Source organism: Brassica napus, chromosome C4, assembly GCF_020379485.1.
Source record: "Brassica napus cultivar Da-Ae chromosome C4, Da-Ae, whole genome shotgun sequence".
Classification (NCBI taxonomy): Eukaryota; Viridiplantae; Streptophyta; class Magnoliopsida; order Brassicales; family Brassicaceae; genus Brassica; species Brassica napus.
This window is the reverse complement of record NC_063447.1, coordinates 59905496-60047094: the sequence shown is the minus strand read 5'-3', so window position 1 is coordinate 60047094 and position 141599 is coordinate 59905496. Positions and strand designations below refer to the sequence as shown.

General features: G+C 33.3%; 17 protein-coding genes, 3 long non-coding RNA genes, 1 other non-coding gene and 3 pseudogenes across 33 annotated transcripts; 9 read left to right on the top strand and 15 right to left on the bottom strand.

Annotated features, from left to right (window-relative positions):
* The window catches only part of LOC106397061, a 3611-nt pseudogene extending 2714 nt beyond the window's left edge, over window positions 1-897 (bottom strand).
* Window positions 898-10999: 10102 nt separating this feature from the next.
* On the top strand, window positions 11000-13303 carry LOC106447429 (eukaryotic translation initiation factor 2 subunit alpha homolog). Its single transcript, XM_048755183.1, has 7 exons — window positions 11000-11518; window positions 12048-12104; window positions 12191-12277; window positions 12349-12495; window positions 12585-12689; window positions 12771-12869; window positions 12969-13303. Exons 1-7 carry the CDS (start codon window positions 11135-11137, stop codon window positions 13119-13121), a joined length of 1032 nt encoding a protein of 343 aa, XP_048611140.1. The 5' UTR covers window positions 11000-11134; the 3' UTR covers window positions 13122-13303.
* Window positions 13304-14879: 1576 nt separating this feature from the next.
* LOC106401241 (inactive receptor-like serine/threonine-protein kinase At2g40270) lies at window positions 14880-17838 on the top strand. The gene is made up of 6 exons (XM_013841713.3): window positions 14880-15231; window positions 15321-15378; window positions 16109-16554; window positions 16647-16837; window positions 16953-17085; window positions 17159-17838. The coding sequence occupies exons 1-6, from the start codon at window positions 15123-15125 to the stop codon at window positions 17731-17733; spliced, it is 1512 nt and encodes a 503-aa protein (XP_013697167.1). The 5' UTR covers window positions 14880-15122; the 3' UTR covers window positions 17734-17838.
* Window positions 17839-24995: 7157 nt separating this feature from the next.
* Window positions 24996-30597, top strand: LOC106401664 (protein PHOSPHATE STARVATION RESPONSE 1-like). 13 transcript variants are annotated; one of them, XM_048755171.1, is made up of 11 exons: window positions 24996-25624; window positions 25758-25834; window positions 25938-25992; window positions 26085-26187; window positions 26263-28593; window positions 28713-28765; window positions 28888-29032; window positions 29327-29385; window positions 29535-29589; window positions 29700-30202; window positions 30287-30597. In XM_048755171.1, exons 1-5 carry the CDS (start codon window positions 25291-25293, stop codon window positions 26951-26953), a joined length of 1260 nt encoding a protein of 419 aa, XP_048611128.1. In that variant the 5' UTR covers window positions 24996-25290; the 3' UTR covers window positions 26954-28593; window positions 28713-28765; window positions 28888-29032; window positions 29327-29385; window positions 29535-29589; window positions 29700-30202; window positions 30287-30597. The 13 variants fall into 13 exon arrangements, with proteins under 13 accessions (XP_048611128.1, XP_048611130.1, XP_048611129.1 ...); XM_048755173.1 differs by having other exon boundaries at window positions 29319-29385; XM_048755172.1 differs by having other exon boundaries at window positions 28888-29073; window positions 29319-29385.
* Window positions 30598-30929: 332 nt separating this feature from the next.
* LOC106398545 lies at window positions 30930-34489 on the bottom strand (annotated as a pseudogene).
* Window positions 34490-37742: 3253 nt separating this feature from the next.
* On the bottom strand, window positions 37743-37849 carry LOC125586604. The gene has a single exon (XR_007323141.1). It is a non-coding gene; the product is annotated as a small nucleolar RNA R71 (small nucleolar RNA).
* Window positions 37850-52209: 14360 nt separating this feature from the next.
* Window positions 52210-53803, top strand: LOC106447437 (alcohol acyltransferase 9-like). The gene has a single exon (XM_013889355.3). The coding sequence runs from the start codon at window positions 52385-52387 to the stop codon at window positions 53675-53677; it is 1293 nt and encodes a 430-aa protein (XP_013744809.2). The 5' UTR covers window positions 52210-52384; the 3' UTR covers window positions 53678-53803.
* A 3067-nt stretch (window positions 53804-56870) lies between these two features.
* Window positions 56871-57832, top strand: LOC106394772. Its single transcript, XR_001278994.3, has 2 exons — window positions 56871-57516; window positions 57611-57832. It is a non-coding gene; the product is annotated as an uncharacterized LOC106394772 (long non-coding RNA).
* Window positions 57833-58059: 227 nt separating this feature from the next.
* Window positions 58060-59813, bottom strand: LOC106394732 (transcription factor bHLH51). Its single transcript, XM_013835291.3, has 2 exons — window positions 59365-59813; window positions 58060-58681 (listed from the first exon to the last, which is right to left on the bottom strand). Exons 1-2 carry the CDS (start codon window positions 59644-59646, stop codon window positions 58202-58204), a joined length of 762 nt encoding a protein of 253 aa, XP_013690745.1. The 5' UTR covers window positions 59647-59813; the 3' UTR covers window positions 58060-58201.
* An 853-nt stretch (window positions 59814-60666) lies between these two features.
* Window positions 60667-62076, bottom strand: LOC106395858. Its single transcript, XR_001279367.3, has 3 exons — window positions 62049-62076; window positions 61889-61939; window positions 60667-61794 (listed from the first exon to the last, which is right to left on the bottom strand). It is a non-coding gene; the product is annotated as an uncharacterized LOC106395858 (long non-coding RNA).
* A 7416-nt stretch (window positions 62077-69492) lies between these two features.
* Window positions 69493-74346, bottom strand: LOC125585674. Its single transcript, XR_007322665.1, has 5 exons — window positions 73064-74346; window positions 72550-72588; window positions 72356-72464; window positions 71995-72252; window positions 69493-71902 (listed from the first exon to the last, which is right to left on the bottom strand). It is a non-coding gene; the product is annotated as an uncharacterized LOC125585674 (long non-coding RNA).
* A 2054-nt stretch (window positions 74347-76400) lies between these two features.
* Window positions 76401-80607, bottom strand: LOC106395424 (probable protein phosphatase 2C 30). Its single transcript, XM_013835885.3, has 4 exons — window positions 79855-80607; window positions 77024-79774; window positions 76775-76954; window positions 76401-76691 (listed from the first exon to the last, which is right to left on the bottom strand). Exons 2-4 carry the CDS (start codon window positions 77717-77719, stop codon window positions 76527-76529), a joined length of 1041 nt encoding a protein of 346 aa, XP_013691339.2. The 5' UTR covers window positions 77720-79774; window positions 79855-80607; the 3' UTR covers window positions 76401-76526.
* Window positions 80608-83062: 2455 nt separating this feature from the next.
* Window positions 83063-85913, top strand: LOC106394101 (serine/threonine-protein kinase ppk15-like). The gene is made up of 7 exons (XM_048755168.1): window positions 83063-83529; window positions 83665-84196; window positions 84392-84671; window positions 84749-84856; window positions 84921-85199; window positions 85291-85434; window positions 85517-85913. Exons 1-7 carry the CDS (start codon window positions 83277-83279, stop codon window positions 85694-85696), a joined length of 1776 nt encoding a protein of 591 aa, XP_048611125.1. The 5' UTR covers window positions 83063-83276; the 3' UTR covers window positions 85697-85913.
* A 673-nt stretch (window positions 85914-86586) lies between these two features.
* On the top strand, window positions 86587-88744 carry LOC106394611 (CTD small phosphatase-like protein). The gene is made up of 6 exons (XM_013835179.3): window positions 86587-87148; window positions 87624-87752; window positions 87847-87967; window positions 88044-88125; window positions 88219-88372; window positions 88453-88744. Exons 1-6 carry the CDS (start codon window positions 86861-86863, stop codon window positions 88591-88593), a joined length of 915 nt encoding a protein of 304 aa, XP_013690633.2. The 5' UTR covers window positions 86587-86860; the 3' UTR covers window positions 88594-88744.
* A 794-nt stretch (window positions 88745-89538) lies between these two features.
* LOC106395923 (putative B3 domain-containing protein At4g03170) lies at window positions 89539-90937 on the bottom strand. Its single transcript, XM_022700587.2, is given in 1 exon segment — window positions 89539-90937. A coding segment is annotated over 1 exon segment (885 nt). The 5' UTR covers window positions 90465-90937; the 3' UTR covers window positions 89539-89579.
* Window positions 90938-99197: 8260 nt separating this feature from the next.
* Window positions 99198-102414, bottom strand: LOC106395165 (phosphoinositide phospholipase C 6). The gene is made up of 8 exons (XM_013835679.3): window positions 101430-102414; window positions 101148-101344; window positions 100847-100982; window positions 100508-100765; window positions 100110-100433; window positions 99849-100001; window positions 99677-99763; window positions 99198-99591 (listed from the first exon to the last, which is right to left on the bottom strand). Exons 1-8 carry the CDS (start codon window positions 101814-101816, stop codon window positions 99298-99300), a joined length of 1836 nt encoding a protein of 611 aa, XP_013691133.2. The 5' UTR covers window positions 101817-102414; the 3' UTR covers window positions 99198-99297.
* A 119-nt stretch (window positions 102415-102533) lies between these two features.
* BNAC04G56700D lies at window positions 102534-104314 on the bottom strand. Its single transcript, XM_013835783.3, has 2 exons — window positions 103079-104314; window positions 102534-102993 (listed from the first exon to the last, which is right to left on the bottom strand). The coding sequence occupies exons 1-2, from the start codon at window positions 103251-103253 to the stop codon at window positions 102668-102670; spliced, it is 501 nt and encodes a 166-aa protein (XP_013691237.1). The 5' UTR covers window positions 103254-104314; the 3' UTR covers window positions 102534-102667.
* Window positions 104315-104525: 211 nt separating this feature from the next.
* On the bottom strand, window positions 104526-106290 carry LOC106391586 (protein yippee-like). The gene is made up of 5 exons (XM_013832270.3): window positions 105936-106290; window positions 105299-105342; window positions 105089-105197; window positions 104937-104992; window positions 104526-104849 (listed from the first exon to the last, which is right to left on the bottom strand). Exons 1-5 carry the CDS (start codon window positions 106029-106031, stop codon window positions 104762-104764), a joined length of 393 nt encoding a protein of 130 aa, XP_013687724.1. The 5' UTR covers window positions 106032-106290; the 3' UTR covers window positions 104526-104761.
* Window positions 106291-107381: 1091 nt separating this feature from the next.
* LOC106394799 lies at window positions 107382-108929 on the bottom strand (annotated as a pseudogene).
* A 1825-nt stretch (window positions 108930-110754) lies between these two features.
* On the bottom strand, window positions 110755-111185 carry LOC111215928. Its single transcript, XM_048756088.1, has 2 exons — window positions 111104-111185; window positions 110755-110984 (listed from the first exon to the last, which is right to left on the bottom strand). Exons 1-2 carry the CDS (start codon window positions 111183-111185, stop codon window positions 110755-110757), a joined length of 312 nt encoding a protein of 103 aa, XP_048612045.1.
* Window positions 111186-112036: 851 nt separating this feature from the next.
* On the bottom strand, window positions 112037-114387 carry LOC106391576. The gene is made up of 4 exons (XM_013832258.3): window positions 113939-114387; window positions 113320-113600; window positions 112485-112718; window positions 112037-112298 (listed from the first exon to the last, which is right to left on the bottom strand). Exons 1-3 carry the CDS (start codon window positions 114216-114218, stop codon window positions 112653-112655), a joined length of 627 nt encoding a protein of 208 aa, XP_013687712.1. The 5' UTR covers window positions 114219-114387; the 3' UTR covers window positions 112037-112298; window positions 112485-112652.
* A 4060-nt stretch (window positions 114388-118447) lies between these two features.
* On the top strand, window positions 118448-120377 carry LOC106391817 (DNA replication complex GINS protein PSF3-like). The gene is made up of 7 exons (XM_013832531.3): window positions 118448-118680; window positions 118871-118940; window positions 119023-119091; window positions 119172-119272; window positions 119431-119523; window positions 119857-119996; window positions 120075-120377. The coding sequence occupies exons 2-7, from the start codon at window positions 118893-118895 to the stop codon at window positions 120179-120181; spliced, it is 558 nt and encodes a 185-aa protein (XP_013687985.1). The 5' UTR covers window positions 118448-118680; window positions 118871-118892; the 3' UTR covers window positions 120182-120377.
* Window positions 120378-120731: 354 nt separating this feature from the next.
* On the top strand, window positions 120732-121406 carry LOC106394477 (protein EARLY FLOWERING 4-like). Its single transcript, XM_013835047.3, has one exon. The coding sequence runs from the start codon at window positions 120832-120834 to the stop codon at window positions 121168-121170; it is 339 nt and encodes a 112-aa protein (XP_013690501.1). The 5' UTR covers window positions 120732-120831; the 3' UTR covers window positions 121171-121406.
* Window positions 121407-126444: 5038 nt separating this feature from the next.
* LOC106391573 (clathrin light chain 2) lies at window positions 126445-127832 on the bottom strand. The gene is made up of 3 exons (XM_013832253.3): window positions 127512-127832; window positions 126973-127126; window positions 126445-126889 (listed from the first exon to the last, which is right to left on the bottom strand). The coding sequence occupies exons 1-3, from the start codon at window positions 127751-127753 to the stop codon at window positions 126554-126556; spliced, it is 732 nt and encodes a 243-aa protein (XP_013687707.1). The 5' UTR covers window positions 127754-127832; the 3' UTR covers window positions 126445-126553.
* Window positions 127833-141599: the final 13767 nt, after the last annotated feature.

The window sequence follows — 141599 nt, the reverse complement described above, 5'->3', positions numbered from 1 at the left end:
AACTGTTCCACCTGTCCGACCTCTCCTCTTCTTCCTCCTGCGTTAGAGATTCAAGGTGAAACAAAATCAAGGAAAGACAACAAACTGCTTCCACCAATTAAAAAAAAAACAAAACCAAAAATGACTTATCACTACTACTACTATAGTGTGAGCCTTTAGACATCTCAAGCAATTTGAGATAACTAAAATTTAAGTTTTCTGATATCTTTCACAACTTATAATATGGGATCACCAAAATTTAAGACAAGGATAATGTATGAACTAAAACATGTGTAAGTAAGAAGGTATCTAGAGTAGAAAATTAAAAAAGACGTGGAGATACAAGAACCTGGTAGATTTTGACATGTTCTCGGTATCTTTGCACATGCTGAGGCCTCACAGAAAATCCATAAGCATCCCTGTTTAATAAAAACCCAATCAAAAATCAAACTAACATAAATTCAGACAAGAATCTCCGTTAGTTTTTTTGTTAGCTTTTATTACAACAATCCATTGAGACATTAAAAAGTTGATGGCTTTACTAAGGGATTACACCACAGAGATAACTAATCAAGGTCATCATTAGATGATATATCATCAATGAAGGAGCTAGGCAATGTAGTAGCTACGGAGAAGAAGAAGAAGATACAAAAGGCGATACCTTTTGTGGTCGGATGCGGAGAGAGGATTCACGGCGTCGGTGATCATCGTTAATGAGACGGAGGGCGAGATCTCTCCGGTGAGATCCGGTGGAGTAGTAGTAGTAGTAAGCTAGGCTACTTAACTTGCTTGATCATCATTACGCGATTGAAAGTTTCAAGATGAAGATGAACTTACAGTGTGAAGACTCAGAGAGAGAGAGAGAGAGAGAGAGAAAGAAAAAGGCAAGATTTTTAATTGTTCCTATAGTCAAAAATTATTTTCCAATTCACTAAGAAAATAATAAAATTAGTTTTTCTTTTCAAAACGAACTTTATATTTTTTTATTATAAAATATCTGTATTTTTGGGTGAAAATATAGTTTTTATCGATGCTTTGAAAACTGGATCGAATTATCTGATTGAACCGTAATTCATTTATTTCGTCGGTTTCAAGTATTTCAAAACTTAAATTTATATTAAACCATCAAAACCAGAAGAATAATAAATATTTTGATGAAATTTAAATAATAGTAACTATCTGTTTGTTAGATATAAGAAAAGGAGAAAATATATATATATATATACATATATATATATATATATAAAAAATTTATGCTAATATTAAGTAATATTTTATTTATTAAAATAAAAAAAAATCTAAAAAATTAAATATATCTCCTACTTGATATAGTTAGAATATAAATTAGTGGTGGGATTATGATGTTTTAGCGGTTCACAAAATGTTTTCTCCGATTGAGAAGTTACTTTTTTCGGAAAAGGGTTACCATGTACTTCGATTTATTATTATTAGTGACCTAATTTTAAAAAAAATATTTTAGATAATAAAAAAATTTAGGTATGTTTCATAAAAACATGTTTGGTTAGTTAAATGAATATTTGGATTATGAATTTATAAAAACAATTGTCTCAAAATTTATTAAAATCTAATTGTTGATGAGTAAATAACTATGTTAATTTATTTAATTGATAAAAGGCAATTCAAAAGCATATAAACAAACTATTTAATCAACAATATGTGTATTAATTGTGGATTATTCTTACCACATTTTATTTTTAATAGAACTTTGTAAGCTTATTATAAGCCAAAACTGAATTGGCCCGGTAGGAAAGAAACGAAAATTGACCAATGTTTTTAAGAACCTTTTATAATCTATTATAAAATTAGATGATTTTGTAGCCAACACCAATATAAAAATACTAAAATTTTATTTTTTACTTATTTGATCAGGTTAATTATTTTAATATTAATTTTATATTTTATTTTTATGTATATGCTATTTTATGTTTTGACATACTTTATGAATTTTTTAAATAAATTTTAGTGTTATGTTTTAAGATAGTTAGCATATATATCAAGTTAGTTAATTTTAGTTCATATTTTGAAATTAATTTATAGATTTACTTTAGAAATATTAAGATTTATAAAAATATTAAACAATGATACTGATTTGGAATATTTTTTGTATTTTTATTTATATATGAATATTTTGAATAGTATATAGCCCTTATCGTAATATTGGATGTGGACATAATTTGTTTTTTTCTTGTTAAACTCTTTTTATTTTAAGTTTTCAAGAATTTAGTATAAATATCAATCTAATTTTTAAGATAATTAATACATTAGTTAATTTATCATTTTTGTAATTTTGTATTTATTTTTATTTTACTTTCATATACATGATTATTAGAACATTTTTTTATGTTGATTTCTTTTTTAAAATGTTATTTTTGTTCGATAAAATTTTATTTTTAATTATCAAATATTTAGTTTAAAAATAAAAGTTAATTATTTCTGGCAAAAAAAATTAAACTTATTTAATTTTATTTTGAGAGAAATAAAATATCTGAAATTTTATATTTAAAAATATCAAATTAACATTTTGAGAATACATATTATTAATAATAATTTTAGCTTCTATGTGACCACTTTAAATAACATATAGCCTCAATTTTAAAATCATATGTGCTTTAGATTCATATTTTCTTTATTATTTCAAATTCTTTTATTTTTTAATATTATATGTTGTACGTAAAATTTATGTTATTCTTCCAAATATTTAGTTTATATATCAATATGATTCCTTTAATGATTTTGGCTTTTTCTAAATTTTACATTGATTATGAAAGAAACAATTTTTGAAAGTTCTATAAGTAATATATAAAATGGTGATTAACAAATTTTTCTTGGTGCTTCAAGATAATATATGGATATTCTCAATAATTTACGGCATCAAATTATATATAGTATATGTTATTTGTGAATATTTTCAGTTATTTCTGTTTTTCAAAGCATATAGTCCATATCATATTAAAGGTTACATACATAATTATATTTTTAGTAATAATATGCGATCAATACCAATTCCTATAAGGTACGTGAACAATCTCTTATTATATTAAGTTTTCAATAATTAGCTACAAATATCAATCTAACTTTAAAGATAAGTTTTACAAATTTTAATTTATCTTTTTATAGTTTTGTGCTGATTTTTATTTATTTTTACATACGTGATTATTTATAAATATGTTTTTTAAAACTTTGTTTCTTTTTGAATATTTGTATTTTTGTTAATTTTTTGTTTAATTTCAAATATATAATTATTTATATATCAAGTTAATTATCTTTAATAATATTTTTATTTACTTTATCAAATTAAGATGCTGACTTTTATATTATTATAATGATATTTTTAAATTCTATGTGAACACTTAAATAATATATATCCTCAATTTTGAAATCATATGTTATTTAGATTCATATGTAATGAATAAGTGATTTAGATTTACATTGTCTTTATTATTTGAAATCCTTATATTTTTAAGATTATTTTTGTTACTTAATTTTATGTTGATATTCCAAACATTTATTTCTTATAATAAACTGATTCTTTTAGTTATTTGGCAATTTTGCTTACAAAATTTATTATTAATATTTTTTTGAAAGAAATAGCTTCTATTTTGAAATCATTTTTTGTTAGATTCATATGTAATGAAAAGTGCTTTAGATTCATATTGTTTTTATTATTTTAAAATCTTGTATTCTTTAAGATTTTTTTTGTTAGTTGATTTTATGTTGGTCTTTCAAAGGTTTACTTTATATATCAAATTGATCCTTTAATAATTTTGCATTTTCACTAAATTGAATAGTAGTTTCCTTTTTATTTTGAAATAAACATTTTTTGAAAATCTTGAAATTTTTAAAATAATAATTAAAATGGTAATTTGACATATTTTGGTGCTTTAAAATAATATGTGGATATTCTCAATGATTTATTGCATAAAATTACATATAATACATATTTTTGTTGAATATTTTCAGCAGTATATAACCTAAATTTTGTAAATCATGTGTTTTATATTTATATAGTTATAATTGTTTGAAAATATTGCATTTTTAAATTAACTATTATATTTGTTTGTTATTTTTATGTTAATTTTCGAAACTTTATTTTATATAGTATAGATTTGTACATGATGTTTTTAACTTTGTAAGTTTAACTTATTTGATAAATATTTATATTTTATTTTGAAATAAAAAATTTCTACTAATTTATATTCTAACTATATCAAGTAGGAGATATATTTAATTTTTTAGATTTTTATTTTTTATTTTAATAAATAAAATATTACTTAATATTAGCATAAATTATATATATATATATATATATATATTCTCTTTTTCTTATATCTAACAAACAGATAGTTACTATTATTTAAATTTCATCAAAATATTTATTATAATTTAGACCTAAATATACATATAAAACTATTAGATATGCATTTAAAAGAATTAAATAAGAGTATTTTAAATACAAATATGCATAAAATAAGTATATAATAATACATTCATTCTAAAAATTTGGTAAATACAAAAAAGTTAGATATACTGCATAAGGATTAATCTTTTATGTCATTCAAATAGAAATACATATAAAATTATAATAAAATATTTATAACAGTGTTGTATTAGTTAATAAGCATGGAACAATTTATATGACGCTTTTTATTTTTTTATTAAGAAACAAATATACACATGTTTATAAATACATTTATACATTTACGTATACAAACAAACTGATATCTAAATATTAGTTATTTAAATGGTAAAATTGTATAAAAACTTAACTATGAAAAATAATAAAGCACACTTGAAATAAATTTCATAGAAAAATTTATATAAAACAATTTTATATTATATTATCTTAATATTATTAAAAATAAAACTAATTATTAATAAAGTATTCATAGTAGTGTATAGCATAGTATAGTAGTGTATATGTACCGAGAAATCTATGTGATATTAAAATTATGTACTTATAAGAAACTATAAATACTTTAGTAACAGTAATTTTACTTTTATAATACAAACAAATATTGTACGGTTGTACCAGTATAACGGAATAATGTAACATAACGAGAAGGACTATAGCAAAGGTGATTAGGGTCTCACCACCCTTTCGCCGCCGTTGGTTTCGCCTCACGCGTATCAACGAGAAGCTTCTTCGTCTTCACTCTCCTCTTCTCCGTCTATGGCGTCGCTCGTAGCAGATCTAGCTTCCTTTCCACGCCCTCCCTCAGATCCGCCAGATTCGAGTTTTAAGTTTGCTCTCCGGTCAAATCCTCCTGATCCTCCGGTTCCTCCTGACCCTCCGCCTGATATTCTATCACTTATGGGCTTTCTTCAGTTGTACGATCTCTGGGCCACCGTTGGCTTTTCCCATAAATTCTCAGATCCAAAGTTATGTTTGACGATTTCAGATGGTGGGTTAGCCTCAGATAAAGACTTGTTCTTCCCTGATGGAATAGTCTTTGTACTTACTCCCTTATACCAAGTAAGCTCGGACTCTAAAACCTATGTTTCCAAGTGTGGTTGGATTATCGATGTATTGGTAGAGTTGGGTTTATTGGACCTGGGATTTTCCGTTCCAGTTCCGACTGTTTCGGTTGCATTTGGTTATGCTATTGTGGCCTTTGTTGGTACCTTTACTGCAGTATGCCGATGTTGTCCCTTTACTGCAGTATGCAGGTTTACTTCCACCTTTGCTCTAATGGCTTTTGAAATGACATGGCGTTCTCTCCTCGTGTGGCAATTTGGAGTGGAAGTTCTGAAGTTATGTATCCTTTCAGCAAAGCTGGTTTGTTTGGGCTCTCTTTGCCCTCCCTTCTCCTTTAAGGAGTATTTCTTCCTCCCACATCTATCACTTGTTGTAAGTGAAATTGTTATAGGGAGCATTGTGTTAAAGATGGTTCTGTTTGTAGCAGAAGCGAAGATGTCTATTGTCTCTCGTTTTGATGGTGTTAACTGTCTGACCTCATTGACCATGGAGGCTTTTATCTCTCCCCTTTATTGTTTCGATCAAGAATGTCAATTTGAAGAAGTCTTCTTGTTTGACTTGCCTTTCTCGGAGACAACGGTGGTTGAGCGTGTGATATCACCTTTATCAACTCTTTGTTTGAGTACTTGTTGTTTAAGCTTTACCATTTGCTTGTCCAGTATATTGGTATGTGCTTTAGTTTCTTTGGCTCCTTGTAGCCTCGTTGTATCCTCCACTAGTGGAGTTAAACTCTTTTAAGTTTCAATGGAAGTAGGTTTGATCAAAAAAAATAATAATAATACAAACAAATAAATAGCTAAGTTCAAAAATAACAAATTTATAAAAACAATGTAAATAGGAAATCAAATAATATTTTAATAATATTAATAAAAATATTTTTTACGAAATTCATCTTTTTCTTAAAAAATATTGCAAAATTAAATTAAATTATTAAAGCAGATTCGCGCGTAGCGCGAGTAAAAAATCTAGTATTTATAATAATACACTTCTTTATCAGAGGAAAAATCATAATATTATTAATTGTTGTTAGTGTTTGTGGCATAATAAATTGTATTATGTTACCAAATATAAATATAAATAATAAATATTAATATGTCGTTCGTTTTTTAACTTTTTTTTTCTTCGGTAGCGTGAATTAACAAGTATTATATTATAATTACTACTTATTTCATATAAATTTGAAAGAAAAAATAATAATTTTTTTAATAATAAACAGTATTAATGAACCTTTAGTCAAACCACTAGACTAAGGGGCCTTCCACAACACACACTTTCTTATGAAGAGATATATTACACCGATATATGTATATATATATATATATATGTATAATTGTAAACCTACGCATATGTTAGTAAGAAAAATTGAAATTTCATTATATTATGAGAAACTATTTATTTGGTTCAGTTTTAAATTATACAAAAAAAAATTACCTAAAAATAGATTTTGTCTAAAATAATCATAAAACATAATTTAAACTCGATATACATATTTCAAATCAAAATAATAGTTTAAAATTGATTTATATCAAAAGTTGATTCAAAAATATACATATATTAAAAAAATTATTTTTACTACAATATTTTCCAAAAACCATTATAAAAATGTTTTCAATATATAAGAAAAAACAATTCAAAACCCAAATTCAAATATATCTATTTTATTTAAACTGAAGTATAAAATATTATTTTCCTATTTTAAGTGGTTTCTTAAAGATTTTCATTCATTTTTAACCAATTTGGACCATTTCATTTATTACAATTTCTAATTAATTCGACATCATTTATTACAATGTACTAAACATAACTTACCTAAGTATTATGTTTTTATTATGTTTTTGTAAGGCCAAGAGCTAGGAAACCCCAAACATTATTCCCATAACATTTAGTTTTAAGTCCGTATAAAGCAATAATATCCAAAAGTACAAGAAACTAACAAAAGCATCAGTAACGGAAAATAAATAAAAGCTGAGGAGAGACATAAAAAGCTTATGTTTAGTTGATGATGGATCGATAATGACCCATGTTTCCTCTTTTCATAACACCGCCAATATATTACAGACAATGCAATTATGCAAACTATAGGAATTGTCCATCTATTCACCAAAAAAAAAATATAATTAGATAAGCACAAAGGTTGAGAGAAGTTTAGTCAGGACCAGTGGCGGAACCAGACCACACGTCTAGGTGGGTTAAATTTTCATTATTAAAATATATTATATGGGTCAATAAGCTAAATATTACAATATTTTCTGGTTTTCCGGTTTTTGTGCTTAAATATAAGTAAGAAATATTTCAACATAAAATTCATCAGGGTCAAGTGACCCACGTCCCAAAGAGTTGGCTCCGCCACTGGTTAGGACTTGTCAGTACCTATCCAAGTCGAGAACAGGACTATACACAACAGTTTCCCAAGTCCCAACGATGAAATGCCAGACTGGGTTGTAGAAAAGAGATTCTACTGTCCAGAACATCCTTGTGTATGTATCCAAGAATATAAAGAGTATCCATGCGCCGCCATTTTTAACAAAATGAACTTTATAACGCAACCAGCCAGTTGAACAGCCTGTTATTGTATTCTTTGATGAACAATGACCGTGCCTTCCACATCATCTTCACACTTTGTATATTGCGCCTCACAGAAGTTTGATGATTGGTTGTTCTTATGTGTATATCGAGAAATATTTTAAATACATTAAAATTGACCAATTCAACTTTTTTATCTATAAAAAAAAATCTAAATTTTTGAAAAAGAGTTTTGGTCAAATTAGATCCTTTTATATCAGAATTTTAGAAGATACATAGCTTAAATTAGATATGTTTCAATTTTTTATTCATCTATAAATATACTTCTCTTTCTTTGTAAATTTAAAACACCTCTAGTTCATTATCTAAGATGAAAAATGATTTTCAACCTTCTCTTATTGGTCTCTTCATAGTTACAGTTCTTCTGTTCGGTTGATATTTATAGTTACAATTTTATTATTATATTCAAAAATCATTTAAAATTAAAGTTATTCTGATATCATATTATTTTATGTACTGATATAATTTTTATATCGAATTCTATAATTTTGGGTTTAAAATTTTTTTCCAGAATAATCAATGATTAAGAAAGAAGATGTTCATACTTTAAGTTTTTTTTCCTTATAAATATGCAAAAAACTCTCTAAGCATATGTTTTACCAAAAACATTAATTTCTATTTAAATACGAAAACTAAAGTTTTGTTTTAACGATTATAATAACAGGAGTAATGACCACTGCTCGAAGACCAGGATATCCTTGTCAACACATATACAGACCGAAAAATGGAAAATGTAGTAGTACGATCATTTGTCAAGCTGAATGTACCAAAGAAAGGAATGGGATTGGTAGGTGCTTTCCGAAACATGTGATCTTGTGCGCATGCATGCATCGTCAAAGGTAGTGCTGGGTTCGCGGGTCAATCCGCCCCGACCCGCCCCGCCCCGCCGCGGATCGAATCATTTTTTCGATTCAAAAACTCGACCCGCATAACCCGCAAACAAAAACTTTTATATCCGCACCCGCCCCGCCAAAACCCGCGGGTAACCCGCCAAACCTGCGGGTAATATTAATTATATTAAAAATAGTTATTTTAATTAAGATTGATTATTTTCTAATTATATAATAATTATTTTAATTAAAAATAATTATTTTTTATTTATATAATAGTTATTTTAAAAAATTACTATTAAAAAAAATATATTTATAATTAAAATTATACAAATATTTATTGTTTTTTATATATTTTACGAAAAAATGTTTTTTTTTCAAAAATGTTTTTTTTTTTTTTAATTTGCGGGTTGGCGGGTACCCGCGATTCAAATTCGGCTGACCCGCACCCGCCCCGCTCAAAATAATATCGACCCGCACCCGCACCCGCGATTTAAAAATTTCAAATGGTTCGACCCGTACCCGCCCCGCGGCGGATCAAACGGGGCGGGGCCCGCGGGCAATTATTAAAATTTCCAGCTCTAGTCAAAGGCATAGAAAGAATGAGTGTTTAATTTGATTTTTTTTATCTACATTGGAACTCAAATAATATTTATAATAATACACCTCTTTATCAGAGGAAAAATAATAATATTATTAATTGTTGTTAGTGTTTGTGGCATAATAAATTATATTATGTTACCAAATAAAAATATAAATAACAAATATTAATATGTCGTTCGTCTTTTAACTTTTTTTTTTCTTCGGTAGGGTGAATTAACAAATATTATATTATAATTAGTATTTATTTCATATAAATTTGAAAGAAAAAAATAATATTTTTTTTAATCATCCACGGTCTCATCATCAGCACTCCATCGGTCTTCTTCTTCATCCTTGTCCAGTTTTCTGGCGAAAGCATCTCAACAGTAAAAAATGCTTCTCAAGACGGTTTCTTCGTCTTCCGCTGCTCGTGAGTTTCCATGGCGGAGTCAAAGGACGTTTCTCCTCTGCTATCCTCAGCGAACCTTCCTGGAAAATCTGAAAATCTATCCGTCTCTGTTCGTTTTCCAGCTGTTTGAGGAGGTTAAGAAGGAGCTCGATCTCGTCCCTAGAAGCTCCCACGTCTCGCTCGGTCGTCAAAAGTACTCAGACGAGCAGATCAATTAAGTTTTCGAATCTCACCTCCCTATCTCTTCGAGAGTAGGATTCGTAATCTGGTGGATTAGTTACAAGATTTAGTACTTGAGAATATCTGCTGCTGACGGTTTATCCATCGTGTGGTTGTTGTATTGTAGTGTGGAGTACAATCTCTCGTATGTGTATCACGCCATGTATGCTTGCTCCGATACGCATTTTTGGTTTCAGGTTCTTTAAGGAATCGAGTGTGGAAGAAAGAGAGCACGCTGAGAAGTTGATTCTCCGTGCTTAGATTCGGTTCTAATTTATTTCTTTTGAATGTTTGTGGTGTGATCTTCAGGGACATGGCATTTCAATCAAATGCTTCTGGAACAGTAAAAGCGGCTTCAAGGGAATTAAGGTCTCGCGCAATGTATCAACGTAACTAGTTTGTGGGGGTGTTAGGGCATCTGCATCAATGAACCTTGAATGGTGTTCGTAACTTTAATTTTTTATTATTTTTTTGTTTACTTTTTCGTTTGATTTTTTAAAAAAAAATTTAAACAGACCAATCACGGGCCACCACGTAGCGTGGGACCCGCAATACAGTGATGAACTAGATTCATTGGGATGCTGTTAAACAGAATATTTTAATTTTTCTTTTTTTTTGGGAAAAGTGTGAACTTCTGCATTGATTTGAACCTTCAATGTAGATGCTCTTAGTTTCGGAAGGTTTTGTGATGCAGACTTTTTTTTTATTTTGATTTTGCATGACCCGAAGAGATATATGACTTTGAAAGTCAGTGGTGTGAATGAGTTCTTCGAGCGCACTATGGTGACTGATGCTACATTTTGAAAGACCGGTTCAATCTGAAATGAAATTGAAGTTTTGGTTTAATCCCAAACTGATCATCAAACAAAAGCAAAAAAGGTCCATCCAAACTTTTGGCCCATCTAAAACCTAACTGACTTGCTTTCCCGCAAGACACCAAACGGCACCGTTTAGCTTCACATCTGTCGCTCCTTGCTCGTCTCTTATCCCTCTTCCTGATAGCTCCGTCGCTCAAAACCCTAATCCTCTTCAACCATGGCGAGTCAAACCCCGAATCTAGAGTGCCGGATGTACGAAGCCAAGTACCCAGAAGTCGACATGGCTGTGATGATCCAAGTCAAGAACATCGCCGACATGGGAGCCTACGTGTCCCTCCTCGAGTACAACAACATCGAAGGCATGATCCTCTTCTCCGAGCTCTCCCGCCGTCGGATCCGGAGTGTGAGCAGCTTGATCAAGGTCGGGAGAATCGAGCCCGTCATGGTCCTGCGTGTGGATAAAGAGAAAGGTTACATTGATCTGAGCAAACGTAGAGTTAGTGAGGAAGATATTCAGACTTGTGAAGAGAGGTATAACAAGAGCAAGCTCGTTCATTCTATCATGCGTCATGTCGCTGAGACTCTTTCTATCGATTTGGAGGTAACTCAAAATCGAATCTTTAATGTACCTTTGTGTAACCATACATAGATTTGAATAACTAAAAATCGAATCTTTAGTGCAAACTATGTACCTTTGTGTAATCATAGTAGCTTACATTGAGTTTGAGTAAATAAAAATCGAATCTTTAGTGATATTGATTATGCAAATTATGTATATAGTGTAAAGTAGCTACCTTTGTGTAATCATAGTAGTTTACATTGAGTATGAGTAAATAAAAATCGAATCTTCAGTGATATTGATTATGCAAATTATTTACCTACCTTTGTGTAATAATCATAGTAGCTTAAATTGAGTTTGAGTAAGTAAAAATCGAATCTTTAGTGATATTGGTTATGCAAATTCATGTATCTAGTGTAAAGTAGCTACCTTTGTGTAATCATAGTAGCTTGCATTGATTTGATTAAATAAAAAATTGAATCTTTAGTGATATTGATTATGAAACTTATGTATCTAGTGTAAATTAGCCACCTTGTTATTATGTACATTGATTTGAATTTATCTATTGCAGGAGTTGTATGTGAACATTGGGTGGCCTTTGTACCGGAAACATGGTCATGCTTTTGAGGTTAGAGTTTGTGAGTTGAGCTTTTGCTGTATTCATGTAGATATTTAGTATTTAGAGATTTTTGTTTTTTTTTTTGTTTTGTTCAGGCTTTCAAGATCTTAGTGACTGATCCTGATTCAGTGTTGGGTTCACTCACACGTGAGGTCAAAGAAGTTGGGCCTGATGGGCAGGAGGTATATTACTTTGTTCTCTGGCTTCATTTTTTTTGTTTTTGTTCCTAATCTTGGGATATTTCTATTTGTAGGTGACTAAAGTTGTACCTGCTGTTACGGAAGAAGTGAAGGATGCTCTTGTGAAGAACATTAGGAGGAGGATGACACCACAACCGATGAAAATCCGTGCTGATATCGAGTTGAAATGTTTTCAGTTTGACGGAGTTGTCCACATCAAGGTCGTAAACTCTTATTTGATTATCTATAACATATGGAAAGAATACATCATTTGATTTTCTCACACACATACTTGTAATTTCAATTTCAGGAGGCCATGAGAAAGGCTGAAGCTGCTGGAAACGATGACTGTCCTGTGAAGATTAAGTTGGTTGCTCCGCCTCTTTATGTCCTTACTACTCAGACTCTTGACAAGGTTAGACAATCTCTTATTTTGAAGCTATGTTTTTATCTTATTGTATTTAATCTTGTCAGTGTCTAATAACATAATAAACAGGACCAAGGGATTGAAATTCTGACGGAAGCCATAGTAGCTTGCACCGAGACAATTGATCAACACAAAGGCAAGCTCGTCGTTAAGGAAGCACCTAGAGCTGTGAGTATCTTCTTCTTTAGTTGTTGAACCATCCCAAGTTGCATATTACAAGAACTAGCTTTCCTTTATTTGTAGAGTCTTAAAATGTGTGTTTGACAGGTGAGTGAAAGAGATGATAAGATGCTGACAGAACACATGGCTAAGCTAAGAATGGACAATGAAGAAATCAGCGGGGATGAAGAAAGTGGAGAAGAAGAAGAGGACACAGGGATGGGTGAAGTTGACATTGAAGGAGCCGGAATCATTGAGTAGAATTCGCCGGTAATACCGTTTTTTTCGACCAATCTTCTTTCTGTCTGTTCGTCCATTATCTCGAGTATTTTTGTTTTAAAAGTAGAAAACATCCGAGAGGTTGTGTGGTGTTTCTTCTTTTTGTGGAGACATGTTTTTCACCCGTTGAGGGGTTTACTCATGATTTTATAAAGGTTTGACTATTTTTGCGGCGTTAGACATTTTTGAGTTTAAACCTGAATAGATTTGGCTATGAGAAGTGTGGCTAATCATCAGTATACCAGAGTTAAATCAGATTTGATCCCTTGAAAGATGCATATAATCTATTATCTGAGATCTTATACTGAGTCTGGTTGATTCAAAGTTTAAAGCTTTACCATCTGAAGTTAAAAAAATAACTATATTTGTTCCAAGTATTCAAAGTGTTCTTTCTATGACAATATATATCCAAGCCCAAAAGAAAACCAAGTTGTTCAGCTTAGCCGAAAAGTTTGACGTTAAGCCCATTTTAAATTTTCTTCATCTTTTCAGGGGGAATAATATAAAATATATTTTTATATTGATTTTCATAACATTAGAACATGAAAATGTTGAGAAAAATAAATACATTATAATATGAAAGTAAAGCAGTTTAGTTAGAAAGAATCGTGGGGTTTGCTTGCTGACTAGTAACCTAACAAGGAGGATCCCACATGGTTTTAAGAATTGGGAGACTAAAGAAAGCAACATCTAAGCAGCCTCCACATTGAACCAGTCATAATTTTCTCTCCTCCACATAATTAAGATGACAAATCATTCCTTCAATCATTATTAACATATCTTCACACCAAATTTACGTGGCATTTTCTATTTTGTTTGCCTTGGTTGAATTTTACAACCGAATAAAAGTTTGTAGGAAAAAAACAAGAAAATGAAGATAGAAACCATTTGCTACGCCACAAGTCTTTTTTGATGGCAGCTGGCTAATTGGGAGTTCCCTTGTGAACCCTTTTACTACTCTACCACAACATTCTTTGAGACTAATTTGTTGAACATTAAATGTGGCTCTTTCTGGAAAAATTTGATTTTATGAAAAGACGATAGAAATTTAGAAAAATAAGTCTTAGCATTTGGTAGCCATTGACCTTGTGTACCCGTTTGGGTTTAGATCGGATTTTTAGATTTTCAAATTCTGTTTCCAAAACCTCATTCAAATTTATATATGTTTGGGTTGAGTAAATTAATACTTCAAATTCAGGTATATTATATAACTTTGGCAGAAAATCCAATTTGGATTTGAATTCATTTTAGATTCAGTTAATAATACTTCATATTTTAGTATTTTTAGATATCATATCAAAATAAACCTTAAATTTAGATTTGATAATTTATTTAGGGATTAGATACTTATTTTGGATACTATTTCAGTATTATTTTTGAATTGAATAATTTTTGAGTTTCTTTTAGTTACTTTAACATTCATTTTTGTGAATAATTGTTCATGTTTAATTAATAACACTTCGGGTTCAAATATATCTCGTATATAACCATTTCCAATATTTTTACATAACTCATTTCATTATTTTTTACAATTTGAATCAGGTTCGGGTTCGGATATTTTAGTGGGTATTTTAGTTCGAGTTTCTAGTTTTTCTTCCCGAACCTAGTATTTGGTTTTGTTTAAATTGTTTGGTTTTGATTTTTTCTGTCTTGGAAAAGTAAGTAGTAATATAATTGTATTTTGGTTCGGTTCAGTTTACTAGTACTTGTTAATGTGTTATCGTTGACCAATACTCTTTTTTTTTTGGACGTATAGATTCGTTTCCTTATTAGCCTTAACAAGGTGCAACGCGTTTTCCATCAAAAATGAAAAAGTCTTATGCTTCCTTCCTCTCTTATCTTCTCATAAACCCGTCTTTTCGTCAACCTTCTCCCTGTTTTTCTGATACTCTGCTCCTAGTTTCAAAATATTCAGATCCATAAACTCTAGATTCCATCATCTTCTTGCGTCATCCTGTTCAACTCTCACGTTCTTACTCTGTCATGAATGAGAAACGAAGATCCACCGTTAGTTCGATACTGAAGATGCGTTCTGTTATGGCTTTTGTAGTCCTGCTCAGCTTCGGCTCGTGTTTTTCGCTTAAGGAAGAAGGTACATCAAGCTTTCTTGCATGTTTTGTCTGAACAAGTTCCCTGAGAATATGTTTTCATCCTCCTCTGTTGCGCTTTGTGTGTTTTCAGGTTTAGATAAAGATAGATTGGAGAAAGATCTATGGTCCGATGAAGACTCAGCAATTCAGTAAGTTTATTTATCTCAACAACTTGAACTTGTAGTTGGTGGTTGGTTGGTAGATCTATAGTTTCTCTAGTCATTCCATAACTTAAGTGACTTCACACACACACACACTCTGTATCGTATGTTATGTAGAAAAAAAAACCGTTGTTAGTTACAAGTAAGTATTGTTAGTGATTGTTGTGAACAAACGCTAATCAAACAAGAAAAATCTACAAAATTTAGAGAGCAAAACTCTATTTTGAGGTAAATATCCGTTATAAGGTTTTAATATTGATTATGTAAATAAATAATTTACAAGTTTTTAAATCCATATTTATACAGCCTCAAAATCCAATATTCATTTTCTTTAATTTTTTTTTAATCTACTAAAAATGGTTTTCATAATCCTAAAAGATATATAATATCGCAGACTAAACCTCATATCTTAGATATCAATCTTGATAACGAGTCAATCTGTCTTGCTCCACAGATATTTAATTTACTTCTAGAATCAACACTAAACATGTCGAGATATTTATCATTTTGATCTTAACTTGTTAGGGGGCGGCCCTCAGATTTTGGTGTCTTACACGATTTATTAAAGATTTCAATAATTTTGGGGACTAAAATAATTTTGGGGCATATCTATATATAAACTTTTTCAAACGAATGTTTCGTTAGGATCGGCTCTGACATAACCTTATTTTTGTTGCAATGACATAACCTTATTTTTGTTTTTCTACTTTCTCTGTAGGAAAGCAGTTGGGTTTCACAGGAAAGCACTTGTACCTCGTGAGCCATTAACATATGACAACTTGCCTTCCAGAAGAAACAGCCGCGAGGCTACGCCTGCAGCTGCAACTATCACACCACCATCATCCCCACAACCTTCTCATAAAAATGTCTCAACTCATTCTTCAACAGCTTCGGATCCAAAACCTACGCAAGATGTTTCTACTTCACCTCCTCATCCTCCTCCTCCTCCTCCTACGTCTGCTCCCCATGAAAACTCTCCTACTCTAAGAACCTCTTCGTCTTCTTCTTCAGTGGTTGTTCCTGTAGTTCTTGCCTGCGTGGGCTGTGTTGTTCTCGTCCTCCTTGTAGCTACCGGTGTGTTCTACTTTAAAAATAAAGTAGGGAAGTCAGTGAATCCTTGGCGTACAGGTCTTAGCGGACAACTTCAGAAAGTATTTGTAACTGGTAATAATATTCTCTCATTTTTCACGTTATGTTTGGTGAGTTCACTTAACTTCATAATGTTTCTCAACTAATGTGTGTTTTTGTTTACTCAGGTATCCCAACTCTCAAAAGATCAGAGATTGAAGCTGCATGTGAAGACTTTAGTAATGTCATTGGATCATGCCCCATTGGGAAGCTCTTCAAAGGAACACTATCAAGTGGAGTGGAGATAGCTGTTGCTTCTATTGACACTACTTGTGCCAATGACTGGAAAGAAATTACAGAGATTCAATTCAGGAAGAAGGTATGTTATATTAGTTATACTTTTTATATGTGTTACAAAAAAAAAAAATAGTTATGCTTTTCATGTCTTTGACCAATATAGTCAATCTTATAATTTTTGGTTTCATTATTTTTAGATTGAAATGCTATCCAAGATAAACCACAAGAACTTTGTGAACCTTCTTGGCTACTGTGAAGAAAAGGAACCTTTCACCAGGATCTTGATCTTTGAATATGCTCCAAACGGTTCACTCTTTGAACATCTACACAGTGAGTAACCTTACATAAGCCTTAATGTCACATGTTGGTTACATAAGCTAATCTTTTTTTTTATTTATTGTAGGTAAAGAATCAGAACACTTGGATTGGGGAATGAGGTTAAGAATCACAATGGGCTTAGCATACTGCCTTGACCATATGCACCAACTCAACCCACCAATAGCCCACACAAACCTCGTCTCATCATCTCTCCACCTCACTGAAGACTATGCTGTAAAGCTAGCCGACTTCACTTTTGGTCCGTCCGAGACAGAGACGTGCAGCAACGCAAACAAAGACACAGACTTAAACCCCGAGGACAACGTTTACAGCTTTGGTTTACTATTATTCGAAATGATAACCGGAAAACTCGTGGATTCGGTTAACAAACCAGACTCGGTAGATACAAGGCTAGTTGATTTCTTGGGAGGAGTGAGTCTAGCTAATATGGTTGATCCAGCATTGGAGTCTTATGATGACAAGATTGACAATATAGGCGAAGTGATCAAGTCATGCATCAGAACCGACCCGAAAGAGAGACTTACGATGAAAGAAGTCACCGGGTGGCTACGGGAGATTACTGGCATCTCGCCTAGCGATGCTACACCGACACTATCACCTCTTTGGTGGGCAGAGTTGGAGGTTTTGTCTATGGCGTAAGAGAGAGTTACCAACAAGAATTGTAAGTATGTTGGAAGATGTTTGAATTTTGTAAGTGTGTTTTCTACTTAAAAGTGATAAAAAGTTGCTTCTTGCTTCTGTTCATTTTAGTGTATATATTGGAGTTATAAATGAACATGAAAAGCTTATCTTAAATAAAAGAAGACAGATCTAGTAGACAGAAACAAGCATTGCTAACTCGCTTACTTAACTTAAAACATTAGCAAGATCAAGTCATAAAAAGATCACCATTAGTTTGACTTGTCGATCCAACATCTAGCTTCGAGACGCATGTGTCCTGTTCTACCATCACTTGTTTTTCTTACTATGCCTCTACACAGGGGACCTCCACGAGCCTTGAAAATCATGTAGAAGATTGCATTGCTCGACTTAAGCTTCGTACTTGACTCCACATCATCTTCCTTTGTTTGTACCATTACTTTCTTCATCTCAAACGGCGTATAATCACACTCTACAAGACACAAACACCATCAATCAACCAATCAATCAAACAGTATCATTGTTGAGGAAAATAGAGTGTCCTAACCATTTCAGAGCGCCACTCGGAGAACAAAGCAGCTTCAGCATATAGATAAATCCATTCATTGTCTACCAACTCAGATTCTTTCATCTAACAAGAACGACAATCTGGTTAATAATAATTAAAAAAAAAAAAAAGACAAAACTGAGAGTAGTTCACAAACCTCAACAAGGAGTGGGTTTATCAACACCATCATGGAAAGGCCAATCAGGCATATCAGTGACAATGTGACAATGGAGTCCTGCCTTTGCAAAGAGTGTGTCGTAAGGAGTGCATCCGCTGGGAACTATTCCATTAAATATATGATTGAAGAAGTCAACATCGAACCCCTACGCACAAAAAAAAAACAAATCTTTTGTTATGAATTCAACAGAGAGAGAGAGAAAAATAAAGTTACTTACACAAGACTCCACAGCTTGAAGGCGATACTTTTCTCGTTCGACAGGATCCATGTCTTCTTCGGAGGAATAAGCTTGTACTTCTTTTTCTTCCACGGGTGAAGGTTCGAGCTTCCTCTTACGAAGAGGAGGTTCTTGATACCACTGATTAGCTTCGTCCAACATCACATCGTACATCTTTCTGAGTTAGCTCAACGTTTCTTCTACTACACACAATCGGACGGCGACGATAGATATATATTCTCCTTTTTTCTAAGGTTTTTTTTTTCTAGTCCCAAGTTATTGTTTTTTTTTGAAACATGACTAACTTTCATTCATCAACTTTCTTGAATACAAATACTAGATGGAATTATCCATCCTCTTTGATAAAAAGCATAAGATACAATAACATACCAAATTAAGAAAGATAGATCTTCAAAGCAAGATGACAGCGAATTCAAGACAAAGTTTGGATGCGTCGATGGAGCATACCCGACAGAGTCGGACAGCTGAGACTTAGTCACATAATGTGACGTTGAGGGACAACCCTCACTTGCGAGACAACACATGGTAATCTCGGTTGCATCTTCTGGCCCCGTACAGACCGCTACGCAAGATAACAAACCGGTGATAAAGCTGAAGCCGAAGCTCGGCAGCGAAACCGAGAAATCATCTTCTTCCATGGGAAGAAGGTATGGTCGAAAAGTCCTCTCTTCAAAAGACGAGGAAGATTGAAATGGAAAATGTCTCGGTGAATCCACCGATAAACTCTTCTTAACAAGATAATATGCCATTATACGCAAAAGTAAGGCCCCGGTGAACCCACCGGAAATCCTTATCAAACAAGTCAATACCAAAACCACTGTTTTCAATAAAATCAGTACAGTCGGTACCATCAAAACCAGTACCGTATTTCTTGGTTTTGTGTAACTGGTTTGTGGGCTATAACAGTAGGGGAGATTAGCAGTCCAGGCCCAATTAGTGATCACCCTTGGCCCAACCCAAGACGATTGATTGAGTGACGGGAAGGAGTGGATACAGACGTCAGGGATGGAAACTCCGGCGGCGATGGATACTCGGCCGTCTAGCCAGGGATGGTGCGCTTCAGCGAGCGGCGAGCTTGGAACACCGGAGAAGATGGGCCTTACAAACAGACAGAGAGGTAGAGCGGCACAGTGGATCTCCTCGGAATCCCGGAGAGGACCGTCAACTTCTGCGTTTGTCAAGCTGGATCTGGTGGGAGAGGTTCGGAAGTGGCTCGTCCTTATCAGGTAGCACGATATCGGTACTGAATCCTTGGAAAACAGTGGAACCCCACATACACAAGGGTATAGATTACCGCGACCGGGCACTAGATGTGGTAGAGAAGGTGGAAATGGCCGACGACACTGTCAAAGAGGCATAGATCTAAAGGTTTGGGGGTGACTGAAGCTGACCGGCATGATGTAGAAGCGGGGAGACCCCCAGAAGGTCACGGATCCGGTGTCCCAGACTCCGAAACGAAGACACGAACGGCGGAAACGGTTAGAACATGGTGGTGAGCGATCTGAAGACGATGAGTAGCAGGAGACAGAGCGTAGCGCCCGACGCCGGCGGCCAGAGGCCTCACCGGCGTCGAGAGAGATGATGTTTGTCGGCTTCTCAATTTTCGGGCCCGAGAGAGAATTAGGGCGAACTCTCAAGGTGAAACCAATGATTGTTACTCCAATTTATTGTTTTGTTTTGTTTTTATATTACTGCTTAAACTTTATTTTCATTCTAAACAAGTTACCCCTGTTATTTAAAAAAAAAATCTTTATAATTTTAAAAGTTAACATCGACAAATATTTAAATATTTAACATATGAAGGTATAGTATTACAACATTAAATTATATCTATTTAATTTATATTATATAAAAATCCAATGTATCATCTATTCTTTAAATTCAATTATTGATAGTCCAATAAAAATTTCGGGTAGGCTCAAAATTTAAAAGATAAGATTAAAAATTAAATGTAACATGACTTTTTAGGAATATGTCCATTAGGTCCAATTTTTTAAAAATCACACATGAATCAAAGTTGTGACTTCTGTTTTAATATATAAGATAATGTTATTATGACCTTTTTTATGTTATAGTAGCATCCTAATAAAAATTATGTTAGATGCATTTTTGTAAATTTTATGTTAGAAGCATTTGGACTTGGCAATTTAAAAGATTTTGATGTCAAGCAGTTCCAAGAATCGATTCCATAAATCTCTACTACCTTAAACCAATGAAAACAAATTTTAAACTATATAGTTTAATTTAAAAATTAAATAAAAAGTAAATGTTTAATTATTTACTCGATAACATAAATCTATGAAGTGAAAAGTTTAATTTTCTAAACACTTTCTAAATTTGTGAAATGTTACAATATCTTTGAATATGACAATAAAACAATATTTTACTAATCTTTATATATATAGATACGATTTTAATAATGAAATAATAATCCGAAAATATATATATAGAAGAAGATACAAATACATGTGAAAGTTTAAAACAATCTATTCAATGAAAAAAATATATTGTAAACTTATTATGTTTTAAAAATTGATAGACACATATATTATATATACCAATTTAGAATTGAAAACAAAATATTTATATAAAAATAAATAAAAACAAAAATCTGGTTGCGCGGATCGAAATCGAGTTTATCTTATATCCGGAGGGGAGAAGCAACCATCAAATATAGCATTCTTACCAATTAGGAAACTACATTGATATTTTTATCCACAAGGGAATTTTTTTTAATCAACTAATTGATTGAAAAGAGAAACGCAGTGGGCTTTGACTCAGAGACAGAGAGATGGGCTTTGTGTTTTTGATTAAATCTAGATTTTGTTCTACCCAAATAATACATAGAAAATATGAGTAATATCTATTTTTTATAGTAACTGAAAGAAAATTTTGCAGTTGCTAAAATAAAAATGCATCTAATTAAATTCGTCTCGAGAAACAAAATATATCGTAATTTTATTTATTATGACCCCTGTTGGGGAACGCGCTAGGCGCTAGGCGCTAGTCGGGCGGTCGAGTTGGGCCTAGCGCATAAAGAAAAAATCGGGGATTAATCGAAAATTATACGGGGCGGAATTTTTAGACGGTTTACTATGTTATAAAACATGTTACTCTTTAATTGTGTATAACATTAATACATTTTCATGTTTAAAATTATACAAACACACAAATAGAATATATAAACTTAATATAGTGTAATTTTCATCAAAATTATGAATATAAATGATATTTATAAAATTTTAGATCAAATAAATAAATAAAAATATTATTAAAAATAATTAAAAAATAATTAAAAAAATAGATTAGGTGGTTAGGCGGCCGCCTAAGCGGCTAGACGGTCATTTAGGCGGTTTAGCGGAGAAAATCGGATATCTAATTTTTTTTACCGATTTGACATAAATCGAGACAAAAGAGTGACGCGTAGTATCCAGGCGGCTAGGCGACCAATTTTTAGAACAGGGGTTATGACTATGAGTACAAAAATAACATACCCATTTTAACTTAACTATATATTCGGTGAATTTTGAAAGTTGGCCCAGAACAAAATAAAAGTATTTATGAAATAAAATTTTGCGCTCCATGTGCCGATTGGAGATATTAAGTTAAATAATCCCAAATTGATTTTAAATTGTATACGCAGCTAATACATATGAAGTGAAATTCCCATTTTCATAATTCGACAAGCAACCTACATTCCACGAAAATGCCTTTTCCCGAGAAGAGGTCCAAACTTTATTCGTTTCTATAATTATAAAAAAAAAAAATTCAACACGACTTTTGTCCTCATGGTAATATAATAATTTCAGACCAAAAAACGATATAATAATGACGAATAAATATAATATGCAATTGTGGTTTCAATGCCTAAACTATTGGGCCATACTGATTGATTACTTAGCTGCACAGTTGCTATTTCATGCAAACCCATGCATAATACGTACAAATCCCATATGTTATTATATTCATCTCCTCCAACTTATTCTTTCCCATTAAAATATTTTTTGGTTCACACATCGTTTAATTTAAAATATATGTATTGATACACATTATTGAAGTATTTATATGACATTACTGGAATTTTCTTCGGTCTAGACTTCTAGTGTGTACTATAGTTTCTACAATCTCAGAAGATCTTTAGTCCAAACTCTACATAATTCAAAAGATTTTAGGTTCCGAAACTTAGTTGTCTACAAATAATTTATCATAGGGTCCGAAAATTGAAAAGGTTGAGAGATTCCATATATAAAACACAAAACACGACGACTTTGATCAACGCTATATGTATCGAGGAGAATGGATTAGTGTATTGGTCAACATTCAACGGCTTATAAGTCTTTTTTTGTAAGTTATAACTTTATATTATAGCCGTAATTGATATTATTAGCATTTGGTATTTGTTGGGTCGTTTAATTGCTCATGGGTTGCCTGAGGATGGATGTAGCTAGGATTGCATAGGGTAGATATGAAGAACGTTATTCTTACGTAAATAATTATATGTCGAGCCTATAAAACCTAAATAGGACAATTTTAATTCTTACTAAGAATTAATAATTACGACGAAAGATACGATTACGATTACGGCTGGACATTGGGCTTCTAAGAAAAAGATTTTGAAAAATGAAAGAAATGCCATATACCTAATTTATTTGACCGATGACTTCTGTATTATATCTGGTCATCATTCATGAAATTTGACACGGTACTTGCATGTCGTTTACACGAAAAGTTCTTCTGATTTCGTTAGAGAATATATATACAATTGAGTATAATATATTACAATTTCATACTATTTTATTATACAAATGATCTGAGAATACCTAACTGCACATATTTATACATCATTTTAACGTTTGGTTTATTTCTTCATTTCTTGATTATGGAACGAGACCAGTATTCGTAGTTAACTATTTTTGTATAAAATAATTGTTACAAAGAAAAAAGAAATGTCAAATGTAATAAAAACAAACAAAACGTATTATATATATTTTACTTAAAAAATATAAATCAAGTAAAATTTAAATTAATTGAAGATTCGAGTTCTTAAGCTTAACGTTCATTTTTCTTAATGTTTATATGACATCTGTACTTTCGTTGGATACTATTTAGACATCTATAGTTTTGTATTTATTATTTACTAGGAACTCACCCCTGAATGCTAAACTAAATCAATTGGCTGCTTGTGTGTCTACGTACATAATTGCTCGTTTAAATCTAAAGTTCAATTCTGTGATACGGGAGAATTCATGTGATTTATCAGCTTAAACTGTGATGTTCAATATTCTAATAAAATAAAAATAAACTTATTTGGGTTACATATGGAAAAGAGAGATGTACATTTTGCATGTATAGAGACAGAGATGCATGCATGTGTAGATAATTATAGATAATATGAAATAGTAAGAGTTGTGGAGATGGAGACAAATCCGTGATTGTCGTTGGTGACAGAAACAAGTAGCAATATTTTCTTCTCGTGTCTCTCAGTGAAGACAGCCCAGCCGAGCACCTTTTAACTTCTGTCTGATTCCTCTCTCTCTTTCCTATCTCTCTCTCACACACACAAAGAACTTATGCTTTTGGGTTTCTTCTTTTTCTGCTTCACAGCTTTGGCTTTGAAGTCACGAGCCCATCCCCCTAACCATCCCCTTTTATTTATTTCTTTGCTTTTTAGTCAATTCAATTTATGAGTTGTAACGATATTATATGGAAGAAATTTCATTTATCTAACTAATGTGTATGCCTCATCAATGTTTCCTTCTTCCTATATTGCAAAAGCTAGTTCGACTGGAACAAAAATATTAAATCATATGAAAGCATATGTAACTCAATTCATTGGCAACTGGTTTTTAAACAAAAAATTATAAACCCTAGATTTGCGTCGCTAAATGGTATTACGAACAGGTTGGTCTCTATTTTACCCCGGATTAAAATAGATCTCTATTTTAGGAAAAAGATTTTAATGTTTACCACGGAAATGAAAACAGTGTGAATATTTAAAGTAATTATATCTACTCAGTTTCTTTTCACTTCCCTGTCACGAGATTTGAAATTGAAGGAACTGACTTAATAATTATTGTTTGTAAATTAAACACATCCGGGGTGGAATAGTTATTTCTTTAATAGACTCGAGTTTAAATTATTATCTGTAAATTTTGATTTTAAAATATTATTTTATGACTGAAGTGGCACAGTTAATGTTTAATAGAAGTTAAAGGACCCTTTTTGTCATGAGGTGTAAAACTAGATCTATCTTTCCCTAAGATGTATAAAAATATAGAAAACCATTATTGTGAAGAAAAACTATATGTTAAAATAGAATTTAGAATATCCGTTGTCATCATATACATATATTTCCATACATACGTAGAGTTGGAGAGAGAGACGCCAGAGGGAAAAAATGGAATGATGGATACAAGAGCATCCAAAAAGTCATACACATAGACCTTCAAAAGTCTTCACCTTAAATTCCTAACACATATATGTGTTAGTGTGTGACCTTTGATTGAACTTTGTCCACAAAACCCCAAGGTAGACCAAAAAGGTTCAAACCCCAAAACAAGCAACACAAAAGCAGCCAAAGAGCTAGAGACCAAGATGACACCAAGCAGCCAAAGTTCTGAAAACTCCAAAACTTGTCCATCTAACAACTTCAAAGCAACCACCACGAAGGAAGACGACGACAAAGATGAAGAAGAGGAAGAAGAAGAAGAGGAGGATGAAGAAGAGAGATCAGCAGATCAGAGCCCATCTAGCAATAGCTATGTGGAAGAGAGTCGGAGTCAACATCATCATAATAATAATGATCAGATCAAGAAAAAAGGTGGATCTGTGAGGCCATACAACCGCTCAAAGACTCCAAGGCTGCGATGGACACCTGAGCTCCATCTCTGCTTTCTTCAAGCTGTGGAGAGATTGGGTGGACCAGATAGTTGAGTTTCAGTTCTATATTTGAATCAATATTTAAGATCATTGCATATTTATATATATGAAAGATCTACAGTTTTAAGGGTTTCTTGTTGATATTTATTTCATTTTTTCTTTGAATGATTTTGGTGGAGCAGGAGCAACACCGAAGCTTGTTCTTCAGTTGATGAACGTCAAGGGGCTAAGTATTGCCCATGTCAAGAGCCATCTTCAGGTTTGCAAACATATACACATATATTTTATATCTATATACATCATCTAGAATTCCATCTAAAACTGCATATTTCCACCTTTATTTTTATTTTATTTTTACGTAGATGTACAGAAGCAAGAAGACCGATGACCTAAATCAAGGTAATTTACTTCTTTTAGGTAATGAATTAGGTTTCTGTGGAATTTGATCGTAAATATTAAAACTGAAATTGGAAAGATGTTGGTTTATTTTCTTCTTATTATTACTTCAGGAGATCAGGGATTTTCTTTTGAACACGGAGCTGGTTACACTTACAACCTTAGCCAACTTCCAATGCTACAAAGTTTTGATCAAGGGCCTTCTACTAGTTTAGGGTATTTACAAAATCTTTGGCTTATAACTTCTATCTACATATATGTTAAAGTTAATGTTTATATAACTTGGTTTAGCAGATACGGTGGCGGTTCGTGGATCGACCATAGACGACAGGTCTACCGTAGCCCTTGGAGAGGCTTAACGGCACGAGACAATACAAGAACAAGACAAACACTGTTTAGCTCACAGCTTGGCGAGAGATTTCTTGGAGTTAGCAATAGTATTCTTGATGATAAGAATAAAACTATTTCGTTTCGAACCAATTCTCGTGAAGCGGCTCATGCCAGCAATGGTATAGGTGAAGCTGTTCCAAGAAGTCATAGTAGTTTTCTTGAAGGTATGAAGACGTTTAACAAATCATGGGGACAGAGCTTCCCCTCCAATCCTAATCCTTCGATGCCATCAAAACCACAAGATCATACTGCTGTGACATTGAACTTTCATCAAAGTGACAATCCTCGAGTGGGAGAAGAAACGGAGAATGACTTGAAGAGGAAAAGATTGTTATTATCTGGTGACTACAATAAGTCGAACCAAGATTTGGATCTATGCTTGTCCCTTAAGGTACCTCCTACACACAACAATCTTGGAGAATGCTTGTTAGAAGAGGGAGAAAAAGAGCATGAAGATAGCAAGCGGTTGTCTCTTTCATTATCTTCATCGAGTTTATCACAGCATGGTCGAGCCATTAGGAAAGAAGATCAAAATGATCATAAAAAGAGAAAGATTTCGGTCTTGGCAAGTCCCCTTGATCTCACTTTATGAATATATACTGCAACATATATATACGTATATTCTAAGTGAGATGTTGAGGTACTTGTTGATGGAAGACGGTTCTTTGTGGTTTATCATTCGTTGCATACTTGTGACAAGACCCATAACTAAGGTAATAATAGAGACATTTTTAAACGTTATTTGTCCTTTTTTCCACATATTTTTTCAAGATGTTATATGCTTGTTAAATATAAATGTTTGTGATCGAATTGTGAGCAGAAATTTTTTTATTCTGAATAGTAGTATCCAAGAAATAGATTAGCGAGTTATACGGTTTTCAGAGTTACAAGACATTGCACGTTGCCTTGGTTGTGTCTTGTTGTGAGACGTTGCAAATGTATGTGTAGTTCCCGTTTTCACTCACTCTCACACAACAAGTATCCTAAGCCAATATTTTGTTCCCTAAGAAGGAGATCATGTGGGGAAATATTTACATCAACGTAAAATCAGTGAGATTATACATGAAATCGTCCATCTCTATTTGCATTAGAGCATGAGCCAAATTTGTCAATGTTACAACCAAAGTAATCACATTAACGTTAAAGTCCATTTCTAATTTGGCATCACTCTTGTAATGATTTCTGACAATACCATGCACTCTTTTAATATTAGAATGAAACCGTTTTTTTACAAACTTTGTTTCTTTTTTTTGGTCAAAATGTGAATTCAAAATGAGATCCAAGATAACCTGGATCTATTGCTGCATACAAACTTTGTTTCTTCTCTCATAAGACTTTCTTTAAGAAAAGTTTGGGGAGAAAGACAAGAAGACAGATGTACTTGACAGAGAGATGTTCTTGATCTCCTCGATAGGCAACAAATTATTTGTAATTCGCATATAATCGTTTTCTTATCATCTCGGGCCTTGAATAAGATTTGGCCATATTGTATTCTATATTTGAGAATATTTACATATTTTTCAGGGAATCAAAACTATGGAAGATTTTTGTTGTTTTGTGTATACCTACATGTGTCTTTGTTGTATAATATTCTTCCTAAGCCTTAATAATTGACCAATATATATTACACATATACTGTTAAGTCAACATATTTGTAACGTTAAAATCATTGGGTAAAGATAGCATAAGAAGATAGTGTTTTGTATGTGAATACTATGTTTGGCATGACCCGTAATTTAACATAGCGTTTTCAAATTACAAAGCTATCTATATATTAACGCGAACAATTTTTAGTGATTGGCGCTTCTAAATATATATTAAAAACGCTATGAATTGGTGAAGCGGGCTAAAAAATTTCAAGTCCCGCGTGACTTACATAAAAAATAGAAAAGTGTTTAAAAACAAAAGAAATTATGTTCTTCTTTTATCTTCTGCTCTTTCATTCTCGCTCTCTAGATTTAGGGTTCTAAACTGACCACCTAACGCAGATACAGAAGAGGGAAGAGAGAAGAGAGAAGAGAAAAGAGAAAAGAGTGAAGAGAGAAGAGATAAGAGATAAGAGAGAAGATTTCAATCTTCGTCGAAGTCCCACGCGAGCTTTTGGTTTCTCCCTTTGGTGAGCTCTGCGCGGTTACATTGGACCAAGAGAAAGCCACCAGAGAAATTCTCCGATCCAGAACCTGAGTTGCTGATTCAAAACTGAAAACCCTAGCCGGTACAGATATGTTCGAGGTAGTAGTCTCTAGTGGCGCTCTTGTGGTGTCTCTTCAAGTATCTCTTATTCCCTATGGATGCTCTGTATCTTCAAAATTGCTTTGATATATCAAAATTTTACATGTCTGTTCGTATAGATTTGAAGATGAAACTGGTTAATGTAGAGAAGAAGACCAGGAAATTCAAAAAGGTAATGAAACCAAATTTAATTTTTTAGGTTTTCGAAATTTGGGGGTTTATCTTTCCGTTTTTAAAACGATATTGATCTTCTTGTGTTGTCTTTGTGTTGTTGCTATTGAATCTGTTGGGAAGCATATTCCAATGGCCTTCGTGGAGAAAGTTAAAGAGGATTAATTCCATGGTGGTGGAAAGGCTACCACTGTACACCCAACAGCTTGAACAAAGAGTTTGGATACTTTTGGCTCTCTACCATCAATCTCAGGAGTCATATATCCATGTCAATCTCAGAATTCTACACTTAAAATGTCTACTTTGATGGTTTTATTTCTTGATATCCTACTGTTTACTCGCATGTATGTACATGAAAATAAGCTTCTTCATCTTCTTTAGAACTTTATTGCAGAAAACTAAATCTTGTTTAGTCATTCATTGAAATATTTGGTACTTTGTGTGTCTTGTTGTGGTGATGTTTGGGGGAGAAAGAACTAACCATTCCTCTTACTACATTTGTGTGATGTTCTGTTTCCGCTACCTGACTAAAGTTTCTTATTGTTTTCTTGAAGCAAACCAGGGGAAGAAAGGCCTGGAGGAAGCTGTTCCTGGATCTTAGTGACTCTGAATGCTGAGAAGGTAGTAAATCTTTTGACTGCACGTGCCTATATTTCCATAATTTCTAGATGTTCATGAATCATGATTGTCGTCACATTATAGTTGACATGTATGTTTTTCCTTAGCTAATTCTTTTCTTTCTTTTTTTTGGGTTTGCTGTAACAACCAAGACGTGGCTGCTTTGAGATTTGCGAGGAACACGGTGAAATCATTTTCAGTCTTTTGGTATGGTTCCTTCTCATACTTCAAAATACATGTCAATTGAGAACACTTGTGTTAATGGCTTGTTTCATTTGTGTTAAATTTTCTTGACTTGTTCCTACTAATTCTCACAGCACAATTTGTTTGATGATACACTACACAACTGGAACCACAGCTCCACCAACAGCCACACTGCCACAGCAAGAAGCAGATGATGGAGTGATGTGGAGGAGATCACACGAGTTGTCATGATTATGGCTCTTCTTGTTTAGATTCTTATGCTTCTTTTTTTCCTTCCTTGTTTGAGCTCTAATTGTTTATGCTTTGTGTTGATTGTAGAAGAAGGAGGACAGATGAGACAGAGAGAATACATATGCGGTTGATGAATTTTGTGATGTTGCAGGAATTGATGAAGCAGTTGACAAACTTCAAGATGTATCTTTTGGCCAAATTACTAAGTTCAAATTCTAGTTTTTGCTTTCATATTGTGTGTTTGTGTATTTTGTTAGGTGGTGTTTTCTATTTGAATTGGGATGTACTACTTGGTGAAGCTCGGAGGCGATGTGGATGAGTTCGGTAAAGCTCGGAGGCGTGGAGGTTCAATCACCGAAGACACGTGATGGAATCACCACTAATGGTAAATCTTAACATCACAGCATATAGTTACAGAGATCATAATGCTTTGGAAAGTCTTAATTGCTTTGTTCTTTATCTAAACCAGAAAATGGTGATCATGATTACGTGGAGTATAACAACTCTTCCACAATGAGTCCCTGTCAGGATCACTCTCCATGGCTCTCTGCTTAACATCATTTTCCCTTTATAAGTCTGGTGCGAGAAGCTTGACGACAGAGGAGACAAGACGTTGTGCTGTGGAGATGCGAGTTGTAGTGTGGTGCGGCACTAGGAGATAGAACTTTAAGTTCAGATATTTTAGTTGTAGCTTTAACTTTTTCAAAAATTTGGTTTAGTTTGATTTTAGTTTAATATACTAGTCATATAACCCATTTTAATATACAAATTTTTTAAATATTTTTAATGGTATTTTTTTTTAATTTTTATTAAAGCTATAACAACATTTATGCTATGTTATCATAAGTATTACAATTGCATAACTAATAAACGCTATTGAAATAATACATTAAAATAGCACACAAAAAGACGCTATCTAAAGTAAACGCTATTGAAATAATACATTAAAATAGCACACAAAAAGACGCTATCTAAAGTGTCCGAGAAAAGATTGCGGGGAAAAATACAACGTTCGCCATAACGCTGTGCTATCTTTCAATAGTGTTTTCCTCATGCTATATATGAGACGTTTTCTTATAGTGATTTTTGCCTTCGGTGTTAGTGTTTTTTCTCATAGAATTTTATAATAATTTTTCAAAATTATATAATTGATTTTAGAGTTTACAATGGTTACATTATCCATATCGATTTTCAGAGTCAAAATGCATTTGCGGCATAGCCATAATATTTCACCAAAATAAAGGTTATATTGTCAGTTAGACATAGCTGGATAAGAATAATGTGGAGACGGTGTTTGATGATGTCCATTTAATTACAACAGTAAACCCGCAAATGAGAAAAATAAATTAATTAAAGAAGAGGAAACAACTTTTTAAAGGCGTAAGTAGCTATGACAGAGTAAGCCTTCTGTGATGGATGCACAGAATCAAAGAACATGTACTTTGAAACATCCTCGCAAGTCCGAGACAATGGCTTGCATAGAGGTCCTGCCTCAAGCAGCCCCGTCCCGCAACATCCTACCAATGTTTCTTCCAGTCCTACATTAATTATACCAAAATAACCAAATTGGAAAAAAAAAATCACACAACTACTACCAAAATTTGTGTATAATAAAACATAGATTAGATACATATCTGTTTCAAAAAAAAAAAAAAAAAAAAAAGTTACCATAGCTATGAGGATGTTTGATCATGTCTATTAATGGAGTGTAGATGTCAAGGTAAAGAATTTTGGAGCCTGAAAGCCTCTGACTTAGACGGAAGTTTAGCTTCTGTAGCTTTTGATTATATAGCTGAGAATCAGCGTTTTGATTTTCCGTGCAGATCCGATGATGAAGATGCGAGGGACACTTTGGATTTATGGTATAAGACTTGGGTTTAGGGTATATGATTTAGGTTTATAGTGTATCTTTTGGGTTTAAGGTATATAATTTGGGTTTAGGATATAGGGTTTGGGTTTAAGGGTTTGAATTTGGATTTAGAATTTAGGATATAGGGTTTAGAATTTAAGATTTAGGATTTAGAGTTTTGCTGGAAGTGTTAACGTCGTTAAAATTAGCGTTTTTATTTTTTGTAGCTATTTTTTATTTAAATTAATGTTTTTTAATTAATAATTTATGTGTCGTTTTTATTGGTTTTAAAATGTGAGTGAATTTAAAGGTTCACCGTACGTTTTGTCTTAAAAATAAACGTTCAAACGAAAGAGGGAAATACTGAAACGGACAACACTATTTAGGATTTAGCGGTACATAATGAATACTATAATATATACTGGAAACTTTCCATTATTAAATACTTGTCCAAAAATAAGAATAATAAAAAGTGTATATGATTGTTGGATTAGAAGAATATGTGGAGCCGTATCTATATTGTTAAAAGAGAAGTACTCATTTGAAAATGTTCTTACTTCATTAATTAAACTTCCTATTTTTTTTTTGTCATTTTCAGTTGTATTTATGAAATATCTTAAAAAGAATAAAACTGCCTAATTTATTACTTGTTTTTTCAGTTACATTAATGAAATATGCTTAAATGAATTTAAACTTCCTATTTTATTATTTGTCTTTTTCATTTACCTTAACGAAATATCCTTAAATAAATTTGGACATAATGTCATTTAATCAACAAAAAAAACTCATGAGTTATCCATACGTGCATAATTTTAATAATGGAGATTTAAAAAAACGTGCATCATTAAAATGTTACCTAAAACATACAATACTAATATATAACATGCATCAATAAAACTAGAATTTGACTCACACAATTGTACGGATATTATTTTCAGTTGATTAAATTAAAAAATATTTATTTATTCAAAAAACAAATTAAGAATGGCTATGTTTTTAAAAATTATATGGTATTATTTGCTCATAACTCATTTGTCATTTGCTAAATTGTTAGAAATAAAATTTTAGCATAATATAACTCAGTTGTCATTTGCTAAATTTATGGTTTTTATTTATATTTTTTATTATTTAATTATAATATTTTCATTTTATATTTGAAAGAGAAATAAATTTTCTTTCAAACAATTTTTTTGTAAATGTATTTTTTTAAAAATAATCAATTTAAATTGTTATTATCATTGAATATAATTATTTTTGACATAATTTGAGTTTTCGTTTACATCAAAACTTATCATTTAGGATAATTTTAATTTAAAATTTAATTTTCATATTTTTCAAAAAAATTCTAAAAATATTTTTTTAATATTTTGTTATAATTTTTTTAAAAAATATTGAGTTGCATTTCAAATAAAAAGGTAAAGATATTAAAAATATTCTAACTAAAATATGTAAAATTTAATATAGTTTTAAGGAAATGGTTAAAATAAAAAAAAATTACACATAAAAAAATCATGATTTTTGTTAACTGGACGGATCATTATTTATACGATATCGCAAACGAAAGAAAAACTTATGTTTTTACAATTATCTAATTAACTATGTATACTCATTTTTTTATATTTTTTATATGAAATCACACATTCGTAAAAAAATAGATAGTTTAAGATGCAAAAAAAAAATATTTACTTAATGAATATAATTTGAATGAATTTTACAAATACATCATTTAATAAAATAAATAATTAAAAACTGAAAATTCATATCCGCGCTGGCGCGCGGATCAGGATCTAGTGGGTATTAAAACTCTTAACCCCTGAAACCATCTCTAATGATTTTCTATTTTTTATTTTAAAATAGAGTAATTCTATAGTAAAATTAAATTAAATTCTAATAATACTCTATTTTAAAGTGAAACATAGAGTAATGAATAAAAAATAAATAATTTACTCTATATATAGAGTAAACTTATTTTTATTTCTATTATAGACTGAAAAATAGAATAATTTTGTAGCATTTTTATTTTAAACTATATTTTAAAATGGAAAATAGAATGAAATTGGATATGTTTAAGTAGTTTAATGTATTGGGAACCATGCGACTAGGACATTTCTTTTTCTTTTTTAATAATATGCATAATTGTATATAGATTAGTTTATGTGGTTATTTACTTATTTTCCTATGATAATTAGTCTATAATCTAAAAAAACTTAAAAGTTGAACGCAGCTAAACCTGGATAAACGCTTCGATTTTGCTGAGTATAATCTTGATAATCCGAAACAGAGATAAACCTCCCAAGAACATGATCATAAACATTATAGATCATATCATTAGTCCCCGCACTAATCACAAACAAAGCATTCTTAATCACCCGATTAGTTTCAGAATCTCCAACCAAGCTCTTCATCTTACGTACCGCCTCCTCAAAGTAACTCCATTGCTTGTCCATGGTCAAAGTCAACGACATCATTGCAGTCCCGTCATCTAAACCACCTTCTGTCGAGGCAAAGCTAACGCCGGTCAAAAGGTCAACGGGTTTGACTGAAGGGTTGAGGTAAGCTGGTAAAGTGGGTTTGAGACCTATATAGAGAGGAGGCTATGAAGTCGGTGGCGAGTTTTCCATCTGAGAATCTTCCGGTGGAGAGTTTAGCCGGGAAAGATCTGCCGTAAGGTGGATGGTTGCTTTGAAAAAGAGTGGGGATGTAGTTGTTGTTGCCGGAATCCACCGTGGAGTCGCCGAAGGCGTAAAGAGCCGTTATGGGTGGGGATGGTGATGCATTGATAGGGTTTAGAAGTTGGAGAAGAAGAATGAAGAATGTGAGTAGGATTGGTTAGTGTGGAATATGTGATGAAAAAGAGAACCACATTGTCCAATTTGTTAGAATTGCGAATATATATATATATATTTATCACATGGGTCCATATAGGGCTGGGCAAAAAACCTGGATCCGAACTACCGAACCGAACCCGATCCGAAAAAGTAGTACCAAACCGGAACCAAAATTGATTAAATATCCGAACGGATTCAAAATTTTGGTATCTAAAGAACCGAAACCGAACCCGATCTGATTTGAAGTATCTTGGGTACCTGAATGTAACCGAAATAGATCTATATACATAAATATATTACTTAGTTTTAGATTTAATATATATTAGAAACATTCAAAATATATAAGATACTTTTAAGTTGTCTAAAATATTTGAATATATATATATATATAGTTAAAAATAAATATCTAAAATAGCTAAAATATATTCAAAACACCAAAATACTTGAAATATCTATTGATTTTCTATCTAAATATTCAAATCAAACCAATTTATATGTTAATTTAGGTATTTTGACATATATTATACAAATTTATACGTAATATATTGTTTTGTTTTATACATTTTGGAAAATTTTAAGCATATAATGAATATTAAAATTTTAAAAATAATTTAAATGGGCTATCCGAACCCTAACCGAATCCGCAAAGATCCGAACCGAACCCGAACCAAAATTTAGAATTACCCGAATGGGGCTGAAATCTTTAAACCCGAAAACCCGAAATCCGAATAGATCTGAACGAACCCGAATGAGTACCCGAACGCCCACCCCTAGGTCCATAAACGGTATGAAGTTGAATAATATTTTTCCCTAGCAATAAATATTTCATTCTCTAATCTACTGGACGATCTATTACACTCTTCAAATACATTGCTTAACAAAAGCGGTTATTTTCAAAGTGGAAAGGAATAAATAATTGGAACAAAAAGCTTCAGAAAAGTAGAATAGTCAATGTTTTCTCTGTATATGTGTACCTTTGTTGTTGTGAAATATGTCGATCAACAAAGTTTTCTCTGTATATCTAAATGTTTCACCACTCGATTTAGATAGTTTTAACTAATTTGTGGTTTAATTGTTGAATGATTCTTCAATTTATACACATGCTGGTGCTGGTTGAGGATCTCTACCCATCACATCTAATTGCAGTTCACAAAACTTTATGTTAGTTGTATTTCAAGTTATACGTAGTTTATTGATATCTTGCATATTTCCATTGTCTTATCCATTCACTCATGTGCATTTTGATCATATAGACTAGGATTTAGCCACGTATAGGTTGCATTTTGCATACATGAGTCTTTATCAGGTGTTGGAGTACCACATGGAGTTCTTGGAGGCATTTGGGTTCATTTGGAGCTCAAAAGAAGTGTTTAAAGCGATCAACGGATGAGTAGCGCACCAGAGCGACCTCACCAGAGCGACGCCGTGAAGTCGCTGTGACACACATTCCGGAGCGACCTGGCCAGAGCGACATGGAGAGGTCGCTCGCGTTTCTATCGTGAGACACCCCTCTCAGAGCGACGCTCCGAGGTCGCTCGCGTTTCCATGGCGAGACGACACAAAACGAAGCCCGGAGCGACCTCTCAGAGCGACCCACTGAGGTAGCTCCCGAAGGCCGGAGCGACTTGTCAGAGCGATATGCCGAGGTCGCTCCGCGTCTATTTGCCTGTCGAACTCATGTTTTCTAAGGGATTTTTGGTCATTTCATTATGCACGTTTTGCACTTTCAAAAAAAACTATGTTTTAATACTTTGTAAGCCATTGGAGGCAAAGAATCTTTTTTCTGGAGAACAACTAGAAAACTTCTTTTGATTCAGATTTCATTGCTTTCATCTTGTGTTCTTGTTGATTTCTTATCTATTCCTCTACATGATTAATCTGAAATCCAATATAGGTTTAAGAGGAATCATGGAGATTAGTGAGTAATCACCTTTTGAATTCATGGGTTAGGGAGATCAAGGGTGATTAGGTTAGTTCTAGGATGTTTTAGTGTAGATCATTCTTGTTCCTTGCTAGTAGAGTATTCATAATGCATCTTCTGAGTTGGCCACTCAAAAGTTGATCAATAGGCATTTCTCGCCCAAAAAGTGTTTGATGAAATGCCTGAGACAACTCTCCTAGGCTTTTAGTATACTTTGCCAAAGACATTTGTTGTTAAAGGTGCTAAAATAGCTAATAGACTTGTTAGTAATGATTGATTTCACATTATTCAACCAAAGACATTTGATGTTTGAGATATGTTAGCAAATGAGCCTTCATCTAGACATAGAGCTTGCTTAGAATTGTGTCTAGGCTTAAGGTCGATAGTTTGATTGATCATTTGCCATCCTTAGTTCGATACTTGATCACCCAAGGTCTAATCCCTATGCCCATGAGTTCTCTTTTCCCTTAGTCAAGAAAGTATCATTCTGTAATTGCTTTCTAGTATTAGTAGTAGTTTAAAACTCATCTAAATCATTGGTTGCACTTAGATTAAGTGAGTACTTGTATTCTCGGTGTTTTGATATCCCTCAGAACTGGTTTGACAATCATTTATACTACAACATTTGTCTTAGGAGCCTTGAAAACTCCTAACATCAAATTGGCGCCGTTGCCAAATTCTGAATAGATTTCAACATTGAGATTTAGTCACTTGCTTGAGACTAAGTCATTTTTATTTTCTTTTGTGACTGATTCTCCTTCTTCACCTCCCTTTAACTTTCAGGTGTATGAACTTGAGGAGCAGGGGTCCATCAAACCTAGTTCCAAGAGTTGCAGATATCAGAGCTTTAGAGAGAGAGTGTGCTAAAGCGAGAAGAGAAGAAGAGCAACATGCTCACTTGCAGAGATTGGATATTGATTTGGCAGATCAACCGCAAGGGCCAGAACACCCACAGCGAGCAGGTCGACCCATTGGTACCTATGATCGTCCAAACATCAATGGTTAGAGGTTGGGTATCCGTGCTCCACCAGTGGAAGCCAACAACTTTGAGGTCAAACCAGGACTCCTCAACGTGATCGAGAACAATAAGTATCATGGCTTGCCTGTAGAGGACCCTTTTGATCACTTGGACAAGTTTGACAGCTACTGCGGATTGTCAAAAACCAATGGAGTGTCCGAAGACGCCTTCAAGCCCAAGCTATTCCCTTTCTCTTTGGGGGATAAGGCACACCAGTGGGAGAAGACTGTACCGAGTGAATCCATCACTACTTGGGATGAGTGCAAGAGAGCATTCTTGGAGAAATTCTTCTCATCCTCAAGAACTGCTAAGCTGAGAAATGAGATCTCCAGTTTCCAACATAAGAACTTGGAAGGATTCAGTGAAGCCTGGGAGAGATTCAAAGGCTATCAAACCAAATGCCCACATCATGGTTTCTCTAAGGAGAGCTTGCTCAGTACCTTCTATAGAGGTGCCCTTCCTAAGTACAAAGCCAGATTTGATACAGCTAGCAATGGGTTCTTCTTGGGAAGAACTGAAGATGATGCAGCAGAGCTGGTTGACAACATGGTGAAGAGTGATGCAGTCTACAGTGCAGATCACGACAGAGGCAGTAGGGGTGATGATAAGCAGACGAGGAAAGAGATCAAAGCTTTGGAAGACAAGATCGACCTACTCATTGCTGAAAAGCCACCCAAGAGCAGCTGAAGTTTGTTGGTAACTCCAAGCAGGAAGATCCACCTGTTGTCCATGAGGTTGAGGGTTTGGAAGGTCAGGAAGAGCTGTGTTTCATCAACAACAATGGTAGCTGGTACAAAAAAGAGCCCAACTTTTAGTACAACAACTACCAACAGAAATCATATCCCAACAACCAACATAGTGGTTATCCGCCTAGAAACAACCAGCAAGGCAGCTATCAGCCTCAACAAAACCCCCTCAGACTAGAAGTGAGAAGCATGTTTGTTATGAGTTGAAGAACCTTCATTCCAAGATTGATGGGAGCTACAATGAGCTCAACAACAAATTCTCACATCTTGCTTCTACAGTCAAGAATTTAGAGAATCAGTTTGCTTCCATGAACACTCACCAGAATCGCCAGCAAGGATCTCTACCTGGAAAATCTGACCAAAATCCCAAGGAGGCCAAAGCTATAACCCTTAGGAGTGGTAAACAGTTACCTCCTACAACCCTCACCAAGGATGCTGAGAAACTAGGTGAGGAGGTGGCCATCAACTTAGATGATGAAGTGGTGATTGTTGATGAGAAAGTCAATGATGAAATCTTGGAGAAGATTGTGGAAGCCAAAGGTAAAGGAAATGTTGGGAAGAGAAGAAAACAGTGAAAGATGGTGAAGTTGTTGCTCCAGCAAGTGAGAATTCTTTTGTTCCTCCTCCCTATGAACTGAAACTTCCATTCCCTGGTAGATTCAAGAGGCAGCTGCTAGAGAAGTACAAAGCTCTGTTTGAGAAGCAAATGAGTGAAGCTCAGGTTGCAATGCCCATCATCGATGCTTTCATGTTGATTCCTCAATACAACATGTTCCTGAAAGATGTTGTAGCTGCAAAGAAGAAGGAGATGGAAGGCATGATGATTCTTACCCATGAGTGCAGTGCCATCATTCAGAGGCTTGATGTTCTAGAGAAGTTGGAGGATCCAGGATGCTTCACACTACCTTGTGCTCTTGGACCTATGGTATTTGAGAAATGTCTCTGCGATTTGGGAGCTAGTGTCAGCTTGATGCCTTTTTCTGTTGCAAAGAAGCTTGGATTCACTCAGTACAAGAAGTGTAGACTCTCTCTGGTGTTAGCTGATCATTCAGTGAAGTACCCTGTGGGCATCTTAGAGGACCTCCCTGTGAAGATTGGAAGGTATGAGATACCTACAGATTTTATGGTGCTTGAGATGGGTGAGGAGCCTCAAGACCCATTGATTCTAGGAAGGCCATTCTTAGCTACAGCAGGAGCTATTGTTAATGTGAAGGAAGACACGATTGATCTCCATTTGGGTAAAGAGAACATCCTCCACTTTGACATCAAGGGGAAAATGAGAAAACCAACTGTGTTCGGGCAAGCCTTCTACATTGAAGAGATGGACACTCCTGCTGATGAGCACCTTGAAGAGTTACCACCTGAGGACGACGAGGAGGGAGCATCTCCCTCTTCTCATTCCCCATAGAAGGTAACCCACTACTTTCCCTTGTATATACCATTTCGTTTTTGCATATTAGTTTTCTCTTTTTGGGTATCTCTCTCTCCTTGACAACACAGAGACTGTGCCATTTAAGTTTGGGGGAGGTACCAAGTATTTGATCATGTTTGCTTTGATGTTGTTTCATTGAGTCATGCATTGCATACCTATTTGCATTAAAAAAATCATTTAGTTTGCATCATTTGCATTTCTAGGAGAGTCTATAGCATATAAGTTGCATTTACTTGCATTGGGAGCAATGATTTGAAATGCCTTGTAAAGAACATTACTTTTGCACCTGAGTAGCTTATGCACCTCTCAAAAAGACTTGTATGCTTCGAGCCTTGAAAACTCTTCCTGAAACTTGTTGATTGCTGAAACTCAACCTTTGAATCCAACTACAACCTTGTTTGAACTAAACGAACTTAATGCTTCTTGCTTATGGTCCCTTGTGTACTGAGTCATGGATATACACACTTGAGTTGTCACATCCTTTATGCCAATCTTTTTGACAAACTCGAGTGGTACACCATTCACAAAACCCTTCCCTCCTTTTGAGCTTTCATTCTTTGATGAGTGAGGCCTTTTTCGGAAAGCCTTACATGTGCATAATGTTGAGAGTATCGGGAACGACAATGCTTGGTCTTCATTCTTGCTAGATTAGACACTCTATTGTCTAGCTATAGGTGGGGTTGAGTGTTTAAATGGATAATCTTATTAGAATTTATAGATAAACGTCTAGCTCGAGTTTATGAAAAGTCTTGGCCCCCGAAAAAAAAAATTATAAAAAAAAAGACGAGAAAAAGAAAGAAAAGGGGGCTAGCCAAGTTGTTTAGAGCCAAGATTTGTTTTGAAGTTGAGAAAATCCTTTATAGATTTCAAAAAAAAAAGAGTTTTATGTGCAAAGTATTCTTGGGATCTTTTGGTGAGAGATGGGAGTTGGGTTTGACATTGGGAAGTGATTGTGTAACTTGTATGTTTGGGAAAAGGTTAGAACAATGGAGATTGAGCATTGTATGCATGAGTTGGTCCCTTTCTTAGATATATTATGTGCAATGTCAAGGCTAATTGTTTTGAGAGTAAACCACTTTAAAAGATCATATATCTTGAACCCCTTGACTCACTTGATTAAAAAGCCTCCCCTTACCCAAATGATTTGGACCAATTGACCATTTGCAAGAATTCACTTGATGCTATGCTTAATGAACTTGAGAGTTGGCTGATTTGCATGTGTGAATGCATGATGATGAGTGTAGGGATGAAAAGAGTTGAGATAGGCCTAGAGAAGCTAGAGTATAATAAGAGGGGGTGTACTAATGTTGAATTTAGATGTTGATTTGAGTGCTAGTTGTGTTTCTTTTGGCTATGAGCTCCCACCTTCAAACCTCTCTCCCTATGAGTTCTAGAAAGTTCACTTGTGGACAAGTAAAAGAACAAGTTTGGGAGAGTTGATATCTTGCATATTTCCATTGCCTTATCCATTCACCCATGTGCATTTTGATCATATAGACTAGGATTTAGCCACGTTTAGGTTGCATTTTGCATACATGAGTCTTTATCAGGTGTTGGAGTACCACATGGAGTTCTTGGAGGCATTTGGGTGCATTTGGAGCTCAAAAGAAGTGCTTAAAGCGATCAACGGACGAGCATCGCACCAGAGCGACCTCACCAGAGCGACGGCGTGAAGTCGCTGTGACACACATCCCAGAGCGACCTGGCCAGAGCGACATGGAGAGGTCGCTCGCGTTTCTATCGTGAGACACCCCTCTCAGAGCGACTTGCCAGAGCGACGCTCTGAGATCGCTCGCGTTTCCATGGTGAGACGACACAAAACGAAACCCGGAGCGACCTCTCAGAGCGACCCACTGAGGTCGCTCCCGAAGGCCGGAGTGACTTGTCAGAGCGACATGCCGAGGTCGCTCCGCGTCTATTTGCCTGTCGAACTCATGTTTTCTAAGGGCCTTTTGGTCATTTCATTATGCACGTTTTGCACTTCCAAAAAAACCTATGTTTTAATACTTTGTAAGCCATTGGAGGCAAAGAATCTTTTTTCTGGAGAACAACTAGAAAACTTCTTTTGATTCAGATTTCATTGCTTTCATCTTGTGTTCTTGTTGATTTCTTATCTATTCCTCTACATGATTAATCTGAAATCCAATATGGGTTTAAGAGGAATCATGGAGATTAGTGAGTAATCACCTTTTGAATTCATGGGTTAGGGAGATCAAGGGTGATTAGGTTAGTTCTAGGATGTTTTAGTGTAGATCATTCTTGTTCCTTGCTAGTAGAGTATTCATAATGCATCTTCTGAGTTGGCCACTCAAAAGTTGATCAATAGGCATTTCTCACCCAAAAGGTGTTTGATGAAATGCCTGAGACAACTCTCCTAGGCTTTTAGTATACTTTGCCAAAGACATTTGTTGTGAAAGGTGCTAAAATAGCTAATAGACTTGTTAGTAATGATTGCTTTCACATTATTCAACCAAAGACATTTGATGTTTGAGATATGTTAGCAAATGAGCATTCATCTAGACATAGAGCTTGCTTAGAATTGTGTCTAGGCTTAAGGTCGATAGTTTGATTGATCATTTGTCATCCTTAGTTTGATACTTGATCACCCAAGGTCTAATCCCTATGCCCATGAGTTCTCTTTTCCCTTAGTCAAGAAAATATCATTCTGTAATTGCTTTCTAGTATTAGTAGTAGTTTAAAACCCATCTAAATCATTGGTTGCAGTTAGATTAAGTGAGTATTTGTATTCTCGGTGCTTTGATATCCCTCAGAACTGGTTCGAGAATCGTTTATACTATAACATTTGTCTTAGGAGCCTTGAAAACTCCTACCATCATTTATAAATTAAATAGCATATGCTATTGCATATATTACAAACGCATGTGCGGCCAAAGCTGTTTATGGATGGTCATATAGTACAGTATATAGACAATTGAATGCCTTTAGTACATCACCAATTCACCACTTACAGTTTGTATGTATAATAAGTAGAGCATATCAGAATTCAGAAAGGGATTATTTCTATTTAAAGTCTGTAAAGATTAGAAAAGGACCGAAGATGACTAATAAATGGCGTGCAAAGAGAGAGCAGGCGTGTAGCTGTGTTTGATAGCTAGCCTTTAATGCACCCATTCCCTCTTACTTAGGAATGTGAATGTCGGCAAGGGTGGTTCACCAACCAATAGAATTGTTTTATTTCATATTCGATATTTTTTTTAAAATGAAATAAAATATTGTCAAATTATATTATGTTTTTAAAATTAAAAAACAAAAACAAAAAAATAAAAAATAGTAGTAATTACAAAAAATAATATTTTTAACGGCGCCAGCATAACATTAAACCCTAAATCTTAATCCCTAAACTCTTAATCCTAAATTTTAAATCCTTGGGTAAACCATAAACTCTAGGATAAATCTTAAACTATAAATCAAAATCATTAAACACTAAAACACTCATGGGTTTAGGGTTTAAGATTTAGGATTAGGGTTTAGGGTTTTAGTTTTTTATTTATTTAGAGTTTATGATTTATCCAAGGGTTTACGGTTTACCCAAAGGTTTATGGTTTACCCAAGAGTTTAGGATTTAGGGTTTAGGGTTTAGTGCTTTGCTACGACGTTAAAAATATATTTTTTAAAAATCTTTTTTCTGTAACTATTATCTTTTTTTTTTTTACTTTTTAAATTTTAAAAACATAATATAACTTGACAATATTTTGTTTTCTTTTTTAAAAGATATCGAATTTGAAATAATGAAATCCTATTGGTTGGTGAACCCAGGTTCACCTTTAGGGTGAACCCAAGAATATCTTTTAGTAATATAAGTACTAGTTAATTATGTCGATTTTGCAGGTTTTGAAACCCAAACTCCTTTGAACCACCGGTATGTATAATGTAATCAACAGCCATGATGATTACAATATTCCAACATTAGTGGGATAAGTTTCAAAAAAAAAACATTAGTGGGAAATACATGGCGATGTACGTGATACGCGTGGTCACACAACTCATAATTTCCCCGTCTCGTTGATCGAGACGATTTTTATGACTTCACGCGTCATATAGTTACTTATATGATTATACGATTATACGATTATACGATCGTATCAGTTGAAATATCATAAATAGTCCGTATGGTCGTGTATCTATCCACCTTATGAACGCAAAGCTATATATGTAGGGGGATGCATTAAATTACTAGCGTATCATTCAGGCTTCAGCAATCCTAATGTCATGTGAAACAGAATTTTAAGAAGACAATAAAGACGTGTTTTCCTTGTTTATTAGGGACTCACACTCAATTAAATGGCAAATGGTGAATTGTTGGTCTCACTCACCTCATTGTCCCTTGTCTGATTTCTTTTTTTTCAGTGTTTACTTTGAGAAGTCCCAAATCCCACATGACAATCAGTCTAGTTCATGTCACTCTCAATACCAACTGAAAAGAACTTAGATGTGTTGCAATAATCTACTGAATTTGTACGATGAATAAAACCCTTGAAAGACTTATCCAAGTCATATTTTCTGTGAAATAGCTTCAAACTGAAACTAGCAACACCAAAAGCAGACATGACTTGCTAGAGAAATCTGCAGATGTAACAAATGGAGAGATGCTACATCTTCACATTCACGTGTTCTTCAACTTAGTTCCATAATCTAACCTTACCCAAAAAGAAAGCTTATGATTATGGATCCAGTCCAATACCTAAACTCAGAGCTTAGTTACTCACTTACTCTTATTGCTATTGATTTTCAATACCGAAGGTTATTCGGAGAATGGGTTTTAAATATAGTGGGCTTTCTGGTAGTATTATAGGCTTATTTTAAGAAACAACCCGTTTATGTTTTTAAGGCGATGTCTTTCTACAAGTCATGAATATAATCCAACGCTGGGAAAGAGTTAGTAACAGATGTGTGAGTGTAGCAATAAAAGATAGAGAATGAATAATCGATATACCTAACCTGATTATATCTTTTGCATAAGAAAGTATTAGAGGAAATTAGGTAACTAAGAATGATATAATTAACCTAACAAGGATTAAGAGATACCAAAAAATTGATACTACATATCTTTTAAGCACCATAGTTGATTGAAAAAACACTAAAAGAACACTTTAACTGATGTTTCAAAAGTTTAGAACGTGGCTACCATTTTAAATTTAGTATTATTTTTAAAGTAGTTATCAAATCCTAATTTGATTTGGAAACCTATTTTAATATCTTCCTTATAAGCCATTATGCGTACAACTTAGAACCAATAGAAAATAACTTTTCGCAGCAGAAAATACTTGCGTGTTCATGAAAACTCTATTTGGTCTATGACTATGAAGAATGAACGTACTTTACTTAGTTTATAGTTAAGTAATATAGTAACATCACCTATATGAAGAAAACTAACCGGCTAGTATATGTAACAATATAAATACACTACATGTATCATACTGAAGACTATTATGTGTAAATTTGATTAAACACTACCAAACAAAATCAAAACAACAAAACAAAGATATGATTTTGGGAATAAGAATAACTTTTAAAGAATATCTCTTCTTCCTTTTGTGCGAAAAGACTTGGATTCAATCGTTAGCGAGGAATCCTTTTCGTATGGTTGAAAAGATAATTAAAGAAGTCGAGAAAGGAGGTCACTAAAAGAGGGGTTGTGATCAAAAGAAGAAGAAAACAATGCTTATCAACATCAAGAAAAAAAAACATAAAATGTTGAGGTAAAGATGCAAATCACATCTAATCTCTAAGCTTATCCTAATAATAATTTAGACTATATATAATATGTTTAACCCGATCTTCTGCAATATTCAGAACCAATTCTCACCAAATTTATGCTTAATCATCCAAGGACCTCCACATTTACCCACAACAACCCTTGTGTTTTACCTTTTCCGGCCATTGGTGTGTTATTGAACTTATTTTATATTGACTCTGTATATATCACCATGGAATTATTTGCTTTTCATTTACACGTATTAAAAATAATTTGTATAACTTTGTTCAAAAGAAAATCATATACATATATATAGATATATTTCATCTTAAATTGTGTTATTTCAGACGTATTTACTTTTAAAGCTATCTAAGAAGAATTGAAGTAAAGAAAGTATTGATGTATAGGTAGTTAAATCATTTTCTATATCTCTCCAGATGCACATTTTTAAATAAATCGGATATTATATGGTTTCCGATTCTAAAATAAGATCATACAACAGTATATATTTATATATATATATATATATATATATATATATAAGAAAATCAACAGGCATAAGCCAAATCAACTTTTTTTTTGTCAACTTTGAATGGAGCTTTGTTACAACTTACAACGACTCATACCTAGGTGATGTATGTGAATCTGTAAATTAAATTTCCAAGATATTTTTGAACACAACAAGATAGTCAAATACCGATTTTGTTTTTCACGCGCAAGCGAAAGAAAATGGTTCACGAGAGGTTGGATGGATTGGCAGGGTAGTACTTCTTGAAACAGAATGCATCAATTTAAAATTGAACCCTTAAGCATTTTATTAATTTACAAAAATTTGCTATTTGGTTGTATGATTTGTATTAATTTTAGTGGCCATGATACTGTTATATATAAATTCTGTCCGTGATCTACTAGCATGTCACCCAAGAATTGTATATAAAGTAAATATTCTTTTTGATATTTCGCTATAGATTTAAAATGGTGGGCATCTTCCAACTAATATTGCATAGTATCTTCATAAACTGGTGACATCTGACCTTCTCATGTTTAAGTAGTTTATAAGTTACCGTCGATAATCTTTGTTTCTCAGTCTTACACTAGATTGCGAATTCACTTGGTTAGCTAGCTATTGTCAAAGAATAATTAATAGTCGTTCACTTCTAGTCTGTATCAAAGTTCTATTTCCTCAGAAAATTCCAAATCCATATTCTAGACTGGACATACTAAAACGCTACGGAAATAATATAATGAATGGTTAAAGAGTTAGAATCTTGTCTCCGTGCCAGTGAAATTGTTACTGCCGACCAATCTTTGACCCAATGAAAGCTTTGGGAAACATAAAGACAAATTCTCTCTTTTATGGATTCAACTTGCATTAATTATGATCGCGAAATCATTAAGAAGCCGGTGGCCGGCTTTTACATTTTAACACTCGAATCTTCTTATCTTCCTTGTTTTTATCTCAACGTAAATATATATATTAAATCGATTTGTGTATGCTTATATGATATATATACATTTATATGTGTCTATATGCGAGGTTCTGTAAACATATGTATGTTATCCTTTCGTGTCCCTTTCAAAGGAGCCTTAGTTTGGCTTCACATATGACGTATAACAAAAGGTGTGTTGTTATTTTCATGTTGAATACGATCATTCATTACCGGCCAACATTTTTTCCTAGCTACAATATCTTCGGGTACACTGACAAAATATGTTTGTCAGCAGAAATTATGTAAATGTTACTAATAATGCATGTATGTAGATCGAGTTTAGTGGTATAGATGTTACTTGTATGAACATTGACCTTTTCTTGTTTACCTGAACTGACAAAGGACTTAATATGATTGACAATGCAACAATATTCTAAATAGTAAATACATATAACGTTTATTTATGTAAGAGAATAATGTACTATCAATCTTACATATCAAAATTAAATTGATACTAGTACAAGTTGTGGAAGCTAACGGAATTCGAAACTACCACTCGATTTATGAGAAAGAATGGTAGCTACTTGCCCAGTGCTCAAGAGCTGGGCCTACCAAATTCTTGTTGAATGGATAATATGTGCATGTGGATGTTTCTTTGGGTACACCCACTTTATTTAATTATTTTCATATAAGAAAATAGTTATTATGCGTCGTGGCAAATAACGAAAATATATACATGTACATGACGAAAAATATGATTTGTTTTACTCCTTGGCTGCCCTACGCCTTTTTGGAAATTACGTACTGATCAATTGAAATGAAAAAGAATAACTTGATGACAAGGGTTTTGTCTTTATTTTCATATGACTCGTCATATTAATTGGATCTTTTATCAACTAAGTTCAAAATAGGTTTTTGTATTTTCATCTGTTCATCAGATAGAGACGATATGCTCTCTATGATCTATGACTGTTTTTATAATATACATATAGTTTTTTTTAGATAATTTGGTAGCTGTAAAGATATAATATCATTTTAGTTACTATTCTCCACGACAGTGAGATGCGTCTCCGTAGTGCATTCATTTTTGGCCAAGTATTTATGTACCCTCACATCTCTGGTTACATGTTCAAATTTATGTGCTCGTTTCATCACTGATCACTTCTTGAATGAGTGTTTGGGTTTCATTTCAAAATGACTGAAGCGCTAATCGATATTTTAAGTTTAGTTTATATTTTATAATAATTCTTGTATACATCGTGATGCGCGGTTAAGTTGTGGAAGTGTTTAGGGATCAGTCTCAAAAAGAAGATATTTGCAACGGTAGAGCTCGGCGTGTAATGAACTAGGCCAAAACGAGGGTGATATGAGTTTGTGGAGTGTGGTACACGTCTAACATTATGGTAAAGTAAGGATATTGTGAGGATCAAAGTGAGAGAGATGCTTCTGGATTCTAGGGACTGATTGTAACTGGCCTTGGATATAATTGAAGATTTATAAGAAATGCAATGGTAGATATCTACGTGTATATTCTCCATTTTGATCAGCGAGTGTGGTAGACCAGTTGGTTTAATAAGCGCATGCATTGATCTTGTTGTCCTATTGGTTTGAAATCCGTTGGGAAGAGTACATATATCACTGATATCAACAAAAGCTGATCACTCCGGGGGATGAAGAGATTAACTCCTAATCTACACAAAAATAAAATCTACATATAAGATCTAAGGTGGACTATATAGAAATGAAGAATTTAGACATCTAAAGTTATACATTACATTTTACCAAAAAAAAGTTCTGCGTAACCAATATCATCAATGACCAGCATTCCTCGACCTATACTACATATAACCTTTTTGTGTCCTTGTTTCTGCAATAAAATCAAGCGACGGTATATATATCAACTTGTGGAAGTATACATCACGAACTGGACGGACCGACAACTTACTCAAAAAAAGTAGCAACTCTGAAAAATTTACGAGCGACACGACACCGGCATAACATAACTTTTACCTTTTATTTTTCATCATTCAGCGACACTGCTTCTTGTTCATTAACGTGTCCTTGGTGTCACCGACACGAACAAGACGTATATTATATGGAAAGTGCCTTTCACTTTTCAGCATGCATTTACTCTAAAATGTAAACGACCAAAGATCGTAGATGACTAGCTCTAGATTCCTTGATCAGTGTCCCGAAGAAAAAAGAAGAAGAAAGGCATGACTACCGTAACATGTGCATTCCATAAAGCAAGCTTCGCACCTTTTTTCTACCAAAAAAAATCTTCGCACCTTTTTTTACTTGGTACAAAATCTTCCAAATCTTCATTATTTCTTTCCATAAACAGAATCAAAACAACTTAAACCCATTTATTTGAATCACCGAATCATCTTCTTTGATATTTTATTCAATGGGAAGGTGAAATGTATCCCACCATCGTAATTATTTATTTTGATGATAAGACACATATAATTTGCAAATAATCTTTGGACACTGTTACCTTTCGATATATATATACACACATCACCATTCGATATCTGGTTACCTTCTTTTTATTTGAAACTCCGTCTTTCTAAGATTTTATTGATCCTTAAATTTTCAACTCTACTCATCACATTTTGGTTTATTAATAACAAGAAGTAATTTTTGTAGGGCGGAAGTGCACCTACTTTCTCACAAAAAGGGTTCACTCTACTATCATCAATGAATAAAAGAAGCTTTATATTATATCGAAAAGAAGAAGAAAAAACATGACTTAAAAGAAAAGTAGATTTGAACAAGAAAAAAAAAAAAGTAGATCATACATACTATGCGGATGACCACGTTAATATATATGGGTCCATGCTAGAATTGACAAGACCACTACAGTGATTCAAGAAAATATAAAGAAAAAGCTGTTTTGAATTATTTATACCTATGATTTCACTTAAAAGTGCATATTTTTATATTGATTCGAATGGTAACAATTTCAAAAACTAAAGTCTTTAGTGATCTTTCGGTATTATAACTCATGGCTCATGGTAGAGAGCGTGAGGCATTGAGTTTTTTTTTTCTTCTCTTTTATGATACTTTTCACAGTAGTTCTAGTAGCTAAATGGGAAACTAGTTTTACTTCAGAAATCAATATTATAAACACCATTTGAAACCAACTATTATCGAATATAGTGAATCTATTAAATATTTGGCTATTTTTGTAAAAAAAGACTATTTTTGTTTTGAATTTCAAAATAATTATCTGTTTATAATTAACTAACATATTAGTTATGATAATAAACCTTACTTATAAGATGACTATAATTAGCGAAAGAGGAAATAAGCTGTGATGTTTCTCTCTACTTAAATTTTGCATAATTATGGAAGGTATTTCATTTGATGTTCCAAGAGTACTTTTTTGTCCAATAAAGTTATTCCATAAGAATCTTGGCACCAAATCTTTCACTGTTTCAGACACATGCGCCAGCCAATGCCCAAACAACAATGCACATCGTACTGTAAACCGCTACCACAACCAAACTTTTTTTTCCAAATATTCTCACGATTATTTCCCTTTAAATACATCCGGATAACTATAACAAGAAAGGTAACGTTTTATACAGGTTGATTATAAACATTTCTTCCTTTTGAAGCCCTTACAACTCTGAATTGTATGTGCCCATGGAGTCAAATTTAGCCGAATAAGTCCCGTACTTTATTTCTCTTGCTTTTAAGGTTACTTTGTCGACTGACTTGTGTTTGGATTGGCTACAGCCTACACGGATCATTGGGGTTACTAGACCAACCCGTTATGGTCTGTTCTTTTTCGGCGGAAATGCTTACCCATTTCAATACACTGTTCAAACACATGATATAATAATTCTGTATACAACCAACAAGTAGTAACAGCTTATTAGTAATTGTTGTGTATCCTCGTCAGTTATGAGTTCGAGGATTTCTTGTAAAAACTAAAATATAATTATTTGGTCAATTTGGATTTGAATTTCAGTTCAAGTAACTAATATAGTGGTTATAACAGATGATTGGTCTATCTCCTAAGATTAATAATAAAACAGTTAATCAGACAATATCGTAACCAGTTCATTTGGTAACACTAAGTGTGTTTTCTCCGAAACTGTCCGAATCAATCAATCGTTAGAATATATAAAAAAAAACAATTCTATATACAGACCTAATTAAATCGAAGAATATAATGGTGCTAGTGATATATTTTTTTAATTTTTTATATCTATGAAAAACATAATTAAGTTGATGAGTTACTTGCACATTTTGTTAACATTAGTCTTTCATTTCACACCGTAGCACGTCAATTCAGAGACTTCCGAATTTTAAAATTGTAAAATAAATCATTTACTACTACGTGCTACTAACATTTAAAAAAATACAGAAACTTGGCTTAATGGCATTTTTAACTTAATTATTGAAATACGTGTATAGTTAACCTTCGCCAAACCGTGGTTTTAGTTTCTTCCATTTTAGACATTATCGTCTTTAACTCTTATTTAACCGATAATTTTGTGTACCACCATCATCTTATATTTATACGCTTTTGTAACTTCGTATATAGAACTAAAAAATATATTCCCTCCGTTTCCGAAATTAAGATTTTTTAAACTTTTTTGTTTGTTTCACAAAGATAAATTTTCTATATTATTAAGGTATTTTTTTATACTTTTGAGAAACATTAATTGAGAATATTTGAATTGATTAAATTTCATTGGTGGAAAGTTATTGGAAAGTGTATAATAAAGTAAAAAATAAATTAAATTATAAACATTTATTAAATTTTTAATAAGCGTGTATATTTTAGAAAATCTTACTTTCAAAAACCGAAGAAGTACGTTCTTGTGCATGAAAAGTTTGTGGTTATATTAATTATTTTTTCTCCTCACTAGTCAAGTTGTCTTGGCCTGGCCTATTGCTAATAAAACTCCGGCCGGAGCTTCCGTCCTGCCATTTAGTTAATTGAATACCGTGGATTTAGTCTTTAAACCTAAAACTTTTAAGATTCACACGGTTGAAAAAAAAACTCTTCACGGTGGATTGTCGCGTGGATGATCAAATTCAAATAGTCGATGCACGTTTTCATATGAACGGTCTAAATATGCTTGATCAGTCTCAAAATAGTAGTATCCGTCAATCAATTTCAATACCACCATATATCTCCGGATCAAATATCCCCCGATTACCAAATATTCGTTGAAATCTTTCCCTATATCCAATAAAAGGTTGTTTATCTCTCAATTTTATATCATATATTAAATAAAAAGGTATAAAACATATGGGGGATGATTATCCACCACTATGCTCTAAATTGAAAATCTACATGTCCAGTGATAACTTGTAAAACTTTCACACCAACGGATCAAAAGCGCTGCCTCTAGATTTTGAAACCAGTCGGAACAATTAAGGGAACACGTACACACAAGAGTACACATGCATGATAGTATGATACAACACACAAGACATACCATGTCTGAAAAGATCAGCCAAATTACAAAACTACCCTAGTTGTCTCTCTTCTACGTGAATATACATGCGCATACATAACATATCAGCGGTATATTTAATACACATCGCAGAGACCCACCTTCTTTATTTCAGAGCAAAAAAAAAAAGAAGAGGAAGAAAGTATAATGGGATCACTCGTTCATGTCAAAGAAGCCACAGTTATTACTCCTTCCGACCAAACACCCTCTTGTGTTCTGTCTCTCTCCGCCTTAGATTCTCAACTCTTCCTCCGGTTCACAATCGAGTACCTCCTCGTTTACTCACCCGTTTCCAACCCGGTTTCTCTGTCGGGTCGTCTCAAATCATCACTCTCTCGCGCTCTTGTTCCTTACTTCCCTTTCTCTGGCCGTGTCCGTGAGAGACCCAACGGCGGAAGTCTCGAGGTTAACTGCCGTGGCCAAGGTGCTCTGTTTCTCGAAGCCGTAACTGATCACCTCACGTGCCTTGACTTCCACAAAGCTCCCCGGCACGTGACTAGCTGGAGAAAGCTTCTCTCCCTCAACGTCGTCGACGTCCTCGCCGGTGCGCCGCCTCTCGTCGTCCAGCTCACTTGGCTCAGAGACGGTGGCGCCGCTTTAGCCGTCGGCGTTAACCACTGCCTCTCCGACGGGATCGGAAGCGCCGAGTTTCTCACCTTGTTCGCCGAGTTATCCAAAGACTCGCTGAGTCAGACCGAGTTAAAACGGAGACACCTCTGGGATCGCCGCTTGCTTAACCCGTCTCCGGTTCGCGACTCGTTGAGCCACCCTGAGTTCAACCGAGTTCCCGACCTCTGCGGGTTCGTCAACCGGTTCAACGCCGAGCGACTCGTTCCGACCTCCGTCGTGTTCGAGAAGCAGAGACTTACAGAGCTCAAGAAACTCACGAGTCGACTCGGTGAGTCCAGCACCAAACACACATCGTTCGAGGTGCTCTCTGCACACGTGTGGCGGAGCTGGGCGAGATCACTGAACTTACCATCGAGCCAAACCGTCAAGCTTTTGTTCAGCGTCAACATCCGAGACCGAGTCAAACCGAGTTTACCCGCCGGGTTCTACGGGAACGCCTTCGTCGTCGGGTGCGCGCAAACCACCGTGAAAGACTTGACGGAGAAAGGATTACGCCACGCGGCGAAGCTGGTGAAACAAGCGAAGGAGAGAGTCGGAGATGATTACGTCAGGTCGGTGGTGGAAGCCGTGAGCAAGGCGAAGTGTCCTGACCCGGTCGGAGTCTTGATAATTTCGCAGTGGTCACGCCTCGGTTTAGAAAAGCTTGATTTCGGTTTTGGTAAACCGGTTCACGTGGGATCGGTTTGTTGCGACCGTTACTGTTTGTTGCTTCCGGTTCCTGAACGGAGTGATGCGGTTAAAGTAATGGTCGCCGTCCCGTCAAGCGCCGTTGACTCCTACGAGAATCTTGTGACCAGTCCTGACGCTTAGAGCATCCGCAGTGGAATCCTTAGTTGGGAATCCTTAAGAAAAAAATAATTAAATAATTAGTGGACCCTACCAAAAGATAAGGATTCAATTTTTAAAATTCATAAATAAGAATTTTTTCTTAGTGAATCCTTGCACTATTTGCGGGTCCCCACGACTACGTGGCGGCTCGTGAATGGTCATTTTTTTTTTTTTTAAATCCAAAATATCCAGGATTAATCTGAAATGCCTTTGTCGCTAAAGACTTCAATAAGTGTCATCGTTGCGGATGCTCTTAGTAATTAGAGAATAGATAAATTCCAATTTTCACTCTTTTATTTTTTTTGAAAATAAATGAGGAACTCTCCCTCCATTGACGAATAATAGTTTTGACTTTATAAATCCTTCGTGGTTTTTGTTATATTTTGGTTACTTCCTACGCAAAACTTACATTTTTGTTTATTCATCCAAATATAAATAATCGATTATAGTTTTGTAGTCCATGATAAATTGATAACCATACTCAGGCCCATAACATCGTTTGAACAAACAAATTCAAACTTAACCACGCTGTTAAAAACTGTTGCATGATCCCATATTTTTGTAATCGTACATCAAAAAGGATTAAAGCTCTATTTGGGATCCGTGATAGTCTTGGTGTTGTTGATTTGGTCCCATGAAGCGCGATTGATGCAATAGTATGTGTCGGCAGAACATTAAGCATGATTGGCTATTATTTTGTCAAAAAGCTTTCTTCGCCTGCTTTAATCTTATTTGACTGTATCACCAAATTTTTAGTATAATGTATAATTGGATCTTTCATCTTAATGTATCAGTAAGTAATAGTCATAAGAGTTTCTGCCTTTTTGGATGAATCAGTAAAATATTAGAAAAATAGTCTTGTAAAAAAGCATTCGTATAATCTTGCAAACGTGTTATTTTGATATAGAATTCATTAAACTAACCATATTTGATACATCACACATATTTCAGAAAATTAATCCCTTCCTGAAGTATCAATCATATCCAAATTCATCACATGTCTTGTTTTTAGTAGAATATGGTTTGAGTTACGACAATTTCTCACTATTCAAGATTCTCAAAAATATTAAATCGCAATGGCCTTGGATATGAGCAGAGAGTCACCACTAGAACCGCCCCATTAAAGATTGAAAAATGTTTAATTAAATTGTGATTAGTTGGAGATGTTTAATTATGGTTAAGTAGTCTTGCGTCAATTTATTTTATTAGAGACACTCTCCAAAGTTAGACTGGCGGCATGTCGCAGTTTATATATGGTTCCACGCTAATAATAGAGTCATTAACATTTAGTAACTAATCCTTCTAGAGCGAACTTTGGCATTCAGATACCATATAACATAATCAAATACTTCTTATGATAGATACAATCATACAAAATTGTTTTTATTTTGTCAACGACAACTACTTTATCACTTGAGACATGAATCAGACTCATTTATATTTACGGTTTGTGGATATCTCAATTATTAGAGATTTGTACCTAAAAGTCAGCTCGACCAAAGGGAATGAACTCTCTACAAATTACGAATATCTTAATGGTTGACTTTAAAATACATTTTGTTTTATAGCCAGCTTGGAACTACCAACAAACCACGTCTTTCTACCAATGAATGAAAACTTTTCTTTAATATATTTTCCACCATACGAAATAGAAATTAATATATATTATCCAATCTATATGCATATTTGATATTTTGTAATCTCTTATGTCGTTTTTTGTAGGTTTTATATGATGTGATAACTGGATGCATGTTATCTTAATACAACTAATTATTAAGATAACAATAGAGTTATCCTTTTTTTTACAGCAAAAACATTAGACTCATATTGACTCGGTAAACCAAATCGGTAACTTCGCATCCATGTGAACGACGAAAGACGGCTGTTTTCTAGCACTGCGTGCTAAGCTATCCGCCCGTAGGTTCTCCGTCCGTGGTACATGAATGATGTCTGAGTTGAGAAAACTTCTTTTCAAAAGCTTAATGTCTTCCAGATAACTTCCAAATGTTGGTCATTCTTCTGGTTCTGAAACCATCTTCACCAATTGAGAACAATCAGTTGCAAACATCACCTGAACCTGTCTTGAATTCTTCATACATTCCATTGCCAAAATTAAAGCCTCCACCTCCGAATGAAGAGGTGAGAGACATGCCCTTACATTCCTTGCCCCTAATAAACCATCGAAACCCGGTAAAGTACTATACCAGCCATGCCCTGAAAATAAATCATTATCTTTCCATGACCCATCTATGAAACACCATCGTCCTGACGTCACTAACGTGGAAGTGGTCTGTACCTGCTGCCCCCTTGTTGGATCCTTTACTACATGTGCCTCAGTCTAGAGTGATGACTCCAATTCTGCTAATTTAAGTGTTTCCCTCGGATCAATATCCAGATTGCTAAAAACTTTACTATTCCGGCCTTTCCATATATACCATAATATCCATGCAAATTGGTGGTCATCCATCTGTGGGTTAACTCTCCAAAAAAGACGATCCATATTAGCAAACAAAGAACTGATAGGAAAAATATTGGGATGCGATGAGATTTTAGATAATGCCCATACTTGACGTGCTGGAAGACATTAAAAAAACACATGGTTTGTTGATTCCTCCGGATCTCCGCATCGGGCACAACATATATCAATAGAGTTATCCTTTCTAGAATTAGTAGAATCTAATCTATTAAAACAAGAGTACAAAATTGAACCGACCCAAGTTTTTCTCCAATATTTACATTCTCATGTCAATGAAGTATTAAATAACTCTAACTTAAGTAATCATTGTATTTTCTTATTTCATTAAATTATTTAAGAAATTTTAATAATATTATGTAATATTTTCCAAGTATCATATAATCCCCACACATTTAGCTTGTAAGTCCTAAAATATATGTATTTTAAATATACCAAAAATATATGTTTAACTATTACAGTTACCATGAATTATTTTCAACAATAAAATCTATCTATACTAAGATTAAATATTTTTTAATTACTTGTAAAATAATATCGATTGTTTATAACCAAATATTCATTTTTAATCTATCTAAATATCGCTTAGTATATATATATATATAATATTTCTAAAATATATTTTTAACCTTTTCAGTTACTATTAATTATTTTAAACGATAAAACATATCTATATTAAATTTTAAATGTCATTGAATTACTTGTAAATAATATGTAATGTTTCTAACAATATTCATTTTCTGATGTATCTAAATCTCGCCATATGACCTATATTTAATCAAAATATTTAAAATATTATTACATTTGGGAAACAATTTGGTGTTAAGAGAAAATTTACTCAAACATATTAATGGATCAATATTTATTGAAGGTTTAGTATAGCGTAAAAGTCAATATTTTGTACATCATGTAAAATATTTATAAAAATATTTAATTATTATGTTTATAAATATTTTAAAATAAGATGTATATATATTTATAAAATTGGAAATAAGTACATGCAGGGATGTGCGGATCAAGCTCTAGTTATTTAGATAATAATTTATACTGTTCTTAATGGAATAATAAATTAATGTCAAAAACCTCAGTATCCTTTTCTTGTTAATTTCTTTAGAGCTGGCAAAATGTTAGTGCAAAGGCCCAAACTATAGTATAAAAAACATAACACAGAAACCCAATAAGAAACATTATATGGGCTTAGCATAAATGCCCATGTCTGCCTCAACCCTAGGGTTTTCAGGGGTATATATTCCGAGTTACGCTTCCCTTTCTCTTCTTGCTACCGTCACCGGGGAATATAGCCGAGTAAGGTTTTGAGAAAAAGAGTTCCTCCGCAATGAGAGCCAAGGTATACTCGTCATTCAAATCTTATTCGATACTAGTAATCTGTAACTTCTCTTTCTTTATCATTTGGTTAAGTTCTTTTGGTTCTTGTTTTACAGTGGAAGAAGAAGCGTATGAGGAGGCTGAAGAGGAAGAGACGAAAGATGAGACAGCGATCTAAGTAGACAGAGAGAGACTCCTCTCTTGAAGACTGCGCTTTTCAGTTATTTCATTTCGCTAAGTACTTATATTTGGATCTTGTTTCAGTTTGAAGTGTTCTTGTCTTCGTTTTTGTTGGATTGTATGGATCCTCAGTTAACGTTAAATCTTTATCTTTCTAATCATGTTTTCATTAAAATAATGTTTATAATCTTGCAAATGCTAATCATCGTATAGATCTTTATTGAATCCCTCAGATTTAGTTTATATAAGCTTAGAATATACAGACCTTGTTTTGGTTAGGAAGAAAACGTAACCTACACGTAACACTTGGTTAGATTATATACGCTTAGAAAACGTAACACCAACAGTGTTTATCTTCTCGCAAATGCTAATCTTCGTATAGATCTTGTGGAATATCTCGGATTTAGGTTATTTAATTTTTGAATATACAAACATTGTTGTTTAGGAAGAAAACGTAACGTACACGTAACGCTTGTGAACAAATAATGCGATCTGTGTATAGAAGTAAGATGGCTTTAAGAAAAATGTCACTGTGAGTAGTGAGAAGAGAGGAACCATCTCTGTCTTTTACTTCTAATCCTACAAACCGAAGAAGTAGATGAAGAAGAAGAAGATGAAATACGGTTTAACGCAGCGCACAGAGATTGCTTCAAAGCTTTTGCGGATGAAACACTGTTTGTTGTTGTCTCTTTGCAGTTGCTATCTCTTAAGATGAAGTTGATTCTCATTCTACCTCCAACGCAGATAATCTCAGCGTGTAATGTTTCGAGCTGAAACTTTGTGAGGACCCTAATGATCTCCGGGATTGCCTCTGGTTGATCTTCGCAGCAAAAAGAAGCTTTGAAGATGATGGTGTCTGATTCAAAATCATTGGAGATGGTTTCAGGCTGAACAGTTACTTCATCTGCTTCTGTTGGAAGATCTTGGAAGGTTGGAGATTGTGTTGCTGTTTGTTTGAGTTCTTTCACTTGTTCTATTACTGTCGCTAATAGGGCTGCTTTGTCTAACTGTATAGAATCAATGTCAAAAAACCGGTTTACTCAAATTAGATTTCATTACTAAACCGAAGGGTTGAGATACCAATGAAATGAAGACTCTTTTGATCTAAACTTTATTGAGGAGTTGTCTTGTGACTCTTGTCTAATTAATATAACACAATGTTTTTTAAACCGAATTGGAAACTAAAACGGATGGTTCAACTAGAATTCACATTTTTATAGATATATTAACTTTTAATATATAAAATTAAAAATAATTATAGTATATACGATTCATAACTAGAATATGAATGAATACAACTATAAAACACTGGAAATATTAACTAGTTTTTCTTGTTCGATTTTTCGATAATTTTAATAAATTTTTATCTGATTCAATATTTAAAATCCAAGCTAGCTACGTAACCGGTTCATTGTTGAAGATGGTTTAGCTATAAATATAGAATTAGTCCGGTTTTAGAAAATTGATTTAACAACACATGTGTCAAACCAAGTCAGGTCCAAAACCGTTTCACTCAGATTAAACATTCTTGAACCGAAAGAAGCCGGTTTCAGTTTTATTGCTAGTTTGAGACCTTATCTACCTACTATCAGTTCTTGTCAGTAGAGCCGTAACTAAACCGAAACATTTCAATCTTGCTTGACGAGTCAAGTCAAATAAAACAAGAACAAGTTGTGAACTAGAGACACACCTTGTCGGAATTAGGGACAAGTTTCCGGAGAGCAGAGAGGTGAGAATTAATCCGATCACGGCGTCTCTTCTCAGCCAGACGGTGGCTTCTTGAGAGTAACTCACCTTTCTCTATCCCACCGACAAACTCATCCGCCGGGAAGTTGCCGGAGGAGGAAGAAGAAGAGAAGCCGAGATTAAAGCGGCTAAGATCAGAATCAGATTGTAATAGTGAACATGAGAGCATATTATATGGACTGTTGGAATCAGACCACTTGGCTGCTGACTCGTACGAGTTCTCCATCCCCCGAGAAACCAATAAAGAATTGTTTATTTTATTTTCTTATTTTTAAAGGTAAATAATAGTGCAAACTCTAAAGCTCAGAACCGAAAGAGGTTCTGTTCTGTTTTGTTTTTTGGAAGATGGAAGTGTGGAACTGAGTGGGATAGAGAGAGCTTGTAGTTTGTGTTTCGATCTAAATAATGAAAGGAGAAATTAAGGTTGATGGTGATTGGTGTGATGGTCGTTCTAGACTTTTATTGGTTCCTCTTTTTTAATATATAAAATTTAATTTTCTATCTTTGGTAAATTTTTATTTTCTACTAATTGTATATACTTTCAGAAGCCGCAGTTTTATGTTGAATTTTTGCTGAAAATTTAACTACTCTTGATTTTTTAGAATTCTATGGTTATATCATTTCTTTTTATCATCCTAAATTTGTAATACTGTATTCTTTTTTATGTATTTAAAACATGCTTCAAATCGAGGAGCATTATTACCCTTTGCTATCTCAGATAGTTTTAATTATATAATTAAATTTTGAACATTTTAAAATAATTATATCACTAACAACTACAAGAGGAGAAGAGGAAGTATAATCTCTCTTTTTTGAATACTTTTAAATAATTCCTTTTGACTTTCATATTTTCTTAATATTTGTTTGGCTGAAATACTATATCCAGCGATGCTTTAAAATCTATAATAAATTTGAAATTTATAAATATCGGATATTTTTGCTATTAAAAACATCTGCGATAGTCAAGACGGATCCATGAGGCCAGTTTTTACAAAAAAAATAATAAGAACGAAAAAAAGACGGATCCACGGCAATTTTCGTAGTTAATGAGGCTCGTTTTTTTAAGGAAAAAATGGAAAAATATGACATTTGAACTTTTGTTCGTCGCAATAGAACTTCTTATATTTTGGACAATTTTCGACATATTTTACCCTTTTTTTATAGGAAAAATAGTAAACTGAATTTTAAAAATGTTAAAAAATATGAAAACTATTGGAAACATAAGTATGACAATATATATGTTTTAAATTTTTTTTTTTTTAAAAGTAGAATCATATTTTATTTTATCTTTTAGCTACAGTTAGAATATTCATTCTGGTCATCCACTTAGTCTAAAAATCAGATACTAAGTTTTATACATAGATATATCTTGGGTATACAACGTAAACTAGTGTTTCTTATATATTCTAACAAAGCTATATTTCGAAACGTTATAATCAAGAAAGATGTCTTCAGTATACCTACAGCTTGACAACGACATATAACCACAACATAGTGATATACCTTATCTATATTTTGTGCCATAACATGTTCTGCCTTTTACCTTATGTGGCGCTTAAGGAAGAATATGTTTCACATCTACTCTATTGTGTTCTGAGTTAGCTAGGATATATATTCTACGGGAAATCCGGAAAATATGGAAACTTCCATATTCGGTTAAAGATGTTTCCTAAATCTAAACTAAATCTTCCCTAAATATCTCATAAAATATTTTCTCCCACGTTTTTCTCCTTCTCCCACGATCTTTTTCTCTTCGTTTTTTGTGTGTTCTCTCTTCTTCATCCACATAATCATCTCTTCTCTCTATCAATACAACATGGTTCTAATCTATGTTAAATCTGGTGAATGGATGTCTAGTCGCAGTGAAGAATGAAGTTTCGTAAGTAGACAAAAAAAGGTGTGGTCGAATGGTAACATTAGAAACTACTAGTCCATTAGAAACTACTACTCTATCTGCAGAGGACAACAAAATAGAGACGCACTCTTTTGAACAGTGTGGAAGGCTTTCATTTATTAGATTGGGAAAAATGATGAATGTAATTTCAGAGATTTTTGTCAAAAAAGTAATAATAATCAATGTTGTTGAGATCAATTCACAATGTAAGATGAGATCACCAAATAATATATTCATTATATTCTGCTTCATCTTGATTTTCATATTCAAGATCAGCTCCGCCATAGAATTCGTCATCTCCTCCATTAGCTTCTTCAGTATTGTAATCTTTGTTCCAGACTGGTTTATCTTCTTCTAGTGCATCTTCTTCAGAACCCTTAGGTTCCAAAAGGCATTCTTCTTCGCTGCTTTGCTGTGAATTTTTCACTTGGTCACCAACAACAACTGGTTCTCCAACTTAGTCATCTTTGGAGAGTTCTCCTACACAGAAGTGGATACACATAAGAGATTACACAAAGAAATAAGAGGCTAGATAATGTGACAGATAATGCTAGAGAGACGGGGGTAAACTTACATCATCAAATAGCTTATCCAAGACATCCAAATTGATATATGCACTAAGTCTCTGTACACAAGAAAACACAAGAAATTTAGCTACAGATGAAAAACTAAAGAAGACCCAAAGATATATCAAACTATAACAGGAAACGAGCTGGAGGAAGAGTAGCACTGACCTTTTTCTTTTCACTTTCTGCATTGCTTAGGCTTGTGGTTGCAGAAGTTTTCTTACCAGGAGGAGCAACAGTCTTACTATAGGATCTTTCTTTTTCACTGTTGTAGGTTTCCTCTGCATACCTTGATAATCGATAGAAAATATAAGTATTATTAACAAGAACGTCAACATAATAGTTAGCAGAAATCAAGAAGATCAAAGACAGGATGAAAGCAAAAATACCTTTTTGTACTCATGGTACATCATCTCCCACGCCATCTTCATCAGAAGGGATTCTTTTGCAGTATTCAGATAATCAACAACCTGATGAGCAGCAATAAACCATAAAAAGTCAGAACAACAAGTATATAAACCAGTTTTTATCATGCATAAAACCGAACAATAAACACATCAGAAAGAAAGCAGAAGACAAAACACAAGAGAATCAATTTTGACTACATTTATATGTTCGGAGAACCAACGCGTGATGGGACTTACATGTGTAAAAACAAGCGTGGTTTGCCACATTCCAGAAACCAATTGTTGTGTTTACAGAGACGAGATTAGAGATTACGGGCAGATGAAACACCGACGAAGAATGTGGCTTCTCTCCATTGAACCCTAAATCACCATGGAAGAGAGCCACGACTCTGCGGCGGAGAAGACAAGAAGAAAAATAAATTAGGGTATAGGAGTGGCCACGTCTCCTTTTTGTCTATTTTAAATTTTTGTTATTTTAACTTTTTAATATTTTAATATTTAAAATCAATTACGAAAATTACAATTTATAATAATAATTCAAAATTAAGGGTAGTATGGTATTTACGGGAATTAAAATCCTAATTTCCTAAAACATCTTCTACAAATACTATTGTGACAAATCAAAGTTCAAAGTGTCTTATTTTTCTAATTTTTCTTTTTTTTAAACCTTGATCTATATGACTAATCGTTTACCCATTTGATCACCGGATCACATGCTTGTTGGTTCAATTAGTTCTCATCTATGTAATCAAACGTGAGTACCAAAAACGTCTTTCAAGATCCTACTTGTGTACATGTTGATCAAGTGGTGGTCGACATATTTACTAGACCAATAGTATGGGGAGATGAATGTAAGAGTTTTGTTTACTTATTTCAAGTAAAGTAAGTCGTTTTTGGGTGGGATTAGTGTACAAGTTGTTTTCTTGATCTAATACAAGATAGGGATTTTCAGTTTGAAAGTTTTAGTCGTTCAAATCAAATAGGTATGTCTCCCCACTTTAATCATAAGGAAAAAGACCAACTAAAATCGAATATTTGAAATAGTCGGAAAGTTGAATTTGACAACGATTAATCTTCAATCATAATCATTGGAGGGAGATGCTTTTATCTTTAGTTTCTATCTGTACAAAAGTTTTCACCGGGATCGGTGGTCTCACACACATCACTCCTACTCGAATCATTTTTCTACGATTTTTAATATATTTAATATGAACAGAGTTTGGATAGGAACAAATAATAATACTTTGTCCTCCATATCCACATTTTTCTCCGCTTTCTTTAAGTATTTCCTTCGCGATATCCACTCAACATGTATACGGTATTCATTTTTGCAACATCGTAAATTTACTACATATATATATATATATATCAATAATTTTAGTATTTGTTCTTCTATGGTTGAGTGCAGAATTTAAAAAGTCGAAATAGATACACCATTTTTTGTAATGGTGTTGCCTGGGAAAGTGTTTTTGGCGAGACAATGTGAAGAGGCATGCCTATATACATGAAAGTCCACGAATAACAGCACAATCAATTCAAAGATACTTAATTATGTCAATATATGCAGTCTTCTTACTTTATTGTGTCGTAAGTTGATTACAGAAGAAAATGGTCTCTTTCTTTAAAGAGTAAGAGCCTCTATCTTCAACTTCCCATAACTCCTACATATTAACGTTTCATTGTTTTGTTTTCATATTTTAAAAAATTAAGAAAATAATAAAAAAGGACTTGTAGGTGGAAACTGGGTTATTTATAAATTCATGAGTTGAACCATAAAAAAAAAGGTTTGGTAATGCTAAATATATGAAAATATTTTCTTTGAAAAGATAGGTGAGAATAAAAGTTAGACCAATAGAAATTCAAAACAAACTCATTTAAAACATGGGTTGAATTTCAAAGTTATACATGTATTTGGCAATTTCACTAATTTTTTTGAACAACTCTCTTTTCTTAGATTTTTATATTTTGAGAAGTAAAGCTCTTAAATCATAAGCCCTTTTACAAAAAAAAAAAAAGCTCTTAAATCATAGGAAGATTTTAGATAATCGATTTATATTAAATAACAAATGATCAGACCATAACATATAATCTAATAGTTTGTGACAATATCATCATTGTGGTACCATCTAAATTTGAAAGTAGCTGCGAATTCTAAAAAAAAGGGGTCATATAGAAATTCAGAAGACATTGCTTCGTTTGAATGAAAGTCGGAACAGACTGCAGTTCAAAAAAAAAAAAGTCGGAACAGACTGGCATAAACCAAGTGTATCAAATCGTATATGTTATAGGTGGTAACTAAAAAGTTTTTTTTTTTTTTTTTGAACATCTGTAACTAAAAAGTACTATAAAACTATACATTCCCAACTAGAAAGACTGGAATTATTTGGAAAAAAAATCTTTTATGCACATCGACAGAAAAACAAGCTTTAACTTAGATATGGTGGCGCTTCTTTTCACATATTCACATGCGTAGTGAGAAGCCTATTCAATTAATCAATAGCTGTGGTTATAATAAGTCACTAAAGCTTACTCGTTTTGAAAGATTTATTTGCCAATATCTTTAAATTTGCGTAAATCAAGATATGTAGGGCCAAAAGTAGCACTTCAGATCAGCAGTTTCATACCACACATTGAAATAAATGATTTCAAAAAGATTGCACTCAGATTTGAGTTTATCAAGTCATTGGCATGATCTTGCTCACTGACACTCGAGTTCTGTCATCTGTGGGCAGGTTTTTATCAATCAATCTGATCATGGAATGTTTCTGAGTAAAGTTGATTGAAAAAAGCATACAAATATGAATGATAAAGCAGATCGTATATCTAAAACAGAAAAATACAGTTTAGTTTAGACAAGACTCAATCACTAACTACCTCTATTTCATTTAAAATGTTGTTATTTTTGTTTCTACAACAACATTGCTTTTTCTTCTTTTTTCAGTTTTATTTAAATTCTTGAGTTTGTTATTAACTGGAGAAATAAACCCAAGGATATAATTAAATCCTTGGTAATTATGATAATCATATTAAGAAAACGAGTAATTTGTTAGTTTCTTTTTGCTTTCCGTCGTATATTCCATCATTTTTTACTCTTTCTATAAAGAACAAACTATTGACTACCGACAACGAAGACTTGTTTTCTTTCTGTTTTAGTTTAGATCTTTGAAAGTAAATTTTGGGTAATTTAACTCTTTTATTAATAAAGCATTTTGTGAAATAATCAGAACATCTCATAATTTCAAGATGAAAACGTTATGAAAACGTTTTCGCAGGTAATGTTTTGTACGCAGTTTAAGAACTATTGCTGGCACAGTGCCACTGCCTGATACTATTCCTTCACCTAGTACGTTTTTTTTTTTTGGTAAAAATGTTAAGTACCTCGTACGTTGGTGTCGTGAACACTTTAACATATTCGTTTTTATTGTATTTCTCAAGTACATGCAATAGGCTTACATCGCAAGTAATTATTTGTCAGTTAATAAAATACATTTATGGAAACGAATCATTTGAGTAAAGTTGTCTTCTATGTCCAAAGAGGCAAGGAGCCAAGGACCAAGACCATGTTACCCGCGTGACCACAAACAATCATTTGAGAACATTGAAAAGAAGAAAATCATTACAAAAGTACCAAAAACCAATAACAAATACTCTCTCTGTTTCTAAATGTAACTAGTTTTAGCAAAAAGAGTTTATTTCACAATATAAGTAGTTTACATATTTCAATGTTTTTTTTTCATTTATTTTGATATAAGTAGAAAACAAAATAATTAACAAAAATTTATCGCATATTCCGAATTTCGAACTCCGTATCACTAAACAATTGCGTTCTTCATGCGTAGATAGGATTAGATCGAATGATTCAATCATGCGAAGCTGTGGCTTCCTATAAGCCTACTATTGTTGACATTTTTTCTTTGAATGGTCTTTTTAGAGCATTGATTTTATCTGCTACAAAATCTTAGTGTATCTCAGTCACATATATCTGTTGTACATTGTCCACACATGATAAATGATTAGCTAAACCAATACAAGTTGAGATATAATACATGTATAGATTTGGTGGTGACGGCACCTGCCGACCCAACATTGTAAGAGGAACGCGTTGTCGAAGGTTTGTGATGGCGATAACACCTTATCAAACTAAATATAGCCAAAATCTTCTTTTGTTTGACATCAGTGTTCTTTTCAAACATTTAAAGGCCAAAACTTTGGTGATATAAATTGGGCTTATGAGCTTAGAACAGGGTTACATCCGGTATGAAGCTTCAAAAGGGAGATAAAATTTAGTTAAACTAAGCAGTTTATTTAGTTGAAAGAAAAATTCACTACAATAGTTTTAAAAAGTTTTCATCACAAAAATAAATTTAAAGGAGAAAAAAAACCAAAATAATCTCCAATAAATTTAAAAGTTTTTTGTGGGTGGTGTTTAGAGTTTAAAATTATGATTAATGGTATAGAATATAGAATTTATCTATAAATTTTAAAATAATAATAATTTAAATAAATGTCTTTAAACTATTTATTTATAAAAAATTTATGTACATTAAATTATTATTCATTAAAAGTTTTTATTTTTGCTTTCTAATGAAAGCGATTTTATTTATTTTCTTTCTTATGGGCTAGTTCAGCTTTATATGAGACAAGATATGAGCATATTGCGTTGCAACGGGTTTTGTTTGATGTTTTAATTTAGTGAAAACTATAAAACAATTTATAGTTTTATAATTGGTTTTGCATATGTTGTTTAAGATTTATTTTATAATTAAAATTCATTTTCATACATAAGTTCAAGTTAATATTTGTATTTTATAATCATGGTGCATAGATGAATTGTTATAAATTTTGTATGTAGAATTATAGAAAATACTATACCTAAATGTTTAAACTAAACACAATCCGAAATAAGAAAATGAATGAAAAGTAAAAAAAAATGAAAGTCAAATACACCAATCGAGTCAGTGACAACATTATACATGTTCTTATGTACTAATTTAATGTTTTATTAAATAAGTATTTAAATTTTTATTTGTTAGGATTTTTTAAAAAAAGGAAAACATTCTATTTTATAAATCTCTTTTTTAATTGCAATGAAAAAAATAAAAATAATATTAAATACTCTTTTACAATTTTGTTTAAGATTTTAAAATTTCAGAAAAAAATAAATTGCTATCAAATATTTATTTTTAGTTATTAATAAATAATTTTAAAATTACCATTTTTACAATTTGTATCAATACTAGTTTTACACTTCTTTTGTTAATTAAATAATTTTTTGTATCATGTTCATAATCAAATACTCTCTTAAAAATATTATCAAATAATGTTTTATAATTATCTTTTGGTTAGGACTTAAAAATATGATACAAATTTATTTTGTTTAGTTTTTTCTTATAAAAAAGGAAAAAAACTATCAAATATTCTTTTACAATTTTTTTAGAATTTTATAAAAGGAAATTAATATTACATAATCTTTTATAATTATATTTTGTCAAGGATTTAGAAAAATAAAATTTCTATCAAATAATTATTTTCATTTAATATTAACTATTTTAAAAGTTGCCATTTTCAAAATTTGTTTTTTTCAATATCACTAATATTTTTACAATTTTTCTTGTTAATTAAATAATTGCACTATCATGTTTATCATTAATTATTTTAAGTAAAAATTACTATTAAATAAAATTATACAATTCTCTCTGGTCAGAATTTTTTTAAAAAAAAGAAAAAATCTTAATTTGTTAAGATTAGAAAAGAATTTTTTTTTTAGAAATCTTTTTTATCTAGGATTTTAGGAAAAGAAAAAAGTTATTTTCACATAATGACAGTTTTTATTGACACATTCACAATCTAATTTTTTTTTAATTGACACATGTCACAATCATATCGGCTGAAATGTTTGAAGTTAATTTTGGTTTATATTTTTCTTAACACAAAATTATTAAAAGGTAAACTTAGTTAATTATAAGAAAAAATGATTTATTTACATTTTTATTTTATTTAGACTTTTAAAAAATAAATTAATTATTTTATAATATATACAACTATTTTACTTTTAATAGAAAAAATTATGTTTAATTATTTATATATTTTGTCTTATACATATAAGCACATATTCATCATATTCACACATACTCATGTACGACAATAACAATAAAATTAAAAGTTACATTAGCATCATAAGATGTAGTAAGAATAATAAAAAGTTGAGTTGTATCAAGAAATTAAAAGAAAATACTCAGATAATATTTTTCATGTAAATACTATTGTGTTTTGTAAAAATAATATGTGGAAGCTTAAACCTAAATATAGATGTGAAATATTTGTAGCTATTTTTTGTCATAATTTTTAAAAATATAATAATCTATTAAAAAAAAGTTAGTTACTTATAAGAAAACAATAAGAGTACTTTTACAATTTTCTTTTAATTCGGCTTTTGTTAAATAATTTATTGTACTTATAGGATTTTACAATTTTTTTTGTTTAACATTTTTTTCTTAAATGATTATATTTATCTTTTATAATTATCTATCTTTAGTATATTTTAAAACAAACATTATAATAAAAATAATAGTAATAATAATAATAAGACTATTAAATAATATTTATAATTCATGTTTAAGAAAATTTGTTTTTATTATTTTAGTATATGTATTTTTGATTATGAGATAGTTTAAAACATATCATATTTTTAAATATATAACTGACATGTGTCACAGTCATGTTAATTAACAATTTTTAGAAACCAAGCTCAATATAATCTTTTATAATTACATTTTCATTAAAATTTTAGAAAAAGAAAATTATATTGAATAAATTGTTTTCAAATCTATTTTTTAGGATTTTGAAAAAGGAAAGTTTCTAAAAACATTACTACTAAATATTTTTTACAAATTGTTTTTGCTATTAAATAATTTTTAAAAGTAGTTTTTTTTTTCAAAATTCGTTTTTATTATCTTATTATATATATTTTTAATCATTATATATTTAAACACATGTCACAATATCAGAAGATAAATTATTATCAAATAATATTTTGCAATTATATTTTGATTAGGATTTTGAAAAAAGAAAATTGCTATTAAATAATATTTATAATTAGTTTTTAATAAAACTTGTTTATGTTGATATCTTAGTATATATATTTTTAATTATGAGATAAATTAACACATGATACAATCTTAAAATATATAATTGTTATGTGGCGCGATCATGTTAATTAGCAATTTTGAAAAATCAAGTTTTATATAATAACTAGGGCCGGCCCGCCTTGCGGACGGGATATATTTTACTTGTGATTTATGTTATTATTTTTTGTATGATTTTGTGAGTTGTGTTTTTGGTTTACATTTGCAATAGATGTATATGATAATGATTTTTGTCTTTTAGAAAGTTTTAGGTGAAGAAAAATTATATGTGATAAAATATATTTTGCTTGTTTGCAATAGTTGTTTCTTTATTAAAGAGTTGTGGCATTGTTATGTTGTGAGGGCTTCAAATGTCTTCATGTTGTTTCATTTTACAAAAAAAATTGATTTCGTATTTGATATGTTATTTGTGATTTGTAATATTTAGGTTGTGACGGATTTGGTTGTGGGTAATTTTTTATGTATGTTATAAAAGTAATTATCCTTTATGTTTAAATCTTAGATTTTCGACATGCTCGACATGCTGTTAGAACAAAAGTGGTGATTATTTGAAGTTGCATTTCTTATTAAAAGTAAAATGTTAAATTAAATGAGAAAAAATGTATTAGTGCAAAGCTAATCAAAATAAGAACACATTGAAACTGGAAAGTGTGAAAACTGAGTAGTGGCCGATGAGTGTAAGCACTTATCAATCACCGTAAAACCAACACTAAGAAATCCTCCATTTGTTTATAATAATAACAATCAATATTTCATTTTTCAAGATTATTGAGATGTGGTGGCATTGTAAAGATCATATTAGTCTCATAACACTTCTTTTTCAATAAAGAAACACCGCATAAGGAACGTTTGATCTATCTCAGCATTTGTCTGCCCGTGACATGTTAGTTTTTGTTCATGACGATCCATAAATTTCATGCATTCCTCATGTTCTCATGTGCATAACAAAATTATGGCATAAAGATAGTTACCTCACCACAGTTGTTGTTTGCTAATATGTGAAGATGTTTTAGTCTCGTGGTAGTTTTGTTTCAAAGTCAAAATTATTTGTTTTTTTCTAATAATAATTCTTGTATAGATTAAGTAAATAGTTTCTTACGTTATCTCATACATTGAATTTTAGAGTCATTCATCTGAAATGAAAGGTTTTGGGATATTTTAAATTCTTTATATTACAATTAAAATTAAAAGCAAAGAAAAACACATTGGTTAAGTATGTATAATTGGTTTAATAGTTGTTATTATTTGAGAAAGTTTGGATATATGTGGGTTGAATAACTATTTTCGTGGTTACTTTATTTTATAGGGTTTTATCATGAATTTTCACTACTTTTTGAAATTAAGTAAATTTATACGTTGATGGTTGAGATGATTTCAATAGAAATGTGTTCTTCTTTATTTTGGTAATATAAATATTTTGATTGGTTTGTTTTATATTTTCCACTTTCATTTATACTCCTATATCTTATCGTTTTTATTACGTTTCAATTTAAAATTTGTAATTACAAAAAAATTATTTTCATATCAGTATTAAATTAGTTGTATTGAAACTCTCTTTGAAATTCATGAAGTTAATACATTTATTTGCATATGGTTTCTTTAATGTGTTATTAAATAAATACAATTTTCATTTATTTTTATAATTAATTCTTTTAGTTCTATTTTATTATATTTTTCTCAATTAATTGTTAAAAATCTTTTAAAATTATGTGACTTATTCCATTTTTATAATATTTTTTTAGTTTCTCGTATTTCTCGTGTTTCACGCGGAGTATTTGTTATTGTAAAATAAATTCTTATTTTCAAAATTATTTTTATGTTATTGAATTATTTTTTAAAAAAATTTCATATTCTTTTTATTAGTTATTTTTAAAATCATATTTTTTGTTCGAGATATTTTCACAAACACTAATCACGTTTTGTAGTATATATACATGGAGAGAGAGGAAGGTATAGCTTCAGACAGTAACAGTCTAACAAATAGTATACACAACGGTATTATGTTGGTAACCGATCAAAGAGCAGAGACATCAGAGTCGAAACATATGAAGAAAGGATCTTGCAAGAGTCTTAAACTCACCAATATGATGGAGAAGTGGAGGCAGTGTAAGAAAGGACACTTCTCTGTGTTCACCAGAGAAGACATGAGGTTTGTTTTGCCGTTGGATTATCTGAAGCATCCAATCTTTCAGGTCTTATTGGAGATGGCGGAGGAAGAGTTCGGTTCCACAATAAATTTCCATCAAATGTACCCGTCATTCAATACAAAACAAAATGAAGCTATTTAACACGAAGGAATACTACAGATTAACTTGTCTCAGCCTTAGAAAATAAAGGCTAATCAAATGTCCAAACTCACCAATGCCATGCTCATTAAGAGCTTCCATATGATGCTCCACATCTCTTCTAGCGAGGATACCACCGTGTATGTTTGGGTGCAAACTCTTCACACGGCCATCAAGCTGCTTTTCTGAGAAGGAAAAAAAAACAAAATGAGAGGTAAGCTTAATATACCAAACTCAACTGCTTAATCATTACCACCAGTTAAAGAATGAAACTTACCATTTCAGGGAAATGAGTAAGCGTCTCGACTTTGGAAGTGACAGACTCCAGCATTCTCCAAGGTTGAGGCAGTTCCTCCACTAGAAACAATAGTGTATCTAGAGATGAAAAAAGGAATCATTTTTCAATCCATAAACACTTATTAGAACAGAAACATAACTAAAAAATATGAAATAAGACATACCCACTCTTGAAGACCGTTGCCAAGAGTAGCTAAATCCTACTTGTCAGATAAAGATATCAAAGCTTGCTTCTTTCCTGATGTACACACGCCCATGTTACATTAAAAACCATATTGTAAACATAATATAATTGAAATCAATCTCTGAATATGAACTTTCAGGTTAACACAAAAACAAACCAGAGGAGGCCGAGGACTGTGGCTGATTCTTTAGAGCTGTCTGAGACTCTGACATGGCTCGGACCGTAACGAAACTCGGACGCAGCGACTTAGAATAGACCTGCTGCTTCTAGACAAAAGCAACAATAGCAGATATGAGAACCAGAGACACCAAGAAGAGGAACACGTCGACACAGCGAGAGGAGAGAACTCACAGGCTGAGCAAAATCAATATTCAGTTTTGACAGAGATTTCTGTAAGAGAAAATCGGTTAACCAAATAAATGAGTTAACTAACGGTGAAGTGTAAGATAGAGTGGTTTGCTAGAGCTTCGAGTTTGTGAGCTTTATAAGTTCTCTTCTTAAAAATTTTCCAGAGGGATTTTTGGGGATTGAAGCCAAAAATTTGACCTCACGTATCCTCTTGTACGGCGATACCTAAGTAATCCAAACAAAACTTAGAATAAATCGTAGGAACCACACTGGATTATGACAAAAAGGGTATATGCATTGGTTGGAAAAAACCTGTTTTGCTACGAAGCTCATGATTTCACTTCGGATAAGTTACTTCCAAGTGTTCTTACGATATATGCCATTGGATATTGCCCAGCTTTCAAGTCAGGGATGCTTCAAAAAACATAAGAAAGAAAAAGTAAAAAGCTACAGAAAAAATGTCATTAAAAAGAGAAGAATTTAGTGATGGATCATGTTAAAAGAAAAAGCTCCTTACGGTATTACTGCAGCATCAGCAATCTCTGGATGAACAAGCAACAATGCTTCAAGCTCAGCTGCAGCAACCTAACAAACATTTTAAACCATTACCAAAACCCACCAACTTTACAAAAGATGATCCACACATTAAGAAAGATTTTTGTTTATTACCTGATAACCATTGCATTTGATAAGCTCCTTTAATCTATCAACAACAAAGACAAAACCTTCACCGTCAATGTAACACAAATCTCCAGTCTTCAACTATCCTTCTGAATCAATAGTAGATGCAGTAGCTTCCTCGTTCTTGAAAGAACCTTTTAAAAACAACTCAAAACAGTTTCATACCAAAAACAAAAACACATTTTCGAAAAGAATCAATCACCTTTCATCACGGTAGGACTCTGGAGCCAGAGCTCCCCGGTTCGATGCACCCCCAAGACCCGACCCGTATCCGGATCCACAATCTTACCCTCCACGTTCGGAGCAAGCAAACCAGAGGATCCGTACCTCTCAGTCTCCTCTTTAGTAAATATAGAAGCAACTATAGCCGCCGTCTCAGTCAAGCCATAGCCTTGCAGAAATTTAATGTTACTGTATCTCTCAACGAACTTCTTGCAGAAATTTAATGTTACTGTATCTCTCAACGAACTTCTCCGTCACCTCTTTAATAGTTTACCCATTTTTCAATATGCCAAACGGTTTCTGCATATAAAATTGTTTCATAAAGTCTCTTTCTTTACAATAGCACAACACACTGTTTCTGCAGAAACCGTTTGGCGTGTAAGTATATAGCACAACACACTGTTAAATGTTTATATATAATTATTTTAAATATAACAGTTTGATAGTTTTCATGCTGTAAATTAATTAATTATTTCAAATCATCACATATATTTGATATTTTTTATTATATATATTTTAATATTATTTTTTATTCAATTATTATGATCATGATCTGTAATTCAAATCGTTAGATTTCCTTTATCAATATTTTTTTATGTTTATTCATTTAAGATAATAACTATATATATATATATATATATATATATATATAATTTTAAGATAAGTAAATTTTATACATGAATAATCTAATTTACTAATGTTAACCCGTTTTACCAACTTATTATATTTCTAGCATAAATTTTTAATGTTTGTGAAAATAAAATATATTAATTTATCAGTTTAAAATAATCTTATCATATTTAGTTAAATACAATATTTTATTTTAAAATGATAGATATAACTATAAAATAGTAAAATTTGATATAATTTTTTCATTTTATAAAAGATAAGTGAGTATATATATATTAATGTATAATAACATTAATTTCATTACTAATTACAAAATTAGTGAAAATATTTATATACAAATTTTGATAATTAAGATATTGTTATAATATTTTTCAACACATCTGTTAAGAAAATTAAAAATATATATATATATATATATATATATATATATATATATATATATATATAAATATATATAGACGATCCGACAACCGACAATACTACCTGCCTTATAAAGATATACGCCTAACTGCATCACCTGAGCCGTCCTACGAAGATCACGCCTGGCCGAGTTTACTTGCACCATGTTGAAGATCTTTTGTAAGCATTTCCTCCGTAGCCTGCATAATTGTTTAATAAATCGCTTTCTCCGGAAATTGAAACCTGGACCTGCTGGTGTAGAAGTATTAATGAACCCTTAGTCAAACCATTGGACTAAGGGAGTTTCCACCCATTTATTTTGTATCTATGTGATACTATATGGAAAATAAATATTCGGTGATATATTTGTGGTTAATGTGGTAGCTGAAACTTAGGGTATTGTTAAGTAGGGGTTATTGGTTGTTGTATTTTAATGGATTTGAGAATCCGAACTAAATCTAGTGTTATTGGTTCTATGATTTTCAAATCTGTATTAAAATCATGTGTTATTGGTTTAATGATTCATAAATTCTGTATCAAATCAAGTGTTATTCAATCGTATGGATTTACTAATATATTTGATTTTATAATGGATTTGAATGGATTTGTTTGGATTTTTTAGTTAAAAATACAAAGACTCAAATCCGAGAGAAAACCTCCGGATTTACATATTTTACTTGGATTTAGAAATTCATATATTGGATTTATAAATGCTATATGGATTTCTAAATCAATCAAAATATATAAACCAATAACACCTCCTAAGTTAGTAGGTAGTTGATTGATTTTAGGAACATTTTGTAACTACAAAGATATTACGTGCAGTACACTTAGTAAAATAAAACTCCATGCAAGTCCATATGTCTATAACTTAACACTAAACCAGAACTTAATTTCACAACTGGATGTAAACCGAGTAACATTTATAATATGCATTTTTATGCTAAATGTACGTAATGTTACACATAGGTTTGGTAATGCTTTTGTGTTTTAAGTAATTACAAAATGTATTGTATAATGTTCTAAAATATCCAAGGAATGAAAAAAACGCAGTAGTTGAGGTAAACTCAACCGAGTTGTAGCCTGGTACGAGGTTCAAAGAAATGATTAATTATAGTGGTCTTCGAGTTGGGTTGGTAAAGCCCGGTTGGTAAAAGACCTGAAAGCCAATTTATTTAGTAAAGAACTATACTTAATGACGATGGCACAAGATGTAATTAAAATAGTGAATTAAGGGTTAATTTTTAATTGTACTTCAGTTTTAATAGATTAGATGTTGTGGACTCTTTTGAATACATAAATGAATTCAAAATCTAGAACATATTGTAGAGATTTTAAAATTCATCAACCTAAACTATCTTAAATTTTTTTAAAATTCGATCGATTTCAAAACATTGATTATTGACTTTAAATTATCGATTTCAAAACATTGATTATTGACTTCAAAACATTGATTATTGACTTTAAATTATTAACTAAAATATTCGATCCATTTTTATAATTATATTTAATAATATTTTTAGTAATGTAACGCATGATTAAATGTTATTTGTAATAAGAATTCTTATACATTGTTCTTTAAAATCAATTTTTATAATTTGATGTTCTTAAAGCTATATATATATATATATATAATAAACATAGAGTTAAACAAATACTATTTTGCTGACCGATGATACCACTAGTTGCAGAAATCATATCAACTGTTTAATGTGTACCATAATTAGAATACCAACACAACTGAAATGATAATTAACCGAGCGGATTGATAAAGTCGTTTCAAATTGTCAAGAATCAAAATGGTTAGGTGGTGCACACTTTTTTTTTGTAAAATGGGTGGTGCCTTTTTCATTATAAGTTATGTTCTTTCCACTTTATATAGGGAACATATCGCAAGCTAAAGACGCTTGGATCTTGATATCCCCAAGAATAATAATATTAAAAGTTTGAAATTGTGTTTGAAACTTATATTTACATATAAATACCGAACATAATTATCAATAAGTCAAGACCTAATGATTTTAATCAAGTTTAGCTGAATACTAGAATCATGCCACAAACTGTTTTAGCTGAATTATGATGACACTAATATCATCCAAGCTCCCTTTCCTAGACGATAGCTCCGCTAGTTTCTTGCAAGCAGGAAGTGTTTTTGGATTCTCCACGCCTATGCAGTATGGTCGAACCACATCAACCGCCTCCTGGTTCGTTACCTATCACGAAAAATCCGGTTCAGCATTCAAACCATAGACGATTACAAAAGAATCAAGTTTGAGACATTTCGAGTTATGCTTACGTTATCCCAAAGGCCATCAGATGCTAAGATCAAGAACTCCAATTCCGGTTTAATCTTTAATGTTCTGGTTTCCGGTTCAGCTATTACCCACTTCTTGAGATACTCGTCTCCTATTGCACGTGAGACGGCTAACGTGCATTGAACTCTCCACACGCCGTGATGACAGTCAACATAACCACCCTATACAAACACAAAATTTAATTTAACCGAATCAAACCAAACTAAACCGGATTTGTTAGTAATAGTCACCGATGCTCTGATCCTTTTGAGTTCATTTTCTTGATTAGGACTGTGATCGGTAGTAAGAGCTTCCGCAACTCCAGCGCGGCTTATCACCGCCCGGCAATCTCCGGCGTTTGAAACCGCTAGCTCGCCGTTCGATATAAGAGCGGTTACACAACACGCGCCGCCTCCCGAGCCTTCTTTCAAGAACTCCTCGTCCGTCTTGAGGTAACCCTCTCTTATCGCTCTCTCAATCGAGTAACCTTCATCTCCGGATCTCGCTGCCGCCGCCACCGCCGCCTCAATGTTGTTACCGAGATTCTCCGCCGCGAACTCCGCCGCGTTGGATCCACCGTGACCGTCGTAAACGCCGAAGAAAGCCTTTCTACGACCTCCTCCGTCGTGATCAACCACAGCGGAGTGCCTATCTTCCATCGCCATAGATCTGCGCCTTCCCCTCTTGCAGTAAACGGAGTAAACTCCATCTTTCTCAGCTTCAACATCCTCATACGGCGGCGTCTTCACCGCCTCTCTGCTCCACGGTGGAGCCTGAGGAAACAACTCTCGGTTAAGCATCGGTGGTCGCTTGCGTCTCAACACCTCAGAAAAAGGGCTCGAAGTCCTCTCCCTTGGCTTTCTTGAGGGGCACGCCACCGTACTCAGCTTCGGTGGTGGTGAGCGAGGCGAAGACGGCGGCGTCTCTTGATCCTTGGAGAGTTGCATTGAGTTATAAAATAGGGTTAGCTTTTGATTAAATGTGTTTCTTGTTGCTTACGGTATGAGAAAGAGGAAAGGAGCTTGTGAATTAGCGGAATAGTGTACGGTTATTATATATAGGACCAAGTGTTGGTCAATGGTCAAGGACGGTTATTTCTTTTTCTGCATGCTAATTAACACAATAGTGACCAAGTCTCGAATTCACGTCCGTATCAAAGTTACCATATTTGTTTTGGCTATATTTTAATTTGGTAAGAGGCTTTATTGTTTTGCCATAACGAGGTTTCTGTATATTTGAATATCTAGTTGGTTTGGACTATGTGATCACGTGTGATCTTTGAGCTTTGAATAGTGGGTGATTTATGTGCCATCCATTGAATATACATATTAAGTCATTAATTACGGTCTACCAAATGTTCCCATTTTTAAGCTTTGAATGGTGAGCTATACATATCCTCACGCGTCGGATGATTTATTTTTCTCTGAAATGGATTAAATAAAATTATTTATGATCATCCGAGAATTTTGAAAAAATGCAATATTTCTTTGGTGATATTAACTTCAACTGAAATAGTAGTAAAAGAAAGGTTATTCACGCCATTTACTATATAATAAACATAAGATGCAAACATATATCAATACTATTTGATTTTTTTTAACAATAATTTGTTGAGTAAAAGAGGTACAGCTGTACTGCCCGCCACCCGGCTTCGAGCCTTGACCACAACGGATTTAACATTCCTTTCGTTGGGGGCGCTGGACCCCTTTCGGGGGATAGTTGGGAATGTGACTGCCCAGATACCAGAGTTATTCAAAAAAAAACATATATCAATACTATTTGATTTTTTTTAACAATAATTTGTTGCTAATTAATTTAGTAGAAATCATCAACCTTTCAAGTCAATAATAGTCTATGGATAATAATTAAATTAGGATATGAATACGTACCCCACATTTGATGGAATGTACTATCCGTGAATAAGACTCATCAATAGACTTGAATACGAAAAATAGACTTGGAGCATATGCCTTTCTAAAAATAAGACTCTTCTTATTGATTGTACGTTTGGGTCTAATATGTTTTACTCCATGGAAAACAATATGGATGACTTGTTTTGTAACTCTATTTTTTGTCATAGAATTTAGTGTTTAAGAATTTTTTTGATATAGTTTATGTATCTATGAAAATTAAATTAAATGAAAAAAGATATTTCTATAATAATATGCTAGGAGCCTATGCACATAGGTGTGAGACGGATCCGGATATCTGAGAAATTTAGGGTATTCGGATCCGTAGATTTAATATCTAGATCCGGATTGGTGGCTTCCAGATATCCGGATTTCGGATATTCGTGTAAATATTATATTACTTACGGGTATCCGGATAAAGATTCGTAAAATAATTAAAAGAAAAAATATTTTTTAAAATACTAAAATTCTAAAATAATATATAAATTAAATATTTATACAAGATTTGTAAATATATATAATATTATAAACTTTTAAATATAATATTATAAGACTAATTTTATGTATGAATATTAATATATCAAATGTAATTATTAATAAAATTGAAAATATATCCAATCGCTTTTAAATCTTGTGTTGAAAGTAAAAAAGCTATAGCATCTCACCAAGAGAAGAAATAGCTAGACGAGAAGCCAAGAAGGGAGAAACCGTCGTTGGGGAAAATCACACGGCGCAGCGGAAATACTAATGGTCGTGTTCCCCTGACCTTGTGTGAACCTGTGAAAAAAAATACTTTGACGATGACGGGATGTGATATGCAGAAAAACGTAAATGAGACACACAATTTTTACGTGGAAAGCCTCTTCGATGTGAGAAGGAAAAACCACGAGACCGTAGTCCACTCAAAAATCCACTATATAAATGGTATGAGTACAACCACGTCCTCCCTGTTCAACAGCCTGAACAGAACAGAGAGTCTAGCTACAAAGAGCTATCACCAACACAAGCAACAACAACAAGAGAGCAACACAAAGCTTCAAAACCGGCAGCAACCAAACGACCTCAGCTCACAAGGATTCCGGCATCCAGAGACTAATCAAACCGTACAAATCCAAGATAAACAAGTCAACAATACCTATGCCAAATTTCAGCTCAAGAAGAGAAGATCTCACCGTCGGATTTACCAAACACCCAAGACTATCCCGCTGAAGAACTGTGACGACCAGCTTCACTAAAACCCAGACAACAGAAAAACCAACCGTTGAAATCCAAATCTCTTCGGTGAACCTCTAACCCACTGACTGAAGAAGCTTCCACAAAATATCAGCCCGATCATGAAATAGCCGGACGAGTTTTCTCCTCTTTCTCTTTTCTTTCTCTCTTTTGTCTCTCGCTCTCTAAACTCTACTATTGTGAGTCTACAGTGCAAAGGGGAACATCACTAATTACTTAAGGTCATGAGAATTATTATGTCTCATGCCCACTTGGTTCTCTCCATCTAGGAAGGACCCAACAGAAACCGTCGTGCCAGGAGGCACTGGAGGCAGAAGCTTCGAAGCTCAATAGCATCTCGCTTAAGATTTCTTTTATTTCATGGCTGCTCAATGCTTATGTGTCAAGTTAGTTATAAATCTAGACTATAGTAATGGGATTAATGTTTTTGAATAATTTGTTTAAGGGAGGAGCCGAGGAGGGAATACCAGGATGGAGCAGTTAGGAACTGAAAGATATCAGATGATGACGTGTTGGAAAAAAGATCCCACATGGGTCGTTCCACTTATCAAGACGCAAAAAAGGTATGAGCACCAAAGACAAGCCAGCTGAGGATCAAAGAGAAGAGATGGAGGAACCAAATCCAGGACCAATACCTAATCTAAAGCTTCCTGGCTGGATGTGTAAGTGTCTCGTTTTAATCTTTCCATATACTTGCGCGTTTGGTTTCCTGTCATAAAGTTCCTGTTTAGTTCCACAAGGTGATGATGACCATGCGTGTGTGTTTTCGTTTTATTTATGCTTTTGGATATATAGTGTTTCATTTGTTATCTAGTACCCAAGTGTGTTGACTTCCACTTTTCTTGTATATTACATAGGGTGAGGTGCTTAAAAATGAATTACTGGTGGCGAAGAGATAACTTACATTTTGGTGGTGGGTTAATGTTTATAATCTTAGTGTTGAAGGACTGTTAGAATCACCACCTTATTTTATTTGACAACTAAGTTCAGTTTCACAAATTATAGGTAACACACAAGTGAGACTCCGTTTGGGCAAATATTATAAGAACAATCACATTCACGATGGTTTTAATGAAAAATACAGCTTTATACAGTTCAAAAAAATACAGCTTCATAAAAAAAATTATGTTAAGACAAGCGGAATATCAATCTCAGAGACTTTCAGAACTAATAATAAATTTTGGTTAATACTCTCTCATTTGCAATCATTATAGCAAGCAAGCATTGATCAGAGATTTATCAGGTTCACGATACTTTCTAACATCAATTACTGTTGGGTGAGTCAGTAATGTTCATATACACATCTACACTTGGTTAATGCATTTTGTTGAACATCTTTTATGCAAAAATTACTTCAGAAAAAAAAAATTTACTTTAGAAAAATCATTACCGGGCTAGAAAATCTACAATAAGAATTAATTTTTCAAATAGCAAAGCTCTAAAATTGCAAAAAAAAAAAAAAAATAGCAAAGCTCTAATTTTTTTAGCGGAAAACAAAACAAAGTTATCAAAATGTGATCACGTGGTAAAGCTGATATATAGGTTGCACTAGTGGCTTTGCTGAGAAAACAAAATAATTGGACTCGGTGGGGTTTATATTGATCATAGCAAAATATTTAATAATTACGATTATTTACAGCTACTAGTAAAACCATGATTAGTCCATCCACCACATGGACGTCTTACCAGATCTTTTCTTTCTTTCTTTTGTTATTATCACTCTTATTATTAAATCTTAATTTTCCAGAAGCTGCCTCTAGATTTATGTATGTCTTCTGAGCATAATTTAGATACTTTGAGAGAAATAATAGTAACTTTATTCTTTTACCAAATTAAAATATACTAGAAAAACAAGCAGCGTCTATCGATGAATGGAGAAACTGATACTCTTGGACTTGGACTTCACAAAACCTAACCAAATATATCGTTGGTATCTTCATGTTTATGTTCCTACTTCCTATATACACGGAGATGTGTGAACTATCTTCTACTTAAAGCAAATAAATTATGATTTACACAATCCATAATAATTGTGGCTACTCGGTTTGGTGTAGGTACTTGTAAAGTAATAATTAAACTTAAGATAAAGATTAGTCCAAAATCAACTCTACAACTTCAACTTTTAATTCATGTAGTAAAAAGCTTAAAAGGAGTGGAAATACTTTGGTAAAAAACTATAAAAAAAAAGGCAAAAGAAAAAGTTATATTATTGCATAGTTGGAAATATCCATACAGAGATTTATTATATTATATTTTTACATGGGTCATGGATATATATTCTTAATATGTTTATAAAGTTAGTGGTTATCAGAACATCGAATAAGATTTCACATTAAAAAATGTTCTCTAACAAAGGGTCCAAGACCAACATGATCATAACTTTGAATCAAGGATGAAACCACTTGCCATTTTATTATAAAGTTATGCCATATGATTTCATATCCAACATTGACGATATCTTAACAAGAACTTATCTCCGTGTATTATTATAAAAGTATAGTTATATACTAGACATTGAAAAGTCTAATTAAGAGATATGAGATTAGGAAATGTGATGATGGTGTACGATTGATAAAATTGTAATAAATAAAACCTTAGAGCAACCTTATGGGAAGTTTCTTACTCGTAGGTTCTTAAAATACATGTATATGTATGTATATATTATATAGACGTATGTAATTACGGGGTTCTAAGCTTTACGGGAAATCCAACCGAAAGTTTTTTAGTTTCTTAAATAAGAAATTTTCGGTTGGGTTTCCCGTAAAGCTTAGAACTCTGCAATTACATACGTTTATATAATATATACATACATATACATATATTTTAAGAATCTAGGAGTAAGAAACTTCCAATAAGGTTGAACTTAGATTGTTTAAGTAAAATAATAACAATCATCTGAAAGATTCTTCCTTTCTCATTATTTTATTAAACTTTTAAATTCGATTTGTCCCTATTACAAGACAAAAATAAATGTTATAACTCCGTCGGTACAAACATTATAAAATAAATTCAAATACACCAAAGACAGTGATACTTACACGTGGCTAATAACCATTAGTACACGTGTCTTCAATAATAAAAAAAGAAACCTCGACGTTGAAACAAAACAATACCGTACCCTGAAGAAACCTTTTTCTCCTAAAAAAGCCGGTGAGAAAAGACATCACACCATGTCCGTTATTGTTAGCTTTGGTCCTACAGAGCCAACCAGAGAGAAGAACAAGTAGTAGTAGAAGATCAGAGATTAAAAGTAATCATCAGAGACCATGGGAGAGTCTTGAAAGCTTATCAAGAACAATGTGTTTAACTCTGTTCTCAATCACGTGATCTTGAAACTTTCTCTTCTCTAGCACGGTGGTCCATGGAGATGGATGTTGAATCCGTGCTTCAGTTTCTCCGACGTAACGGCTTAACGGAGGCGGAGTCTGCTCTGAGAGACGATATCAACGAGCAAAATCAACTCATTTCTTTTGACTTCGAGAAGTTTTTGTTTCCTATTCCTCCGCCGATCAGAATTACGGCGAGTCCTCTTCCTCCTCCTGATCTCTCCGGCAATAAAGGGTCGGACTCTTCTTCAGACGACGAGTTTTTCAGCTTGGACTCTTACACTTCTGGTAACATTTTAAATTGAACATGGCTAAATCTTGATTTTTAGTTTTTGGTTCATGATTTTTGGTTCTTGATTCTTGATTCTTGATTCTGATTCAACACATAGAAGCTCAAAATCTGATGATTTTGCTTAAATCCAGGGTTTGTGAATCCGTATGGAGATGGTTCATCATCATCATCTGAATCCATGTCTCAGTTTGGTACGGCGCGTACATATCACGAGTGGAGTGAGTTTTACTTACAGACCAAGAACAAAGAAGAGACAGAAGATGATGAGTTCATGTCTCCTGCCTTTACAGAATCTGATTTCTTCATCTTCCCTGCACCTACACAGGATAAGTTCATAACAGACAACCAATTTGAGAATAATAATCTTGGTGTCTACGATAAATCATCAGAAGGATCGCAAACTGAAGCAAGTCTTGATTACTTAGATAAGACTTTTCTTATCAACAATCTTGAAGATGACTCTAATGATTACATTGGTCTAGAAAGAGAGTGTTTTGATGGGGAACTGTTGGGGTTTAGTTGTGAAGAAGATGCCAAGGAGAATGATGATTTGAAGACTGGTGATGAGGTGAATGTAACCGATGAAAAGGTTAATGTTGTTCATGACCTTGAAGAAGACGAGTATGAAGTATTTGATCTTAGAATCATTCACTGGAAAAATAGGTACGATGATGCTTTGAAGAGATGGCATGAGCTGAAATGTGTATAATGTGTTAAGTTAGATGAAATTCCTACGTAAAAACAATCGGTGATAAATGGAGTGACTATCTATCTTATATACTATTTAAGATTTCCTTTCAATTTCCGATCTGGGAGTCTTTTGTCTCTAGTATAATGTGTTGTAAACTTTTCTTATAGGACGGGATTCGAAGCGAATAAGGATCTACCAATTGTACTCAACTCAGTGATTGGAGGAAGATACTACATTACAGAATACATTGGTTCAGCTGCATTTAGCAAGGTGGTTCAGGCGCATGATCTTCAAAACGGTGTCGATGTTTGCCTCAAGATTATCAAGAACGACAAAGATTTCTTTGATCAGAGTTTAGACGAGATTAAACTCCTTAAACATGTCAATAAGCATGATCCTGCTGATGAACATCACATCTTGCGTCTCTATGATTACTTCTACCACCAAGTAAGAGATCAAGAAAGACTAAACTAACATTTTTTTTCTTTCTCAAGAAGTCTCTAAGCCTTGAGAGTATGGAACAGGAACATCTGTTCATTGTGTGTGAACTTCTACGTGCAAATTTATATGAGTTCCAGAAGTTCAACCAAGAATCCGGAGGAGAACCATACTTTAACTTAAGCAGACTTCAGGTTCATTATTAATGTTTAAAACCATCTTTTATTTATGATCATTATTAATGTTTTGTTTCATCAGGTTATAATGCGACAATGTTTGGAAGCCCTTGTGTTCCTTCATGGACTAGGAATCATACATTGTGATCTTAAACCAGAGAATATACTAATAAAGAGTTACAAAAAATGCGCGGTAAAAATCATTGATCTTGGAAGCAGTTGTTTCCGCTCTGACAACTTGTGCTTGTATGTACAATCACGTTCCTATAGAGCTCCTGAAGTGATTCTTGGACTTCCATATGATGAAAAGATTGACTTGTGGTCTCTTGGGTGTATTTTAGCAGAGCTCTGCTCTGGTGAGGTACTGTATGGTTAAAACCTTAACAATAAATGTTAAAAACTAAGTGACAAGAATTGATCAATGTATAAGTTTATGTTTATGTGTTCATCAGGTTCTGTTTCCAAACGAAGCAGTAGCAATGATATTGGCTCGGATTGTTGCGGTTTTAGGTCCTATAGAAATGGAGATGCTAGAGAAAGGTCAAGAGACGCATAAGTACTTCACCAAAGAGTTTGATCTCTACCACTTAAACGAGGTAAAGTAATCTTGTTTTAACCATAGGAAGAAGACTTGTTGCTCAAATCTGATGCATTGTTGCTGTTGTTTTTGTGTAATAGGAGAGGAATGAGATTGAATACATAATCACAGAAGAGTCTTGCTTGGAAGATCAGTTAAATGTAAGTGATGAATTGTTCTTAGACTTTGTAAGAAGTCTACTTGAAATAAATCCATTGAGACGTCCAACAGCTCTAGAGGCACTTAACCATCCTTGGCTCTCTTCTTCTTCTTACAATTGATCTTGAATTTTTTTTTTTTTTTTTTTTTTGTGTTTGCATGTTTTTTTTATGATTCATTGTTTATGTTCTGTTTCTTTTTCCTCTGGGGATCTTGATTGTGTCTTTTTGTCTCTTAAATCCAGTAATTGTAAGGTTTATGTGTAAAGAACTGTGTACATTAATTTCACATTGTAAATACAAGATTTTTGGCAATAAGAATATTTTGTTAATAGTAGTATCAAATCATTTTTTACAATGTATAACATTTTCAATACAACCTTCAAATACAAATAAAAACTGAAAGGATTTCGATAAAGGGTTGGAAGATACATAAAGTCATAAACTATCATTTACAAAGTTGTAGAGGCTAATATATGAAATCTGCTATGTCAACTTTTCATGTATTTTTAGTTGATTATCATTTTTCCAATGAAACTCTCTAAAAAAAATGATCAAAACTTAAAACTAAATTTTGGACCAACCGACCATAATGTTCATTTATGATGACCAAATAAGATACGTTGATTCTGGTGTCTACACTCTGTACCAAATACCAATAATGGTTTGTAGTAGTTGGATCAAGCTTCCAATGTAGTAGCGTATGGAATATGGATGCGAAATACTTTAATACATATCATAAGAAATAAATAATAATAAAAAAATAAACAAAGCAATTATCACTAGTATTGTTTTATCCTAGTATATACCACCATTTGAATAGGTACATTGCAAAATGTCAAAGGTGGTCAAGTCGAACTGTCTCTAAGTCAAACCAAACAAAACCAAATTGAAATAAATCCGGTTTAGCTCTAGATAGGGAGGGACCCAACAGGAAAGTTCCAAAGGGAATTGAGCGCAGCGCTTTCTTCTCTTTTAAATCTGTCTCTTCTTTCGAATCTCTCCGACCCTCATTTCTCCGCGCGTGGCCTTTTACTTCAACTCATTTATCGTATTACATTCGCCGTGATTATCAGTCGCTAACAGTTACGCGTGAATCACAGCAATCAAATCAAATAAAAAAATAAATAAAAAAGCAAAGACGTTTTTGCTGAAAAAGAGAAAGAAAACCCAAAGTGAGAGCCCAAACTTTGATTGTCTCATCTTCTTCCTCAGGTTCCTCGTTTCACCAAAAGCTTTGTTAGTCTCCATCCTTCTCCCTCCCTCTGGATCAAAGCGGTCCGAGTCATGGAAGAACTAAGTCAAACCGATGTTGTTTACTCGCCACGGTCGTCGCTTCAACTGTGGAATGTTTTTGTCAACTGGCTCGATTTTTTCTACCAGTTCTTTCTTAAGATCCTCCGTCCCCTCGCTCACCACCCTTTTCTCTCTTCCAAAGCCATCTCCGATGGGTTTAAGCCCTTGCCGGTCATCGAGTTACCGGAGATGGCGGCGGAACCACCCGTCACCACCATAGAAATCGCCTCCGGGAGAACTTCTAGCGAAGGAGAAGTCGGCAGCATCCAGAGACTCATGGTATGATCTCTGTTTTGGCCTTCTTCAGTGACATGTCCCGTAGGCTATATTGATTCTCTAATATGAGTATAAGCAAGCATGTGACTATATTCTATGTCTCTCTATCTACATCAATCTTGTATAACATCTAGTTGGTTCATAAGTAATTTAACAGAGAGAGGGAAGAAGTTTTTAGGTTCTTGCTTTGATGCATTACTGACATGTCAGTCTTGGTGCTGCCAATATTATATGGTAGACTAAGATAGGGGCCATCCACATAAGGATTACACATTTTCCTAGGCCTCAAAATTTTAATGGTTAATATATAGTATAAATTATTTGAACCCCCAAACTGATCTCAAATATATGTATATGACTATTATTACTCTATAAGGTGTTAAAAAAACAGAAGAAGACTATTAATCTATATATAAAATGAGGGAACTCAATTAAGAGGGTGTTTTAAGTAGTCTGAGATAAGAACATGGATTTACAGGTAGTTCTGGACTTGGATGAGACATTGGTTAGTGCGTATGAGACATCTAGTCTACCTGATAATTTACGTACACAAGCTATTGAAGCTGGATTAAAGTGGTTTGAGCTGGAGTGCATATCATCAACAAAGGTTTTCACTAAATAGCAAATGCTTCTTAGTGCTTTTATATCAAATAATTTTATTTGTTTCATGAGCAAATAATCTCACTTCTCTGGCGTGACAGGAGTGCAATGGGGAACCTAAAATCAATTATGTTACAGTGTTTGAACGTCCAGGGTTACATGAATTCTTAGAGAAACTCAGCCAATTTGCAAATCTTATTGTATTTACCGCTGGTCTTGAAGGTTCCTAGAGTTATACTACTCTTCTTAGTATCACTATTCTCTGTTTCTTGTTCAAGTATATTCCTCATATATGCAGATTATGCAAGACCGCTTGTGGACAAAATAGATACGAAGCATGTATTGAACGAGAGGCTGTATCGACCTTGTACTGTCAGCACGTAAGTTGATCATCTGAATAGCCTTCATTTGTTAGATAATATATATAGTAGTTTAGTTTATTTATTTTTGTGCTTTTGTTTTTCAAAAAACAGGCAATATCGAGATCACGTGAAGGATCTACTATGCACATCAAAGAATATGTGTAGGACAGTTATAGTAGACAACAATCCTTACAGTTTTCTATTACAACCTCTAAACGGGATTCCATGTGTTCCGTTTTCCGCTGAACAGCCACATGATACTCAGGTATTTTTAAGTCAGTTCCTAATAATATTGAGAACATTTTATCATCCCATTTTCTAATGAGAACGCACTACATGTTGAAGCTACTGGACATTATTCTCCCGCTTCTTAAGAAACTTTCAGAAGAAGAGGATGTAAGAGGAGCTCTTTACGATAGATTCCACATGCCTGAATGGTTCGAAAAGCAAGGCATACCAAGGTCATGCTGGACATCATCGCAATAGCTCACAGTGGAAAATGTGTTGATAAGTCTGCTTGGACAGTTGGACTAAACAAGATTGCTAAGCCACTAAATTTTTAGCTGTGTATATATTGGACATGACTGCGTTACGATGTTTTTGAATGAAAAAAAAAAAATCTATGTCGAAAATCCAATCCGGTCTTGGTCTAGATCAGAGACGAACCTATAAAAAAAATTAACTGGATGTAAACCAAAAAAATAATAAAGATATTAGGGGACATATCGAATTTGAGATATTATGTGTTCATGTTATGGTCTCTGCATGACCACTTGGCCAGATCAAATAGAATCTAGAACCCCCATAATTAACACCATTTTGTAATCTTTTGGCGCTGATTTGCTATTACAAAGTATTAAAATTATTACAAAACGACTCCATAGTAACGAGTCCCCGACCCCGGAACATTGGCTTCTTATACATGTATAACTATACATGTTTAATGAAAATTTACGTTTGATGTCACTTACACCATTGTAATTGTACTTGCATCACATTAAACCGCAATATAGAAAAACAGTTCTATTCGCACTATGTTCAAGATTTTCTATAATACTGATTTAGTAAGCTAGTGATGTACTAATAGGAAAGCTATAGAGAAAGAGAAAAACAAATAGTTTTTGTTACATTTTTATCAAAAATCAACCTGCTTGAATTTATTTTGTACCCTTTGATTTATCTTCTATACTAAACTCTAACCCCAACTTTATGGTGCATATATATTAATAAATTTTGAATCAAAGAGACTTCCACAATAATTTATTTTTCATGAACAAAACAAAAACCACAATTAAACATAACACAAAAATCTGTAATCATAATCCTTGAAGGCAGCCTCAATCAAAGCCTTGTAAAGGACCCTAATTGTTAGTTGACAAGCCTGAAATCTCTTTTGTACTATCCTCTCTTCTAATTACCAAAAAAAAAACAAAAAAAAAAAAAAAAAAAACACAAACGACTAAAAACCCTAATTAATTTGGATTCGGAAAGACAGACTTCGAGATCCTCGAACTCAGAGGCCCCGTTACAGAAAAACTAGTACTGTCAATAGCAAAGCAAATCCCACGAGTGACTCTATGCCTAAACATCCAAATAGTGAGAAAATCACGATGCTTCTCGAGGTCATACTTGTCCACGAAGTCTTTCCACCCCGAGGTCAACACAGGCGTGTCCTCGCCCCACATCTTGAACTTCATCGTTTGAACCTCCCCGTTTGGTCCGTACACCGAAACATCAAGCCCCTCAGTCCCTAGCGGAATCTCAGAATGTTCTAAAAGAGGATGCATCTTCTTCTGCACTTGCTGCTTCCCTAACATGAGCCTGCATTGACCATTCTCCACGTCGCTCATTGTCAGCTGCTTCTTTATCGGTTCGCTGAATAGCTCCGCCACGTCAGCATCACCGCTGAATATTTTCTCCACCGGGTCGGGCTTGGTGTGGCTCCATTCCTGAAGAATCATTAGGGTTTCCTCGGTATCGTCTACCTCTGTCTTCCCTTTTGTACTCTCCATAGATATTTTATCATCCTTCTTCGAATGCTGTTTCTCTTTAGCTTTACACTTTTTACACGAACACGATTTTTGAGGAGCTTTACTTTTTTTTTTTTTTTTTTTTTTTGTAACTTAAAGAGGAGCTTTACTTACTTGTTGTAATAATAGAGTCGACGATGGAGCTGCATCTTCTTCTTCTACTGGCTGATATCGAGTATCTTGGCTTAGTTTTATTAATGTTTCCGCAGCTTCTCTGTCTTCTTGTGTTATTACAACGCTTGTGGTCTCCTCTTTTGAAGTCACCATGGTGTGCAACAAGTCTGCTATGCCTTTTTTCCTTCTTTCTTTCTGTCTTTTCTTTACCATTGTGTTAATGTTTACATAAACATCTCTTCCGAACAAAAAGGTAAAAGTTATTGTTCCTTTTTAAACTCGTGAACAAATTCCCATTCAAGCATGAATTTGTTCCTTTTTTATTTAATTACTTTCCGTCTAGATATATAGAGATATTAGTTTAAATTTTAACATAAATTTAAAAGTATCAGATAAGTATCCAAAATCAAATAATTAAGAAAGTGTTAGATAAGTGAAGAAAAACTTAAACTGTTGGCAAAGTTTAGTTTTTAGATAAATACTAGATGTTGACCCGTACACCTGTGCCGATGATTATTTTTATTTTTGTGCGGATGATTATTTTTATATTTACACACATAATTATTCATCTTACATGATTAATCGTTATTTACCATATTACTAATTATTTAATATAAATTTTAAAACACAACAATTTTATAGTTCACATGAAATAATTTAATTTCTTTGTTTAAAATTTTTAGGATAGCATATTTTAAATCATGTGATAAACAATTATAAATTGAAAACTTTTATTGGTTAGGGATCAAAAATTTAATTGAAAAGTATTATATTAAATTAATATTGCAAATTTACTACAAAATTTTACATGGGTTTAGTTATAATTTAAAATTAATTAGATATTTAAAAGTTTATTTTAGTTAAAGTGAACTATACATTTAATTTTTAAATAGACACGAAATTAATTAAATATTTTAAAAATTTTAGTGAAAAATGAAATGTACATTTATTTTAAATAATTACGAAATTAATTAAATATTTAAAAGGTTTCTTTTAGTGAAATGAAGTATATATTTATATTGTAAATAAAAGATATGAAAAGATTTTATTCATATACAATTTAAGAGAAAATATAGGCTCTATTTGATTTGTTTGTTTTAGAATAATTCAAATAATTCATATATTTATATAAAATTTAATTTTAATAACTTTATAAATTAAGGGTGGTCCAAATAAAAAAATTACATATGAATTAAGTCATGATTTCTATTTTAATAGTATAGATTACAACTCCTTTAGTTGAAAAAAACTCTTCTGCAGTTTTTATTTGCATGAGAAATCCTTGGAAATTCACTTAATTAACACACTTATTAACTTTTTCTATTATGAACAAAATAAAATAAAACAAAAACTAGATTTTTCACCCGCACATCCGTGCGGGTAGATTTTCATTTTATAAATATATAAGAGATACCATCGCAAAACTTTAAAAGATATTTACATTTTAGTGTTATATATTGTGTAAATCTATAATGTTATTGGTTATGTTTCTTATTCGATATTATTAATGTATAATGATTTGTTTTATATATTTACTTTATTATTAATTGTTATTATATATTAATATATTTTCGAGTTTGGTAAAATAAATTCATAGTATGAAATAAAAAAATTGAGAATCTCCTTCATTTTTTCTAATTTTTACAGACTAAATACAATACATTTTAAAATTTTATTTAGTTATACTATAAAATTGATATTTTCTTAGCATAATTTTTATTTTTATGTTGTTTATTTTAGTATATTGTGGGATTTTATAAGTAAATACATTATAATAATACTATATTATTAATTATGAAATCAATCGCTGCATTAATTTAAAAATATTTTAAAATTTTATTAAGATTTTGTTAGGTTTTTTAACATATTTTGTTATAAGTAAAAATAAAATTTAAATTTACAGTTAAAATTTATTTATTAATATCTATATAATTTATAAGATTTTTTAGAAATCTTATATATTAAATAGATTAACTTAAATAGTCAAATAGATGTAATTGATGAAATAGACCTAGTATGATTTTTATGGTATTTCTTTTAATAAAGAAGATATAGAATATAATTATAAAATTTGAAAAATAGCATACACTTTTATTTTATCTTGTTTCATAATAAAATTTTATTTAAATTAATTTATAATAATATATATATTAATTACGAAATTAATCAATGGTATTAATTTAAATAAAATATTTTAAATTTTTAGAAAGATTTTGTTAGATTTTTTCTCAACATTTTGTTATAACTAAAAATAAAATTTAAATTTACAGCTAAAATTGATTTATTATTAATATCTTTATATATTGAATAGATTAATATAAATAATTAAATAAATGTAATTAATGAAATGGACCTAAATAAGGCTAGTATGACTTTTTATGGTAGAGAAAAAAGGTACTGAGAAAAGATTAAAAAACAACAAAATTCTTAAACAATCCCGCGCGTGATCGTCCTTTTACTCAGGTGGGCTTCTATCCGGCCATAAGCCCACTAAAGCACAGGTTAAACATGTTAAATAACAAAGTCAATATAGAAGTTGATAAAAAAAAAAAAGTCAATATAGAAGATAAACGAGTATCTTGTTGCGGATTTCCCCATATTTTTCGGGAACTAATAACAAAGTCACTATTATTCGACTTTTTACTATTCAGTTTAATCTTATCGAACAGAGAGAGTAACACACAAAATGAAGAGAAGAAAAGGAAAGCAGCAACGACGTTCTTCCTCCTTCACCCCCGCGAGCTCCTTCGATCGTCCTCAATGTTATTATTTATATTTCTTTTATTAAATGATTTCTGCTTTGGCTTGATCTGAAAGTGAAAAAAATTTGACCAGTTTTGCATGTCTCTTAGAAACTTTTGCTTGTAAATAATCTCAATTTAGGGAAAAAAAAGTTTAGAATTCATTTTCATATATATAAATTATTGTAAGAACATTGAATGATGCTTTCTCTGATGCTTTCTCTTCTTCTCATCTGATGCTTTCTCTTCTTCTCGTGGTATGAGGGACTTCATCAACTGTACTCATGATACAAATCTGGCTGATCTAAAGTACTATGGGAACTCCTTCACTTGGTCCAATTACCAGGGAGCTTCTGTTATTTCAAAGAAACTTGATAGGATCTTGGTAAATGACGACTGGCTCCATAAATTTCCTAACTCTCTTGGTGTCTTTGGGGATCCGGGGATCTCGGACCACAGTCCGTGCCGTGTCTTTCTTGATGTGGAAAAGCCAAAGACTAAACAACCCTTCAAGTTTTTCTCAATGCTAAATGATCATCCTGATTTTGAAGTGGTGGTTAACGAATGTTGGAATTCTCTCCCATTTGATGGCACTAAAATGCTGAGGGTTTCAAGGAAGCTAAAGGCTCTCAAAAGCATCATCAGATCCTTCAGTAGAGAGAATTATTCAGGTATTGAGAAAAGGGTTTCTGAAGCGTTTGACGACCTCACTCACTGCCAGCGAATTGTCCTCTCCTCTCCCTCTCCTCAGGCTGGTATAAATGAAAGATCAGCATACGATAAATGGATTATTTTGGCTAAAGCTGAGGAGTCTTTCTTCTATCAACGCTCCCGTGTTAACTGGTTAGATAAGGGAGATAGCAACACTGGATTCTATCACAAGCAGATGAGGACTTGAAACTACATGAACCAGATTCTTTATCTGAAGGATGAGGCAGGCAACTTGATTGACAGCAAAGAGGAAATTATGGCCCATGCTATCTCTTTCTATCAGGACCTTCTTGGAGGAGAACCCGTTTCTTCAGCCTCATCTCTTGTGGATATTGAACAGCTTCTCTCCTATAGGTGCTCTCCATCAGTCTCGGACTCTCTCTCTGCTGCCTATACTAGTCAGGATATCAAGACTGCTTTCTTTGATCTACCAAAGAATAAAGCACCAGGACCAGACGGGTATCCCTCAGAATTCTTCACGGCACATTGGAGCACAGTGGGTCAGGAGGTTACTGATGCAATCCAGGAATTCTTTATCACAGGCCGCCTCCTTCAACAATGGAATGCTACGATCTTAACATTGATACCCAAGAAAAAGAATGCTGATAAGATATCTGAGTTTAGACCAATCTCTTGTTGTAATACAGTTTACAAGGTGATTGCGAAACTTCTCGCAAACAGGTTGAAGAAAGTCCTTCCTTCTGTTATTTCCAACACTCAGTCAGCTTTCATCCCGGGGAGACTCTTAGTTGAAAATGTGCTCATGGCAACAGAGTTGGTCCAGGGATATAATTGGAAGAATATCACAAAGCGTTCCATCTTGAAGGTTGATTTGAAAAAGGCTTTCGACTCTATTAATTGGAGCTTCATCTTTCTGATCTTGAGAGCACTTGGCTTCCCGGATTCCTTTATCAATCTTATATCTCAGTGTATCACTACCACCCGCTTCTCTGTTGCTGTGAACGGTGAGCTTGGTGGCTACTTCAAGGGAGCAAGGGGTCTTCGTCAAGGAGACCCGTTATCTCCATATCTCTATGTTCTGGCTATGGAAGTCTTGGGTCAAATGCTTAACAAAAACTACAGCACTGGTTTAATTGGCTACCATCCGCTAGCGTCTGATCCAGTTGTCACACACTTGGCTTTTGCGGATGACATTATGATTTTCTTTGACGGGGCTCAAGGATCTCTTCAGCAAATTGTGTGCACTCTAGACAGCTTCTAAACTGAATTTTAGATTGGTTCGGTAATTAACTTTCAGATGTGTTGAATTACATATATCGCTCTAAACTGAATTACAATATTTCTGATAATAATTCATCCAAATCAGATTAATTTTTTTCATTGCATTTAGTTAAGTGCTTTATCTAAGATATGAAACTATATTTTCATAAAATTATATGAAATTAAATTTTAAGGATATTTTTAATTAATGTATTTTTATTAAAAAATAACCATCTAAATAAATGCAAGATAAATAAGTATATTTAAAACAATTACTTATATAATTAGATAGAGATCAAATAATTATTTATTTTCAATTACAAGATAAATATTTTAGTAGAGGTATTTACTTACAATATAATAAGTTAGTATATTATAATTATATATTTTTAAAAAAAATTATAAATCCATTGTAACTTAGATAGGTTTAGAGTAATTTTAATAACTAAATAATTTACCGGAAAATATTATGTAAACTATTTTGTTTTTGCAAAACATACAATCTTGCAAACATAAATTTGACTTCGCCACAAGCATTAAACCAAACATTCAAAAATAAAGCATATAAATTTTAACCTTAAACAATATCCTATTACTTTTTTTTTGTAACTTAACAATATTCTATTACTTTCGTTATAAATTTAGGGAAATTGGTACCCACTTCTACTTAAAGAACCCGATTTACTTTAACAAAAGACGAAGAATATTAAGAGCTTCATAAAAATTTATAAAGATAAAACCAGAAAGAAAAACAATGGAACCAAAGTCTGCTGCACCACATGCAAGTCCACCACTTGATTTAACAAAGCCAATGTCTTCGGTTAATTTCTTTCAACAGCCAATACATTGTTTATATTTTGACGTCATGTATTTGATGTTATTCTTTGCTCAACAAAAATTCTATAATAATTCTTATTTTTATGCTACACCAAGTAGAACTGTTAACCATCTATCAATAATATAATTTATTTCTTACTTAATCCTATTCAAAATGACCAACAATAATTTTTCCAATTACAGCCAAATGAAATCATCAACAAAATTTTATCCTACTTCATGTACAAAGTTTGTAGTTTTTTACTACAAAATGATTAAACCATCAATAACATATATTTATATTTATCTAAAAAATATATATATAACTACATAATATATAACTACATAATCCGCGCGTAGCGCGGAAACAGACCTAGTTAATCTAAAAGTAACAAATAACAATGAATGAATCCCACATCGGAGACATTAAGTAACTAGCGTGGTATATAAGAAAGAGCAAGTTATTGAAAAAATAACCAGTTGGCTTTGAGGTGGTTAGCTCATGAGTCTTCCTATGTTATCATATAACCCTTGAGGCCTTGACCCACTAGGGTACGTTCAACTGACAGATACATACACTAACACACGGTGATGCGGCTCGAAAGAGCTATCGTCTCTAACACTAAAGATTCATGAGCCAAAGCCAACTGATGTTTTTACCTTATGAATAATGGATTAGCTCAAAAGTCCAAAGAGAAAAATCGCACATGAATTCTGAGATTGATTGAAATATAAACGTCGTATAATTTCTAAAATTTGATTTCTGGACTTGCATACTTTTAGCTTTCTTTTATTTCAGTTTTCAACTTCCAAAATATCAGTGCTATCTATTTCTATCTCCCTGTCTCACTACACAATACTCGTAGTCTCGTACCGTAGAACCCAAGCTACACGAGACTACGATAATAGACAAGACACATTTCCTTCTAAACCCTGATAAAAATGTGAAAATCAATGGGGTCAACAGTCAATTTGGGACTAAGAACGCTTGCTGTATGGCAGATTCACAGTCTCTCATTACAGTAATCTCATCACAAGATAGAAGAATCGAAGCTCAAGGAGTGCTGTATGATATCTATCATTTATGTTCTTTATTTTCTGTTGTGTCTTTTCATTACGTCCCTCGGCTCAGCAATGTCGATGCTGATGCCTTAGCTAAGGGAGCTTTGTTGATCTTTGTTAACTCTGTTTGAGTTTAATTTGAAGTAAGGTTTGTCCAAAAAAAAAAAAATTGGATTGGATATTTATTTTGAGAATTCTTTCAAAAAAAAATGAGAAAAAACATATAGTTTAACAAAGGAGAAGAGAAATACAGTATATGATGAATACCACCACCCTGTTGTAAAATTCTATACATCTCAATTATGAACTAATTCAATAACAGCTTTGAAAATTCCATATGTGGATCATGATCATCTTATAATTATGCTTTAACATCAAAAATTCTTCTCACACCAGCTTCAACACCAGCATGTAGACCCTTTTCCTCTTCTAACTCTCAATCGCTTACCACAAGAAGCGCCTCCTAATACTGTACTCGTGTTGGAATTGCACGATCCGAATCCAGATGCAAAGTGATATATCATCATGAAGCTCTTCCAAATATCAAGTGTGTTTTGAACTAGAAGAAACGTTACCTATTCCAAAACGAAAAAAGGTAATAATCAATATCCAAATTAAACTGATTTCCTTTTTCTAAGATAAAGTTTACCTTTTGTAATTAATTAACTATAACGCTTCCCACATTGGAAACTTTAAAGAAACTGACGTAGTATATAAGGAGTGAATTATTGCATTAGTAACCAGTTGGCTTTGAGGTGGAATGCTCATGAGTCTTCTTGTGAAATATTATATAACCCATAGCACCAACTGATAACTGGGGTATATATATGATAATAATAATAATTCACACCATCACACGGTGATGCGACTCGAAAGAGCCATCTTCTCAACATCATTAAAGATTAAGAGCAAAAGCCAACTGGTTTTTTGGTTTTTTGCCTTTGTACAGTAGAATCTCTATAAATTAATATTTGATAAATTAATAATCTCTATAAATTAATAAATTTTGCCGGTACCAACTTGGACCAATTCAAAATTTGACATAAAATGATAAAATAATATTTTTTATAGAAAATTATATATAAATATATGGTTTCGTTAAAATTATAAATTAATAATTTATATGTATAAATATTTTAATATTTTATATAAGTAAAAATCTATTATTATATTGTTCGTTTTATATTCACAATGGAATTATCTTTATATTTTCTTAACACTTAATATATTTTTGATGAAATTTAGTAATATTATATCTAAAACCACATTTAAGTTCTATGCAATATATATTATGTACACCAAATAATATAATAAAATTAATACAATTGTCAAATTTTCAAAAAATAACAATTAATATCTTTACACTAAAATCAAATAATGAAACTTTTGTAAATTAATATCTCTATAAATTAATAAAATTTTAAAATCTCAACATTATTAATTTATAGAGGTTTTATTGTACTAATAATGAATTACCTCTCACGTAATTTTCTAAATTCTGATTTCTGGACTTCCTTAACATTCTTTTGTTCCAGTTTTCGAGAAAATTTGTCAGGATCATCTTACAATTAGATCCCCTATACATTATTTAAGAAGTGATTTTGCCACATGTCATCTCCACAATCATTTTCACAAAAATAATATGACATGGCTACTAAAATTGATGACATAACTTATAGCTTAATATTACATGGACAATTACATTTAATGTTAATTTATATTTTTGGTAAACTTTTTAAAATATGGTAATAACTCATATATTACATTTAATGTCGATTTGTATTTTTAGAATTTTTTTTAGAATATGGTAATAATACATAAAGCATCATTAAAATAAATATATTCAAATATGGCATTACAAATTTCGAAATATCATTTAATTATATATTTTTAAATTATACAATTTTATTTCTAATTTTTTAAAAAATGTATACAATTTTTTTAAAAAAAATTATAAAAATTTAATCATAAAATCATTAGTTTCTTATATATCTACAAATTTTATAAATATTGTTTAATTTTAATTTTTGATAATTATGCAATTTTTTACAAATTTATTTAATATATTTAATTAAAATAAATAGATATAAAAATATATCTAAGATTATAATTTAAAATATATACATGCATATTCTTAAATATAATTTAAAATAAATAAAATTATTTTTATCTTAATTTTTATGTTTAATTAAATCAAATTTATATTAAAATATTGATAAGAAAAAGAAAATTTGCAATATTAATAAAATTTTATTTTAAAATATAATTTATATTTATTTGTTAAAAAAATATTTTAAATTTTTTTACTGCAACACATGGTTTTATATATTGGAAAATTTTATAAATTCTATAGTTAATATTTTTTTAATATGATAGATCTAAACATTATTAGAGATATCAGAGCAAAGATCCACTCCTATTATACAATACCTCAAAAGGTTTTCTCAAAATGGTCCAAACTCTCTCTCAAACACTACCACTCCTATTAAGCCAAATCATTCAAAGATGAAACGCATAAGAAGCCGTACTGACTTCATTTTCTCGCCCTTCTTATCATACAAAGGAACAGATCTAATCCCTGGTCTTAGCTCTGAAACAGGCAAGCATGTTTGTCCCCCAAAATCATCCTTCTCAGACATATCATACTCTCTGACTTCAATCCTAAGCAAAGCAAGCTCTGGCACTGTTAATGGGAAGCTGAACTCTTCATCCCAAATTGGATACCAATTGTCTTCAATTATTTTTGTCTTCCTCTTTGCATTATCTGCTGGTACACCCACTATGAACATCTACAAAAAGATCACAAATCCACAATCTTGTAACGTTTTGAAAGAATGTTAGAAAGACACTATTTGGTGAAAGTGATATTAATACCTTAGTGTAGAAATCAGGAGGAGAATATGCGTCGAAATGAGTGTGACTGAAGTCTAGACGCCATCCATCTCCCATATACACTTTCACCTATTAATAAACCACATCAAAATGGCATGGCATTCAAAATGTTTGTAACATCCTTTATAGTATTGTTAAATTGTTGTTGACTTGCCTTTAACGTTTCTTTCACAGGAAGTTTCTTCCTAGGGTCAAAGACTTCCTCATGAAACCCTTTCTTCATCAAGAAGTTAGGTTTCTTGACATATCCGCAGCCTCCATTGGCTCTAAACATACCGTGCATCATCCACAAAGATTTCCCATATCCCTATAATCACAAATGATTTGTTATACACATATAGGGTCATGCCTAAACCGATGCCAAAAAGGTAGCGTAAGATCCAAGGTATCATTAGTTAGCCCTTTAGTTTGTTACCTGCATATTGAATGCAATCATTTGTGCTCCATGCGTCCAACCAATAAGCGGTTTGTAGTTTGATGAGTTAATTCTTGTTCCTTTCGGGTATATCCTCAGCAAATTCTTCTGTGTAAACCTTACAACATCTTGGCTGTTGGATGAACATGTCCTGTCAAGTTCTTGCTCGCTTAAACTCAAACGTCTCACTTTATCAACCGCACCTTTCATCTCTTCTTTCACCGATCCCTTTGGTTTCCCAGCATGGATAGTGATCAATCGTTTGTATACTGGTTTCTGTTCTTCACTCGCTTCTTCTTCCTCCTCCTGCTGATCACTATCACTCTAGTTCAAAACTCAAAACTAAATTACAAAACAACAAACAATGTAAGACAATTATTAATCTCCTTTTTTCTTACCTTGGTTTCAGAATCATCGCAAGATAACATACTTTCTAGTGTCTGAATCTCCTCTGTTACAAGAGTTTCCTCCTCTGAAGATGGACATACATTACTATTATCTTTCTGTTTAACTAATGGGTTCCTTGATTCAAGATACTCTTTAGGCGGTTTAGTTGAGATGATTATCCGATGAAGCAGTGAAGCAGGAGAAGGAAACTCTTCTAAGTTATCTGACTCAGGGTAATACAACATTTGTCCAAATATCTTTGTAGCCATCTAAAGAAACAAAGAACAAAAAAAGTTCACAAAACATTTAAACAAACTGATTAATTCACAAGATAGATAGTATTATGTTACCTCAGCCACTTTGGCTTGAAGATCAGCTGTAAGATGATCCTCTAAAGTGATGATAACTGGATAAGGCGAGCTAGAAAACGCGTAATCTCTTATCGATTTCAAGCATTTGATCAGCGGTACAGGCGTTGTGAGCGTTCTGAAGAAAACAAGAAGCCGGATATGAGATTTTGGGAGCCATAAACATTTAAAATTTCGATAATTTGGGAGCCATACAATGTATATATAATAAATATTTAAATTATGAGGGTCAAGGCGAATGTTTCATCCGGTCGTGGCAATTTGAAAGAAAAAGAAGGTTGACCTTCCGTGAAGAACATTGATATCTGTTCCAGTAGAGTTAGGCCAAAGATCAAGCTCAATGACTCGAACTCCTCTTTGCAAAGCTTTGATCACAGGGACTTCGCTACAATCGCTGCTAAGTTGATTCCCAGTAAGATACGAGTTGTGCCCCGTGTATATAAAGTAATGAGACAACGGAGCTGTCATGTCTTGATGCACCTGTTTCAGACACAACGTTTCACATTCATTGTAATAACAAAGTTTCGATTCTTGAAGAAAATATTATAGGGTTTAAAGATTTTACGTGAGACTTGATGGGAGGATTGAGATCGTCGTAAAAGAGGAAGTTGAAGAAGTCGTCTAGGTCAAGTCCATGGCGCGTGAAACGCGTGACGTGGTGTCTACGTCTTATAACCTCGTCGATTAACCGCTGAGCCTCGGCGACGGTGGTTACTGAATGGACATGGTGGTCGTCGAGGAAAGAACAGAGCTGCTCTGCCCCCATAACGCCGGATGATCGGTCTCCGTCGCCTCCACCGCCGCCGCCGCCGACGGAGAATTTGCAGAAAGCGTCACGGACGTCGTTGGTGGGTTGGACTTCGTTGATCTTGAACTTACGGTTGAAGCATTTGAACATCTTGTAGTTGTAACTCCCATTGGAGTGCGACTCTGTCTTCTTCTCCTTCCCCATTTGTTCAAACTTTTCTTATAAAAAGAAGTTTTGGTTTTTAAGAATATAATTATTAGGGTTTATAGTGAATCAGGAAAATGTGTTTCTTCAGAATCAAAGAACTGATTTGGTGGTTCAGAGATTGAAGATGAGAAGGAAAGTCTCTATAAAAGAGGAGGATTTGAAGCAGGATCGTTTTGTAGTTTTTGTATTAATTTAAGAATAAGATTATATTATGTTACATATATATCCAAATGTGTTGCTTCCATGATTCATATAGGATCCGTAATCTTTTATCCATTAATATTACTACACCAGAAAATTTCAATTTCAAAAAAATCACTTTATTAATAATTATGTAGATCATTGTCAAAAATGTTACATTAAATTTTTAATATAGTTCAAATAAAACCGTTAAGCTTGAATTTTTAAAAGATGATACAAGTAAAATCATTACGTGTGAATATTTATAAAACAGATAAATCTTTTGTTTATATTATTTCTTATTTTTAAAAATAAATTCTAGATTTTTCTTTTCTTTTTAACTCTAGAAATTGTATGCAGGATTCATCAGTAAACGAAATCATGCGTACTTCGTGTACATCACGTCGACCTTGATTTGACTAGTAAAACTACATACTAACTTGGTTGTAACCTTTTAGCAAAAAAAAAAAACTTGGTTGTAACCGCAAGTCGTGTACGTCTCTTTAATTCGTATGAAAAAGTATGGAGTATATATTTATGTTTATGTTTGTGTGAATATGATTACAATGTAGAGAGACTCAAACTTAGTTTTGTGACTTAAGCGCCAGCTAAACAAGTGAGGACAATGAAAATGTAAGACATGCTTGTTTCACAAGTTATCTAATGTTTTACATGTCGGCTTTACGAGCTTGGGATGATCTTGAACTGTATCCATGTAACATGATCGTTCCTGAGGTGTAGACACGGAAACCATCTTTGGACGAGACAAGTTTGATGCCTTTGTGCAGATTGGATTTGGACAAAGCCTTGTAGCATCTATGGTAGTGTTTAGGCACATGTATTGGTTTCACAAAACATGCCTTTTCTAAGTGAGGAATTGCGTGAAGATGAGAAGGAAGATGGATAACAAATTCTCCAAAGTCATCAGTAACAGCTTTTATCCAGTTTGATCTCTTTTTGAAACCGGTGTGACATTTAATGGCAACAGTGGCACCTGTAAGATCATGTCAACGATAAGATTATCATGTGTGATTAGACATAAAAACATAAGGACTTATACACATATATATAGAGAATACCTGAAACAGGGGTGTTGCAAAGAAGAGAACCGGTGATGACCACAGAGGAGAGTTTGTGTTCCCCGTAGCCATTCATCTCAGCCATCTCTAGTCTGCTCCAAAACTTGCTTGCAGCTGCAAGTTCTCCATTGAAGAAGAAGAATAAGAAGGAAAGTAAGACGAACAAGCTACCCATTTCTTGGAAGTCTCAAAATGTTACTTTGCTTTAAGAAATGAAATAAGCATATGTATGTGTGTGAAGAGGATGGATATAAGGAGGCAAATGGTCAATTTGTATGACTCCATTTATTTGGTTTATTCTTTGATTAATCTCAATGTGTTATCTGAGCTAACTACATTTGGAGGAAAAGCGGAGTAGTTAGCAGAAAATGAAGAAACAAGCCTACCATCACTGAGAAAGACTGATCTATTGACTTGTGGGTTTGGTCAGTAAGCACTAAGCCACCATTGGTTAAAGGGTTTGTTGACCAAACCCATATTTTCTCAAAAGGAAGAAGAGGTAACACACTTCTACACCTTTAATGGGCCTCTAAAATTGAGCATCTGACATTTTACGGCCCATTGGTTGTTCTGTTGGACAACCTTTGATAAGTTCTTTGCGTTGCCGTTGACTGAAGGAAGGGAATTGAAAAGGTTATGTGTAAGCTCCGACCGCCCAAGGCTAATGGGTCATCCATGCCCGTTTTTTCGGTCCGTGGGTCTCATCCTGTTCCAACGGTCGGTCCGTTTATTTTCCAAGACTCTAAATCATTGTTTACTGACCATGTAATCACCACCCGACTTTTTCCTTTGGCTTCACTCGCACGGTATCACGAATCACTTCTTGATATCCATCCTTTCACCACTATAGTCCAAGCACGTGTAACTCTTGAGTTTTAAACGGATATGTGACGTAAAAAATAATTTATATTTGGTGACATAGATAGCCACCAAATCAATTATTTCGAATCTTTCTATATATCACAATTTGGGATGCTAACATTATGTCTATCTGATTTGATGGTCTGACTTTTCTTACATTAATTATTGTGTTGATAGATGCTCTCAATCAAACTATTTTAGACGTTAATCATTTTTTTTCATTCTCTTTAGTTCAGTTTTGAGATTAAATGGTTGAACGCGTTTGATTCCAGTCGTGGAAAACACTCCATAACAGTTTCTTGACGTTATGTTTCAAATCAGAAACTCATTTCGTGGTATATCTTTCTTACAAATTTATCCATGATATTATAGTATGTTTTTCAATGGAAAAAAAACTTCAAAGAGGTATTATCACTTTTTATAATATTTTACAATTATGAAAAGATATTCATTCTTTCATAAACAAAATTTTCAAGCTTTTTATTGCGAGATCATTGATGTATTAGCATTTCAGTTATTTCCAAGGCGATGTGAATTTTACCATATCCATCTAAAGCCCCTTTGGCTCTATCTTGGTGGTTTATAGTAAAATAAAAATTCGAAATTTATATAATTTATTATAGCAATACGAATAAGAAGCATAGGTATGATGAAGCATGATCATTACACAGAATCAGAGTTTATTTACTGAGGGATATTTCAGATAATAATGTGGGTAAGAGAAGAAAACTCTTTTGTTGGTCTTATAAGAGCAAGTTGGAGTGGAGGTTGAAGAATTTACATTTACAATGGATGTCAAATCAGAAGGATAGAGAGATGACTTCAAGAATCATCTGCATCACTTCCACCTATATGCCTTCCATGGCTACTCACCCAGTAGTTGCTTCCATCAGGACCCGATATCTTAAATCTGTCACAACAATTTTCTAGATTATCATACAAGAAACTATCATGTTCTTGAAGTTGTTGAAGTCCCGAAGAGTGTTGAAAATATAACCTTTCAAGAACTGACTTTCCTTCTTTGTACTTCTGGCTTTTCTCATGAGCAGTCTCCTGGTAACACAATACACAACCAAAGAAAGTTATAACCACACCAAAAGAATCGAACATGGATAGGTTTCTTTTACAATATCATATGTTCTTGCTTACGTATCTCCAACCAACTATTGATCCACATGAGACACAGAAAATGTCAGCCACTGTATGTTTTCCTGTCATCATCATTCTGTCTTCTGTTTCTCCAATTGTAACATTGGAACTAAACCAGATCATCATCAGAAATACCATCCCAATATTAGGAGTACTGGATCATCATCATTTGATATAATCTTTAGGTACTTTAGAAATTAGAAAACTTACACTTTGTTGAAAAGATAAGCTTTTCCATGCTTACAGTGAAAAGACTGAACAAGAAACACACACCCACATACAAACACATTAGCTAAAGAAAACAACAAATGAAGAATCAGTGAGAGCTTAGTTAGTGGCTTCAACTGATACTTTGTTATTCTCAAGAACCAGAAAGTATTCATTCTTTAGACCACAAAGGTATCAAAGATACAAATCTGTTTTTCAGATGATTGCTTCTCTCAGATCAGCTATAGGGGAGCTCAATGTTCAAAACTATGATTTGAATTGATGACAAGTATAGAACCAAAAGTTCAACAATGTAGCCATCCAAAAAAATCAAAGGCTTGTGTTTCAAAAAAAAAATCAAAGGCTTAGAGTGACTTAATATATAATCTTCTTCATAGGATGATCAAATTAACAGCAATAACATTAAAGATGAATTAACTATTTCTCACATAACTGAATCTAATTAACACACAGCCACATCTCTTCTACAGAATCATCTATCACTGATTATCCTCTACAAATCAAGGAGCATGCAGAGCAATAAAAAACTGATAAACCACAAATTCAGAATAATAATAAAAACAAGAAATAATAAAAAGACAAAACAGAGAGATTGCAAGAGGTGGAAAAGAGACAAAACCTTGGAGATGATGTCTTCATATAAAGCAAGATGAGTCTTGCAGTGTTTGCAGCTATAGATCTTCCCTTCAAGATGAACCACAAACAACCTCCCCATCTTTGATTCAAAAACTCAAAAACTGCAAAACAGAGTTTTCGATCTTAACAAGAAATACCTTTAAATTGTTCTTTTAGCTTTAGACAAAATCTCAAAACGTTATCTGGCAGAATTGATGTATTGTTTGTTGTGTAGTTAGCAAGAAATGTGGATGGGGAAGGTATAACGTCTGCTCTCAATTATTCACTTTTTTAATATTCTCTTTTTCTTCTTCAGTCCAGAAAAGTGGAACAACGTGTACTCTTCACCAACTGCATTTTCTATATTCGTTTCTATTCGTTTATTTTACTGGTTTATACGCCATAATTATTACACTTTATTTATGCCCTTGTCTATTTATTTTTGTAGATTTCTTGAAATTATAGTTTCATTTTATTAGTTTTTATTTTAAAACCTAAGAATGTATAGGCAATAACCATGTTCCCTGATTTTCTAGACAAACCTAAGATATGGTTTCACTTTCATCTGGCCAAACAACAATAATTTTGTTCCCAATAAAAATCAAATTTAAAATTATTGACGGATTTACATTTTGCCCCAACCTAACTCTTACCGTTACCACTAGGTTATATTGGTTTGCATTTCATTAGTTACAACTTACAACAAGCTAGTGTTGCAAAAGTAACATATAATCTCGTTTTGTGTACATGTAAGCTATTATGAGATGATTTTAAACTTTGGTACTATTTGTATCATGCAAAATTAAACCGTATTAGAGCATGATTAACCCGGAGTTCTTAGGATAGAGTTTTTAGCGGAAGTTAAGAATCTGTTTCTTAACTTTTAACTAAAAAAACTAAGAACCGGTTCTTAAATAAGGATTTTAAGAATCGGTTCTTAACTTTTTTATTTAAAAGTTAAGAAACAGTTTCTTAACTTTCGATAAAAACACCATTCTAAGAACCCCGTGTTAATCATGGTCTTAGTCTCGGAAAAAACGAGACCAACACCTTCGCTCTTTCTCTTCTTTACTTTTGACCCCTCTTTGCGTTTACGTGACGTATTGCCAAGAAAAATATTCGCCTCCTTTATACTATTATTTAATTACCAAGAAAAATATCATATCTTCTGAAGAATATGACAAAGGAGGATTTGTAACTTTTAAAAAGTCAATATAATAATGAGCCACTATTCGTATTTTCAGATTAATCGAATACAATATATCGATTGATAATATTTTCTAAAATGTTGAACGTCCACGGTGAATTATATCTTTACAGTATGTGAATGAATAATTACCATCTTCAACATAGTTAGAGCTTTTTTGAAAGCATATTTTCAAACATGAAACATCTCTAGTTTCCTTATAATAACATGCAACGCAACTGTATCATCGATCACATCTTAATCAACAGAGAACGATATGCCATGCATGGATTATGGATATATGATATTCCAATTTTAACAACACCAAAACCATACACAAATTTGTTTAAATTTTACTCGGTCAATCGAGTATATCACAGCCTCTATGATAAACATACATTTTACGATTTTAAATTACTTCTATAACCCAAAGATATAAAGGCTCGCTAATTGTTAGGGTTGCAAGGAAACTGATGGGGCCTTTGCCAGTAATGGCCGCCTGAAGTCCAAAGATGAGAAACGCGACCATAGCGAGACGAGAATGTTTTATCTCCGCCAGCTTCAAGGTATCCAACTTCTCTGGGTCAGACCCTAGTCCCAACGGGTCAAAAGACCCACCCGGGTAAATACGTTTCTCTGGATCCAGCTCAGCGTTACGTTGGAACTCGATGTACCCCATCACTAACACCTCGATCCATATCAACGTCGTCAAGGAAAATGGCAATGGTTGTCCCAAGTAGGATGAACCTTCCACCAATTCCACCTAGTATAGGTGGCAACAAGAAATCGAACCAAACCAAAATTCATTAAAACCGAACGGTAGAGGAACAAAAACCGAGTAAACTTAATATACCAAATACTTATTAATATTTATATTTTAACAAATAAATTGCATTGGAATCTAATAAATTATATCGTATTAACTAAACATTAATTATTTAATTTTCTATTTTATTATACCTCGTTATATATCCAAAATCGAATGACTGAACCAAAAGTAGACGACTGATGTAGATTAAAACCAACCTAACCAAACCAAACCGAAAAACTGAACCTAAATCCACATATGCCTCGTTCGGACAGTTTGAGCTGCATCAGAATTTTAATAACTCTTGTCAATCATGCAAAACGTTCTCGTTTTCTTACAAAAAAATTGTATTATAGTTCCATGACTGACACGTGAACAAGTATATCAGTGACGTTGTAAATGAACGTACCTTTCCGGCGTCTTGCCAGGCGATTCCGGTAAGACCTTCAACGGCAATAGCGCCAAGAGTGCCAAGCATGGCCCACCTTCCATGTATCAGCTCGCATTCTCTGAACCGTTGGATCCCAAAAACTTCGGTGTATGGCTGAAACGGCGTCGGTTGGATCTCCCACGAGTCCTGAATGATCCCAATGACGTCACCGCCACGTTCTTAGCTAGGTTTTGGTCAAGCCCGTCGAAATCGAACTGAAGATACTCAGCCGGTTTACCTAAACCGAACCGGTCGAAGCCACGGTCTCCATTAATTATTGATCCGTCTAGCCATTCCGCGGGTTTGCGCCAGGGAACTATACTAGTCGGTCATCGTCGTCTTGGACCTGCCTTGATTTCTTAGGCGGTGGAGCGGGTTTCATTTTTCCGAAACTAAACCCAAACCGGGCTTGGACTCTACCGGTTCCGGGTCTTGGATCTTGAATCCTGATCCCAAAGATACCAGAGGTTGCTGCTGCAGTGGTTGTAGCCATTTGAATGTGTCGGTGTGATTCTTTCTGCTTAGTGACTGATGAAATGTTATAACATGTGATATTTTAGATTTAAGAAGGAATAATAACGTTTAACTAGATTTTGACCCGCGCTTTCAAAGCGCGGATTTATTTTTGTTTTTTTTTTCAATTGACAAATATTTAGTAAATGTCACATTTTCATACATTTTCATACATTTGTATTTTATTTTATAAAAGACTTAAAAATTTTATCTTTATTTATCGTATTTCATTTTAAATGACTATTTATGTTTAAATGACTATTTATGTTAAAAAAATTAAACTTTATTTTTTTAATGAATTAAGTTGGTATAACTCTGATAAATTAATTTTATTATGGGGTTAATATTTTAATTAAAAAATTATATACTTTTAATAAAGATTTATACTTTTCAATAAAAAAATTCAATTATTTTTATGAATGCTTAAATTATATTAAGAAAAGAAAAAAATAATAATTAAGAATAGTTGAAAAAAAATTATTTGAACTTGGACTCAATGGTCCAAAGGAAAAAAAAAGGTGAAAAATTGAATCTGATTTTTTAATAGGCCCAAATGGCCCAAGAGAGATTTGATTTGGGCTGGATCCAAAAATAATGACCCAATATAGATTTGTTATTAATATTACTTAATTGCCCTTAATGAAACATGCAATGTTAGTGAAGGAAACATGCCCCTAAGGTAATTATGACAATAGGATCCTGCTTTAATAGTATAGATGTGTGGTGCACTGGTGGTAGATGTAACTTGTAAGAAGCCTTATCCCAGAGCTATCTCATGTGATTGGTCTGTCTCTTCACCTTATTCTTTTGTGGTGTCTCTGTTTTCTTTGACTATACATTTTTTTTATCTTTGGTCCAAATGGTTGGTGTCTCCATTTAAGGTTTTTCTCTGATTTGTTTCCTTTTGTTGTTTCTAATGATCCTTTTTGTCGATTTCACAAAAAAGGAAAGATTTTGGTCCCGGATGAAGTTCTCTCACTCTTTAAAGCCCATTTATGAAAAGCCCATTAGTTGACTACCTTGACAATCGAGGACTACCCTCCATATATTTGGGAAAAGTGCCTTTTACAACCCAAACAATCTCGTTCGTACAACCCAAACAATCTCGTTCGTGCGTAATACTACCTGAACTATTGAATAGGGCGGAATACAATTCCAACTACATATTTATTTAAATTTTCTACCCCAACTTTCATATGTAACCTCGTTTCCTCCCTTGACGAAAATCCCGTATACTGTATACTGTTATCTCAAGCCGAGACGTGAGCCGTAGTGACTGAAATAGTAACCAAAACGACATAGTTTTTATCTCTCAACACAAAACGACGTAGTTTTGTAGTTGGAATTAAAATTATATTTTACTTCTTCTCCATCGTTATTATTCTTGCTTCTTCATTCTCTGGCCAAATCATGAGTCTTGAAGATTAAAGTGTCTAGAACTCAAGCGAGTGTGTGAATGTTGTAAGGTTTATAGTTGAGCTTTGATTGAGCTTCTCAGTCGGTTTTTGGTGGAGCTTTGTTGGAGTTTCTTTCGGCTTTTGGTGGTACTTTTCAGTCAGTTTTTTGTCTTTGTTTTTTCTTAATGAATGTCTGTTTGAGTCAGTTGTGGAGTTCGTAAACTATTTTCCAAATATTATTTACTTATGTTTCCAAAAGAATGTTGAACAAATGCATGTTGAATTTCAAGTTATGTTCTTTGTAGGATCATTTTTGTAGACATGAACTTACAAGAACTCACATTACCATAAAAACAAGAACATACATCAGTCTTAACTTCAACTACAAGAACATACATAAGTCTACTACAACTAATAGAACATAGATTAGCTACAATAACATACATTAGCTTAAACTAAATACCATTGCGACAACAAGCATAACTAAACTCAAAATATAAACTTCAAGAAGACCACAATGAACATAGCAACAACAACAATGTTCTTCAAGCTGCGCAGCTGCATCTTACAGTCTCCAATTTCTTTTTCAACCACAGTCTCACACACACGAGTTTCCAAAGCCAAATTCTCAAGCTCATTTTCGCAAGCGTTGAAACCCTTTTGCAAAGTGGCTGATGTTCCTTCAATATTTTCCACTTTCTCAATCAAGTCTTCAATCTCTTCCAGCATTGAGATATCAGTCCACTTAAAAGTATGATACCAATCCTGTAAAAAACGTTGAAGCTGAGTTATCTACTTTCATACATAATACATGTTTTTAATTTTTAATTTAACTTACCCCTTCTCTCCCAAAAGGGCAAGCATACAACAGCCTCTCCACATCTACACCTCTTCGGGAAGCCTCTTACTCGATCACCCATTGAAAAGCTAAATCAAATTTCAAAAGAGTTCCAGGAAATTTAATTTCTATTGTTTCATATTGTCGAAAATAGTCTGAAGAAATAAGATGAGAGTGAAGACAAATCTTGAGAAACACAGATGCTTTCTTCGTTTTAAGATTACAGGATTTATGATTTGGCAAGAGAATGGAGAAACCAGAGTAATAACGATGGAGAAGAAGAAGTAAAACCTAATTTTAACCCCAGATACAAAACTACGTCGTTTTGTGTTGAGAGACAAAACTATGTCGTTTAGTTATTATTTAAGTTATTACGGCTCACGTCTCGGCTTGGGATAACAGTAGACTAACGGGATTTTCGTCAAGGGAGGAAACGAGGTCACATATGAAAATTGGGGTAGGAAATTTAAATAAATATGCAGTTGGGGTTGTATTCCGTCCTATTCAATAGTTCAGGTAGTATTACGCACGAACGAGATTGTTTGGGTTGTAAAAGGCACTTTTCCCCCTTATATTTATACCACAACTTCGTAGAGTTTGCAACAAGGTTACAGGAGGAAGGTAGAAACATGACAAGGAAGCAGGAATATCAATGAACAGTTTTCACGAAGACTTTCTTTCACTTATTAATTAAATAGATTGATGTATCATGTATCTTATATCAATAATGCAAATATCTTGGGTATACAAGATAAGTATATGATCTTAAAATGGTTGCTTTACGATTATATAAGAAGTGTTGATGACGCATAACGGCATTCACAACACATTTGTTCTAATGCTTACTTACTTTTTGGTCGAAAATGCTTGCTTACTTACAACTACAACGCACATATTAAAACAAAATTCATAAAATATATACAAAACGGAGAGAATTTTTTTTTTAAATGCCTTGGGCATCTTTTCTCATTGATGAACTCTAGGTATTTTTTTTTTTTTTAACTCTAGGCTATTACAAAACAAACAAAACTATATTATATACAAATCTCACTAACTAATCTAATATCAAAGCTAACAACTGCCAATTCAACGGAGTTGTCTTGCATTAAAATATGTATAATTCTTATTAGGTGATATACGCCCCACTATCCGTTCCTCCCGCCTTTACAGACTATCTTTTGCCCTTTGGATCGTTCTGTTAACAGGAAAAAAGAAAGACAACATTATTAGCAAAATGGCTCTCAACTGGGCTCTGCAACTAACAATACTAAAAGTTCCTAACAAATAAACCTAACAGAAATCATTTTTATCCAAAATAAAAGAATATACGTATATTACGTAATCGAGAAATTAAAAAGAGGATGAGATTTGGGTAAGTTACCTGAAACTTAAAAGCTAAGGAGTTGATGGGTCAACACCGAAAGGCAGAAGAAGAAGCTCCATTCATACGTCGTATACGTATCTTTTATATTTATATACACGTTCATACAAGGTTACGTCATGGGTGCATGTATTTACAACAAGTATTCGAGTCTCTTGAAATACGTCGCTATTTGAGTCTCTCTTGTTGAAGGATCTTTTGATATCTCGGGTACACGTTTTTACATGCTGAAACCTGAAAAAATGGATTAATCAAACACATCAGCCTTATCAAATTTTAATTGTTCTATTTTGAGTATTTTTTATGCAAAAGGAGATTTGAGATTTGGTCTCTATGAGAACACATCATGTAGCATGCGTGAGGCGTGACGTGTTATGTCGGATTAAATCATTTAAAATCTTGAAAAGGACGAAGAAAATTAGGTTTATACATTGCATGGTACACGGTTTCCACATGAGATTCTAACCTATATTACAAGAAAGTCTTAATACAACTTCAATTTTGTTTTCTTTTGTTTGTGATTTAAATGCAAGTTAAAATTCAAATCTTCTCCCAACCAAACAAGTTGAAAAGAATCTAGATCCTCGAGTCATGTATCAAACATTGACTATAACATCCAGTCATCCACATGCTAAAACTATTTCTGACCCAGTCTGACAAGGATTCATATCTTTGTGCAGGTTAAAATCTAAAAACAACAACTCATACTAGATTTGAAAACAATGCAACTTGGTCTCATTGGCCCTACACTATCTTTCAGTGTAATAAATAAAAAATTAAATTAAAATAATAAATTTATGTAATGGCGAGGAAGAAGAAGAGTGAGTAGACTTACAGCTTCGATGTCGATCTTGAAGACGAGAAGCTTTCTTCTCTCTCTACAACTTGTTCTATACGCCACAACTATATGACCGATGGCTAAAACAGAGGAGCAGAGAAACAGAGCAACTTCCGCCGCTTTGAAGTAACTACCTCCGCCGTCTCCGTTCGCCGGCTCGCCGAACACGAACGCAGCTTTTAACGAGACGTAGATTAGAGAAGAAACAGAGCAGATCATTGTTATCATTAGATATGGACCCCTTGATAACTTGGGTCCATCGCAAAGCCCGTAAACGCCTGTGCCAAGAAAAGAAAAGCAAAATTTTGTTAATGTGTGAAACAGAGTATGCAGTTCAGGAACAGAGCACTTTTGATTTAGAGCCATGGGCTCTTGCAAAGTTTGAATCTTTACTATTGTTAGGAACATAGCAATGTGTGAAACAGAGTATGCAATTCAGAAACAGAGCATTGTTGATTCAGAGAGTCATGGGCTCTTGTAAAGTTTGAATCTTTACAATTGTTCAGGAACAGAGCAAGCATTTTTCAATGTGTGAAACAGAGTATGCAATTCAGAAACAGAGTACTCTTGATGCAGAGTCATAGGCTCTTGTAAAGTTTGAATTTTTTTTACTTACAGAGTATAACGGCGGATCTAACGATGGAGATCAGTGGAATATCGATGAGGGAGTGGCGGAAATCGTAGTTGGTGAGATGAGAAGAGAGGTTCGCCGGCGCAGAGAGGCGGTGGAGGAGGGCGGAAGGGAGGAGAGCGTCTGCTACGGCGAGGAAGATCGGAGCAGAGACGAGGAGAAAAGAGACGAACATTGTGAACAAAACGAATACAGTTTTGATGCCTCTCCATAGAGAAGACCAGAACCTTCTGCTTTTGCTGATCTCTTCTTTGCTAAAACCCATATCGAATCAGAAGATTACAGAGATACAGAGACAGAGAGAGGATTTGTTTTTGAGTGTAATAGAGAGAAGGTGTTCAGAGAGATTGTTGAGGGGGTTTTAAAAAGGTGGACGATACAAAGCGATGATGACGAGGAGGATGATGATGCTCAGATAACTACTGGTATGTTGTTCATTTATAGAATTAGTGATTTTCTCGTTGGACTTTGGAATAATGAATATATAATTGCTGGCAAAACAAAAATGAATATAGAATTATTGGATTAGCTTGTTCATATTTTTTCTATATATCAATCATTGTTATTTGAACTTTTTTTTATTTGACAAAAAACAAAATTTGAGCTTTTTATTCTATTAACGCGTCTTTAATTCACTTATATTTTTTTGTTAATATATACATACATATCAGAATCATAATACCATTAAAAAAAAAAAGACAACGAAGCTAAGTGAAGGTAATTGTGATCAATCCTAAGATTTTTGTGTCAGATTTTTTATTTATTTGTGGGATGATTTTTTTACACCAAATGTTTAATCAGTTTTCTTTTTGCAAATGATTAATCACTGGAATATTTAAAGTATAAAGCAAGAAACAATGATTTTTTCAAAACCAAAAATAGTGGGGACAAATTGATTATCTGAGTTTTTGGAGGTATTTTTGATTCAATCCATTTCGTCAGAATAATCAATTATCTGATCTAATCGTTTCGTATCCATCCGGATATTCGGTGTTTCGGATATCTAGAAAATTTTAGATTTTTGACCGGATATCCGATTCAATCTATATAATTAAAAATAAATCAAAAATAATAATATTTTATTACAAAAAAATTATTTACTTTTTAAAATTATAGTAACTAATAAAATAAATTTAGTAAATAAAATATATATGTACATATATATATATATATATAAATATAATGGATCAAATCAGATATCCGTTATTAAAAATCTTAGTATTTATGATTTGTTTCGTTTCTTACAGATATTTCATATTGGTATTTGATTTGCTTCATAAAGTTCTGGATATCCAAATTTTTTTGGTTCCAACTGAAACGTATAAGGAACCGGATCAAAATTTATAGATATTTTGCCTATCCCTAACAAAAGTGAATATAGTATATTGGAGTATGTTGATTTCTATATGTCTCTATATTTAAATCAACTTGATTGTCATTTGTCATTTTTCTTTCTATGTCTCTTTATACAAACTTTTTTTTTGTAACACTATCTCTTTATACAAACTTGATGTTATTTTTTTAAGATAGATCATATCCACTAGAAGGTAGTCTGGGTGAAACGAGATGAATTGATTACGATTGACATATCAATTATAGTGTTATAATTATGAAACTATATGGTAAACTTTGTAAAATATACACAATATTATGAAATTATATATTAAGAGTTTTTTCCTTAAAATTCAAAAGTTATCATGTAATTTTAGATTCTGTAGATCTAAACTATCAGCTTTTCATATTTCCTATAAATTCACTTTTCCCTTTTTGTTTACATTAAAATACGATTTTAAGACTTAGTGTGCTGAATCCCCTGGACTATATTTACGAAGTGATTTTGCCACATGTCCTTTCTACGATCATTTTTACAAAAAAAAATGATGATGACATGACTTATAGTTAATATGACATGGACAATCACATTTATTACTGACATATATTTTTGGTAAACTTTATAGAATATGACAATAACTACATTACATTTAATGTTGATTTATATTTTTGTTAAACTTCTTAAAATATGGTAATAATTCATAAATCATCACTAAAATAAATATATTGAAATATGCATTATAAATTTAGAAATACATTATTTAATTGTATTTTTATAATTATACAGTTTTTATTACTAATATTTTCAAAATTGTCTACATCTTTTTAAAAAATTTAACAAATTGTTAATCGTAATTTCATTAGTTTCTTTTAGATATATACAAATTTTATAAATATTGTTTAGTTATAATTTTTAATCTATATGATTTTTTAGTAATTTTATACAAGTTGATTTAATACATTTAACCAAAATAAATAGATAAAAAATTTATCCAAGATTTGAATTTTAAATATATTACATATATATTATTAAATGTAATTTAAAATAAAAAAAATTATTTTTTCTTATATTTATGCTTAAATAATCAACTTTATATTAAATATTAGTCAAAAATAATAAAATATATAATATTAATAAATTTCATTTTAAATATAATTTAACTTTTAAAAAATTTATCACTGCACATGGGGCAGGAAAACACCTAGTTTTTTTGAAAAAAAACATTGTTGAAATTTCTGATAACAAAAACCTTCCAAAACATACGTTAGGAAAACGTAAAACATCCTAAATAACTAGAAACCGAGATGTTCTAGACAAAATTCTGAGAGAAACTTCCTGGTCTTTGAGTAATTGACTGGTGATTTTCCAAGTTGACTATGACATAAATATATTTTTTTTGGTATGAAAATGACATAAATATTGTTTTGAAGTGTTCGTAATGTTCAAATTATAGCCGCCGTATAATAACGGTAATACCTAAAAAAAAAGCGTGAAGCATAGAAAAATCTCAAATAGTTGTGAATGTTTCATAATCTGTCCTTGTTTTCATTTGTAACTAATAGAGCCAAAATGGAGTCGAATACTTTAGAATTATCACAAAATGACTATCGTTTTCTAGAAGTCATCCTTGATAAAATAAAGTTAAGTCCACGCCATGCCCATCCCCTCCCGCCGAATGTAATGAACCAAGACTCGTTAACACAAATATAAACGGGAATGGAGGAACCGACCGATTTTAACCATGTGACCACATGCCACTTTATATTGGCCGAACGTATCTCAAGGTTCTATTTTATATTTTGTTTACACTGTGAATTTGATATATAAAAATGAATAGTAAACACTAAACAAACCGAACCCATCTAATAATATTCTATTTCGTGTTAGATTGAGATCTTCAATGCTTTCTCGTCTAATGCTACCAAGCAAACACAGGAAGAAATAAATGTATGATTGCTTTTTTCTTATCAAACTTCCTTTTGTTTTGTCGTCTTATCAAACTATGTTAAACGGTGCATATGAATATGCTTGTCAAATTACATTACCAATTTAGTTTTACGCAAATAAACTATAGAAACTCTAGTTAGACGTATCTATGCGTGAGTGTATATTAGTCAATTCAAGGTAATGGAAATGTATATATATGTTCAGCGAAACATATTTGGAGATTTCGCATATTAAGATATTTTATGCTTAACTTAGATTAAAGTAATTATTCACTTATTCTTACATGGAATACATAAGTAGCAATCTGTATCACACTCTACAGCGCACACACCGAAGATGAGAATAACCGAACAATAGTAAATTGTTGTAGCACTAAACAATAGCAAACTCATGTAAATATGTTATAGATTGTTTGTTTCAGTCATACACTATGCTTGACAGCTTGAGCATGAAGTTGAAAACAATTGATGTCACACCAACCAAATAACTAAGTTTTCATTAACAAAAAGTCCGAACAAAAAAAAAAGATATAGGGAGGAATAGAATGCAAAGAGTTTAGGCCTACGAAACTGATCGGAAGTGAAGAAGCATATATCCAAAGCCAAGACATTGTAATTCACCAAAGACATACACTCTTCCTCCAAAGTCTCTTTCTCATTTCATGTAGACACTATTCATCGTCCATGTCTTTTACAGTAGCATGTAATTCACCAAAGATCTATTTCTTTTTTTGAAAAAGAACTTCAAATTCTAACTAAAAACGTGGAAAAAAAAATTGATCCCAGTGCAATTCTTGAACTGTCTATAGTTGATTCATAACATAAGATCGTTTGATCCGATATGTTTATACAGCCTTGTATGTGTTTATCTATATATTGATCTTTTCACATGCACTTGTTGAAATAATTTCCTATAGATTTTCATTATTAATCAATGTATTTGATTCACTGTCTATTATGAAGAATTCATGTATGCCATAATTTTTTTTTATTTTTTCTGTACCTAGTTTCATCAAAACTCAGTGAAAAATGTCAGGATATTTTCAGGAAATTATTTCCCCATATTGAAGAGTATGTTTATGCCCCCAAAAATATATTGGAACTTGAGCTCCTCTAATAAGCTAGTGAACAATAGAGTTCATGGATGGTGCCCGAGTGAATAATGTAGTTATGAAATATAAAAGCTTGGAACCTTGCTTCAAAGTAATTCACAATATACAGTTCCGGTATAAAACCGAACCTGACGTGAACAATCAAATTAAAATTAAACCGAGACGGTACAGTTCGGTTAAGAATTTGATTTTGGTTAAGTTGGATAAAACCTTGACTAAACCGTGGTCATCATCTTCTCTCTCTTCAGTCAGTCGTCACTCAACACTTGACATCGCCGCGACTCCGTCTCCACCGCTCAAAAATCTCCCGCTAGATCGGTAAACACACCGTCGCCGGTAAACTTCTCTTCTCTCTCCGTATCCAGCAATTCGCTTTGTGTGTTCGTTTTTCACCATGACAATTCCTTTATACAAACCCTAATATTGTAATTTGGTACTTTCCAATCGCATAACGCATTGTCGAAATCTGATTGATGGGTATTGATTTTATGATGTGTAATCGCTTTTTCTCGATGAAATCTCAAAGCTTGGCTTGTGGAAGTTAGAGCATGGCCAACAAGTACTATGACATTGACGACATACTTACAGAGGAAGAGGTTAAGCTTTCTTCTTCTTCTTATCTTCTCATTTGTCAAATCAAATAATCTTTTTGTTTGTTTGGTTTGGTTTACTTTGCAGTTTGCTCCTGTGCTGTTCCATAAGCCAGCAAATCGAGTGACTATTGATCCAAGTGCTGAGACAAACTATGTTAGTCTTCTTTTTTAGCAAACTTTCATTGCCTTTGTGTTTTGAGTTCTCTCAGGGTTTATGTTTGTGTTTCCCTGCAGGTTGAGCAAGGTGCCAAAGTGGAGTTACCCTTTTGGCTTGCTCATGAGTTGCATTTGAGACAAGCTGTCTCCATTAACCTTCCTGCCTCTTTCGACCAAAAGTAAGTCAACTTACTGTATTCAAGATTTTCGTTTCCTTCACTCTTTCTTTCTTTGTGCTTATCTAGCAGCTCCATGAACTGTTAGCTACCTAAGTGCTTCGTTTTTTTTTCTTTTGTACCTTAAAAGTCCTTTCTTAGCTTTATGTGTGTTTATGCAGGACGAGGCTGGAAATACAGGCTGATGCAGCGTGTGTGGATCTTAGATCACGATGTCCTTACTTCTACGAGTTCGGTTGCAAGTTACAGCCTTTGTGAGTCCTTCCTTCCCCCATTTTTTATTATCATTCATCTTTCACTTGTTTCTTTCCTGGTGTCATTATGTTCTTTGATCTTCTAAGAAGCACATGTTTTGGTGCATTTTGTTCTTTGTGTTTCAAAAGGTCATCATCCTAAGTTCAATCTGCCACATGAGATTTTTGCATTGGAAAGAAAATAGCAGCTAATTGGTTAAGGTGTTCACTGACGTTTTATTTCAAACAGATTTATGAAATTTTAAGCAACTTTTCTTAAAGTCTTTGTCAGTTAGTCTGGTCTACGTCTCTATGTTTTTCACAATATGTTTTGTCTCTTTGAACCGGAAACAGAGTTACAGATAGAACGCTCGGAATCTTGCTATCGACTGCGTTTAAGATCAGATACAAGGAGAGGCTGACAAAAGTTTTCACTGCAACTCATTTAACAGCTTCCAAGTTCTTGCCCTTCCTGACTATAGAAGAAACAAACTGTAATTAAATCCCTTTTAACTCTAACTTTAGTTACTATCTTCTTCACGTGAAACAACCATTGTTTGTTTATTTTGCAGTGTACGAAGCTGCTCACTTGTCTATGACAGCCTTCAAGAAATGGAGAACGGGAGGTCCTCGTTTCCAGAGAGCTTCGATACTCGGAAGAAAACGCAAGGAATCTTAATAAAATTGAGGTCCCCTAAACGCTTCTTTGTTGTTTCATAAACTTTAATTCTCTTTGAAGATTCGAGTTGTTTGTATGTTGTCATTGCATGATGATGTTTAGAATCATTTCATTATCTTATTAGTAATTATCAGACAATAGTGTGCTTGTGTGATATAAATATCTCAAAGACGATATGACAAGATAAGATTAGGTTCTCTCTTTGTTGATTGTGGTAGAGAAGAACCAATTACATTTTTGTAGAATTGTTGAATCAAACAGTATGGGGAATATGGTTCTTCTCCTATCTCTTTATTTCATATAAAAGTATTCACTTCACAATAAATATCTTGAGATATTTCTCAAAATAGGGAAAAAGTGCACAAAAAGCTCTGTTTTTTATTTCGCTTAACCAATCACTTCTCACACTCTTCCCCACGCGTGTGTTCTTCAATATTCGATCAGATACGAGTATTTGAGAACACGCGCTTGTGACTCGCCTGGTGCTTTAACAGAACTACTTGTCTCCGTGTCCATTTATCATCTTCTGCGGAAGATATTTACTATAAATATCTGATATCCCTTAGAGTTGCGAAAATACAAAAATCATAAGAAAATAACACGAAACAGATAAAAACAACAAATCTTCTGTCGATAAAAACTTAAGTTAAATGAAGAGGAACGGCGAGACTAAGCGGCGGAGGAACGTGGCGGAAGATGCGGGGCAGGGAGGAGAGGATCCGGCGATGTGGGAGAATCTAGATCGGAATTTCAGACAAGTGCAATCGGTTTTGGACAGAAACAGATCACTGATCCAGCAGGTCAACGACAATCACCAGTCAAGAATGGCTGATAACATGTCCAAGAACGTTGCTTTGATCCAAGAACTCAATGGAAACATCACTAAGGTTGTCTCCATGTATTCTGACCTCAACACCAATTTCTCATCGGCGTTTCACGGTGGAAAGAGCGGACACGAGGGTGGTAGTTCCGGAACCAGAGCTAATTAATTAAATCATCCCGGATCAAATTGATCTTTCTTAGTTAGACCGGCCGGTTTGAACATTTTGAATCAGTCTGGTTAAACCTATGATAAGTTATGATGTGTTATGTTTAGTTTTATTGCAATGATTGTCGTTAGAATAAACCCATCATTTGGGTTGTTTTAATTATGGTTTTGAGTCTTTTTCAATGTGTCTCTACTGCAGTTTCGCTAATAAGAATAATAAATATTTAGTTTTAGCCATCTTTTTATCTATTTTGAGCCTTTTCTTATATCGTCATTGACATTAACGAAGCTTGTTGTTAGATTCTTGCAACTTGTAAAAGTTCGTTGTCACCTAGTAGTGATTCAATTTGGTATGACATGAAAACTGATCATTTAAACAATTGTTTTATATTGACATATCACGTGTGTTAAGGAATTCTTTGCAGATATGCTTAGCAAATGAACAGACTCTGACATTCATATTAAAATAAAGAGGAACACGTATGATGCATGAAGCTAATCTCTCATAATGATCTACATGAATAGAAAAATAAAGAAATTGAAAAGCAAACAGTGAGAAACAAATTAAAATAAGAACAATGGGTGAGGTTACTATTGTTACATCCAAGCAGATCATCTTGTTCATTCAGATACATTAGCAATGAAGACAGAACCGGCCATTGGGCCAAGCTAAGGAAGCAATTGATTTTACATTTACTATAAAGATACTTTTAGCCATATTTTTCCACTTTAGTCTAGTGGTAAAATCTGAAAACTTTAAACTTTCTTTGCTCAACCCAGGATCGAATCTCCGCTACAGCAGCCAATTTTTTTTTAATTTGCTTGTGGTCCTAGTTTTCCTAGGATCGGCTCTGAATGCAGAGACCATAAATTTTTAGTAAGACTAAAGAGCTTTGGTATTCCATTCGAGACCAATATATTTAGATTTCATGGGTTTTTAATGAGCTTACGTTGGATATTTTGGACCGACGTTGAGCTCACTAACTACTAAACAATTGATTATTTTTTTCTTACAACAAATAAAAGCTATCATGTAGCAACATCGATGCCAAAGCTATATAACTATTAGGCGTGGGCATATTAACCCAAACCCGAACCCGAACCCGAACCGACCCGAAAAACTCGAACCGAAAACCGAACCGAAGTTAAAAAAAACCCGAACGGGTTTAGGATTCAACCAGTCCGGATACCCGTACCCGATTGGTTATATCCGATACCCGAACCAATTACCCGAAGTACCCGAATATACATATATATATTACTAACCCTAAACTTACATCTTCCAGTCCCATTCATCTTTCCCTCTTCTCTTTTTTCAACATATATGTTCAGTACATACTTAAACTCATTTTATGACCGATTACATGTATGAATCACTATATTTTACGATTTTGATTTATGTTTGATTACAAATAGGATTTGCGATTTGTTTTCTCTTTGCTCTTTACATAGGCATGAACTCAAACATTCATGATTATCCAGGTTTGATTTGTTTGATTTTGATATTTGTTTGATTTTGATTTATGAATAGATGGATTCTTTACCATTTTCTATTCAAGATAATACAAATAGAAATTACATGAAAGAATACAGACTCGTGTTCCTCAACGTAATAACAAATCAAAAAAATCACAAATCTTATATTAGGTTGTTCAATCTTCTAACTTCAACAATATTGTTTCTGATCTCACAAAGTCAAATCAAGGATACATAGAATTTTTTTTTACTTGTTACACAGTTCGGTTATACCCGAAATAACCCGAACCCGAACCTTAAAAACCCGAACCCGATCCGAAGTATAAAATAACCCGAATGGGTTCTGTACCTCTTTATCCGAAAACCCAAAAATCCGAAGCACCCGATCCGAACCCGAATAGGTACCCGAACGCCCAGGCCTAATAACTATGGTTAAGAAGTCTCGACCAATGTGTAAAATCCATTTCAAATACAAACCCAATACTCCATGGAATATCACTTGTGGCTTATTAACAAAACTGTTATGGGCTTTATTTTGCTTATCTTATTGGTCAACTTGTCAAAAGTATTGTTTTATCCAAAAATTTATAAAATTATTTGGTAAAATGTTTTGTTTTCAATTTGTAACTAATCACTTAATAAATGATTACTAAAAGTCAGTATATACCTAACTAGTAGGCAGTTAATGACATATTAAGGACCTAACCATAACCAATTGTGGCTAAATATGAATACTTGTTTGCGAATTACGTGTTTATTGATTTTTTTTCCTTTGATCTTTTTGGTTTTTTTGATCAAATAGATTATGATAACTAATGTAAGTTGATTCTTCAACCGATTTTCATATGTTTTTTTTATAAAAATTCATGTTTGCCAGTTCTACTGTTAACAACATCATCACAACTCTCGTCTAGATTTAGAGAGAGATTCAAAATCATCAGACTCTAGTCTCCAACCTCGCATCCAGGTCCATCTCACAGGAAGGGAGCAATCCACCCAAAAACCTTTCCAGCGGACCATCAGAAACTAGCGCAAGATCATCACTCTGCAAAAAGCTTTCCTTTGCCTCGACTCCATCAACCAGATTATCCCTCTAAAAAATTCCAGATTATATATGATGAGCTACTTGAACCACATTGAACAGAGTGTGTGTTGGACCCGAATATGACCCTCAGGTGAGGTACCGATAAGCGTGAGCTAGCATGTGGGTTGCGATAAGCCCATCATAACAAAGGGAGCTGAAAGCCGAGCTGACGACTGGACCTGGGAGACATCATAGCAGAGGTCACGACAGAAAGTGAGCTAACACCATAAGAGACTCGGTCAAGAGGAGCCTAAGGCGAGCTCCGTAATTGAAGCCAAATATCTAGGAGAATAGTTGAAGGGTTGCCAACGAAACCTAGACTATATAAAGATGGAGAAGATAAAAGACAAAGGGGATCTCTTTTCCATATATCAACTTTTGTACTAGATTAAAAGCATTACGTATTCTTTAGCAGTCATCTCAAGATACATTCCTTTGTATTCATCATCTTTCAACTCATCAATAAAATCATATTCATTCTTCAAGTTTATTTACGGGATTCAGCCCACGATTCTCATTCATCTCTCTTGACCTAACCTAAATCTAAGAAGTGAAACCTTGTCTCTCACAGTGTGCACTATGATGAGCTTCTATATTGATTGTTTTCTATTTGGGGTTGTAATCAGTTAAAACTTTTATTAGACTATCGATTAGGCTTATGAGCTAAATTCATGCACTGCTATTCTACCTTTTGGGTTTTAAATATAATCAGAAGTTAGACCCAAAAAATTGAAAATTGTCGCGCGACTTCATCGAGACCGTCAATTATGTATGTCACATTGTCACGCGTCTAAGAAAAAACTTCCATTACTGTTTGCTTCACTAGTGGAGGCGATGGATGCAACATGATAATTTTTATTTTAATAAAAGCATAATGTTTGAAATGAAACAATAAAAATATTATTTTAAATTCAATTTTCAGCTTTTTTATATATTTTATATATGTCATAAGAACAATAAAAATATCAAATTATAGTAATTAAAAAAAATTATTAGTTTAAATAAATATTTAATTTTAAATGGTTTTTTGTAAACAAATTATGATAATTATTACAAGATGATTCTATAACTAATAATTTTATATGTTTTTATCAAAATTCATGTTTGAAAGTTCTACATGAACCAAATTGAAGCACTATGATGAGCTGCTCACCGTAAAGTTCCATTTTGTTTGGCATATAATCGATTTTATCAACCTGGAAGCTACAAGAGTCTAACATGCTCATGCTAATAACAAGCTCGGACAGATTTCCATTAGTGAAAATAGCGTTGCAAATTAACTTGTAAAGTTTCTATTTTTCAAAGTGGGTTTCTTCAGTTTCATTACTAGTTTTAAGTTTAGATTAGGATATTGTTTGTGTAGAGGGAGTTAATTGGAAGTTAAGTTAGTAATCTCTTGTTCTGTAAGTTTGATTCCTTGGAGAGAGAAGAATCGAAGTTGAAGAGTCGTCTCTATTGCTGGATTCAGCAGCAAGGCAGAGACAACAACAGCTTAGGCTTCTATGATGGCTGAGAAAGATGAAGAGCTTTCTTTGTTTCTTGAGATGAGACGGCGTGAGAAAGAACAGGATAGTCTCCTTGTGAACAACCCTCATGAGTTTGAGATTCCATTAGGTAAATAAATTTGAATGTCTTCTGGTTTTTTGGGTAAGAGAAGCTTTGATTAGTTTATTGATGGGTTTGAATCTTTAGGTTCAAAGCCTGGAACTTCACCAGTGTTTAACATCCCAAGTGGTGGTGCTCCTGCACGGAAGACAGGTCCTCCAGATGATTTCCTCAGTTCTGAAGGCGACAAAAATGACTATGAATGGTAACTTGGTAAACCACAGTTTCTTGTGTATTTACATTTGGTTCATAGTTCTTTAACCATTTTAACTGCAAGCAGATTAAGTAATCTTTGTGATTGTGTAATTAGTATTTTAAATGTGAGGTTGTAAGTGATTTATAAATTTTGGTAGTATAGTTACTAGTTGCTGTATCATTATTGTCTATATTGTTGAGTCATAATTGAGTATGTCAATGCTTAACTTTTCTTTTGGCTTAGTTAGGCTTCAGACCCCTCCAGGTACTCCTCTGTTTCTGGAGTCACATAGGAGAAAAAACGGTGGAGAGAGTGATCGACATGAGGAAGCTAGCTCCTCCCAATGAGAAGGGTTCTCCTCATGGTAACTTGTCTGCCAAGTCTTCATCACCAGATAGTGCAGGGTTTGGTAGAACACTCTCCAAGAAGTCCCTTGATATGGTCCCTTGATATGGCTATAAGACACATGGTGTGTAATCTCTCTCTTTCTCTCTCTCTCTCTGATAAAACATTTGATGAATCGACATTATGATGTAAACAGGACATAACGTAGGACTATACCAGGGAACCTGAGACCACTAATGACAAACGTTCCAGCATCATCAATGTATAGTGTGAGAACTGGACATACTCGTGGCAGACCAATGAATGCTTCAGATACTCCACTGGCAACAAGCAGCAACGCAAGCTCAGAGATCAGTGTCCGCAACAACAATGGCATTTGCTTAGAGGTAAGTGAAAGGGAAGATGATGCATGCAGTGAGAGAGGTTGCAGGCAGGTCCCCCTGCAAGCTTACAAGGGAGGTGATAGAATGAAGAAAACGTTGACCCTTGAGATCTTTATGATAAACTCTACACTCTTGTCTCTACTTTTTTAACCATGAAGTCACCTCTATGACTGATGGATTGATCCATTAACCAAATGATATCATATATTAACCATTTCTCAATAATAACACACACATAAATGAGTGATTCACATCATCATAACAGCAATGAAAATAACAAAAACAAAAGGGTGTTTTAAGCAGCAGCAACCGCTTCGGTGGGTTTGGTTTCAGGAACATTCTTTGGAGGAGCAGCAGCCTCTGCTGGAGGTTGTTGAGGAGTGAGTTTCAAATGAGCAGGTGGGTTCTGTTTGAGCTTCAACAATATTTGTCTCATTCTTGCCAGATCAGTTGGCTTACCAGGCTTTGGACCTTGAATCACAGAGACTGTTGCCTTCTTAGCGTCCTCTTGCTCTTTCTTCCCTCTTCTTTTCTCTATAGTTGGAACCTCTTTAGGAACTAGCTCCGCTATTGCCTTCCAGTAGTTCTTGCTCGCTTCCGCATAGAACTTCTCTTGTGTCTCCACGTAAAGCTTCAGTGTTTCAAAGGACAAACAAACGTGTGAGCAATAATAGTTCAACTAAGATTGAGAATATAAAAAAAAAAAAAAGACACCTTCTCTTTCTCCCTGTTAGCTGCTTTGTTGTTCTCACAAGCTAACTCTCTCTTCTTGTGAAAATCCTCTTTGAATTGGTTTGCTTCTTCAATGATTTGGTTCCGCATCTCCTTCTCTCTCTTCTCCTTCTCCTCAAGTTGATTTGCATTTTGTCTGCATATAATATTTTGATTATTAATTTCACATACGACATCAAATCAACTTAAACAAGCATCACAAGATGTAACCTTTAACATGAAAAGGAGTCAAAAGCAATAAACTTTGAGTGGAAACTAAAGAAAGCAGACAACTTTGAGATCAAATGATGAGAGACTATTAGTTGGTTTAAGTCAAACCGTGTAATTGAGTCCCGTATAGTTTGTTAACCGGAATCTAATTACACGGTTTGACATTAAACCAACTCATTCGTATACGCTTAATAGAGACAGATCCTGTCAAATTCAAACTCAGATCCGATCTAACAATGTGACACACTAATCATAATCAAGGATTCGAATTGAGATCAACGAGCAGATTAGTATCAACTTAGCGAACATACCTTCTCCATTCTCTGAGAGCATTTCCTTCATCAGACTCCATTTCAGACGGCGGTGGCAAGATAGGACCGTCGTGTCCTCCACCGTTAGATCCGAAGACGTCGTCTCCGTTAGAGTAAGCGGCGTAGTCAGAAGACGGCGCCGCGAACACGTCATCGATGGAGTCGTCTAAGGAGGCTGAGACGGGAACAGACTCAGATGCATCATCTCCGACCATAACGAACGAATCATCAAAGACAGACATCTCCGGAAACAGAGAAGCCAAGTTTCAATCGAGCTTTGAAAATGGAACACAGTTAGAGACGAAGAAGCTGTGTTTTGTCTTTGGTCTTCTTAATGAGCTTTGCACAAATATTTCATCTCGTTATTGGGCCAGGAAATGAGCATGTGAAATGTTTGCATATCGGTTAAAATATGGTTTAGGATCTACAATTTTGGTTAAAGATGGTTTACTTAAAATTACTTGAATTGAAATTGAGGTGTTCGGTATACAATTTAACCCATTGTTTCTAATGTTTTTACTGTATCTTAGCTTTATTATTAGTGTGCCATTTTGGAGAAGAAAATAGATTCATACATTGGAAATATTCTATAAGCACTTTTAGAGACATAGTCTCCCATATTAGCTCATCTATTTTATATTTTGTTTAGAATATTTTCCTATTATCGATGTGGGAAACTATGTCTCTAATATGTTCCTTTGAGATGATGGTTTTTTGAGCGTTAATTTCAGAATATTCAAACAAAGATTGATGGGTCAATTTTGGGTAAGATCGATGTGGATCGGGTTGGACTGTTTGAATATGGTTTTGATATTATGTTAAGCTAAATGAGTTTTTAGCCTTAAACTAATTGGTTATAAGAGGAATGTCCCATATATTTTATATATTGATTATGATCAGAGACGGATGTATGTGTAACAGTACGGGGTCACGTGCCCCCTACTATTTTATACTTTTTCTTGAATAACCTAGAAAGATTTGATGAAATTATTTGTAATTTAGTGAAAAAACATAAAGAGTGCCCCCAATTCAAAATTGTTTTTGTTATTTTAAGTAGTGTGCTCCAATTAAAAATGTTACTAGATCCGCCACGGATTATGATCTTTTACAATTACCAATGTGGGAGACTATATCTCGAATAAGCATGCCTAACGAAGCACAAACATGATCTTGTCGATAATTTTTTCTTTCTAAAAGTTGATGAAAATGGATAAGAATAAGACTCATCCGAAGGCATATCCCATGAGAGGAAGAAACATAAGCGTGGGGATTGCGGAGCTAAAAGAGGAACATGTCGCGCCACTTTTAATAATCAGAATAAAACGAGTCATGAGGCTTTCGGTGGATATGGATTATTCCATATCTCCAAGTTGCATCCATTTGCTTGTCACGTAAAAAGTCAAAAAGAGAGTCCGATTAGAAGTAGTAAGGAGACTATGTTTCCATGTTCCACAACGTATATATATACATCTTAGATTGCTACGACTTTTTCTATGTAATTATTGCATACTCAATCGTCATAAGGTCATTACGAGGTTTTTTCAGTGTTTTAAACTATAATGGAGAGATGAAACATGGTTAAGGGCTGGCTAGTCGAAAGTAAATGTATTAACACAAATATGTTTTCAAAAATCCAACAGCTGCATGATCCACCTTTAAGTTAATAAGCTAAATTATTACTTTGCGGTTAATTATAGATTTTCATATGTGGTTCTATAGTGGCTATATTAAAAAATAAAAGATAAGAAGTGGATAAAACATAGAAATTAAGAATGTCTCATCAAAGAATATGTATGTTTATTTATTGGTGTTAGATCTCATCCACATGCAATTTCTCCTCTCCGGCATTCATTGAGACATTAGGCAGCATGATGTGTTCCATACCAAAATTTATCCATATCATGCCATCTAGTCCAAGTTAAATAATAACAAAATATCCATAGCAGTACCGCTTTTCAAAAAAAAAATATATATATATCCATAGTACATTAATGGTTGTTCAGATATCGTTTTCTGTAAAATTCGTCCTATTATTTGATAATTTTTTATTGTGTTATGAATACTAATGTGCATGTCCATCATATGCACATAAACCCATATTATAGAAGGTTCTAAACTCTACTTTTGTATTTCTATATAAAGTTTGGTCGTCTACGGACTAATAATAAGATTAACATGTTTCCTTTTTTTTCTATTCACAACACGTTATTAGCATGAAATCCTAGCTGTCTGAGCGAAAAAAAATAGAAAAAAAAACTAATTGGTATTGAGTTAGCCAACTTATCTAACATCACTTTATTCCCTTCGAGCTTCCTAAACAACGTGATTATCGGTCAACGGAGTTTGCGATCTCTCATGATCCATTCATCTTCGTGTCAAGATAAGTATCTTTACATATTGTGATTTGATTTTATTATTATAATAAATCATCAGAAGAATAGAGTGAGTGGTAGAATTTCATATATAGCATAAGTCTGTTGGTATTGTTCCAAGTCGTAAAACAAACATTGTTTTAGTATAGCGATTATTTACCAAATACTGCAACTGATACAATTATAATCCAATCTGAGATTTTTTTTCTTAATTATCGTAACTGCAAACTATTGTTTATATTGAAAAGAAACATGTTCATATCAACGCTCTAGGAGTTTCCATGTCATAACTCACCTTGCCCTAGATAGACACCAACACCATCTCTGTTTGATAAAGCTAAGTCTTTCATATTTGAAAACCATAATATTATCAGAGACATGTTTACGGTTCGTATAAATTTGCTATGGTTATAAGTTGTTAGTTTAGTAGTCTCGATAATATAGATTTACTATGGTTTGTTTGATGTTTATTGTGGATTACGTGCATATAGGTTCGTTTGCTATTATATTTTAATGCATACATATTTATTATGTACCTGGTCATGTTAACCAAAAAAAAAATATATATATATGAACGATCAAATATACTTGTTATGCTTAACATTGATGCAAGGTTTATATGGACTCGAAAGTTTCGATGTTTACGTATAAGGTGCCATGTTTTATGAGCAAAACTATGAGTATATCAGGTTTATACATATTGCTTTTCACGAGATTCCAGAGAGCAGAGAAAAGTGTTTTAAAGACTCGTGTTTTAAAGACTCCTATGTCTCCGATTTCCGTTTGACTCAGATAAGTATTATTTTATTTTTATGCATAACATCAACTTATAGTCAACTATAATTTGATAAGAAAAACTTAATTTGATCATGTCATCTGATTTTTATTCGCATGCTTCATTGAAAAATAGTTGACATAGAGATGATTATTAGCATGATTCTAAAAATCTTTTCAAACGAAAAAAAAAATTTACTATAAAAGTATAGTACGTGATTGACTTGGTTTATTGGTTTATTTTTCTTGAACTGGTTTAATATTTAGTAACTTCATAGTGCTTGATAATGATATTACTCTAATATCATAAATTTTTAATAGTAAATGTTGATGTTTACTAACAAAAGGCCATATTTCTATGAGCAAACTTTTGATTATTTATAAAAGACAGATTTGACAAGTGTGTTCCCAACACCATTACCATGGCAGATCTCCAATCGTCAATTCGCTTCTCCCTTAGCTTAAGATAAGTATTATTTATAGATTCATAGTCAATTAAAATTTGATTATGTGAATTGATCTATATGTCATCTGAGTTTTATTTGAATTCTTTGTTTAAAACTAGGCAATATAGAGATGACATCGTATGATAGTAAAAAAAAAAAATAGTGATTGAGAAAAATAATATAGGATTATTATAATAAAATATTTATGATAATTCATATCCCCGTATAACTTTTTATATATATATATATATTTATTTATTTATTTATTTTATCTTATAAGAAATTTTTTTTACTGTGAGTACAATGTCACGTAGTATCAAGATTATTGGAAGCTCTAAAGGATTAGATACATTGCCTATAGGAACGCATGCAACTTAAAATTATTAATGCATTATATTTTCTCAAGTCTCAAAGATCAAAAAGATCTAAGATATAATACATGACATTAAGTCGGGTATGTTGTTGATTCTGAAGTGGGATTCAAATCAAGATATATGAATCTAGAGGTTATTATCTCGAGGGTGAGAATTTGAGAATCCCACATCCCTAGTAAAAGGAACATCCAGAAGTATGTTCACATTGGAAATATACTTGAGAAGTCATTTATAAAATAAACCTTGAGATTTAGAATCTAATCATATTGAGACAATAAGAAAAAGGGAAATCTTGAATAACTTGAATCAGAAGTATTACCTAAGGCATTCTTGTATTATACTACACAATGATTAGAAAATAGAGATAAATATAATAGTAAACCAGAAGTTTACTGAAATTGTAATATTTGGCAAATCGGTTGTGCCATCCCGGTTTAGTAATGATGTGAAAGATAATCATATGTCATTCGTTTAAGAACCAGAAAATTTTTACGAATGATCTGTCATGTGCTGCTTACTTACAAGACAATGTAAGAATACAATTTTCACCCGTCAAATAGAGTTGGATTCTATTTACACAAGGAGCTGTTTGTGGGCTTGATCACCCACTGGTGGACTGATCATCCACCATATGCATCGACAAAAAGGTCATATGTATCCTTGTCACGTATCCGCAACCTGATGTTTGCGAGACTAATTGGTAATATTGGTGAAATCACAAGCCTTTGATGATTATTTTATGCATGTGAGAATACATGATGAACATCTTGTAACTAATGTTCATACGTAAGATGCAGCAACATTGATTCGCATAATGCCAAAGAGTAATTAAAAACTCTCCCCATCGAATTTGTTTTTGGATCAGGAACCAAAGATCCCCATCTAGAAAATTTGAAAAAGTTATAGTTGTTCCACCACACCGCTAAAAGATGGGACCTCAAATGAGGTTATGAATATGTTGGATATGATCTCCACTGATGATAAAGTCTTGACGATTTTATAAAATTTATTGGAAGACTCAAGTTAGTCTATCCAATATTAGGGGGAGAAATAAACAGCTGGAAAATAAATGAGTTGAAATGAATTATCATTGATCCTCGGACTAAAGAGCGTGAATTGAAGTCCAAAATGAATGTATGTAGATAATTCTATTACAAAGATTAACATGAGTTGTCAGACTCATTTCATGATCCTAAGAAAGTGATTAAGTCACAAGTATCAGCTGTAAATGCTCCAGATAAAATGAATGTCCTAGAAGGACTTTATCAAACTGCTAATGAGTCTAAAGAGCGCATGAAGCATGATAGACCTATTGGTTCCAAATATAATAATCCTTGGAAAAAAAAGAGCATGAATGAGAATGGCAAAATCGAAGAATGAAATATTAAATATCTCGAGAAGAGATATAATACATGACAAGAAAAAAAAACTCAGGTACCCGAGAATAAATAAATCTCAAATAGCTATATCATGTCTGGAACAATAAGGAACCGATATCAAATCGACGTCGTGAATACTTATGCATGCAATATGGCAGTTGATGAAAATGAGGATCATGAACCATCTATTGAAAAGTGTACACACACAAAGAAATTATTGGCCAATATGTAAATAAACAATAGATGCAGGATTAAATATCTTCAAAAGAGAAGAGTATTTGGACAAGTAGTCCATACACCTGAAAATGTAAAACTAGTGGCACATAAATAGGTCTTTATGTGAAATAGATGCGATGATGAAATCATAAGATGTGATGTTGTAACAAGGATTGTGCAAAGACATATAACTGATTATAAAGAAACACATCATCATGTGGTGGAAGCATCAATTTTCAAATTTTTTTAGTCTGGCAAGAATTGAAAGCCACTGGAAAATGACAATTATGTCAATGATTCAAAAGTACATAAACTGGAAGAAGTAGTAAATCCCATATGGATTTGGATTGCTAGAAGCAGAAAGTGCTAATTCTCTAGAACATTACCGCACGAGTGTATTAAACATATGAAGGAAATAATTCTTGGTCATGAAATATCATAGTTCGAATTTAATGATTTCTAACATGATTGAAAGATGTGATTTCAAATGACAAGAAGATTGGTCATACTAGTAAATTTTATAAGAAGAAAGAGAATAACTCGTATGTACAAGTATGTACAATATCAAAGTTTAAAAGATTTTCTATAAAAAGTAAATTTGGACATGGAATCCAAATAGACCAAAATATGAACCTTTGTGTGAAAGTATGTTATGGACAAAAAGTCTTATGGTCTAAGAGATTATATGACAAGATAACGAGTTTATTCACCAAGGATATGCTTATAGCAATTCCAAAAGGATGATATATATGATGAGAATACATCTCTCGAAGATGATGCTTCCAGGGGGAGAATATGATGATGTGTGTGATTGTACTCTTTTTCCTTATCATGGTTTTGTACCATTAGGTTTTTCATATCAAGGTTTTAACGAGGCAACAAAGAACACGCAAATGATAGACACATAAAGAGGAATGTTATCAATCTTCCAAATTACTTTTCGAAAATTAGAGAAGTAGAACAGAATGATCAAGATCAATCATGCTTGAAAAAGAATCAAGTCATGAACACATTTTATTTGGGAGACAGAATCGAATGTCGCAATTTTTCTAATCAAATGAGACCTTATCGATGGAATAAAAATATGAAATTGGTGTCCATAGAAAGATCTTCGAGTCTACTTTCATCTCGAATTTGAATCAAGTCATTCCAGATGATAAAATTTGAGATATGGCTGTTTTCGTGGAACATGTACAAGCTGTCTCAGAATACCTAATATCGTATGATATTCAAAATGTCGCTTAATATTCCAATCTTACCAGAGCCAGACCAGTTCCTAAAGTTAGATATGGATGTTAGCTTCGATTTCAAGTGGTGTGAAGTCATTTTGTACTACGGTCATCAAGATATTCAAGTTTCAGTGAGGAGTGTCAAATCTATCAAGAGAAGTGAACCGGTCCAAGCCCGAGACAAAAGAGTTAATTCATCACACTGGATTGCCTCCTATCAGATATCTCAAGTTAAGTTCTCATCAGGGCGAGTAGATGCACGCTGTACTTTTTTCCCTTAACCATGGTTTTTTTCACTGGATTTTCCTGGTAAAGTTTTTGACGAGACAGTATCATACGCGCTTTAGAACTTATTTTGTATAATAGACATCCAAGGGGAAGTGTTATGAATATTAATGTAGATATCCATCATAGACATATAAGCCCATGTTATAGAAAGTTTTAAACCCTACCTTATATAAAGTATCGTCGTCTACGGACTAATAATAAAATTAACATGTTTCTTCTTTTTCTCTATTCACAGCATATTGCATGTTTTAGTTGTTTATGTGAAATAATTGATTATATGTTGTAAGTTGTAACTACTAGAACATGGACGATGCTTAGATGCGGCTCAGCTAAAACTAAGACTGTAGAAAATTAAAGTTGTAATTGATTATATTTTAATATTTTATAATTACTTGATCTATAAGAAACTTTAAAGTAAGAAAAAGAAAGATGGTTAAGAATGGATAATGGTCGGATAATGCGGATGCGGCTGAAGACGTGCTTCACTCCCAGGAAACCTGTTTTATCTTGTTAGCTGAACCTTTGTTGACTCACTTCTACTCCTTTATTCTTTGATTTAAATTTTCATAAACAATAATATCCACAAACAAATCTAAGTAACCAAACCAAATCCATTGCTGTCTTTGTCCTTACAAGAAAATTAATATAAAGTATATAATATATACTGCAACTCTAATTAATCAAAAGGGATCCAATAAAATCAACATTATTTTGAAGAAAAAGAGAAATATGATGGTTATTATACCATTTTGATCATTGTTTCATTCGCTAGTAAGGAATATTTGCTTTGTTTGTATTTACATTTATTAGGATGTTTATAATTCGACGCACAGGAAAGAAAAAAGAGAAAAATGATTGTAGTAATTGGAGTAATCAGCGGCGTAGATAGACTTGAAAACCAATCAGTATTCCAGCTGTCTTACCACGTGGATATATGCTCTGGAACCGGTAGCTTGCTCTGCTCCGACCACGTGTGAAACCGATAGAGTTGGACCAAGTTGGTAATTGGCACATGAAGAATCCCACTTGTCGTTTCCTTACGTGCGAGACAACCTGATTGGTTACCAAAACGGATGGAAGCCAGGCCCCGATTTAGACTCAATCACATATATTTTTTTTTTTCCATCAAAGGGATTCATTTCATAAGATACCACAAGGATAACAGAACCATTACAATCTAAAGCCTCAGTACACAAAAGCATAACGCAGTGACACTTCTTAAGCTTAAAGATAAGAACAACCAAGATCAGTGGTCGGATGGTGCTAAAGCGGAAGTTGCAGTGGAGTACTTTTCTGAGCTTTTCAAATCTTCAAATCCCAGCTCTTATGAACCGGCGTTTGAGAGCTTCTCACCAAGAGTGTCAAGGGAGATGAACAAGCAACTGACGAGCCAGATCTCCAAAGACGAAGTGACCCATGCCATTTTCTCTATATGTGCAGACAGTGCACCGGACCCTGACGGAATGACTGTGGCTTTCTTTCAAAAATATTGGGGGATTCTGGGAGATCAAGTTACCTCAGAGATACAGGAAGCCTTTAGATCAGGGACCATGCCTAGGGAATGGAATCTCACATACCTTTGTCTCTTACCGAAGATATCAAATCCCGACCTCATGACTGACTTACGCCCAATAAGTTTGTGCTCGGTTCTCTACAAAGCGGTGGCTAAGATTTTAGTCAAGAGACTTCAACCTTTTCTTCACGCCATAGTCTCTGTTAACCAGTCAGCCTTCGTGAGAGATAGAGTGATCTCGGATAATATTATCATAGCTCACGAAGCTGTACATGCGTTAAAAGGCCACCCTCAGATCTCAAAGGAGTTTATGACTGTCAAAACTGACATGTCAAAAGCCTATGACAGAGTGGAGTGGAGTTACTTGAGAAGTCTGTTGGTTGCTTTGGGGTTTGACAACAGAGTGGTGCAATGGGTGATGATGTGTGTAACAACGATAACATATTCGGTGCTCATTAATGACCACCCGTTTGGATTGATCACACCTCAGAGGGATATTAGACAGGGAGATCCTCTATCTCCATTCTTGTTTGTGCTATGCACCGAAGGACTAACCCATCTCCTCAATGTGGTGGAAAGGAATGGCTTGCTTGATGGAATGCAGTTTGCTAGCGATGGCCCATCTATCCATCATCTCCTCTTTGCAGATGATAGTCTGTTCATGTGCAAGGCTTCTCATGATCAAGCTACGGTCCTGAACAGAATTCTGAAATATTATGGCAAGGCTACTGGTCAAACTATTAATCTACAAAAGGCCTCCATTTCTTTTGGGAATCTAGTTGGGGAAGAGACCAGAGCGCAAGTCCGAGTCATCATGGGTATTGATAATGAAGGAGGAACCAGTAGATATCTCGGCTTGTCGAAATGTTTCTCAGGTTCAAAGGTGGATATGTTGTCTTTTATCAAGGACCGCTCACAAGCAAGGCTGGACAACTGGTACCTCAGGCAAATTTCCCAGGGAGGAAAAGAGATCTTGTTAAAATCAACGGTTGGTGGAATGCCGGTTTTTGCAATGTGTATTTCGACTGCCCAAGACGGTCACGGCCAAGATATCTAGCATGATGGCTAATTACTGGTGGGGAGATGACTCAAACAAACGGAAAATTCATTGGCTTGCTTGGGACAAGTTATGCTTACCTAAACACCGAGGAGGCATTGGATTTAGAGACCTTGAATGCTTTAATCAAGCTATGTTAGCGAAACAAGGATGGAAGATCTTAAATGCACCTGATTGTCTATTGTCAAGGTTTCTCAAAAGCATATACTTCAACAATGGTGATTTCCTTTCTGCTACATTGGGATCTCGGCCCTCCTATGCCTGGAGAAGCATCTTATTTGGTAGGGAGTTGCTGCAAGAAGGAATTCGACACAGAGTTGGAAATGGTTCATCGACAAGGGTTTGGCTGGATAAATGGATTGAGGATCCTCATGAAGGTCTTAGAGCCCCTTGGATTAAAAATTACTCGTTTGATGTCAACCTGAGAGCAGCTGATCTCATTAATGTAGAATCAAGAAGGTGGGATGTGACCAAACTTGCAGAAATATTTGTTCCAGCGGATGTGGAGATTATCATGAAAAATCAGCCGGTTGTGAACAAGGAAGATTTCGTATCTTGGAGGTTCAATAAAAGTGGCCAGATCTCAGTCAAATCTGCTTATTGGCTAGCGGTAGACATGAAGATGAGAATGGCCCACCTGCAAGCTTTTGCTCTCCCATCCCTGAACGACTTGATAGAGAAAGCTTGGAAAGTTCAAACATCACCTAAGCTGAGAATTTTCATTTGGAAAGCTTTAAGTGATGCTCTCCCGGCTTCAGATCTTATCATTGGAAGAGGCATGAAAGTTGATGGGAGATGCCAAATCTGTGGTGATGAGGGTGAGTCAATTAACCACATACTCTTTCTATGCCCGTTTGCGAGACAGGTGTGGGCGTTGTCCCCCATTCCTCATCCAAGAGAGGGGTTCAGTACTTCCTCTGTCTTTGCAAACTTTGAATTCCTCTTCGACATTCGCAAATCTCGTAATTTACAAAGTGAGGAAGGTAGAGTTTGGCCTTGGGTGGTCTGGAACTTATGGAAAAGAAGGAATGATTTTTTGTTTGAAAATCGTTGTTTTAATCCACTAGAAGTCTCAGCCAAAGCTTTCAGAGATGCGGAGGAATGGTTTGTGGCGCAGGCCCTTGGGAAGGAGTGGAAAGATACGGAGAAGATAACCCAACCGGCACCTGAGCGTCGTTGGCATCCGCCCAAACCGGGTTGGAAGATGTGCAACGTTGGGTTTACTTTTGATAACAACAAAAGAATTGCAGGTGGTGGGTGGGTTTTGAGAAACGAAAGGGGTGTGGTTCTACTCCACAGTAGAAGATATTTTGCAGGGATCAAAACGAAGGATGAAGCAAGATTTAAGGTTCTGTTGTGGGCTGCAGAAAGTATGAAAAGCCACAGACAGACTAAGATCATCATGGCTGGTGAATTTAGTGAGCTCTTTGGAGCTGTGCAGAGGCCAGAGGCGTGGCCTTCTTTTCTATTTCAGGGCACAGAGATAAGAAGAGAATTGTCAGGTGTGGAGGAGTTTGAGTTATCAGTGGTTAACAGAAGTGCAAACAGGGGAGCGTTTTTCATTGTTCAAAGTGTTACAAATATGGGATTTGCTAACTCGTATGTGGCTGTGGGGCATCCTCTTTGGCTATTTGAATTTTTTGTTAATGAAAGTCGCCTCCTCTGATAGTCTGTTAAGTGATTTTTTGGGTTAGACAACACTACATTTGGCTAGTGGGGTTTTTATGTGATTGGAGTAATGGGAGCTGTGGTTTAGACTCAATCACATATATATCTTTATGGAATACCATAAAATCAGATTTAATATAGTTTTTTCTTGTTGAGGATAAAAAGAGCTAGAAATTTTCAAGTCAATAAGGAAGGAAAAAGAAATGGTTTGATAATATAGCATAGTGAAGTTTTTCCACAATAGATGCGAACAACGTGGAAATTCAAATGTTTGCTTCTACTTTTACTTTGTAGCCATCTCATATATCCAATGAATAATACTCTCTGCCTAATGTGATTTTTCATACAACGTTAATTAATGAAAAACTAACAAACAGTTATCATTCATGTTGTGTTCTTTCTAAAGGAGTATAGGAGGGAGGATATGGGTCACTGTTTTTCTTTTCGTATAAATAACGTTTGGAGACAACAATGTATAAGGGAAATTAAGACTATATGTATAAAGAAGAAATAAACTTTTAAAAAAAGTCGGAAAGACTTATCGTGAACTTGAAAAGAATTTTAACAAGCAACACTTCTTCTTTTAATACTTTTTAGTTATATAACCCCATCCTATATTATATCCATGTTTTTGATAGATGCATATTTTTGAAATATAGAATATTTTTTTCGAGAAGAAGGTAATATATATTGAAATATACGTTTAAGATCATTACTATTTAGAATACGAGTGACTGTTATGTTATAGAAAATCCAGTTTTCTTTTGAACAAAAAAAAAATCCAGTTTTCTTTTCTAATATTTTTCCATTAAGTGTTTGCATGTGAATGAAACTCTTGACGTATTATTTAAGCTAAAACAGTTTTAGTGAAGTTAAACATACAAAAAAATGAAAAACAATGTATATAAAATATTGAACACTCATTGACCGTATACAAAATGTTTATGTATTGTATGATTTGAATGGACCCGTGGTTTGCTTGTTCCATATAATCATTTCATATTGATGGTTTACATGAAAAGAAAAGATCATTGATATCTAAATGGAATAAGTTGGGAGTCTTTATCTATTAGACTTACCAAACATGTGGATGAGATAATATTCTTATATATGTACTATGCATAATTAACTTTATTTGTCCTCAAGGGATGGCTTATTAAGTTAGCTGAATTCAAAGTTAAGAAAGGAATGAAGGAAGCATCCAAGGAAAGATAGAACAAAAACAAAACAATATAGAAACTTATCACATACTTTTCATATGTTTTTTAGTTTTAAATGCGATAGCATAGTGACATATCAAACAATAAGTGAATAATGGAATGTAACTAAATTTCACTATTCTTTGGTTTACCGATAAAATAAACTAAGCACTAAGGTTATTGTCACCAACAACAGAGTACATGCATGCATTTAAACATATTCCATAGAATATCAGACATCAGTAGTCTTAGAAAAACAATAGTCAAAGGAAACGTCAGCTTCCTAGTAGTAACTACACGAAAGCAAATTGAGACCAAACTCCAACCTTCCTCGCATTATTTTGGATAAGCTTCTCATCTATATTCCTCCTACTTCTTCTGTCCATGTGCCCTTTCTTTGTTTTCATTATCTTTAGTTCATACAACGACACCGTCTAATTGCTTATCCACACTAAAATAATCACTTTTATATGAATTTTGTTTTCTCGATTGCAGGTTTTTTTTTTTTTGACATCTAGTATTTTTATTAACGAATCAAGGCCCAAACAGACCAAGCCCCAAACGGACCAAGCCCAACGAAAAACAGTACAAGGAAGCCCAACCAATGGGCCGAAACTAAACAAACTACTTAGACCGTAAGCCCAAGAGTGAAAATCCATTGAAGAAGATGTCGACTCATCCCACCACATGGACAAATGCTCTGCGTCCTGAGACACGCGTCAAGGAGAGAAGAAGCAATCTTCCACCGGCGCTTGAGTGGAGACTCGACGGAATTCTGCCGCCAAGCATAGTCAGACCAATGAAAAACGACTCACGACGGAGCCATCTTCACAGCGGAACAAGTCACACACCGGATGTGCGTTTCCAAAAAGACAAATCGTCTACGATCTAACCCACCACCATCGATCTTCCTGCAAGATGAACGGTCATATTTATAGATGAAGAAAAACCCGAAGATGAAACGGCTTAAGAAGAGGAGAGGAAGAGATAAATCGAGGCTGAGGAAAGAGAGTCGATTGGGCAGAGAGAAACCGGAAACGCCGATCAACGAAGCAGGAAAAACCCCGGAAGTAAGCTGCCGCTGCTTTCGAGAAGAAACGCAACGCGGAGACAAAGCCGGATAGCTTCGTCGAGAAGACCGCACCGGAGGCAGAAGCCGGATATACTCGTCGAACAGACCGCAGTATACTAGAGGTGAAATCACCGATAAGAACCGGCGAGATTCAAAAGTTTTAATTCAATATCTCCCTTGTGAAAGATACGAGAGAGAATAAGGAAGAGAGATAAATCTTTTGCCAACTTTGTTGAATTTTTCTAGATAGCAGGTTAATGATTATAAAATTTCTCTAAGTTTTAAGAAAAAATAATTTTCCGATATTAGAGCAGGAAAACCGGGAAACAATAAAATATTAGTATAGGATACATTTAAAAAAAATAAAAAAAATTACGATTTTATTGATAATCCGGAGACCGGCATTACAGCGTAAATTACAAGCTCGAATCAATTTGTTAAACAAGCAAAAGCTTACTACAAAAAAAACTGGTGGACTACACTCTTTTTATTATATTATTT

Coding starts and splice junctions, on each gene's coding strand:
- LOC106391586 (XM_013832270.3), bottom strand. CDS start 106,031: ATGGGGAGGTTGTTTGTGGTTCATCTTGAAGGGAAGATCTATAGCTGC. Junction 105,198..105,298: donor GCTTATCTTTTCAACAAAGT/GTAAGTTTTCTA, acceptor GATCTGGTTTAG/TTCCAATGTTACAATTGGAG. Junction 104,850..104,936: donor GGAAAGTCAGTTCTTGAAAG/GTTATATTTTCA, acceptor TTGTTGTGACAG/ATTTAAGATATCGGGTCCTG.
- LOC106395165 (XM_013835679.3), bottom strand. CDS start 101,816: ATGGGGAAGGAGAAGAAGACAGAGTCGCACTCCAATGGGAGTTACAAC. Junction 100,766..100,846: donor TTCAAGCCAAAGTGGCTGAG/GTAACATAATAC, acceptor TTGTTTCTTTAG/ATGGCTACAAAGATATTTGG. Junction 100,434..100,507: donor GCGATGATTCTGAAACCAAG/GTAAGAAAAAAG, acceptor GTTTTGAACTAG/AGTGATAGTGATCAGCAGGA.
- LOC111215928 (XM_048756088.1), bottom strand. CDS start 111,185: ATGGGTGATCGAGTAAGAGGCTTCCCGAAGAGGTGTAGATGTGGAGAG. Junction 110,985..111,103: donor GCCCTTTTGGGAGAGAAGGG/GTAAGTTAAATT, acceptor CAATGCTGGAAG/AGATTGAAGACTTGATTGAG.
- LOC106391576 (XM_013832258.3), bottom strand. CDS start 114,218: ATGGGTTTTAGCAAAGAAGAGATCAGCAAAAGCAGAAGGTTCTGGTCT. Junction 113,601..113,938: donor TAGATCCGCCGTTATACTCT/GTAAGTAAAAAA, acceptor TTCTTGGCACAG/GCGTTTACGGGCTTTGCGAT. Junction 112,719..113,319: donor TCAAGATCGACATCGAAGCT/GTAAGTCTACTC, acceptor CCATTTTTTCAG/GTTTCAGCATGTAAAAACGT.
- LOC106391573 (XM_013832253.3), bottom strand. CDS start 127,753: ATGTCTGTCTTTGATGATTCGTTCGTTATGGTCGGAGATGATGCATCT. Junction 127,127..127,511: donor GCTCTCAGAGAATGGAGAAG/GTATGTTCGCTA, acceptor TATTATATGCAG/ACAAAATGCAAATCAACTTG. Junction 126,890..126,972: donor CTAACAGGGAGAAAGAGAAG/GTGTCTTTTTTT, acceptor GAAACACTGAAG/CTTTACGTGGAGACACAAGA.
- LOC106447429 (XM_048755183.1), top strand. CDS start 11,135: ATGGCGAGTCAAACCCCGAATCTAGAGTGCCGGATGTACGAAGCCAAG. Junction 12,278..12,348: donor TTGGGCCTGATGGGCAGGAG/GTATATTACTTT, acceptor TTCTATTTGTAG/GTGACTAAAGTTGTACCTGC. Junction 12,870..12,968: donor TTAAGGAAGCACCTAGAGCT/GTGAGTATCTTC, acceptor TGTGTTTGACAG/GTGAGTGAAAGAGATGATAA.
- LOC106394732 (XM_013835291.3), bottom strand. CDS start 59,646: ATGGAGAACTCGTACGAGTCAGCAGCCAAGTGGTCTGATTCCAACAGT. Junction 58,682..59,364: donor TTGTCCCTAATTCCGACAAG/GTGTGTCTCTAG, acceptor GATTCTATACAG/TTAGACAAAGCAGCCCTATT.
- LOC106447437 (XM_013889355.3), top strand. CDS start 52,385: ATGGGATCACTCGTTCATGTCAAAGAAGCCACAGTTATTACTCCTTCC.
- LOC106395424 (XM_013835885.3), bottom strand. CDS start 77,719: ATGCAACTCTCCAAGGATCAAGAGACGCCGCCGTCTTCGCCTCGCTCA. Junction 76,955..77,023: donor TCAAAAGGATCAGAGCATCG/GTGACTATTACT, acceptor GTGTTTGTATAG/GGTGGTTATGTTGACTGTCA. Junction 76,692..76,774: donor CTGATGGCCTTTGGGATAAC/GTAAGCATAACT, acceptor TTTTCGTGATAG/GTAACGAACCAGGAGGCGGT.
- LOC106401241 (XM_013841713.3), top strand. CDS start 15,123: ATGAATGAGAAACGAAGATCCACCGTTAGTTCGATACTGAAGATGCGT. Junction 15,232..15,320: donor TTTTTCGCTTAAGGAAGAAG/GTACATCAAGCT, acceptor GTGTGTTTTCAG/GTTTAGATAAAGATAGATTG. Junction 17,086..17,158: donor ACTCTTTGAACATCTACACA/GTGAGTAACCTT, acceptor TATTTATTGTAG/GTAAAGAATCAGAACACTTG.
- LOC106394101 (XM_048755168.1), top strand. CDS start 83,277: ATGGAGATGGATGTTGAATCCGTGCTTCAGTTTCTCCGACGTAACGGC. Junction 85,200..85,290: donor CAGAGCTCTGCTCTGGTGAG/GTACTGTATGGT, acceptor TGTGTTCATCAG/GTTCTGTTTCCAAACGAAGC. Junction 85,435..85,516: donor ATCTCTACCACTTAAACGAG/GTAAAGTAATCT, acceptor TTTGTGTAATAG/GAGAGGAATGAGATTGAATA.
- LOC106394611 (XM_013835179.3), top strand. CDS start 86,861: ATGGAAGAACTAAGTCAAACCGATGTTGTTTACTCGCCACGGTCGTCG. Junction 88,126..88,218: donor CGACCTTGTACTGTCAGCAC/GTAAGTTGATCA, acceptor TTCAAAAAACAG/GCAATATCGAGATCACGTGA. Junction 88,373..88,452: donor AACAGCCACATGATACTCAG/GTATTTTTAAGT, acceptor TACATGTTGAAG/CTACTGGACATTATTCTCCC.
- LOC106394477 (XM_013835047.3), top strand. CDS start 120,832: ATGAAGAGGAACGGCGAGACTAAGCGGCGGAGGAACGTGGCGGAAGAT.
- BNAC04G56700D (XM_013835783.3), bottom strand. CDS start 103,253: ATGGGTAGCTTGTTCGTCTTACTTTCCTTCTTATTCTTCTTCTTCAAT. Junction 102,994..103,078: donor TTGCAACACCCCTGTTTCAG/GTATTCTCTATA, acceptor ATGATCTTACAG/GTGCCACTGTTGCCATTAAA.
- LOC106401664 (XM_048755171.1), top strand. CDS start 25,291: ATGACACCAAGCAGCCAAAGTTCTGAAAACTCCAAAACTTGTCCATCT. Junction 25,625..25,757: donor GAGATTGGGTGGACCAGATA/GTTGAGTTTCAG, acceptor TTGGTGGAGCAG/GAGCAACACCGAAGCTTGTT. Junction 25,993..26,084: donor AGGTAATTTACTTCTTTTAG/GTAATGAATTAG, acceptor TTATTACTTCAG/GAGATCAGGGATTTTCTTTT.
- LOC106391817 (XM_013832531.3), top strand. CDS start 118,893: ATGGCCAACAAGTACTATGACATTGACGACATACTTACAGAGGAAGAG. Junction 118,941..119,022: donor ACATACTTACAGAGGAAGAG/GTTAAGCTTTCT, acceptor TTTACTTTGCAG/TTTGCTCCTGTGCTGTTCCA. Junction 119,092..119,171: donor CAAGTGCTGAGACAAACTAT/GTTAGTCTTCTT, acceptor GTTTCCCTGCAG/GTTGAGCAAGGTGCCAAAGT.